Source organism: Oryx dammah, unplaced genomic scaffold (assembly GCF_014754425.2).
Source record: "Oryx dammah isolate SB20612 unplaced genomic scaffold, SCBI_Odam_1.1 HiC_scaffold_2, whole genome shotgun sequence".
NCBI lineage: Eukaryota > Metazoa > Chordata > Mammalia > Artiodactyla > Bovidae > Oryx > Oryx dammah.
In genome coordinates this window covers 29,542,268-29,686,446 of record NW_024070186.1, presented here as the reverse complement: position 1 = coordinate 29,686,446, position 144,179 = coordinate 29,542,268, and the positions used below count along the sequence as shown (strand labels likewise).

Here is a 144,179-nt window from a genome sequence, read left to right as displayed (position 1 = left end):
TTGGAAGGTGATTGCTTTAACTGGTAAGAAATCATAGTCACTATTTAGGGAACTGGCTGCCAGTCTGGGGTTGTTCCAGGAAATTTCCTCCCAGAGAGTAGCCTCAGGAAGCCAGAAACTACTATCCCAGCCCCTGCTGAGGAGAGGCACTGCAGGCTCTGAGCACAAGTTCTTGGTGGGGGTGGGTAGGGTGAGCTTGTCTTCTGAGAGGCCTTTAGGGACTTTTCACTTTAGGGGTGTTTTCAGTTGCCACCAAGATGGGAGCTTTGAGAGGAAGCTAAACTGTTGGAATGGGTAAAGGAGGGATGGGGAGGGAAAATATTAGACTGGTGAAAAAGTAATTGTGCTTTCGGACCATGAATTTTAAATCATTACAGCTAAGCTCAAACACATCTTTATTAATCAAAACAGGAACCATTACAATCAACACATTTTTGCCAATGAAAAATAATTTTGCTTATTCCTGTAGCATAAAAATCTGTGCTTTGGGATTCGATGAACTCTTGCAAAGTATTTTCTGCCTCCTGCTGGTTGTGGAAGCATTTTCTCTGGAAAAAGTTGTCGAGATGCTTGAAGAGGTGATAGTCAGTTGGTGAGAGGTCAGGGGAATATGGCGGATGAAGCAAAACTTTGTAGCCCAATTCGTTCAACTTTCGAAGTGTTGGTTGTGCAATATTCAGTCAGGCATTGTTGTGGTCCTTTCTGTTGACCAATGCCAGCTGCAGATGTCACAGTTTTTGGTGCATCTCATTGATTTGCTGATCATACTTCTCGGATGTAATGGTTTTGCCAGGATTCAGAAAACTATAGTAGATCATACTGGCAGCACACCACCAGTGACCATAATGGGTTTTTTTTTTGGTGCAAGTTTGGGACTTCCCTGGTGGCTCAGAGGGTAAAGCGCCTATGCAGGAGACCTGGGTTCAACCCCTGGGTCAGGAAGATCCTCTGGAGAAGGAAATGGCAACCCACACCAGGACTCTTGCCTGGAAAATGCCATGGACAGAAGAGCCTGGTAGGCTACAGTCCATGGGGTCACAAAGAGTCCAACACCACTGAGCGACTCCACTCGCTCACTCACTGGCTTTGGGAAGTACTTTGGAGCCTCTTCACAGTCCAACCACTGAACTGGTCACGGCCAGTTGTTGTCTAAAATCCACTTTTCATTGCGTGTCACAATCTGATCAAGAAATGGTTTGTTGTTGTTGCGTAGAATAACAGAAGATGACACTTCAAAAAAGACGATTTTTTTGATTTGTGGTCAGTTCATGAGACACCCACTTTTTCACCTTTCCAATTTGCTTCACAAATGCCAAATGACTGTAGAATGGTCCATGTTGAGTTCTTGAGCAACTTCTCATGTAGTTGTAAGATCAGCTTCAATGATGGCTCTCAACTGTCATCGTCAACTTCTGATAGCTCCCTTATTCAGCTTCTTTCTTTTGCAGAAGTTCTCAGAACATGTCCAGGGAAGGGTTGCAGATATACAGTAAAGTCTATATCCTTGATGACAAGCAGTGTCCATATCAGGCCTGGCTACCTTCTCAGGAAGATAGAAAGTTACTTTTATTTCTTCCTAAGACTGGGGCTTCCCAGGTGGTGCTAGCAATAAGAACCCACCTGCTAATGCAGGAGACGTAAGGAACTCAGATTCAATCCCTGGGTAGGGAAGATCCCTTGGAGGAGGGCATGGCAACCCACTCCAGTATTATTGCCTGGAGAATCCCATGGACAGAGGAGCCTGGCAGGCTAGAGCCCATAGCGTTGCAAACAGTTGGACATGACTGAAGCAACTTGGCACAGGATTAATAGAGGGCTTCTTGTCATACCAACTGTAGTGGGCAGAATAATGACCCCCAAAAGATGTCCACATCATACTCCCTAGAAGCTATGGACATGTTACTTCACATGGCAAAGGGGGTTTTGCAGAATCGTTCAAGGTCATGAACCTTGAGGCAGGAAGATTATGCTGGATTATCTGGGTGAGCACATTATAAGGATTTCACAGGAGTCCTTAGCCTTCCCAGCTGACGTCAGTAAGGCAGGCGTGACTATGGAAGAAGGGCTCCGGGGATACAACGTCACTGACTTTGAAGACAGAGGACGAGAGCCACGAGCCAAGGAAGATGGCCAGCTTCTAGAGTTGGGGAGGATGGGGAAAGTGGTTCTCCCCAGGAGCCCCCAGAAGCAAACACAGCCCTGCTGACACCTTGACTTTGGTCCAGTGGGACCCTTGTCAATCCTCTCACCCAGAGAACTGTCAGATATGTATGTATTTTAAGCCACCAAGTATTGGGTTGGCCAAAAAGTTCCTTTGGTTTTTAAATAAAAATAAAAGACACATTGTTGGTTTTCACCGACAACTCTATGGAACAATGTATTCACTGTTTTGTTCCACTATCTTCTGCCACTTTTCAGACAACTTCATAATTCCATCTTCCCAAAACTTTTTGTCTTTTTGAGCAAAGAATGGTTCCATGTGCCTTTTATAGTTTTCCAGGGAATTTAATTTTTTTCCATTAAGAGAATTTTGTAAAGACTGAAATAAATGGCAATCCGGAGGTGCAATGTCTGGTGATTACGGTGGATGAATCAGAATTTCCCAGCCAAGCTGTAACAGTTCTTGTTTGGTCATCAGAGAAACATGTGGTCTTACGTTATCCTGGTGGAAGATTTTGCATTTTCTGCTGACTAATTCCAGACGCTTTTCCTCCAGTGCTGCTTTTAGTTGGTTTAAGTGGGAAGAGTACCTGCTGGAACTAATCATTTGGTTTTCTGAGAAGGAGTTCATACCCTTCCAATCCCACCATATACACAACATCACCTTCCTTGGATGAAGCCCAGCCTTATGTTTGGTTGGTGTGGTTCATTTCACTTGCCCTATGATCACTTCTGTCCCACATTATTATACACTGTCCACTTTTCATCACCCATCACAACTTGTTTTTAAAAAGGAACATTTTCATTACATTTAAGTAGAGAATCACATGTGGAAATATGGTCAAGAAGGGTTTTTTTTTTTTTTTTCCTTAATGTATGTGGAACCCAAACATCAAAGTGATTGATGAAACCAAGCTGGTGCAAATGATTTTCAAGGCTTGATTTGGATATTTTGAGTATGTTGGCTGTCTCCTTCAAGGCCTAATGATGGTTGTTCTTAATTAATGTCTCAATTTGATCATTATCAGCTTCAACTGGTTTACCAAACCATGAGCATCACCCAGTGAGAAATCTCCAGCACAAAACTTCACAACCCACTTTTGACATGTTTGATCAGTCATAGCAACTTCTCCATACATTGTGCAGATCTTTTTTGCATTTCAGCTATGTTTTTAGCTTTCTTGAAATAATAAAGCATAATATGCCAGAAAAGTTGCTTTTTTCCTTCCAACTTCAATATTAAAATGACTACACAAAATTGACCAATTTTGATATGTTTTAAAAAAATGCACATTGATATGACAGCTGTCACAATACAATCTAACAAAATTGTTTTGAATGAAGTTAAAGGCAACTAAGTGCTCCTAGAGCCATCTTACAGAAAACACCAAATGTCTTTTACTGCTAACCCAATATATGGTGATTTTTACAGCAACAATGGAACACTACTACAGAGCTGACTAAGAGGCAACCAAAGTTGACCAGAGTTTAAGGTCTCTTGTCCTGCTATTATTAGAATACAAAGGACACCTGGGTTCTTAAGGCAAATGGGACATGAGAAGCAAATTTTGTACTTTGGACTTACTATTAGAGCCACAACCCCCGTAGTTCCCAGGATCCAAGTTTTCTCTTCTCTACTGTTAGAGATTCTTGGATGGAAAAGTTTGAGAATCACTGACAAGAGAATCCATTGGCCTCATTCATAATTCGCACAATGGAGTGTATCACTGTGGCATGCAGACAGGGGAGAAAACTGACATGAATCTGAGCCGTGTAACCTTCTCAAGGATACACTGTGTTTGAGGCAGAGCTTTTATGGTTATTCTTTACCCAGAAGGAGGATCATACTTTGGTATCTGGTTGATCTTGGCTTTACTGTGGTCACTCAAAATGTCAGTCCATTTCTTTCTCTTCAATGGCTCCAGAATTTTTCACTTGGTCTGCCTTGAAATCTTCAACCAACAGGGAGCCAAGGATACCACCCTCTGCTCTATGGACCAGAAGACCATGTGTGGACAGGAAGTCTAAGCAGGCTGTGGTCTTAGGCACCATCTTCCAGCATCTGTGACCACCAAGGGCGAGGCAACCCACCTGCTCAGCCCACTTTGCTCAGAGTCCCTTCCCACCGCCATCTTCCCTCCTCCACTCCTGGGAGCTGTCCAGCCTGCAGTTTGGAGGGCTCATATTTTGGCCTCATGCCACATCTGTCTCTAAAGGCTGCATGTCTGCTCCCAGACTCTCCAGTCACACTGACTTTATGACTTAACACCAGAGCTCCCAGGGGTGCTGCTGTCCTGTTCCTCAGATGGAGCCTCCTGGAATCCTGAGGAAGGTCCAAAGTTTCCACTGGACTCTGTCCCCACTACTGGGGTCTTGGATACTCTGAACTGGCCATTTTTTCCCTTTGCCAGTTTTTTAATTGGGCTATTCATCTTTTCATTATTGAGTTGTAAAAGTAATTACACATTCTAGATACAAGTCCCTTATCAGAAATACAATTTACGGGACTTCCCTGGCCATCCAGTGGTTAAGACTTTGCCTTCCAATGGAGCGGGTGAGGGTTCAGTCGCTGGTCGGAGAGTTAAGATCCCAGATGCCTCTTGGCCAAAAAAACAAAACATAAAACAGAAGCCCGCATTGTAACAAGTTCAATAAAGACTTTTAAAAAATGACCCACATCAAAAAATTCTTAAAAGAGAAATACAATTTGTAAATATTATATTTTCTCCTATTCTGTGGGCTGTCTTCTCTAGCACAGTAGGTATTCAATAGATCCTTACTGAATTCAATTGAATTCCTCTTAGGTCTAAGGCAAAGCCTTTACCTTCCACTAAACTTCAAATTTATTTCTTAGAGTTAAGAAAATACAAGTAAAAATAAACAATATGAGTAATGTGGACTGGACATATGCATTTTTGAAAAAATCTAAAATGTGTGTTTTTTCTTTTTTGGCCACATGGCTTATGAGATCTTAGTTCCCTGACCAGGGGTTGAACCCATGGCCTGTGCAGTGGAAACATGGAATCTTAGCCACTGGACTTCCAGGGAAATCCCATAAAATATAAGTGGTTTCTAAACAACAGATTTTAACAAAGCGCTTAATCTTTCCAGGCCTCAATTTCCTCTGCTATAAACTGGAGAGCAGTTTGGGAGCTTGAACTTGATTATCTCTTAAGTTTGCTTCTACTCTAACATTTAACAAATTTAATAATAACAGAGGTTGAGATCATTCCTCATGGCATGCTCGGTTTAGAACAAACCTCTTCAGAGTAACGACCATGTCTGTCTTGCTTGTTCTTGTATTCCAAGTACAAAGTGCTGTGAGCTACACATAGTAGGTAATCAGCTAGATGAATGGAGAAGGAAATGGCAACCCACTCCAGTGTTCTTGCCTAGAGGATCCCATGGACAGAGGAGCCTGGGGCGCTGCTGTCCATAGCGTCGCCCAGAGTCAGACACGACTGAAGCAACTTAGAACGCATGCATGCATTGGAGAAGGCAGTGGCAACCCACTCCAGTGTTCTTGCCTGGAGAATCCCAGGGACGAAGGAGCCTGGTGGGCTGCCGTCTATGGGGTCGCAGGGAGTTGGACACGACTGAAGTGACTTAGCAGCAGCAGCTGGATGAATAGTTCTACTCATCCAGTAGTAAACCCATTGAGTGCCACGCTTGTAAATGCATCAGTGTTTCCCAAATGAATCTCTAGTGTGGATTCAGTTCTGATGGATCCATTGGCTGATTCAGCACTTCCATCTGCAGTCTAACACTCATCACAATGGCAATGTGTCAAAAACAGAACTCTTGATCCTCCTCACCTCCTCAAATTTACTCCCTACTCCCATATCAGATTTTCTCACTTCAGTAATGGTACCATCTCCAATGAGATGCTCAGGCAAAAACCTAGGAGTCATTCTTAACTGCTCTTCTTCCTCCTTAGTGAGTGAGTGAAGTCACTTAGTCGTGTCCGACTCTTTACGACCCCATGGACTGTAGCCTACCAGGCTCCTCCGTCCATGGGATTCTCTAGGGAAGAATACTGGAGCAGGTTGCTATTTCCTTCTCCAGGAGATCTTCCCAGCCCAGGGATCGAACCCAGGTCTCTCGCATTGCAGGCAGACGCTCTACCATCTGAGCCACCAGGGAAATCATCCAATTCACCAAAAAGCCTTATCAGTTCTACCTCCAAAACATACTAATCCAGCCACTCTTAGCTACCCAGCTTATGACTCTGGCTCACACCACTATCTTCTCTTCCTGGGATTCCTCCTGGGCCTTCTAACTGAGGTTCTTGAATCTACACTACCCTACCTACAATATTTCTTCTTATGGGAGCTGGATGATTCTAAAAACTTAATCCATACCATACCACTCCCCTGTTCAAAACTCTCCAATGACTTCCTATCACAGCAGGAATCCATCTGAAGTCTTAACCATGACCTAGAAAGTTCAAGGGATCAGGACCTGGCTTCTCTCTGGCCTGACCTCCACATCTCCCTGCCTTGCATATTCTGGACTCCTGGACTCCAGTCTGGACTTGCTGACCTCTTCAGCTCTTTAGAAATGCCCTGCCCAGCATCTTCCACCACAGGGCCTGTGAACCTTCTGATCTCTGCCTGGTTCACCTGAGTTTTCAGCATGGCTTGCTCAGGTCTCTGCTTAAATGCTACCATCTCAGAGAGGCCTTATTCAAGACCCTTTCTAAAGAAGCCCTCTCTGGGACTTCCCTGGTGGTCCAGTGGCTGACATCATCTTCCAGGGTGTGAGTTCGATCCCTGGCTGGGGAGCTGAGATCCCACATGCCTCTCAGCCAAAAATCCAAAATACAAAACAGAAGCAATATTGTAACAGATTCAATACAGACTTTAAAAATAATAAAACTAAAACATAAGGAAGCCCCTTCTGCACCTCTCTGTCCCTTTATTCTGCTTTCTATTCATTCACAGTACTTAGCATCCCCTAAGTTACAGTGTGTATATGTCTGTTTACTTAATCATTTCCCTGACTAGAAAGTAAGCTCTATGAAGGTAAAGATCTCCTTTTTGTTTATTCAGTGCCATATTCCTGGCACTGGGTACCATTTCCAGCACATTATAGACATTCAATAAATATTGTTGACTAAATAAATAAATCTATGGTATCACAGTTTATCATCTGAAAGTAAGCCCTGGGTTTGTGCCCTGTCTGCTCAATAACTGAACAGCTTGGTCAAATCATTCCAACTCTCTAGGTCTCAGTTTCCTTATTTAAAAAAATTAACTGGTAATACCTATCATGAAGGATGTTGTGGGGCTTAGAGATAAAGGATGAAAATGCCTGATACTAGGTACTAACTTCATAGACCTACAGTGACTCATAAAAGTAAACATCTTTCTCTGTGCATTACTTGGTTCAGGGGCAAAGGCAGCCATCAAAACTGCTCTCTTAGAACCAGGACTTGTTGATGGAATACGGCACACTGGAGGCTGAGGAAGGAAAGGAATCCATTTTGGTGCAGGAGACTCAGAGAGCTGGGCTCATATGCCAGTCAGAGTAGCCAGCCTTAGAGATACTACTTCTGGATTCAAGTCAAGGCACTGCTTTGTTCTGTGGACAGCAGCAGGGTTGGAGGCAATGATTCAAAATGACCTCAGCTTTTGTCTAATCTGGTCCTGTGACCAGACCACAGGCGATACCTTGTCAGTAATTTCCTTTGCTGCTCTCTGCCAAGAGGCCCATCATCACGGTAAAATACTGTGAGCTGCTACCAAGGAGGAGGCAACTCTATGAGTTCTGTTTTTTCTTAAAGGATGTCTTTTGTTTGTTTATAATTTTATTTATTTACCTACTTATTTGACTGCACCAGGTCTTAGCTGAGGCATGTGGGCTCTTTAGCTGTGGCATGTGGGATCTAGTTCCCTGATCAGGGATTGAACCCGGGACCCTTGCCTTGGGACTGTAGAGTCTTAGCCCACTAGACCACCAGGAAAGTCCTGCTGTATGTGTTTTGACATGCAAAGATCTTCAACACATATCGCCAAGTGAAAATCTCAAATGCAGATGAGATGCGTGTGTACAAACACACACTAATGACACTCTACTGGACTTCTATACAGGTTTCTATAAACGTATGGAAGCACATAGAAAGGGACAGAAATCATGTCAATTACCCTCATTTTCACAGAGAAGTGGACAGGTGATAAAACTGCAAGTAGGTGTCAAAGGAGATTTCAGCTTTATTCAAAATCCATTTATACAAAAAGATGATTACTTCTGTAATTAAAAATTATTTTTTAAAACCTCCCAAGCAAGCTGATGCTAAAATACCATGTTTAAGGTCAAATGAAGTAATTTACTTTCCCCTTAACTAGCATTTCTCACATGGATCAGTCTCACCCCCAAGGGGTGTTTGGAAATGCCTGGTGGCATTTTGTTGACATCCAGGGTATTGGCATTTAGTTCCTCAAAGAGAGGGATGTTAGGTATCCAGTGTGCTAGAAAGTCCCACACCACAAAATAGGACCTCTGCCCAAATGCCAACAGTGGTCTTTGTGAGAGACACTATAGAGGTTTGGGTGGGTTGTACTTATAAATTCATCTGTAACTCCGAATTAGAAACTTTCTGTCTTTGATCTGAACTACCCAGATGCCTGGGCCATGTTCCATCTGGATATATGAAACAGTAAATATTATACCTGATGGTCTTGAGAAGGAAGTTGAAAAGCATGCTAGTTGCTCTGGCTGGGAAGGCCAAGTGGCTTGGGTTTTATGTCTCTGTGTAAAGTATGCAAATATTTCTGATAAGGGTTGTCCAAGGCACCAGCCAGTGCCCCTGTACCTAGCTGAGACCTGAAGACAAATGTCCCACCAGCCAGCAGTTGGGGCAGGGCTGACAGCCTTCCAGGGAAAGTTGGGAGGAGTCCTTTTCCAGCGGTTAGCGATTTCCACACCAGACTGGCTGCCCTCAGACACCTACAGCCCTTGGGAAGCAGCTCCCAGCTCATAGCAACGAGAGCTTGAAAGAGGACAATCAGCAAAACAGAATGAACCTGTTATATTTTCTCCTTCAGTTCTCTACTCTCTGACACTGTTGTGGTACACGCATTCACAAATATGAATCGGGCATCTCCTCTGTGTCAAAGATATAGCAGAGAATGAGACAGACATGCTTCCATTCTAGCAAGGAAGAAACCATAACAAAGCAGATCATTTTAAACAGTGATGACTTTCTAACACCGCACACAAAGATAAACTCAAAATGGATTAAAGATCTAAATGTAAGACCAGAAACTATAAAACTCCTAGAGGAGAACATACCCAAAACACTCTCCGACATAAACCACAGCAGGATCCTCTATGATCCACTTCCCAGAATTCTGGATATAAAAGCAAAAATAAACAAATGGGACCTAATTAAAATTAAAAGCTTCTGCACAACAAAGGAAAATATAAGCAAAGTGAAAAGACAGCCTTCCGAATGGGAGAAAATAATAGCAAATGAAGCAACTGACAAACAGCTAATCTCAAAAATATACAAGCAACTCCTGCAGCTCAATTCCAGAAAAATAAACGACCCAATCAAAAAATGGGCCAAAGAACTAAATAGACATTTCTCCAAAGAAGACATACGGATGGCTAACAAACACATGAAAAGATGCTCAACATCACTCATTATTAGAGAAATGCAAATCAAAACCACAATGAGGTACCACTTCACACCAGTCAGAATGTCTGCGATCCAAAAATCTGCAAGCAATAAATGCTGGAGAGGGTGTGGAGAGAAGGGAACCCTCCTACACTGTTGGTGGGAATGCAAACTAGTACAGCCACTATGGAGAACAGTGTGGAGATTCCTTAAAAAATTGCAAATAGAACTGCCTTATGACCCAGCAATCCCACTGCTGGGCATACACACGGAGGAAACCAGAATTGAAAGAGACACATGTACCCCCAATGTTCATCGCAGCACTGTTTATAATAGCCAGGACATGGAAACAACCTAGATGTCCATCAGCAGATGAATGGATGAGAAAGCTGTGGTACATATACACAATGGAGTATTACTCAGCCATTAAAAAGAATACATTTGAATCAGTTCTGATGAGATGGATGAAACTGGAGCCGATTATACAGAGTGAAGTAAGCCAGAAAGAAAAACACCAATACAGTATACTAACACATATATATGGAATTTAGAAAGATGGCAATGATGACCCTGTATGCAGGACAGCAAAAAAGACACAGATGTGTATAGCGGACTTTTGGACTCAGTGGGAGAGGGAGAGGGTGAGGTGATTTGGGAGAATGGCATTGAAACATGTATAATATTATGTAAGAATCGAATTGCCAGTCTATGTCCGATGCAGGATATGGCACGCTTGGGGCTGGTACGCGGGGATGACCCAGAGAGATGTTGTGGGGAGGGGGGTGGGAGGGGGGTTCATGTTTAGGTACGCATGTACACCCGTGGTGGATTCATGTCAATGTATGGCAAAACCAATACAGAATTGTAAAGTAAAATAAAAAATAAATTAAAAAATAAAACATATCCTTCCCACTGCTAAAAAAAATAAATAAATAAACAGTGATGACCATTAGGATGAAACAACATGGGGTAATGTGATTGACCGAGACTAGGGGTGGGGTCGACGTATGACAGACTCCAGCAGAGACCTCTGTAGGGAGGTGGTCTGAGGAAGTGAGCTTAACTCTGGGGAGAATAACCGTGCTGGCTCTGGGAACTGGGGTGGCAGCTGTGGATGCCCTGTGCCTTTTGGGGCTGTTCTCTCAGCTCAGCCGCCTAGGACAGTGGATGTGGGTTAGATCTTTACCTGCTCCAAGGCAGGTAAAATTATGATGAATGACATTCACACTTCTTATTTTGTCTACCAGCTTTCTCCACCCAGGATTTCACCTGCACCTAAGAAGTTGATTTCATTCATTTTGGAGGTGTAGGGGTCAGACAACTAGCGTGGGATTTTACAAATTATTGTTAATTAAAAACACCTCTATGGCACTTGCTTTGTGTCAGGCACTGCTCTGAATGCTTGACAAACGTTAAGCCATTTCGTCTTCACAACAAATCTACACACCAGGTCCTAGGGAGGAGTATAATCCTCAGTTCATATGTGGGACTCTGGGGCTGTTTCTCCCATCATGGCCCCTTCCTTGATGGTGTGGTCCTGCATTAGCACTGGGTTGGGACACAGCAGCACTGGTATCTGATTCAAGCTATCGAATCAGAATTTGTTCTCTCCAGTGATCCTTATGGATGGCAAAGCTGAAGGCCATGGATCTAGCCCCTCTGTTCATTTTTAGAGAAAGACCTCAAGGATGAGTCTTCCATCATTAGCTAATTGTTCAAAATTAGCTAATTTATCATATGTCCATAGCTAGCTAATTGTTCAAAATTCAGAAAGTGTTTTGTTTTAGCGTAACTTTCCCCTTCCTTAAAGTTCACGTCTCAGGTAGGGGAACCAAGCACAGACGGGCAGAATCAACCAGGTAGCCAAGGCACATCTAAGCAGGACATTGTACCTGCAGAGGGCTGGTGTTGGTGGTGAGAAGGAGAAGGTACGGAAGAGATGCTTCAAACTACAAGACGTTGTTCCTGCCTCAGAGAGCACCTTGTCCCCACGAGGACAGAGGACACCTAAGTGCCAAATGGGGTAGAGACAGAGCTCCTTCATTTTCCCAGCAAAATCCCATCCCATCCCAGGAACAACTAACTGAAGTCAATGTAACAATTACATATCCTTGATGGAAATAAAGAAAGGGACAGAGGAAGAAAGAAAGAGGGGGTTGGCAGTAAGGGAGAAAAAGAGAGAAAGAAAGAAATGATTGATAATGCTTGATAGAAAGAAGGAGTGAGGGAGGGAAAGAGAGAAGGAAGGAAGGAGGGAGGAGGAGGGAGGAGGAGGCAGGGGGAGGGGAAGGGCAGGGAGAGGAGGTGGGGGAAGAGAAGGGCAGATCAGGGAGAAGATCTTAGGTTGTGGGGTATCCTCCCCACAGCCCTACAAGGAGCTGCCTCAGAGGGAATATGGATTTCCCCGTGCAGCTCTGTAGCTGAGACTGGATCTAACATTTAAAGGCTTTTTTTCCCAACACATGGCCTCTGAAAGCACAATAATCACATTGCCTGGTTTTCAGCCAAAAAACACAGTCTGCTCTGGTGCTAAAGGAAAAACCAACTGTGTTGGGCTTGCTGGGAGACATATGTGTCCCATACCTTCTGGGTGATTTGAAGGATTTTCCAGAGACATTTTGATTACATGTAGTTTCATTTTGGGCTTCCCTGGTGTCTCAGTCGGTAAAGAATCCGCCTGCAATGCAGGAGACTGGGGTTTGATCCCTGGGTTGGGAAGATGCCCTGGAGGAGGGCATGGCAACCCACTCCAGTGTTCTTGCCTGGAGAATCCCATGGACATCGGAGCCTGGTGGGCTATAGTCCATGGCGTCGCAAAGAGTCAGACACAACTGAGCGACTAATCAGCAGCAGCAACAGCAGTTTCACTGTACGTGGCTGGTTTCAGTCACTGCTCTGTACGGAAGGTACCGCACTGTGTGTGAAGGTCTCATGTGTTCTGACTTCCTCTGTCACCAGAGCTGAGAAGCCGCTGACCGGGTCTGGTCTTATGCTGCAGAGTCCATGCTGGCAACAAGGCTGCAGCCTCGGGAGGAAGCAAGAGCCTCACAGTTAGTGACTGATTCTGACAACGCAAATCCCCCGCTTCAACATCCCTTTGTTCACACAATGGACTTGTGGGCTCAGAATCCCTGCAGCGCAGGGTCTGTCAGCCGGCTTGCCCTGTCAGGTCCCACACCAGGCCTCCTACAGTCAGCCTGACCCCCTGGTGACCCCTCCTCTCCACTCAGCAGGGGCTGGACCCAGGCTCTCCCTCTTACCATGTGAGGGGCAGCCAGACAGCTGTGGGCTCTGGTGCAGGGAAGACGCATAGACTCGGGGCTGGTGGCCACTTTGAGTACAGGAAGGGGAGCAACAGGCAGAGGGTGGCAGAGAGAAGTGGGGTGAGGAAGTGTGGGGTGAGCCACTAAGGCAGTTGGCAGCTGCCCCTGCCTTCCTTGCCTGTGCCTTGCACCGCCCAGCCCCTCTTACTGAGCTGGTCCTCTCCATCCTATCTCCTGCATCCAAACAAGGCTTTAGTGGCCCTGGCTTCACACTGACCCCTGGGGGGCTCCAAGGCCTGCAGAGAAGAGACAGTCTAACTGTTAAATGATTCACTTCAGAGTTTTCATCATTTGTGACCTCTGGTCACCCAAAATGCAAACTTCTAAGCATTTAGATGGTCTCAGCAAGTTTATGTGTCCCTTTCGTACAGGTCAGCTCTTTTTACTGGGTTCTGTGTAAAGTGCCCACTCTGAGCCAAACCCTTCCTTTTCTGATGGTTTCTTAGTGTTACAGGCACCACTTTTCAGCAGTGGGCACAAGTTTTTTCCTACAATTTATCACTTGAGCCATGAAAATAATCACAACGGTTTTCAAATTTTCAGCACATACTTTTTTTTTTTTAATGTGACTTGAGCCATGCAGAAGAGGTGTAAGCCTAGTTAGCTCTGGGCTTCTTCTTTCTGTGCCCCTCCCCCGACTCTCGGCCACAGGCGCTCCTAAAACCCGAGGGCCCTGGGAACAAACATTGGGTGCACGGTTCAGGGCGGCAGCTTATTTCATCCTTATCTCAGGCAAACATCAAGGAGCACCTGTTAATATTACAGATGTACTCTAGCCTGCCCTGAGCTCTGGGAATGCTCTGGAAACATAGCAAAGTGAGAGATGTGTCCCTGACACAAAGGAAAGGCAGGAAGATAAGATGCCAGAAGCCATCAACCCTGCCCAGTCCAAGGGGGTCACAAGTACACTTAATGCTAGGGGCTCAGAGATGGGTGGAGAGGCCAGGTGAGACTTGGGCAGGGTTTCTGTAGATTTACATAAGAAGAGACAGTAAAACCTGAAAGGTGAGTGTGGTGGGTACAGCCTAACGGGAGAAGCATGGGCAAGGTTGGAAAAGTCTGTGCGGCGTCCAGGGGAGAGTTAGCTGATGAATTTGTTTGGAGAACAGGGCGTTCGGAATGGGAAAATGGGAAGGAGCCAGAATTCGAATGGAAGGCTAGGAAAATTCAACTCATTTCAGAGGCCATGAAAAGACTTGAATGATTCAACTTAGGGGAAAAAAAAATAGGACAAAGAAAAACAAGATAAGAACAAGAGTCAGACACTGCACGCTGCTGAGATGCTGCTGTCTGACCCCGGCTGCAGGAAAAGAGAGGGGTGAGCAAAGGGAAGACGTTGATGACACATTTCCCCACTGCTGACCCTACCCCTAAAGGGTCACGTGCCCTGAGACCAGAGAAGGCAAAATGCACTATCACCACTTATTCATCAGACATTGATCGGCGTGGTGACTCATGCCAAGTCACCCAGCTAAGGACTCCGGGGGTCCTGACTCACAGGCCTTCCCAGAAGAAGCCGCTCCATCAGGAACACGTGAGCTCCAAACACTTGTGCAGCTGCCAGAGAGTACAATCTCCCCGCTAGCTCTGTGCTTCTCAGATCTTTCCCTTTCCACCCAAATCCAGGAATGGGGAACACCCAACGTTTCTTCCAGCCCAGGCTCAGCTTGCTACGCACAGCCAAAGGAATTCAGAGAACGGCCTTCTGTTGAAACCCCTCCGAGATCAACACAGTGAAACACCCACACGCGACATGCACACACAGGCATTCTGGGAGCAGACGTGAGCAACCGTGACGAATGGGTCCTGGAAAGGTGAGAGCTGCACTCCGCCTGCCCTGAGGGAAGGACCTCAATGCGACAAAATTCTCTGGGGGTGATGGTTTAAGATGCTCCCTCATTGGACACGGTTTGATGGTAACACGTGTGGGCTGGCTGGCTCTCTCTGCCTTTGTGTCCCCTACATGGTGCTGTGGATAGAAGTCCGTCTGCCAATGCAGGGGACACAGGATCGATCCCTGGTCTGGGAAGATTCCACATGCTGCAGAGAAGCTGAGCCACAGCTACTGAAGCCTGCGCCCTCTAGAGGCAGCGTGCTGCAACTACTGAAGCGTACGTACCCAGGGCCCCCGCTCTGCAACCAGAGAGCCACCGCAATGAGCAGCCGGCTCACCACAGCCGGAGAGTAGCCCCTACTCTCCTCAACTAGAGGAAAACCTGCTTGCAGCAAGGTAGACCCAGCGCAGCAAAATAACAAAGAAAGATTGCATAAAAATAAAAAAAAAAAAAAGAATCCAGAGAGGTGGGAAGTGAGGCATAGAGTCTGAGTACCCTACACAAGATTCCCCAACAAGGCAGTGGGTGGCCCCCTCTCACCCCGGCCTTGCAGGTGCAGAGGCTGTGCTTTGTCCAACAGCTCCACAGGATGGACAAGAAATGACTTCATCAGAAAGGGGGACAAAGAGGAAGAGGAAGGTGCCGCACATCCCCTCATCAAGGGAGGAGAGGAAGGCCTTCCGGGAGGGAGGTTGTGCAGGTCTCCCCAGCACCTCTGCTGAATTTCCAGGAGAATTCTCTGTTCCAGAGACCCAGGGGAGGGCACAGTGGTGGCCTTACAGTCAGGAGAGCACGTCAGCTAGTGACTCAGCGCTGATGGGAAGGCCAGACCTCCCTGAGGTCACTGACTGCAGTCAACACTGGGCTCTTTCACCTCCCACCTCCTGTCCCCACAGGTGAGGAGGGAACACAGACAGCTTCCTGATGACAATGACCCCCCCCCCCTCCCGCAATACGCATGCCATCTCCTCTTCACTGGTTTGCTAATCCAGCTAGTTTTCTAAATTTATGAATACAATAGTGTGCGTCTGATTTAACAGAAATCTCAAACAGGACTAAAGGCTGTCCAATAAAAAGGAGCAACGGAGATGTGGGATAATTTTCTAGTTCTTGACACACTGGTGCAAGGCAAGCTTTGGGGCACTTCCACCTTTGTCCTGGAGGAACTTGCCCTGCATTGCACGTCCATCCACTCCCACTCTCCTCCACCCCATCCCTAAGCTCTGGCCCCTGGACTATCAGGGTTCCGCGGCAACAAAGTTTATAATATCCTTGCTCTGTTCTAGAAATAGAATTGTTTGTGCTTCATCTGGAGCTTGATTCTTAAAAACAACCAACATTTACGATATTCCGGTTGTGCAAGAACTGTCCTCCCCAGAGGCAAGAGGACACCCTCGGAGAAGAACATGCAGATGTGCCCCTAAACTGCTGCTGCTCAGTGGGAAGGAAATTAACCAAATTGGGAGGATTCGGGAGGGTATGGAGTGAGGCCTTCCGGTGGTTTTTGCTCGGCATGTTGAAGGCATTTTCTCTAACTCCTATCCTTGAGCTGGCGTGAAGGATGGGCAAAACAGCGGTCTTCATTTGTGGACTATTCATCTGTATTTTTTGCACACCAATTATGTCCTGTGTACTGTGTTAAGTATTTAAGATGGATAGAAGAACAGTTCTCACCTCCAAAATCTCCCCAGGGAGAAGGAAAATCGAAGGCAGTGTGCCAAGAAAAATCGAAGGCAGGATGCTCCAAGAAGATAGGGTTTTCTGTTTTATTCATTGCTGTATTTTTTAGTTTTTAGACTAGCCAATGACTGCATTCATGACTGAGCACAATGGCTGAGTTATGCACAGTGGTGGTGGGGGGAAGGGGAAAGGGGGCGCCTATCAGAACACTAAGGAGGAGCCCTGAGGGGCTCGAAGCCCAAGGAGGAGGAGGACATGGGAGGAAGTCGAACAAGGGGATTTCCAGTTGTATGGTAGAAGCAGAAGGTGAAGCTGGGAACGTGGCGGGAGATGAGGGGACAATGACAAGAGGAGGCAAATCATGAAGGGACTTGTGTGCTGGGCTGATAAGCCTGGCCTTTATTCCAGGGGTGAGGGAGTACCCTGGAGGGCTGTCCCAGGGGAGTGGTGTGGTCAGGTCTGTGCATTAGAGACATCCCTGCATGGGCAGCTGGTGGGTGGATGAGCTGGAGGTGGGAATTCAGCTAGGGGACTGAGGCTGTCTCTGGGATGAGATGTGTTAAGAAGCTGAACTGAAGCTTCTTAACTCAGGCTACTTTCTGAGAGCTGAGCTTTTGGACAGAAGGCTCAACTCTTGGAAACATTCAGAAGGTGGCACGATTCTATAGCTCAGGGGCTTTGTGGAACAGCTCAGCACAGGGTGAGCTCCTGATCTGGGTTGCTGAGCAGTGGGTGGTGGCATCATCCACCAAGAGAGAGACTGAAAGAGCAGTGGCCTCAGCAAGTTTTGAGGAGCTCTGAGTACCACTGTGTATTGTGCATGTAAGGAAGTCTTTAGACAGGTGGATCTATTTACTGATGAGAGGATTATGGCAAGTAAGTTGTAGATGAAGCCAAGGACGGAACAATCTAGGCTAGCAGGCACACGAAAATGCATGATAAACACCACCTGTAAAGATGGATAGACACAGAGAAGTCCATGGAGCCTGGGAGAGCTGTTTTGAAAAGAGAGTATCACTGTTTCATTGGATTGGTGTGTGTGAATGAATGAATGAATAAGTATGTATATTAAATGATTTATCCCTGCCATTCCTCCTGGCTCCTCCCTCTTGAAGTAACTTCAGGCACTAGACCAGAGGACCAGAATCTGTCCCCAGTTATCTTGGGGTAACAGCCACCAGAGACAGCACCTAGTTCTTGATGTGACTACAAAGTCTGTCTTGGATTTTCAGGAAATATTGAAAGTCAGAAAGACTCTCATCTGGCCATACTTTGTTCAGATTTCCTTAGTTTGGAGGTGATATACTGTTTTTGTTCTAGGAAAGCATTCATGGTACCATATTACATTTAGTTGTCAAGCTTCCTTAGGCTGCTTTAGGCTGTGATGATTTCTTACACTTTCCTTGATTTTTGTTTGCTTGTTTTATTTTGGTTTGGATTTGGCCATAACACACGGCATGCAGGATCCGAGTTCCCTGACCAGAAATCAAACCTCTGGGCTGTAGTGGAAGCATGGAGTCTCAACCATTGGACCTCCAGGAGCTAACTTTCCTTGGTTTTGATGACTCTGTTTTGAGGGGGCTTCCCTGGTGGCTCAGTTGGTAAAGAACCCACCCGCCAGTGCAAGAGACACAAGAGACGCGGCTTCCATCCCTGGGCCGGGAAGATCCCCTGAAGAAGGAAATGGTAAGTCAGGTATTTACAGAATTCCCTGCAATGTGGGTTTGTCTCATTATTGGCGTTACAGAAACTGGAGAGGAAGAGCATAGAGGGAAAGTGCCATGCTCATGGTCAAGGTGCACACACTGTTGACTGAAGTTATCACTGCTGATGTTGACCCTGGTCACCTGGCTGAGTCCACCTCTGCCAGGTTTCTCCACTGTAAAGTCACTCCCTGCCCCCTTCCAGACTGCGCCCTTCAGAAGGAAGTCACACTTAAGTGCAGAGTTATGTTCCCCCCTCCTTGAGGGAGGAGCCAGTTAGCTCAAATCTCTGCCTTTTCATCTGAAGAAAAATCTCTTCAGCCCTCCTTTCCTCCTTTCAGACAGTCTTTTAGGAATACACAGACCTGTCAGCTATGGAGCTCAACTGATACTGTGCAGGGCCCTGGGGGGCTCCTGGGCACAGAGACTTTCTGTGCCCCCATTTCTTTGATTATAGGGAACAGCCTTCATTCAGCTTGCAGGACCTTTCCTGGGTTCCAATGGGCAGATTCAAGCAGTTGTGAATTAGAGACTGGAGGCGATGTGAGACCAAGGAGAAACAGTCAAGAGCAGCCTTGGGGCAAGGTCCTGTTTCCCCATTATTGGAAACACACAAGAGTTATCTTTGAACTATTTTGTGGATACTGAAACTGCTTCCCTGCCCCCCCCCAGCCCCCCACTGCCCCAAGGTGAGAGAAGTTAACAACGATTAACTGGTAGGCTGCCCATAAGCATGCAGATCCCAAACCAGATGAAAAGAGAAGGTTGATGATGCTTACTCCTACTTACCTTACCTCCAGCTCATCAGAAGAATGTCCATGAGCTGATCATGCCTTCTTTGGACAATGGCTATAAAACTTCTCACTATCTTCCCCAAGTGGGGACACACAGTTTTGAGGGCATTAGCCCACTGTAGCCCCCTTCACCTGATGAAGTAATAAAGTTATCCTTTTCTACTTCACCCAAAACTCCGTCTCCAAAATTCGATTCAGCACCAGCGTACAGAGAAACTGAGCTTTCAGCATTATGACTTTAAAGGGACCTTTTCTAGGACTTAACATTTCTAAATGTTATCTGTGTGCACCTCAAAATACTATATACCATGTTTAAAATACAAGTAGTGACTTTCCTCCAGGCAGGCACTGGTTTACTGCTGGGCCTCCAGGCCTGGAGTGTCCCTTTGAAGCAAGCCTGGAAGATGTCTTGTCCAGGGCCCCATCTGGCAACCTTGTCTACCCTGCTGATGTCATGTATGATGCTGGCCTAACTTAAAAGTCAGGAAGAAGTGAAAATTCCCCACAAGAGGCAGAGTCAGAAAGGAAGTGCTTGGAAAGAAGAATGCTGTTTCATTGTATTATGTAATGTCCCACTTTGTTATAATAACTGCACTCACTTCTATAAACCAAGAGTATCACAGTAAAGACATACAACGTGGTCAGAGACGGCATCATACAGAGGAGGTAAGGTGAAGAATTTTCCACCAAGACTGTAGAAAGAATTATTTACTTGGTGAAACTCCAACGAGAGTAAAAGCCATGTGAGTCAGGAAACATAGTGCTTGTATATATCAATGATTTAATAAAGAATTACTGTGCTCTGGTAAGATAGGACCCTCCCCCGCCCCCACCCCCCCCCCCACCCCCCCGCTGCCACTTGGGTTCCCTCCAGTGTCTGTGCGCTGCTGACCCCTGTGGCCTCCCCACAGGGTAAGGAGAAGTGACAAGCCAATTGTTTTTCTCTCTCACTCTATTTTCCTCCTTAGTGCCTGGACTTTGAAGTTCACTGTCATGTAAACATTAACTGGCTTCTTAAATAAAGCCACAGAAGGCAAACTGTAATCTGAGCATATGATTTATCCAAACTCTTTCCCATGAGCCCTAAGGACTCTAATTTTTTCTCTACCAAGATGTCTCTGTCTCATAGAATTAGTTTTGAAATAGGCTTAAATTATCATCAACATCATCATCATCATTATTATTTTGTTATTGAAGTGCTTTCCAAAGAATACCCATCAGAGATGATGTTAGGTGGTAATATCCATCATTTCTTTTTAAAATATATTTAAGTTAAAAAAAGAAGTTTGACACTGTAAAGCAATTATCCTCCAACAACAAATAAGAAAAAATAAAAAAAATTTTTGATTTAAAGGAAAAAAACATGTTAAATGGAGGTACAAGTGGCAAAACACAGGACAAAAATCATCCCTGGTTGAAGTTTGGGGCCCAGTGAACTCTTGCAGTAATCAGTTTCACATGTGAAATTTATTGTACACAAAAAGCCTGAATCATAACTTTGGGAACACCCCATAGCAACTAAGAAAGTACAGTTTTATTTTTTTGCGGTAGCCAGTCATCATCTACCTATGTTACCAACAGTTTTCTTTTATAACATAGTTGTGCTGATCACGAGAGTCTAAATCATGCTGGCAAATCCTTCCAAACAAATTACATGCCTCATTAATACAATCTTTGCAAGACTGGTGTTAAAACAGAGGTGTCTTGGAATTTTGCTTTGGAAATGTTTTTAGATTTTTCTAAAACATTATATTTTTTATTTTTTCATTATATTTATTTTTATTATATATCTAAAAGTTATATTTTATTCTCCCCAAATTAAAATGATATAAAATTATAGTGAGCTTTTCTAACACCAAGAACCTTAATATATGTCACTATCTGAATTGCTGAAGAAACAACACCTTAGTTTTGAGATCTTGACTTTATAAAAATGATATGTCTTAATTATTTCCCTTCTACATCCATCACGGTGGTGTGTTCTTTTGCCACATATGTGTCATATAGAATTATTTTGCTGGACTTGAACTGTGTAGCTTGTATGGTGTCAAATAAATAAAAGATCGATACTTTAAAAATGTTAATTTCCTTAATCTTTTTCTGTCCTGAGATGTTTTTCATTGACATGTAATAAAATATTTTTGAGTTGTTAATCCCTCTCCACAGTAGGAAGTCTACATATTTGAAAATTTATTTAATCCACAATTTCAGATTAGTTGGCCTTTTCTAAATACCACACCGGCCAGCTGCAGTCAATTTGATCACTTCCATGATCATCTTGCATTTATCCATAACTAAAGTAGTTGGTGGGAGAAGGCAATGGCACCCCACTCCAGTACTCTTGCCTGGAAAATCCCATGGACAGAGGAGCCTGGTAGACTGCAGTTCGCAGGGTCGCTAAGAGTCGGACACGACTGAGCGACTTCACTTTCACTTTTCACTTTCATGTATTGGAGAAGGAAATGGCAACCCACTCCAGTGTTCTTGCCTGGAGAATCCCAGGGACAGCGGAGCCTGGTGGGCTGCCGTCTATGGGGTCACACAGAGTCGGACACGACTAACGTGACTTAGCAGCAGCAGCAGCAAAGTAGTTGGTTGTTTAAATTTGCTTTGGAGAATTGAGCATAGATAGAACAAATGGCAATTACATTACAGAGTTTTGAATTTCTCTTAAAATATGAGCACTGCTGTTTATCTTTATGCTTAAGTTCCAAGAAACACTTTTTGATTATTCTTGTTATTCTGGTTGTCTACTATTATTTTATCTTTATAAATACATCTTTAATTTGCAAAGTGACTTAATTTGTTTTATTGATTCTAGATGTCAGTGATAATGCCACTAATTAGCTTTGAAAACATAACTATGATATCATTGTACTATTTTTGAGCAATAAATGAGCATTCTTTCCATCCATGGCAATATCCAATCCTTTCCTTCCCGCCCCCACCCTTTCCTTCTATCTTTCTCTCCTTCCTTCATCAAATATTTATTAGGCATTTGCCTGTCCAGCACATACCAGATGTGGAGAATCAATGATGGATAAAACTCTCAGTCCACCAAGAAGCTTATTCTATTGATTTAAAATTTTTTCTTCCTGTTTATTCCAAAGGTCATTTGGACAAAACACACTAAAGAAATTCATGGGAAATAAAGCAAATATGGACAACTTTCACTGAGTTGGAGAAAAAGTATATCACCAACCTTTAGCAGCTGCAGTGAAATCTTTCTTCTCTGGGGGCTTGGCCTATATCAACAATTCTTCTTTTCCCCAAGAGCTGGCTCTGGGGCAGTCATTCTTCCTCCTCTAGCATGAATAACCTTGGCTGGGAATGTTTGGTTGGACACCAGTTAGATGAGACCCAGAGCAGCCGGAGAGCCCTCCTGGAAACCCTAGGTGCCCACACTTGTTTGGTGTGGCCGCATGAGGCCTCTGGTACAGAGCTCCTGTAGAAAACCACAAATGCACAGGAAATTGGGGAAAATCAGATAAAGGCAAACCATTAAATGACACATGAACAGAAAGGAAACAGTTAAGAATTAACCCAAACTAATTTAAGGCTATAAGAATGAGTGGTGCAACGGTTTAGTTAATAAGTAGCTGGTCTCCAAAACTAGGACACTGGAGCCAAATGACTAAGGGCTTTTAGAGCCATCAAGGGTCAGGTGGAAGGAGAAATGGGCTCACCACAGAGAGAATCACAAATGGCCGTGGGTGGTAGGAGAAGACAACGCATCCTGGACTCATACAGATTTGTACATGCACTCATCTACCTCTACATAAATCTATTGATCCATTCAGCAGATACTTGTAGAGTACCACTGTTCTGGATGATGCTGCTGAGGACACGCAGTGAGCACAACTCTGACGATCAGGAGCCTGCTGGAGGCACCACGAGCAACTGGCTGGGATGTAGGTAGGGATTATACAAAGAAAAAGGCAATGTTGAAACTCGAGAATAGGGAGAAAATACTTGCAAACGATGTGACTGACAAAGGCTTAATTTCCAAAATACACAAACAGCTCATATAACTCAACAATAACAACAACAAAAACCCAAACAACAACAACAAAAAAAAACCCAAACAACCCAATCAAAAAAGTGAGCAGAAGACCTAAAGACTTTTGTCCAAAGGAGAGATACAGATGGCCAATAGGCACAGGAAAAGATGCTCAACATCACTAATTATTAGAGAAATGCAAATCAAAACTATAATGAGGTACCATCTCATGACGGTCAGAATGGCCATCATTAAAAAGCCTACAAATAATAAATGCTGGAGAGGGTGTGGAGAAAAGGGAACCCTCTTGCACTGTTGGTGGGAATGTAAGTTGATACAGCCACTGTGGAAACAGTATGGAGGTTCCTCAGAAAATTAAAAATAGAATTACCAGATGGTCCAGTAATCCCTCTCTTGGGCATATATCCAGAGAAAAACATGGTTCAAAAAGATACATGCGCCCCTATGTTTATAGCAGTGCTGTTTACACTAGCCAAAACATGGAAACCATCTAAATATCCATTGACAGATGAGAGGATAAAGAAGATGAGGTACATATATACAGTGGAATACTACTCAGCCATAAAAAGAGCAAAATAATGCCATTTGCTGCAACATGGATGCAACGAGAGATTATCATACTAAGTGAAGTAAGTCAGAAGGAGAAAGATAAATACTTATACATATGATATCACTTACATGTGGAATCTAAAATAAGACAAATGAACCTATCTATGAAACAGGGAAAAAAAATAGGGACAGAGAGAATAGATTGATTGTTGCCAAAGAGGAGGGGAATGGGAGACGGCAGGAAAGTCTGGGATTAGCAGATGCAAACTGGCATATATAGAGTGGATAAACAACAAGGTCCTACTGTATAGCAGAGGGAACTATACTCAATATCCTGTGATAAACCATAATGGAAAAGAAAATGAAAAAGAATGTATAGGTTTGTATAACTGAGTCACTTTGCTGGTACAGCAGTAATTAAAACAACACTGTAATTCAACTTTACTTCAATAAAAAATAAATAAACAAGAACCTGAAATCTGCTGAGTGTGGCTAGTTTTTGCAGAATACCAAGGCCCCTCGAACCTTCCAGTGGAACAAGCTGTCACTGACTCCCTCATCCTTTCCCTAGTCTGAGGTCATCTCCTCCTTCTCTCATTCACTCAGCCTAGTGAGGCCATGTTCACATCCACACCTTAAGGCTCAAGACTCTCTACTCAGGCCTCCAGATGGCCCCCTTCTTGCTGTGTCCTTTTCTCTGTGTGTGCACAATCCTGGTGTGTCTTGTGTCCCCAGATTTACTCTTCTTATAAAACCAGTCAGATTGGATTAGGACCCACTCTAATGGCCTCATTTAACTTAATAACCTTTTTAAAGGTCCCATTTCCAATATACAGTCACATTATGAAGCAACAGATGTTAGGGCTTTAACATATGAAATCAGGGGTTTATGATTCAGCCCATAATACCACCACTCCACTGCTAGAAGATTTTTGCTTTCTGGTTGCCCTGCGATTCACTGTGTGGAAAATGGCATGAACCACAGAGAAAGCCAGTGACCACAGGGCCTTCTACTTCCTAAAACCGTGCCTGCCTCAAACCAAGAGAGAAGAGAAAGAGTCTTAAGGTCTGCACGCCCTTTTGCTTACCTACACCTTGTTGCAGAGAGACATGGTTCATGCCTTCCTAGGATCTGAAGCAGCTTCCCAAATTCTAAGAAACAGAAGAAGTTCCTACTAAAGGCAGCTGTACCCTATTTTTTACCTTAGGATCACATGGGAAAGAGTCAAACCTTTGACCATCAGACAAAGGAGTCTTCAAAGATCTCAGTTGCTTTAGAGGCAAATTACAATGTAATAATAGAGCCAAGACAAGAGGAAGTGCCTCTGCAAGGCACAGTTAGTAGCATTCTGAAAATTAGTGTTTCCTGTTTGCTTCAGACCTTCTTCTTCTGCAGGGACATGCTTAGTGTTAACAGGTCCTGCTAGCCAGTGGCTCTAGATCAGCTTACTGAAAGCCAGTTGTTGCCATTTTACCTTCCTAGCTGCTGACAGGTCCACCCCCTTCCCCTCCCTCTTATCAAGTTTCTTCAGTTGTTTCTAATCGGCCTCGGTTCTTCCACTGCCGTTTGTTCTCACTTCCCTCAGTCCTTTCAAGTACCTTTTGGTTTCTCCAAACCCTCTGCCCTTTCCCCGTCACTCATCAATCCCAGTCTGGCCAAAGCACCCTCGGTCCCACAGATCCTTCCCCTTACACTCCAGTCCTTGATCCGTTCCCACCGCATCATCCCCTAGCCCCGCCCACTCTGTCCTAGCTCCCTCTACTACCCCAAAGGAATACAGACTCCCCCCACACCCAAACTTTAAACTTTTTATTTTGTATTGGGGTATAGCCAGTTAACAATGTTGTCATAGTTTCAGGTGAACAGCAAAGGGACCTAGTCATACACATACATATATCTCTTCTCCCCTGGACTCCCACTCTCAAAAAGGCTGGCACATAACATTGAGTAGAGTTCCATGCGCTCTACAATAGGTTATCCATTTTGACTAAAGCAGTGTGTACATGACCTTCCCAAACTCCCTGACTATCCCTTCCTCTTGGCAATCATAAGATTGTTTTCTGAGTCAACATAGACTTTTTAATGGTGATTTTTTTTTTGGCTGCACTGGGTCTTTGTTGCTGCACAAGGGCTTTGTCTAGTTGCGGCACACAGGCTTCTTATTGCTGTGACTTCTCTTGTTGCAGAGCACAGGCTCTAGGATGTGTGGGCTCAGTAGCTGTGGTTCCCAAGATCTGGACCACAAACTCAGTAGTTGTGGCACATGTGCTTAGTTGCTCCAAAGCATGTGGGATCTTTCCCGGACCAGGGATTGAACCTGTCTCTTGAACTGGCAGGCAGATTCTTTACCACTGAGCCACCAGGGAAGCCCCCAACTGTATTTCTGAATCTGTGAATTGTCTGTTCATATTCTTTGTCCATTTTTCAATTTGGTGGCCTTTTTCTTATAGAGTTATATATTTGTGTTCTTTTATCTTTTATATATTCTCATGAATATTTTCTTGTAGATGTTCCTTCTCTTCTAACTAACTGGGTTGCAATAGACTGAATAGCCCTTAAAATGCTGTCATGCAGTTATAATGGAATTCTGAATAACTAAGATTTTGCAGAAATGTTCAAAGATTGTTTTAAAAATTCCATCTAGTAAGAATTGTTGTAAACTTTATAAACAGCAAAAGCTGCAAGCAAATACGGTGCATGGATCAGTAAATTGGGTTTCAGCAAATGGGTCTGCTTCTTCTACCAACACATGTCTCAATACCTCAAAATGTGACTGCGTTTATTTGTTTTTGTATGTCTATTTCCCCTTCATATTAATTGCCTTTACTCATTTCTTTTTTAGTTACACGGCAATACATTTTATTGTGGAAAGATTTAAAATACACATATATGTGTGTAGAACTGTAGCAAACATTCTTGTGCTTGCCAACAGGCATTCCCCACTCACCCATGATAGCCAAGCCCAAATTTTGTTCAGGTATCCCCTCAAATCTGTCAATTGGATTATATAATTCTTTAATTTTCTACTTGGTTTATGAATTTCTGAGAAACATTAAGAAGAGGGGTAGGAGAAACCCAGAAACCATGATTTCATAGCCCCAGGTCCTCAGTGTGACGTGGGAGCAGGTCCACTCACTCAGTGACAGTGTAGTGAGCCTGCCTTTGTACCTGTTGTGGGTTCCATTTAGAAGGTGCTCATACAAGTTCTAAAAGGGGTCTGAAGCGGATTCAGTGTGTGGCAGTTTACAGAACTGGTGAGCTGGCAAACCTAGTTGATATCTAGTCTTGTATGGGTTTTAGGTGAGGGAACTTAGCAAAGATGTGATGCATGACAGACACTGGTATCCTGCTTGACCTTAGGGGAGAAGGGACTAACCCAGAAAAGGGAAGGTCTTTTCATGAGGGACTTTGTAACTTGAACTGACAGCCTTGTGAATGGAGAGACTGCATATGTGGCAAGAGATCGGGGGATTCTCAGGTTACAAGTCAAATATCACAAATACGTTGTTAACACAGACTCAGAGAGCCATGAGCACAATATTCTTTAGAGTCCAACAGTGCACACTTGGGTCCAATATGCCAGATGAATATGCTGCAAAACAGAAAAAAAAACTGCCTACATAGAGGAAGAGGAATCTTCTCCTCCATGTGTTCAATTTTTGTAATAACATATTCCACATACAAAAAATTTAATATGTAAGAGATAAAGGTGAATAAACACCGCATATCAATCAGCTAGAATAAGAAACAACATTACCAATCCCTTTGAAGACCATATGCACATTTCTGTTTAATACTCTGAACTGAAAACTGAACGCGATGCCTACACCTCACTTCATATGTCACTGGCCAGAACTGCACTGCAAGCCCATACTTCAACACGTCATTTCAAGGGTGACTGGATGTTTATGATTGCTTAGACAGTAGTTTTCAAACTTTTTGGTCTCAGAACCCTTTTCCATTCTTAAAAATTATTGAGGATGCCAAAGAGCTTTTGTTAATGTGGATTATATCTATCCATCAGGACCATATTAGAAATTGAAACAGAAACTTTTTAAATATTTCATTTAAAATTACAATAATAAATCCAATACTTGTTAATGAATGCACATACACTTTTTAAGAAAAATATACTTTCCAAAACAAAAAGTAATTAGTACTTTACTAGTAATCAGTGGAGAAGGCAATGACAACCCACTCCAGTACTCGTGCCTGGAAAATTCCATGGACAGAGGAGCCTGGTAGGCTGCAGTCCATGGGGTCGCTAGGAGTCGGACAGGACTGAGTGACTTCACTTTCACTTTTCACTTTCATGCATTGGAGAAAGAAATGGCAACCCACTCCAGTATTCTCTCCTGGAGTATCCCAGGGACGGGGGAAACTGGTGGGCTGCCGTCTTTGGGGTCGCACAGAGTCAGACACAACTGAAGTGACTTAGCAGCAGCAACAGTAATCAGTACTTTACATTTTTGCAAATCTGTCTGGCTTAATAGAAGACAGCTGAATTCTCATACTTGCTTCTGCATTCCAGGTGGTTCTAATATTATTTTGGGTGAAGTATATGAAGAAAATTTGACCTCACAGAGATAAGTAGTTGGAAATGAAGGGAGTATTTTAATAGTCTTTTCAGATAATTTTGAATATTCTTATTTGCATGCTAAGTCACTTCAGTCGTGTCCAACTCTTTGTAACCCTATGGACTGTAGCCCACCAGGCTCCACTATCCATGGGATTTGCCAGCCAAGAATACTGGAGTGGATTGCCATGCCCTCCTGCAAGGGATCTTCCTGATCCAGGGATCAAAAACGTCACTAAGTCTCCTGGATTGCAGGTGGGTTCTTTACCACTAGTGCCACCTGGGAAGCCCCATTTTATCTGATATCATGCCAAAACCTAACAAATGATAGCTTCTTAAAGGTTAGTAGCAATGTGGAATCTAAAACTGCATCAGTGAACTCTTCGTATTCTGTGTCATTAAAAATCCATTGGGCTATCTTGCAATTGGAAGTTTTTTTTTTTTTTTTTAACCCATGCATTGTAGTTTTGTGACATCACACATTGGGTATTCAGAAAATATTGGGTCACTAAACGTAGTGCTATTAAAATATGTCCATGTATTAGGTCCTCCACCCTTTAGGAAGTAGAACTTATTTTCCCCTTCTTAAGAATGGACTGTACACATGACTCACTTCTAAAGAATAGAATGTGGTAGAAATTACAGAATGTGACTTATGAGGATAGATCATAAAAGACATTAATGCTTTTATCTTGCTCCCTTGATCTTGGGTCACTTGCTCTGGGGGAAGCTAGTTGCCATGTTGTGGGGATACTCAAAGTCCTATGGAAACGTACATGGGGTGAAATACCCACTCTCCTGCCAACAGCCATGGGAGCGTACCATCCTGGAAGCAGATACTGTAGCTCCAGTCAGGCTTTCAGAGGACTGCAGCCTCAAGAGACAGACATCTTGACGGCAACTGTAGGTGAGTGAAACCCAACCCTACAAAAGTTACTCCCAAATTTTTGACCCACAGAAATCAAAAGATAATAAATTTTCTTGTTTTAAATCACTGTGTTTTGGAGTAATCTGCTATTCAACAACAGATATATTGAGTTTTGCAGATCTTCCAAATGTTGACACACGTTTCATTATTTGACATATTTTTGAAATTACATCCACTAACATCATCACCAAGCTCATCAGAAGAATCTTTTAAGCATGCAAAGCTGTCAAGATATTTACATGGTAGTATGGGTTTCCCTAGGCTTCCCCGGTAGCTCAGCTGGTAAAGAATTCCCCTGTAATGCAGAAGACCGTGGTTCAATTCCTGGATCAGGAAATTCCCCTGCAGAAGGGATAGGCTATCCACTCCAGTATTCTTGGGCTTCCCTGGTGGCTCAGATGGTAAAGAACCTGCCTGCAATGCGGGAGACCTGGGTTGGGAAGATCCCCTAGAGGAGGGCATGGCAACCCACTCCAATATTCTTTCCTGGAGAATCCCATGGACAGAGGAGCTTGGGGGACTACAGTCCATGGGGTCACAAAGAGTCGGACACAACTGAGCGATTAAGCACAGCACAGCATGGGTTTCTCTGGTGGCTTAGATGGTAAAGAATCCACTTATAATGCAGGAGACTTGAGTTCGATCCTTGGGTGAGGAAGATCCCCTGGACAAGGGAATGGCTACCCACTTCAGTATACATGGCTAGAGCATTCCACGGCCGGAGGAAAGCCTGGAGAGGCTACAGTCCATGGGGTCACAGAGTCAGACATGAGTGACTAAGCATGTGCGTGCACACATACACACACACCCGCACGGCAGATATGTTTTTCAAATTCTAATTTTTGCTTGAAAGGCCACATTTTATCGTTGTCAACAATAATCTCAGTTGCTTCTCTTGAAGTGACAAGCTGACTTATTTTCTAGAAAATTTCTACTAAATACCCAAGTCCAAAAAAATCGCTGTTGTCCAGTCATTCAAGTATAAGAGATGCTTTTTAAAAGAGAAATCTAGTGCAGCTAGCAAATCAAACAAGCACAGAATCGCTTTTTGTTGAGCAAGTGACATTTATTACCACCTCCAGGGGAGGAGTCCCACTGCATGGAGACTAGTAGTTGGTATAACAACATCTTCCACCAGAGTTTCAGCCCCAGGGTGTCAACCTGCTCCATGGTTGCAGGTATTGGTGTTGGTGAAAAGACACAATTCGCAGGGACAATGCATGAACAATGCTTTCCTCTTTACCAGTGAAGAGAAAGAGCAAGATCAGCTTCACTGATGACAGTCCCCATGGCCAGCAGCCCTGTATGCACTCTTCTTGTGCTACAAGCAAAGGGCCCAATTCTCTCTCTCCTGCAAACAGATACAGCAGTAGGGTTGGCTGGGTGTCACATGATGCACACGGTTAAGCAGAACAAAGCAGCACACATCCAGTCCAGAGCAGGAAAAGATATTCCCAACCAAAGGGATAGGCCCAGCGCAGACTAGGGGAGTTCTCTATATCTTTGTAAGGAAAGGTTCTGGGCCCACAGCACATTCTTATACAACAGTACAGGGGTTGAGACTGAGCACGTAACTACCCTTCCCAACACGTTTTTCAAGATGAACAGAGTTATCTTGAGATGCTGCAGACTTGCTTTATTATAGTTCCCATTCTGTCACACAGAATAACAAAAGGACCCGTACTCCAGGTTCAGAATTGAGTAAAAGGAACACTTTTGTACAACTTCATTAAGGACATTCTGGTAATAGAAGAAACAGGCCCCAAATGGAGTCACTTGTGCTAAGCCCCAAGTCAACAAACCAAGACTTAATACCTAACCTAACTGCAGTTTCAGCCTCTCCCTGGAATGTGACCTTTAGCCAGTCAGTGTAAAATTTCATGAGCAGCAATGATGAGGTAATCCTGATAAACTCCTGTATTTCACCAAAGGAAGATGATCTTGTTTGAAACTCTGAAAAATGTGTTCCTCTGCCTGTTTAGGCATACATATAGTTCTGTCTTTTGAGACCTCTCACCCCCTTTCACCTATACCCTAACCCTCCCACTTTGCTTCAGTAGCTGTCAGTCACTTAAATGTCCTACAGTTCCCTCTTAGTTCACTCCTTTCCTTCAGTTTTCTTCTTTTCCTCCAAATGGTCCAGACAGTATTTCTCATTCCAATCCTACCAATTGTTCCCATTTCTAGCCAGGATGCTCTAAGTAGCTTCCAATGAGCAAGATGAAAATAGGCAGCAGGGCCCAGATAAGGTGTTGCTGGGATCTGAGGGGTCTTCCCCAGCTGGGAAAGCTGGGACTGGAGGGTCTGAGGAAGGGGGCTGACTTTGTACAGAATCCAAGCATTTAAGGATATGTGCTGGGCCAGTCCTATATATCCACAGGGCTGGGGCCACTGGAAACATCTTGGGAACTGCAACAGCAGGTCAGGATCCACAAATTTCTCCCCTCCACGCCACTGTCCACACCTGTCCCCACAGTCCACAGCTTCGATTCCTGCAGCTACTGCTAGAAGAAGCAAAGTTGTGAGACCAACATGGGGAGCCCTGTGGGTTATGCCCTTTATGGCCAGGTCTTAACTTGTCCCAGTGCAAGACAGGCAATGCAGCATTGGGAATAAGCTTTACCCAAAACCAAGACCACTGGAAGGACTGGTGCTGAAGCTGAAGCTGAAACTCCAATACTTTAGCCACCTGATGCGAAGAACTGACTCCTTGGAAAAGACCCTGATGCTGGGAAAGACTGAAGGCAGGAGAAGGGGGAGACGGGATGGCATCACCGACTCGATGGACATGAGTTTGAGTAAGCTCCGGGAGTTAGTAGACGGGGAAGCCTGGCATGCTGCAGTCCACGGGGTCGCAAAGAGTCGGACACGACTGAGCGACAGAACTGAACTGAACTGAAGACCATCGAGCCATCGGCCTCTATTCCCAGGGACATCCAGAGGTGGGGACAGAGAACGCAGCGGTGGGAGTGCACGGCGGCTTTGGGTCTGGTCTTGAGCGCCAGAGGGAAAGCGGAATAATACACTGAAAGGCTGTTGCCAGGTCCTTTCTCTCTGACGTCCCGGTTTCTGACTCACTGACGACCCCTGGAGGTAGACAATCCGTAAAACCTCTTCCACCCTCTGAAGTACCGACTCCACCGCCAGGCTCACCCTAACTTCCGCTTTCAGGCAGAGAGCGCAGTTCCGGGGTGGGTCCCCGCGAGGCCTTGTGGGAAATGGAGTCTTGTCAGGAGGATTCTGGGAGTCGTAGTTCCTACTGGTCCTTATGCGCACGCGCATTTTCGTCTTCGCCTCCCTGAGCTTCAGATGCTCCACCCGGCGGGAAAGAGACACGTGAGCTTGTGTGTGGCTGGCCTGTAACTTGCGCTGGCTCAGGCTTTGTCCTCTGGGGAGTCCCCTGGGGCGGGGTCACCAAGTGGAACGTGACGGACGAACTTGGATCTTCTGTCAATTACAACTGCCAGTTGTAATCTGGCAATTACAGCGGCAAGTGATAATCGCCGAGACGCAGGGTGTAGGAGCAGTGTGTAAAGGCTGAGAGGAGGAGGCATCGGAGCCAAAGCTTGGGCGTGTGGAATAGAACCAGGCCCAGGGGCGACGCATTTCAGGAACGGGGCCTCGAGAGCGCAGAGTGCCCAGCGAGCAGGGCCGCGGTCTTGAAAGGACCCCGAGGCCCACGGAGGAGATGGGCGTTATCCCCTGACAGTATGAATCTGTTGTGGGTTTCGGCGAGGCGCGCTACTTAGGCATCCTAACTTCAGAAAAATAAGGGCACTGTGGCTGCTGTCCGGAGGAGTCTCGAGGGGAGGGCACTGTCCAGGGGGAGGCGATGGGATCGGATGGTGGCAGTGGGCTGAGGGGAGGAGGGGGATGGGGGTTCAAGGAGAGAGAGGAGTTGAGGACTCCCGCACTTCTCGTGTGGGCCTCCGGCCCGTCTGTAGATTATCTCACTTAGTGAAATTCTTACCCAGAATCTGTTTCAAAACCCCACCCACCCTCGCCAAAGACTTGAGGGGTCCAGGAGTGAGCACACAAGTGCAAATGCATTCACAAAACTATTCAGATGTACACTGATACAAAGAACATCCATGCACATAACCACAGGCTGTGTTATACTCACCTCTGTGAGCACACGGGTGTGTAAACAAACACATAGCTGCTCATAACCACATGCTCCCAATACTCCCTACCCCAGACAAAGACCCTAGTAAATGTATCCTTCCTCTCAGCTCAAAGAGCCCTCTGCCCAGAGCTGAGGATGCCCTGCATGTTGGGCTCCATGCAGCCTGCAAACCGAAAGGACACACGTTGATATCCTTGGGCTTCTCTCTGGAAACTTCATACACAGCATTTATCCTTCCACCCTACCACACCTATGCCCACTGTGACTCTCTAACCCTTCCTACCTTAATCTTCCTGCCACCCTGGACTGATGTGAGAGAGAAATGGTGCTTGAATTTAGCTAAGGGTTTTTCCTGTGTTTGCTGAGGATCTTCCCAGAGAAATAGTCCTGAAGATATTTGTGTGTGCTAGATTCGTTGGAGATTCCAATGAAAGCTGTGACCCTTCTTCCAAGATAACACACCTCTTTGTATCCACACTATCTGGAAAACAAAATTTAACCCCACCGTGGAGCCCTGGTTAAGAACCCTGGTTAGAGGTAGATAAGAAGGTCAGTTTCCTGGTTGTCCCCTCTGGAGTCTTCAGGTGGCTCTAGAAGGGAGAAGAGTAGGCCCCTGAGTTCAAAGAGGAATCAGAGTATGAGGAAGGAGCAGTCTCTCCTCCCACCCAGCTGTTACGTCTAGTGATGGAGTCCTGCCCTCCGTCTTGCCAGACCTCGGCTGGGCAGAGTCAGTCATAAACACTAAATGGTTAGTGGGAGAGTCAGCCAGGCAGGTAGTCCAAGCTTTGTTGTTGTTGTTTAGTTGCTAAGTCATGTCCGACTCTTTGTGACCCCATGGACTAGCATGCCAGGCCTCCCTCTCCCTTGCTATCTCCCGAAGTTTGCCCAAGTTCACTTCCATTGACTCAGTGATGCTATCCAATCATCTCATCCTCTGTTGCCCCCTTCTCCTTTGGCCTTCAATCTTTCCCAGCATCACAATCTTTTCCAGTAAGTTGGCTGTTTGCATCAAGTGGCCAAAGTATGAAGCTGAAGCTCCAATACTTTGGCCACTTGATGCGAACAGTTTAAGCTTTCAGGTGTTTAATTATTTAGGCTTAGTAGTTCAGTTAGAAAGACAGTAGGTTGGGACTTCCCTGGTGGTCCAGAGGTTAAGAATCCGCCTGCCAATGCAAGGAACTGGAACTCAATCCCTGGTCCAGGGAGATCCCACATGCTCTAGAGCAACTAAGCCCGTGTGCCTAGAGCCTTTGCTCTACAACTAGAGAAGCCACCACGATGAGAAGCCCACTCAGAGTAAAGAGTAGCCTCTAGAGAAAGCCTGTGCACAGCAACAAAGACCCAGAGCAGTAAAAAAAAAAAAAAAAAAAAAAAAAAAAAAAAAAAGACAGTAGGTCAATCAAATGATTTGTGACTTAGAAACTTAATCAGCCAACGAGCCAGTACTCAGGATTAATTTTTCAGATGGACAGTAGTCCATCAGGATCCATCATTTAGAAGGTCAATTTAATGGTCTGTCCATCAGGGATCCAGTTATGAGCCTGCCAAACAACTGGTTCATCAGTTAGATAAAAGGGCATTTGGGGTGAGACTATATGGAGACAGAATGTCTCTTCTTGTTACATCTTGAAGACTGTGTAGGTAGGTGGAGAGAAGAGTTGACTCCTAGGCCACAAGAGGGAGCTTCAGCTTGCTGGAAAAGAGGCCTCATCTGTGCATGCATACGTGCTAACTGGCTTCTCTGTTGACTATTTGCAGGGAAAAGAGGAAAAACTGCTGAACAAGGGGCAGGCTGAGTTGCCACTAGAGGGCAGTGTGGCATCCCGTCACTGGCACAAGCAGCCTTGCATTTGTGGGAGCCCCAGTCTCTGACCAGCTTCTGAAGGGTCCTGAAAGGATTTATCATTTGGGGAGTGCCTAACTAAGACACACTTGGCTCCATGCTGGAATAAAGCAGCTAGCTGCCCACCAGAAGGACTTGCCTTTCCTGGGCCCTGGGGAGGAGGGAGGTTGGAGGATGCCTCACTGGTGGGCCCCAGGAACAGGGAGGGGTGCAGCTCCCTAAAGTAGAGGCACGGAGGGCAAGAAGTGCTCTGTTGGGATGCACATCACTTCCTGGGCTGCTTTGCCTTCAGTGCCTCTTGGGGCCACAGAGGGGCCAGACCCATAGTCTCAGCCTCCAGACTCCATTCCTTTGCTGAACTTTGGTCAGCTGCTGCTTCTGCAGTGGACAGCAACTCTTAACTCAAGCAGGAAGCTGGGGGATTAGACAGAGATGATGAAGGAAATGAGGAAAGGATGAGCAATGAGCTTTATCTCCCTTGGGAAATCATTGAGATGTTTATAATAAGGTGTCACTTTGTGCTTTTTATCAAAGTACACATGCAGGACTCAGAAGAATTATTTTTTCCCCCAAAGGTAAGTGCATGAGCCTGGGGAACTGTACCTTCCAGTTATGCCTAGAGTATAATGCTGTGCCTCCAGGTGGCTTCCTGGCCTAAAAAAAAGGGCAGGGACATATTCTAGTTCTGGCTGGTTTTGGTAACTCAGCACAGTTAAAAGAAAGAGTAAGTGGGGGGCAGTAGTGGAGGCTTCATTGTGGGGATGACCCACACTGCCCAGGGCTTTACCTGTACTCTCGTGGGAGGTGTCATCCTGGTTTACAGATGAGGAACTCGATGCCTGAGGCCTTATACCTGGGAAGTGATACAGAACTGCTCTTGAACTCTATGTGGCTCAATGGTAAAGAATCTATCTGCCAACGCAGGAGACGTAGGTTCATTCCCTGGGTCAAGAAGATCCCCTGGAGGAGGAAATGGCAACCCACTTCAGTATTCTTGCCTGGGAAATCCCATGGACAGAGGAGTCTGATGGAGTCACAAAGAATCAGACACGACTGAGCAACTGAGCATGCATGTACAGGTAAGGGGACACAGGCAGGAAAGGGAGGCTGAAGGGCTGGAGGTTGCTAGGTCCTGAGGAAGTTTCTATCGGGGCTCTGGACATGTTTTTAATTTCATTCAGTTTTAATGAAAAAATTGAAATATGTCTCACCAATTGTCTTATGCCAGTTCAGAAGAACCGCATCTCGTTTCTGGTAGCTTTCCATGGCCAGTGTCCACTATATGAACACACAGCTCTAAATATCACCATTTGAAGATCAGTGTGGTTATCTTTGATTAAAACGTTTACTTTAGGGTTTCCCTGGTGGCTCAGTGGTAAAGAATTCGCCTGCCAATGCAGGAGACATGAGTTTGATCCCTGATCTGAGACGATTCCACATGCCATGGGCAACCAAGCCCGTGTGCTACAACTGTTGAGCCTGTGCTGTAGAGCCTGGGAAGTGCAACTACTGAGTCCATGTGCCCCAGCTACTGAAGCTCAAGTGCCCTGGAGCCCGTGCTCTGCAAACAGAGAGGCCACTGCAGTGAGGAGCCTGCACACCGCAATGAGGGAGGAGCCCACGCAGCAACAGAGACCTAGCACAGCCAGAAATACATAATACAATGATCTTTTAAAATGTTTACCTTGGACAGTCAGGAAAAGCTGGATATGCATCCTGAATCAACACAATGATACAATTGCTATTCAATCCTGCCAGCTACTTTCAAAGCTGCTCATTTTGTTGTGGAAAGATTAAATTGATAAACTCAGTCAGTTGACTGATGATTTTATAAAGCTACCTGGCTGTCAAAATGCTAAAATGTTTGTACCAGGAATACTATATAAATATTCTTTTAGTAAAATCTCGAAAAGAAAAAAGGGAATCACTTTAAAAATATTAAAAAGTATGTCTCATCTATATCATGAAATCATGAAATATTATTCTATGGCTATAAAAGAGCTGTCTTTCCTTCTTTCTCTTTCTTCCTCCCCCCGCCCCCCCCTATCGTGGAAATCTCTAAGACATTCTGTTAAGGGAAACAAGTTAATGAGAAATGTGTCTAAGACATGCTGTTAAAGGAAACAAAATATATTTTGAAGGAAAGAAGTCACATGACAATGTAAGTTGAATAATCTTATTTCTATTTAAAAATTATACATATATTTGTATCTGCAAGTTAGATTTCTGGAAGAATATTTTTCAAGCAGCTCATCGTGTTCTCTCTGGAGGTAGGATTAGAGAACTTCACCTTTGAAGTTGTTTTCAGTATTGTTTGACTGTTTCCCAATGTGCCTGTATTAATTTTAATCATGAAAACAACAAAGCTGATTATGCAGTGTGCACACCCACACTTGCCATAATCTAAGTCATTGAGACCATTGCTCTGAAACCAAGGACAAACTCCAGCACGCTCAGCTGGGTGCTCAGTGTTTGTTTATAAAAATGAACTGTGTCAGAACTAGATACTGAGGAGGATAGTTTAATGCCATGCATACCCAATGTCTCAGAGAAGGCGATGGCATCCCACTCCAGTACTCTTGCCTGGAAAATCCTATGGATGGAGGAGCCTGGAAGGCTGCAGTCCATGGGGTTGCTGAGGGTCGGACACAACTGAGCGACTTCACTTTCACTTTTCACTTTCATGCATTGGAGAAGGAAATGGCAACCCACTCCAGTGTTCTTGCCTGGAGAATCCCAGGGACGGGGGAACCTGGTGGGCTGCTGTCTATGGGGTCGCATAGAGTTGGACACGACTGAAGCGACTTAGCAGCAGCAGCAGCAACATACCCAATGTCTTAGGAGGCAAAACCTCTGCACTTTTAATATTGGCACTTATGCAAAATATCCACCTTTACCAAAACAGATGTTGCAAAATTGATTTTTAAAATATCTTCTGATTCACCTTTACTTTAAAATCTTCACGCTGTGTTTAGCAGTTCTGATTCAGATAGATTGTGAGTGGGAGAAAAAAAAAAAAAACTTGCATAGGCTTTAAATATTCAAAAGACAACACATAGCAAGGAGATCAAACCAGTCAATCCGAAAGGAAATCAACCCTGAGTATTTATTGAAGGATTGATCCTGAAGCTGAAGCTCCAATACTTTGGCTACCTGATAAGAGCCAACTTATTGGAAAAGACCCTGATGCTGAGAAAGATTGAGGGGAGGAGGAGGAGACGACAGAGAATGAGATGGTTGGATGGCATCACCAACTCCAGGGACATAAGGTTGAGCAAACTCTGGGAGATACTGAAGGACAGGGAAGCCTGGCATGCTGCAGTCCAGGGGGTCACAAAGAGTTGAACACGACTTACTGACTGAATAACAACACACGATTTTCAGCAATAAAAGAAGACTTGGAGATAAACTGTCACCCAGTCCAAGGCCACCAGCTGTGACACACCATTGACCACCAAGTCCTGCTGCTGCTGTCAGAGAAGGAAGCTGTAGCCCCCTCTGTGGCCCAGGGCAGGACTCTGTCCCTTCCAGTCACCCTAGCAGGCCTGGCTTGGCCCATTGCTAGTCACACTGGGCCTCTCTTCCCCATGTGCACTGTAGAGTTTTCTAATTTAAAATGCTTTTATTAATTAAAAGATAAAACAGTTAAAACTCACTTGAAAAGAAACAGTGACTTATAGGTACAAACCATGAGTTACATGTATGAGTATTCTTCAAAAATTTATTAATAGAAACAGGTGTATTTAAATGAAACACTGGACAAAAACAGACAAAAAAGGCTGGAATGGCAACAACATTGGAGAATCTCACTTTACATTTCTTTGCACAGAACTAGCACCATTTTAGGCAGAAATCACAGATTTAATTATAATTGCTTCTAATATATAAAATACCTTATAAATATTATTTAACGATCTAGTAACAAAGTTCTTCCAAAAACTTATTTAAAAATCAATTTGAATTTACCATTTGAAACTGACGAAAATGGTTTAAAAATCGATCCAATTCTACTGCTTGTCAAAGGGAATGAGCCATCATTAGTTTTATTGGGAGAAAGTGCCTGAATTCAGCTTCTAGTTCCCTTCTAACCACCAAGCAGATACAGTAAATTGAATATTTCATAGGAATAAGAGCACATCTAAAACTGGTCTTAGAAAATATTTTCCTAGACTATAAAAATACTAAATGGAATACAAAAATTTCAGCATGTACAGCAAATAGACTACAGCAGACAAATATTGAAGACATACTCGAAACTATCTTATACCACAATCATCGTGAACATCAAGTATTATTCTAATAATTTTTTTATGATTCATTCTGGTTCAATGTTTGTTTCCCCTCAAGTTTTGTTATAATGTCAGATACAGACCAGATTCTGTGTTTCTAGCAGAAGTTACTGGAGGCACCACTGAATAATTCTGGGTATTCAACTGGTTCTCTCAAAAAGTGCTGAAAGTGCAATTGTAGTACAGCCTGGTTCTTAGAATGGGGGTCAGCAAACTACAGCCCTCAGGCCACAGCTGGCCCACTGCCTCTTTTGTGTGGCCTTTGACAGCTTAACTCATCCAGGGGTCATCTGTGGTTGCCTTCATGTTACAAGAGCAGCGTCGAGCAGCTGTGACAGGTGCTATAGGTGGCCTTTTGGTCCAGAGTCTATAATATTTACTATCTGGCCATTTATGGAAAAAGGTTGCCCACCCCTGTTTTAAATGAATCACTTCAGGAAACCATTCACTGAACAAGGACAAGGTGAGGTTGTCCCAGATGAAGAGGAGGTTTGGCTGAGATTTGCTGATTCCATCACACAGTACCAAGGAGATCAAAAGAATACACATTTGAATTGGCAACTTTGGGCACTGAAATATTATTCTGGCATCCAAGTAAAGTCTAGCTGGAATAAAGTACCTTCCTTTCTCTGTGAACTGACCACTATGTCTCAAGTTACTCACGTACCCAAATACAGTAATATACTCCCCGTTCAACCCCAAATCCACATGGGTCCCAAGCATGATTTCTGGCCTTTACAAACCACCTTGTAGCTTTAGCAGCCGACAGAACGAGAAGTGGACCTTCCTCATCCTTTTGAATTGGCATAGATTCTCAGCGCTGCATCGTGCACCTTTTAGAATCCTTCCCTGTGACATGCTTCATAATAATTGGTACTACCACCACCCAGGGCCACAAACATGTCCTTTTTGATGAAGCGGACTAAATTTTCGAGGGGACACATGGGCTTGGGAGACCGCCTGTGGTGGTCCTGGCAGAATGAAGTGTAGAACGTGATGTCAACACCATCATAGAGGATCCGGACGGAGTGCTCACGGGGTTTCTCTCTGTCCTGCCAGAGCTCAAAGACCAACCTGGCCGCAAACCGTGGGAATCTGGCTCCTGTAAGGCCCAAGGCACTGAGAATCGGGGCCAGAGTAACGTCATGAGCAGAGTACAGAGTGAAGAGTCCTTCCTTCTTGCCCTCTGCTGTCTGCTGCATGCGGCTGACAGTTTGGTTCAGGATGGGGTGGGCACCCAGGAGCGCGTACCCCAGGTACAGCTTCTTCTCCTGCCTCTCTCTCTCATCCTCTATCTGATGCGTCTTGATCACCTTGAAGTGGTCCATGGTGATACAGCCGTTCTTGGTGCAGGGGAAGCTGACATTGTGGCAGAAGAGGCAGAGCAGGGAGTCTATAGGGTTGGCAGCCCGGAGCTGCTTGGTGGGGATATCCACGATCCGGGCCATCTCCTCATAGGTCCTTTCCAGCTGCCTGTTATTCAAACGTAATAGGTACTGCCGACGCTGCTCCTTCTCCAGGTACTGGTTCCTCAGTGGGCAATAGCAGTTCCCAGAGCAGAACAGAGCACTGGGCTGGTGCCTGAAATAAACCTTCTTCCAGTCAAAATCTGGCAGAAAGCCATAGAGCAGAGCCAGCCCACTCTGCAGCGTCCGGCTCTTGCCGGTGGTCTCTAAGTGAAGCTGCTCTGCAGCCCAGTCACTCGGCAGGAGCTTGTGTTTCTTCAGGTAGATGTCCCTCAGCAGCTGGCCGTTCTGCAGGTGCTGCACGACCCCTGAAACACAAGAGCGCCACACGCTTGCCTCACTACCAGCTCAGTGAAAGGGACAGCCTGGGGAGCTGAGGCTCGCCCAATGCTGGAAGGCTTCAGACACTGTATGGTTACATCCTCGAGCCTGGCCCCCACTGCAAGGGACCCTCCAGAAGGGGCTCCCACCAGCATGTGAAGGGATTACACACAAAGGGATGAGCAGAGTGGGGCCCTGTCCTCTGGACCCACGCCTTTCCAGGGAGTACAGGGACCATCTGTCTGCCTCGATCCCTCCTCTGGAAGAGGGTTGTGACTGGTGGGGCTCAGAGGTAAGACCAGCCTGCTGGTGGAGGAGCAGGAGGTAACGGAGCCTAAGGAGAGCTTTCTCCCTCCTGACCAGGGACACATCGTTCCGCAGAGTGCCTGGGAGCTCACAGAAATCAGTCAGGCAAGGAGAACAAGTCAAATCCTGGCTGCCCAGTTCCCTTCTTCATGCCATATTCCCTATTCTCCCAGCCCAAGGCTCTCTGCTCACCTTCTGGGTCCATTCTGCCCAGTCCTGCCATTTACCTGCCCATGAGCAAGGATACTCTCCCTGCACAGATAATGGAATGATCTCCCAGGTACCTAGATGGAATATTTGTGGGAAAAAAAGAGAGCAAACTGCAGAATGGCATGTTTACTATGCTCCTTTTAAATTAAAATGAGGGGAAAAATAAGAACGTTATGTAGCTGCCTGTGTTTTGTATAAAGAAACTGGAAAGGCACATGATGGTTATCTGGGGGTGACGGGCACAGAGATGGGGGACGGTGATAGAACATGGGTAGCAGCATAAATTTTAAGTTTCCCTTTAGTAGTTCCTGGAGAAGGAAATGGCACCCCACTCCAGTATTCTTGCCTGGAGAATCCCATGGATGGAGGAGCTTGGTGGGCTAGAGTCCACGGGTTGCAAAGAGTCGGACACAACTGAGTGACTTCACTTTCACTTTAGTAGTTACAGTTTTGAAATACACACAGGAACTATGCCACAGTACAATTAAAAAAAAAAAAACACTGAAGAAAACTTATCTTTAAGTAGGAGAAGGCAATCCAAGATAAGAGCAAGCTCACTCTCCAGCCAACAGGATGCTGGGATGGCCTTTCAGTGTGAGATCTGAGTTCCCTGAGAGTGTAAACCACAGGCCCTGTGACCAGTGATGCCACTTATTCAGATGCCCGACTGGTCTGAAAAGCCCAACCACAAAGACAAGACAACTTCAGGCTGAAATGTGTGGGACAGAGGGAACAGTGTTGGCCTAGGAAGGGGAACAGCTCGGGGGGGGAGAAAACCATGAAGGCTATCTAGATCCTACTCTGAATGAAGAGTATGGAGAGCAGGGTCTGCTCAGAGATCTGGGTTGAGACAGGTCTTAGCATTTCCAAGTGACTTGCACAGAGGGGCCAACACCCAGAATCTGTGTCTGGCCCCCAGTTCCTTCTGGGCCTACCCTGCATTCTGAGGCCGCCTACGTTTACCACGTACCAGGCCTTTCTCCTTTAATCCTCACAAAAACCCAACAAAGAAAGCAGAAGGAAACTGAGGCCCAAGCCATTCACAGTTAAGATGTGGCCGAGCCAGAACTCCAGCTCCCCTGTGGGCCCAACCTGTGCTCTTAGTCCCGGCTCACATCTCCTCCCTACATGTTCATGCCGAAATATTACCCATTTAAGGTGTCTCCTCTCCAAACACAACTTGCATCTTCACAACCCAGCTCCTGTCCTTCCCTTTCTCTTCCCAGTGAAATCCTCATCCTGACTCCAATACTATAATTCTTTTTCTGTCCTCCTCTTTCTCCCCCAGGTGGAATTAATCATTCCCTCCTGTTCACACAGGCTGCTGGACTTCTGAGGCATTCGCTGCATTTGCTGAGCCTAGCATGTGCTAGAACTGTGCTCAGTGCTTTACACACACTGTCAAATGCAACTCGCCACCAGCTCTGTCGGGAATATGTTACATGCCCCACTTCATAGGTCTGTTTACTCCAAAGCCTGTGTTTATTCTGTAAGAACCTGCAGCTTGCAGCAGCACCCTCAGGGGCTTCCATGTGCTGTACCATCCAGTTGCCCTCCTCCCCTACACACGGCAGCTGCTAAAGCATCTGGGACAGAGTAGACACTAATGGTCAACTGCATCTTACATGGTTCCTGTGAGGTCCCCTAAGTGTGCCACTTATAAATGATTATTCTAACAGTGATGCAAAATTTCAAATAGATAAAAATGACCATTAAAAGAGACCAAGGGAATAGGAGCAAACTACCACAAATAAGATTTCTAGGGCAAGGCTAATTTGAAAAACACTGATGATAATAGGTCAGTTGGAAAGAAAGATGGGAATGAATAAACTACTTGATGCAATTACCCTGACCTCCCAGCCAGTTGATGCACACTGACCCTCAAGGACACCATAAGATTCTCTCAAGAACATGAATGTGTAAGTTCATCTCTATATGTGGCCAGGACTGTCTCCATCGACAGACACACAGCAAAACCATAACAGCAGGGACAGACAGCTTTTTTATTGCTGGGACCAGTCTCTGGAGGCCTAGTCATATTTTTGTTCTTAGAGTCTGTGAGTCATCCTCAGTCTTTATAATAAATGTCCTTTTTTTTTTTTTGGCTTGAGTTGGTTTCTGTTACTCACCACCAGTGGTTCTCAGCAAGCACAGATCTGCCCTCAGGGAGGGTTTGGGTTGACACAGTAACACGGGGAAGAACATTGCTGACCCCTGTGGGTGGGGGCCAAGGGCTGGACAGTCTTCACAAGGAACTGTTCTCTGTTCTGAATAACTTTTGAAAATACAAGACATTCCCATATGTGAAAATCCTTCAAGTTTTAATACTTTAGTCCTTGAAGTTTTAATACTTCAATTTCAAAACTTTTTTTGTGTGTTTCTACAGACATAAAACCATTTTTGCACAACACTAACATCTACTGAATTTTCCAGAAATAAATTAAGGGACATCTGTCTTTTGTTTTGATCACATTTGTCAAATAAATCACGTCCTGATACAGGGGGTATTAGGAGTCATCAGTGCACATCCTTTGATCAGTCTTCATTTGTAGCTGTCACCACACCCATCTACACTTATGTGCAAGCAATTGATTACTTCATTCTCTTTTCTAACCAAGGTGTGCTCAAACATTTATACTGAGATATATACAAATACATAATAATATAATTTCTTTTGCTTCTACTTCATATTACAGGTAGTATACCTGATATAACTGTTTTGTAAAATTATGTATATAGAACGGTTATATTTGAATTTCACTTTGGGATAGTTCAGGGATCACCACAAAATACTTGTTAATAAAAGGGGTCTCTGGTTCTGGTAGGAGGAGGACTCCTCTATTTTTATTTATTTGTTTTTAAAATATTTATTCATTTGGCTGCTCCAGGTCTTAGGTACAGCATACAAGATCTTCAGTTGTGGCATGTGGGATAGAGTTCCCTGTTCAGGGGCTGAACCCAGGCCCCCTGCATTGGGAGCACAGAATCTTAGCCACGGACCACAAGGGAAATCCCAAGACTCCTGTTTTAAACTAATGCAGAGCTTGCACATGTGGAACTAATTAGCAAAACCTTTTGACAAAACTCCTTATTCAAGGCTAGACCTCCACAGCCTTCATCTTGCCCCACTTGGTCACTTACTATCATTCTCCCCAATAATAATTTTCAAAACATGGGGAAACCAGTGGGGTTCGATGGACCTTCTTTCCATCAAAGCTGAGGTCCTAAGATGCTGGTGGATCAAGAAACAGAATATGGCCTCTAGGTCATCCTGATTCCTCCAGAAAGACCAGTGACCACACAAAGGTCCTCTGAGGTCTCAGACTGAAGAAGTAGAAAGCTGGTACCTCTCGGGGGCACCAGTTCTTTCTCGTCCCAACCCACAGTTAACTCACCAACCTATGCTGACAGTGTACTGGCTGCACAGTAGTATGAACAGGGGTGCAGAGGGAGAGATGGCTTTTGTGAAGAACACACTTGCAGGCTCCATGTGTGGTGGGGCTCTACCATATGCATGTCCCTCAGATCTGGGGCACTAAAACCTTTTAGCTGTTTTGTCTTAAGTATCTAAGAACATGGGACTGGTTACATACATCATGGCCTACCCATAGCGGAAGAATATGCAGCTATCAGGAATTATGTTGTTGATGAACACTTATTGGTAGGGAAAGATTGTCACAATATATTATTAAGTGAAAAAGTGGGCTACAAAATAGTGCTCAGGAAGATACAACTTGTGAGAATGAGTGCGTATCTGCATACCCATGACTGCATACAGATATTAACACTAAAGGTTATTAATTTCTTTGGTGAGATTATGAGTGCTTTAGATTCATCTTCCTTTTGCCTAATTGTCATTCCTACTTCCTCTTCCATGAATATATATATGTTTAATAATAAGAGAAAAGGCTATTTTTAATATTTAGAAATCAGACGGGACTTCCCTGGTTGGAGCAATGTATAGGAATCCACCTGCCAAAGCAGGGGACATGGGTTTGATCCTTGTTTGATCCGGGAAGATCCCACATGCCTTAGATCAGCTAAGCCTGTGCTCCACGACTACTGAGCCCACACATGAGAAAAGTCACTGAAATGAGAAACCAGTGCAGTGCACGAAGAGTAGCCCCTACTTGTTGCAACTAGAGAAAGCCTGCACACGGCAATGAAGACCCAGTGCAACCAAAAATAATAAATATATTTTTAAAAAGAAATGTGTAGTGAGATACCTTGGTGGGCTCACAGCTGCTTCAGGTACTAGTGCTGACTCACCCCGCGCCCACAGCGTCTCACCTGAGGCCCCACTGCATGCGTCCACCACACACGGGAGCGGGTGGAAGAAAGTGGAAGAATGGTTGATGTACTTACCTGTCTGCGTGAGCTCTCCCATCTCACACAGCTGGTGACTGGAGTAAAGAGGCAGTGAGTGCAAGGGGCTTTCAAAAGAGGCTCCAGGTCCTTTTGACATGTGATTCACAAAAGCCTCCAGTTTAGAGTGATACGGCTTCCTAAAGAAACAACACAGAAAGTTAGCGGTCAGTGTGCTCTGAAAAAGTCCACAATGATTTCAACTGCAACAAGCAGTATCCCAAGTGAGCCATGCCCTTTCTTACCTGCAATAATAGTACATTCCAATCTCATGATTACTCGCCTGCTGACACCTACATATAAAACCCCCACTCCGTCAGGCTAGCCTGAGCCCCTGCCATCTCCCGGAGTGCCCATCCTTCTCAAGCCCTGTGGGGGTTAGCGCTGACCTCATGCACTCTGTTCCCCAGCCCATACCACTCCTGTCTCCCCCTCCAGGAGGCCACCGACCTTACCAGGCAGCCAAGCCTCGGTTGGCGGTTGTCCTCGATTTCTCCCTCCCCTGCCCTTGCCCATGTGCCCTCCTGGGCTGCTCTGCTCCTCTCTCCTATCCCTGCATCCCTGAATAGGTTTTGGCTCAGGGAGCTTTTGTCTAGATGGCGTGGGCTCCTCCTTGACCTTCCTGCAGCCTAATCTTGCCTTCTTCACAGACAGTGAGGTCAACACAGGAGGCAGCCCTGTCGCCGCTCCCCCACAGCGCCACCTTGCCAAGGAGCCTCGTGTGGCCATTAGCCTACTCTGGCCCTGCCTGACTCAGGCCTGGGGCTCCCCAGTGCTGTTCTCCGGCCACACATAGCATCTGCCTTCTGTACCCCACACTTGTTCTTGCACCCTTCCAAGACTTTCCCCATGCTCCCTCTTCCTCCTAGAAAAGGCAACCTAACTTTCACTGGGGTAACCTTTAATCCTTAACTTATGTGACCTCTGGAAAATCTCTTGTGAATAATTAACTGATCAGGATAACCCATATCTCTACAGCTCACTATGCATTTTGCACATATGGTATCTCACTGCATGTGGGGTGATAATGAGGAGTGGGAAAAAAAACAGGTTACTTATGAGATCTTATGAAGTTTATGATATTATTTATATTTCTGCCATGAAGTCACATGTGGTAAATTAAGATTTATCAGTTGCATCACAAATACACAATTTCCCTGAATAATGAAATGACCTATGAATATATACATACATTTTCTCTGAATAATGAGATGACCTATGAGTATATACACCTTTCCCTTGAATAATGAAATGGCCTTTGACTGTTTATACATTGTCCAGCTGAACAGAGGTGGACAAATAGAGTAGTTCCCAACTAAACTAAAGCAGCATGAAAAGAAGCAAAGATAAATTGTTTAATGGCAGACCCCTGCTGTCTGAAAACCTAATTAACTTTGGCAATGCTTTTACAATGGCTGCCAAAATGGGTTTATTATCTTTCGAAAACATAAAGCTAAAAAAAAAAACCATTACAAAAATATGTTTTAGAGAATGCTAATCCTGACATACAGTATATAGTCTAATAAATCACCCTGTATTGCTACAAGACATTATGGCTTTCCATAAAAACAGAGGATGTTATTTTCCCTGAGGCTGAAACACATATATATTTGCAAACTGGGAAATAAAATGTCCAGACTGATAATGAGGCTGCTGAAATGAATCCACATAAACAAAGGCTATCTATCAACAGGAGTCAAATATTTTGCTCCAGGCCATTATTTCAGGTTGGTGATGTCTGAGGATCCAAGAAAGCTTTGCTACCAATTTTAGAAATGAAATTTTCCCACTGAAAGTGTTTGCTGGGAGGTCCCAAGTTTTCAGGGAATCTGATTGCTTAATGATGCATTAATATCTAAATATTCATGGAAACCTGTTTTTGATATGGAAGAATGATAATTCATGAAAGAAAAACTTCACTTATGGATAATATAACAAAAGACTGAGTCTTTTAATCAGGAAGAGGACCAGGTAACCTGAGTCTTTGGGCCTGTCCTGGATCTGAATGATCAGGTCCTGAGGCAGGAGATATATGGGCCCCAGACTGAGCAGCTGGAATCTGTCTCCTGAGGACAGATATTTCAAGATAAAGATAATGGCAAAAGCAAGAGGAAGTGGAGTCCTGCTTGGATAAAAGATAAAGAGACCACATATTTCTCTTTCTTGAGGTCAGAGACCCCCAAACTATGCATGCAAAGAAAGGATCCTTAGGAGAAGGGGGTGCTAGACCATAATATGTTCTGTCAACTTCCCTGAGACCTGTGCACTGCAATCTATCCTGGCTAAAAGATGGATGTGCACACACGGGAGGGCCTTTAGCCAGACCAATTATGGACTTAAAGCCAGACAAAGCAAGATGACTAGCCAGAGGAAACCCAGAAGAACTGCCTCCAAAAGCACAGGACTCTCTGTCTCTCTCTCTGAGCCAGCCCATGCTTCCTCTGCACATATATTCTCTCTTAATAAACATTTTAGCTGTCTCACTACTTTTCATCTCTTTGCTGAATTCTTTCTTCAAAGCAGACAACAGCAGCAGCCTAGGTTCAAAGCCTGGTAGGGGAACTGAGATTCCTGCTTCAAGCCATCACAGCCGAGGCCACCCCACAGCCTCTCAAGATCAGCTCATATACTGCTCCATCCCTGGAGTGAGACGGTCCCTAGCACACAGTAGATACCTCAAAAACACATGTAAATGAATTCAACTGGGAAGTGCCCCACACTTAAGATACTTCAGGAAAAGTCCAAGCCTTCTATAATCTGTAGCAATGAATATAGAAAGTTCCCATAGTTTATTAAAATATCCAGATTTTGATGGAAATATTAAAAATAAAGGCAGTTGTAAGTGAGCCTTACTTATATGACAGACTCTCTTTGGTCAAATTTTAGTCTCCTCTGAACCCTCTACCCAACCAGGCCTTGATCTTTGGAATTATACCTGTCTCTGCATTGCCCATTTGTAGCAAAAATCCTGCTAAAGCCAGTTTAGCCAGAATCTCACACTTTTTTTTTTTTTTTTTTTCTGCTGTGCTGGATCTTTGTTGCTATGCAGGCTTTTCTCTAGTTACAGCGTGAGGGCTTCTCTTTAAGGTGACTTCTCTTGTTGCAGAGTACAGGCTCCAGCTACACAGGCTCAGTAGTTGTGGTGCATGGGCTTAGTTGCCCCGAGGCATGTGGGATCTTAGTTCCCTGATCAGGGATCAAACCCATGTCTCCTGTATCGGCAGGCGGATTTTTTACCACTGGACCACTAGGGAAGCCCAGAATCTCCCACTCTTGGTATCTGATCACCTGACACCTGATCAAATTCCTCAACCCCAGTGGTATGTGGTCACCCTGCTTGCTTTCATCAGGAATCCTGTGGAGCCAGTTAACTGGAACCCCTCCACCCTGATGTGTCCTCATAGTAACTCTCCCTCCATTGACCCCCACCCTGCTCCTTGGCTAAAAAGCCCCCCTTGTCTATGCTCTATCTGGAACTGAGCTCAGTTCTATCCCTATTGTATTAACTCCTCAATAAGATCTGTTTTTACTGCTTTATCTGTTCTTCAGCTCTGGTTTTTCTTTAACAGTTAAGATACTAAAAACCATTCTCCGCTTCTTGGGAACTTGGTTAGATCCCATTTTTGAGATCCTAGTGGTAAGTAGAGTCACATGACTAAGTATTTGCCAGTGGAATGGAAGGATGTATGCCAATCTGTGTTTAGGCTTTCAGATCACGAGTGTGCCCCCTTCACACTCTCTTCCTTCCCTCTGGCCACGATCCCTAGGGCAGCAATCCAGGTTCAGCCAAGTACACATCCCTAGGGCATGGTGGGAGCAACAACTTGGAAGGAACCTGGGGCCCTGAATGATCGAGTAAAGTAAAATTATACAACCTGGAATACTCATCTCAGACCTTCATGCAAGAGATAAACTTCTGTTATTTAAGGCAAGGCATTCCTGGCTCCCCTTTTTATTTTTTACAATAAGTCCCCTATATATGAATGAGTTCTATTCTGACAGCACATTCACAAGTCCAACAAAGTTAGCCTAAGAAGTCAACTAACACAATCAGCTATATAGTATGTACTTTAATATGTTTATAATACTTTTCACACAAATAATACATAAAAACAAATGCAAAAAAATAGAGACCTTTAATCTTACCATACAATACCTTGAAAAGTGAGCTAAGTATCAGCTACATCACCACTGCTTTTACTCTTGATTCCAGACATCCTGGGCTTGAAATAAAGCTACTGTACTACTGTACTCTATATAGTATTGTAAAGTACACAAAAGCACAACCACTTGTACAGGTTACACATACATGACAATGTGTGGCAGACATGTGAACTAACTTACACGACTGGACGTGTGAACACATGTTCACGTCTTCAAAAATTCGAAACTTAAAGGTTCATATGTAGAGGGCTTCCTGTATTTTTATTTTCTGGCCATGCTACACAGCTTGCAGGGTCTTAGTTATCTGACCAGGGACCGAACCTGGGCCCATGGCAGTGAAAGCACTGAGTCCTAACCGCTGGCCCATTGGAGAATTCTCCTTGGTTCTCTTTATTATAACATCATGCACAGAAATGACTGTATCTGTGATGATGAATTTTTCTTCAGGAAATACCCATGTTATTGTATTTTCATTGGAAATCTACTTTCACACTGAAAACAGAAAGAGCCAGCAGTGCTACCATCTTAAGCCTTCAAACTATTTGCTTCAGAGTTCTTAATTACATTTTATATACATTTTCACACCTATTTATTACACAAAGCTCTAGACAGAAGCCCTGAGGCTAACCCACACATATATAAGAAAATGTATTGTGCTTTAGCCATCATTTGAGCAATTATTGAGTTCTGCACAGACTAGTAAGACAAGCAGAGAGAGGTATAAGACCAGTGACACTGTTATTCAAAAAAGCAATTCAAAAAAGCTTGCATGGCTGGAAACCAGAACAAGTTCATGCCACAGATTTTTACAGTTTATGCCAATTAAAGAATTTATTATTTTATATTATTAATAAGTAAAATGCTAAAAAGATAAACTTAATATACTTTTCTCAGTCTTTAGTTTTCTGGGCCTTTTTGCTCTATTTGATGTGATTACCCTCCCCACTCCCCCTTCCTGAAACTCTCCTTCCTCAGCTCTTAGAACATCACTCTCTTGCCTTCTTCCTGTTTGCAACTCCTCTATCTCCTTCAGGGACCCTTCTTTCTCTCTGTGCTATAATTGGCTGGTGCTCTCAGGGCTCTGGTTTTGGCCTGTTCCTCACCCCACAGCCTCTGTGTGTGATACCATTCAAGCCCACAGCTTCAGCTACCGTCTACATGCTGAACTCTCGAATTGACCTCCACCTCCCTGCAGGACAATGCTCCTGAGCCCCACAAATACTCATGAAGAGGCAGCTTCCACTATAAAGACTCTGAGAGTCACCAGAGGTGTCCTTGTAAAGGGAAACATCGGGGTGTCTGGCCCTTGCTGTTTCAGCTCGGTGCACCCCCACCTGCCAGCCCAGAAGTCTCCTTCACCAGATGGGAGTAATGGGCGCACTTCAGAATGCTCTGCCTCAGGGGAGGCTATAAAATTAATAATTCATGAAGGTGAACTGGCACCTGGGAATGCAGCAGGCCCAGCTGGTGACCCAGATCCACAGTCCCAGGGGACGAAGAGTCCCAGGTGGGTCCCCTTTGCTGGAACACCTCCTCACTCTTACGCTAAATGTGTGTTTATAATGACAAGTCAACATTTATTGTTATAAAAGATGGAATTCATTAAATGCCATTAATTAGTTAAACATGTATATTCTACCCATTTTCTAGAAAATATTGAAAGTAGCTCCTAAAAATACAGAATGTGGACTAAAATAGACCTTCCTTGACGGCTCAGTGGGTAAAGAGCCTGCCTGCAATGTTTGAGACACAAGAGAGAGATGCAGGTTCAATCCCTGGGTCAGGAAGATCCCCTGGAGAAGGAAACGGCAACCCACTCCAGTATTCTTGCCTGGAAAACCCCACGGACAGAGGAGCCTGGTGGGCTACAGTCCATAGGGTCACCCAGAGTCGGACACGACTGAGCGACTAAGCATACACACAGCACACATTCTATCCACTCTCTAGAAAAGACTGAGAGTAGCTCCCAAAAATACAGAATGTGGACTAAAATAGTAGAACTAGGCCAAAAAGTCAAGACCAAAGGAAATGACGCAGAAGTGGCTGGGGCAGCTGGCTCCTGGGAACTGCGCCGCTCAGGTGGCCGCTGCAGAAGTGGCCTCATCACGGGTCCTTCCATCGCCGTGGCAGAACGAGGGGCCCTGGGGCCTGACCTGGCCTTGTGACCACAACCACTCGGAGAGGAGAAAAGGCCAGGCCTGGGATATTCCAGGCTGCTGCAGTGAATGAAGCACCATTGCTCAAACTCTCAGCGGGGACCAGGTTCTGCACTTCTCTGCATCACCACAGTTAGACCTCACCAGGATTTCACAGCTGAGGCTCAAATCTACTGTGATAGACGCATGAGAGGCAATGATGACCTGTGATTCTTACTGAGCTCCTGAATTCATTCTGCAACCAACCCAGTCCAAAAACCAGGCTCGGGCTGGGAACCAGTGATATAGAAACAGTAAGGCCCAATGCCCTGCAGAGCCAGTGGTGTGGGAGGGCAGAAACAAGGATGCTGGAAGGAGAGCCTGCTGGTAGGGAGGAGGCTAGCCTGCTGCCCAGCGGCCCTGCCAAATGGGCTCCTTCCCTGGGAACAGCCAGGTGGTCCCCAGAGCCCTCAGGGTGCCCAGGGGCCTTCCAGTATCAGCTGATTGGCCTGGGGGCAGACCCATTGTCCCACCTGAGATTCTGAAGCCCAGCCAGAGAAAGGCGAGCAGAAGCTAAGAGCTGCCCACTGGAGCAGGGTACCTCCCATAAACCCTGTGAGGCTAATCTGGGTCCAGCCAGCTCAGAGGCCCAGTGGTCCATCTGTCTCTGGGTTGTTCAAAGTCCTGTACAATGACAAGACTGAGTCAGCTGTTAACACACTGAACCTCTGCTGTGCCAAAGGAAAGCCACTTCCCCTAGCCACCCTCCCGTCACCCTGGATGCTCCAGCCCAGTAACTAAAGGGTTAACCCCCAGCACAGCAAGTGGCCTCTATCCCTGCCCTAAACATAAGGCTAGTTAAGGTCTGGTCATTAAATATTTTGTTCTGAGGCCCTTCCTGTACATCCCTCTTTTCAGGTTGAGTGAGACAGTGGTGGTGCCTGATACAAACAGAGAAGCCCTCCTAACGCAGTGGGAGAGGTTTCCTAGAAGGGGTGCCATCTCAGAGGGTCTTGGAGGAGCTAGCTATAGGAGGGGACCAGCAAGCCAAACCACAGGTGCAAAGGCCTGAAGGGTGAAGAGCCAGCAGGCAGTGGTGGGTAGGGGCAGAGAGTCCCAGCAGAAAGGCTGCACAGAGGGCTAGAGATGAGGAAGAAAGCCAATGATTGCACACGGGCTGGGCTCCATCCAGGAGGTTTTCCAGGCTGTGGGACATGAGGACATGCATCCATGCTTGTTGAACACAGAGGAGAAGACACAAATTCCTAGGCTTCGAGCTTTGTGACCTCCAGCAGGAAATGAAAGCCTAGAGTCATGTGGTATTTTTCATGATGTTTTTACATAAAATGGTTCACTTCCTCTTCCCTGTGATATTAGACAATAAGAAGGCTGAGATGCAAAGGGTTAGCCTGGAACCCCTGCGTTCACACTGCAGTCCACTGTGAATGGACAGCCCTGGCTGCTGGGTGGCAAGGGTTCCACCAGGCTGGTACCCACAGCATTCCATCACCATAACATCTTCCCCACGGAGTACTTCCCCGTCTCCTCCCTTCATTCATTAAACTCTGCCTGGGAGATAACGAGCCCCCACCACACCTGCTGAGGCCTGGCCCATCGCTTTACTGCTAACCGTGCCTCTCACTTTAGACCCATGCCATTTCCACAGGCACACTTCTACTCTCTTTTCAAGTATTTTTCATCCTAAAGGCTGTCACCCAAGAGCAGGTTGTCTCTCCTCCTGGGAAGAATGGAAAGCCTGACGTAATGCTTTCCCTGTAAATGACTCTGCAGCTGGTGATATTCAGCCTTCTCATCCCATTACTCCTCACGCCAGCTCTGCATGGTCAGCAGCATCATCCCCATTTCAGAAACAGAAGGCTGAGACCCAGAGAGAGTAAGGGACATACCTGCAGCCCTGAGTGGAACAGCCACACCAGGGTCTGAGGACTCCTGGCCCAGTGCAGGGAGTGTCTCAACTGTTTCTTAAACTAAACAACAGCAGGGAGGGAGACTGTAGATAGCAGACTGGCCAGGGCTCAAATCTCAGTTTATCTGCTGTGTGGCCTCAGACAGGTGTCTTCACCTCTCTGGGCCTCTGTCCTCACCTCTCTGAGCCTCTGTCCTCTCAACCGTGAAATGGGATTAACCTGCAGGATCGTTCTGAAGATCCAAATCCTGGCAAACAGTACTCACTGGATGTGCGCAGGCCACTCCCCATCCTGTCATCCTGTTTTGAATAGTTTTCCAGTCACTCTTTTAATCTGAAAAGAGATTCTTTTCAATGACTTTTAAGAAAAGTGGGATTTACCTGTTAGCCACCAGAGTGCAGTCAATTTCCGGGCGCTTCGTTTTGGGAATGGCGTACAGTGGGTACCTGTCCCCGTGTCGAATGAACACGTGCACAGAGATCAGCTTAAAATGATGTGGAGCATGGCCTGCGTGAGAAAAGCATGTTGCCTGGTTGTCACTCAGGAACAGTCTACCCTTTCAGCTCGCAGAGGCCGGGAGGGGTGGCCATGGTGGAAGGGTGCCTTGCTGGGTTGGAGCGAGGGGGGCCTGCTGACTCCCTCACAAGGAAGGGCAGAGGAACATAAGAGGGCTGCTTATGCCCCCAGAGTCCCAGCACTCACAGGGAGGCTTTGGGGTGTGGCTGGGGGCTGGAGATCAGTGAAGTGGGGGCAAGACTGCTTAGGTAGCCTCACTCACATCCACAGACCAGGGGGAGGACCACGGAAGTACTGGAAACCATGACTTCTGCTTTAACTCTTTCTCTTGTGAAACAAGACTGGGCAGAAAGAGATAAATACTCAACATCTTCTTTGATTTACTTTCAGAAAAGCAGAAGTCAACAGAGAAACCATATTTTCCTACACCTTTAATGCCAGACACCAGCAGGGTATGACGTGGGAGTCCTAAGCCCTAAGAGAGCCCACCTGGGAAAGGGTTGAGCTGAGGGTGACCCCCTAGAACCCTTCAAGGTCACCTTTCTGCTCATTCTCACTGAAAATCAGGATGACGGCAAACAACTGTGGAAGCCTTCTTATGCGCCTCATGCTGCTCAAAGCAGTTACTTACTTGTCCCAGCAGCCCTGTCTGTGAGTAGGGATGGCTTGTTATGCCCATTTTACAGATGAGGAAACTAAGACCTGAACTCATTCAAGGGCACAGCCCAGTGGTGACTGCAGGATTGGAGCCCCGGCTATCTAGCTCCTTAGATGCTGTGTGAAGATGCTACCATGTCGGGCTGCACAGCCGGCCACCTACCTTCCATGCTGCGCTCAGCCACACCTGGAATGTTGCAGTACAAAAGGGCTTCATATACCGGGTCCATCACGGGGGGCTCCGTTGCTGGGTCAGGCATGATTCTCTTTCGATTCTTGCTGGTCACTCCATTCTTGGTTGCCAACACTGGGATCAGGTGGACTGCAGGGAAAGCAAAGTAGGTCAGGAAACATGTGATCATGGAGGGCACATGCCAGCTAGAGGACCCCAGAGGGCAGCTAGATTTTCACCAGAATTCACCTCTCTCTCAGAATTAGGCTGGACTTCAATGCATCAATAGCAAAATGTCAGCTTCCCATTCAAGAACTCTTAAAAAAATTTTTTTTAATTTATTTTTTAATTGAAGGAAAACTGCTTGACAATGTTGTGCCATTTTCTGCCGTACAACAACACAAATCAGGCATAATTATATATGTGTGCTGTGCTCAGTCATTTAGTCATGTCCAAATCTTTGCAACCTAGGGACTGTAGCCCACCAGGCTTCTCTGTCCACGGGATTCTCCAGGCAAGAATACTGGAGGGGGTTGCTGTGCCCTCCTCCAGGGGATCTTCCCGACCTAGGAATTGAACCAATATCTCCAGTGTCTCCTGCACTGCAGGCAGGTTCTTTACCCACTGAGCCACCTGGGAAGCCCCTAATTATATATAAATATCTTTTAAAAATATTTATTTATTTGGCTGTATTGGGGCTTAGTTGTAGCACATGGGCTCTTCATAGGAGTGTGCAGACTCTCTAGTTTTGGCACACGGGCTTAGTTTCTCTGTGGCATATGGGATCTTCGTTCCTGATCAGGGATCGAACCCATGTCTCCTGCACTGGAAGATGGATTCTTAACCACTGGACTACCAGGGAAGCCTTGAGTCCCCTCCAAGCCCTGCCTCTTTCTTAACACCCTCCTCCTCCCCTTGACAGTAATTATCTATGCAACATCAGATGGGCTACCCAGAGAGAGGGGGCCTCACCCACAGTGGTGAAGGAGAACTTACTAACTTCATGCAATCTGATTACTTCATTCTGAACACCCTTTGAATTCTGGTAAATACTAAGGTGGAAAGCCATTATCTACCGAGTGCCTATGAAGTGCTAGACATGTGTCTGTCATATCTCATTTAATACCATCTGCCTTGCACTCTGGGCCCCGCTGAGCCCAAGCATGGGTATCTGCTCATTAATTCTCAAGAGACTATTTTACAGTGAAGAGAGCCACAGACCCAAGGCAAGGCTGAGGCAACTGCCCAAGGTGTATGTGCTGGAGGGAAGACATCTCAATCTCACCCATCTGTCCCCAGCCCAGGTTCTCCTCTACCCCCAGCTGCTGGATGTCATGGATGGACACTGCAGTCTGTTATGCTTGTCCAGACAGCACCCCTCTTTCTGCTGGGGAACCACTCCTTCCCTGCCATGTGGTTCAGCTGAACTGCCAATCACAATGTCAAGTACAATACAGACAAGAGGAGGGGACTCCTTTTCTCCTGGACACTGATATCTAAGAACAGAAACCCAGGGCTGCCCCAGTCATTTGTCCCTCCATGGACAGCCTCTGCCTGAAGTGGCCAGAGCAATAAATGAGGAGAATTATCAGAGAGAAAGAAGAAGGAAGATCTGAGGACATCCATCCTCTGGGCCCTGGGTCCAGATGCGGCTGAAGTGCCCATTCGATGTCCCAGTTCTGTAAGCCGAGAAAGTCTGCTTATTACTTAAGCTAGTCTCACTTGGGCTTCTGTTCCTTTCAACCAAATGAGTCCTGGTTTATACATTTTATCAATTATTTACAAGCAGCTGTAAGTCCACCTCCTAGGTTAGTAGTACGCAATCTTTCAAAGAGTTTCCAAATTGGAACTACCTACAATAATAATCGTTGTATTTTTACCATCACCAACTGAGGGAATATGTGAAAATAGGTGTGCCCATGAATCATTAGAAGAAGATGAAGAGGTAGCAAGAATACACAGAAGAACTGTACAAAAAATGTTCTTAATGACTCAGATAACCACTCTGGCACTCACCTACAGCCAGACATCCTGGAGTGCGAAATCAAATGAGCCTTAGGAACCATTACTACAAACAAAGCTAGTAGAGGTGATGGAATTCCAGTTGAACTATTTCAAATCCTAAAAGATGATGCTGTTAAAGTGCTTGACTCAATATGTCAGCAAATCAGTAGTGGAAAGGTCAGTTTTCATCCCAATCCCAAAGAAAGGCAATGCCCCTAAATGTTTAAATTACCACACAATTGCATGCATTTCACATGCTAGCAAGATTATGCTCAAAATCCTTCAAGCTACGCTTCAAACAGTATGTGAACCGTGAACTTCCAGATGTAAAAGTTGGAATTAGAAAAGTCAGAAGAACCAGAGATCAAATTGCCAACATCCATTGGATCATAGGAAAAGCAAGGGAATTCCAAAAAATCTACTTCTGCTTCACTGACTATGCTAAACCCTTTGACTGTGTATATCACCACAAACTGTGGAAAATTCTTAAAAAGATGAAAATATGTGACAACCTTACCTGCCTCCTGAGAAATGTGTATGCAGGTCAAGAAGCAACAGTTAGTACTGGACATGGAACAACAGACTGGTTCCAAATTGGGAAAGGAGTACATCAAGGCTGCATATTGTCACCCTGCTTATTTAACTTATATGCAGAGTACATCATGCGAAATGCCAGGCTGGATGAATCACAAGCTGGAATCAAGATTGCCAGGAGAAATATCACCAACCTTAGACATGCAAATGATACCACTTTAATGGCAGAAAGTGAACAGGAACTAAAGAACCTCTTGGTGAAGGTGAAAGAGGAGAGTGAAAAAGCTGACTTAAAACTGAACATTCAAAACACTAAGATCATGGCATCTGGTCCCATCACTTCATGGCAAATAGATGGGGAAACAATGGAAACAGTGAGAGACTTTATCTTCTTGGGCTCCAAAATCACTGTGGATGGTGACTGCAGCCATGAAATTAAAAGATGTTTGCTCCTTAGAAGAAAAGCTGACAAACCTAGACAGCGTATTAAAAAGCAGAGACATCACTTTACCAACAAAGGTCTGTATAGTCAAAGCTATGGTTTTTCCAGTAGTCATGTACAGATGTGAGAGTTGGACCATAAAGAATGCTGAGTGCTGAAGAATTGATGTTTTTGAACTGTGGTGTTGGAGAAGACTCTTGAGAGTGCCTTGTACAGCAATGAGATCAAATCAGTCAATCCTAAAGGAAATCAACCCTGAATATTCACTGGAAAGACTGACACTGAAGCTGAAGCCCCAATACTTTGGCTACTTGATGTGAAGAGCCGATACACTGGACGAGATCCTGATGCCGGGTATTGAGGGCAAGAGGAGAAGAGGACGACAGACAATAAGATGGTTGGATGGCCACTGACTCAATGGACATCGCTATTCACTATCATCAATTCGCTATCAGGGAGATAGTGAAGGACAGGGAAGCCTGGCATGCTGCAGTTCATAGCATTGCAGAAAGTTGAACATGACTTGGCAACTGAACAACAATAACAACAATGAATCATTTAACTTCTTATTAATTATCATATAAACGCATCCATTTGAACAATAGCTAAAACAGGGTCAATCACCAGTCTAAACCACCTTAAATTCCCTAACTACCTCTACAATTTTCCTTATAGTTAAAGTTTCCCTTTGGCAAACATGTTATAAACAAAGGTATAAGATAAGCAATCCATCAAGAAGAAAATATTTACAACATATATAACAAACTATTTAATATTCAAAGTGCACAAATCTCCTAAAATTGAAAAATTAAAAAGGATAAACACAATGGTGTGATCACACATCTAGAGCCAGATATCCTGGAATGTGAAGTCAAGTGGGCCTTAGAAAGCATCACTATGAACAAAGCTAGGGGAGGTGATGGAATTCCAGTTGAGCTATTTCGAATCCTGAAAGATGATGCTGTGAAAGTGCTGCAGTCAATATGCCAGCAAATTTGCAAACTCAGCAGTGGCCACAGGACTGGAAAAGGTCAGTTTTCATTCCAATTCCAAAGAAAGGCAATGCCAAAGAATGTTCAAACTACCGCACAATTGCACTCATCTCACACGCTAGCAAAGTAATGCTCAAAATTCTCCAAGCCAGGCTTCAGCAATATGTGAACCGTGAACTTCCTGATGTTCAAGCTGGTTTTAGAAAAGGCAGAGGAACCAGAGATAAAATTGCCAACATCCGCTGGATCATGGAAAAAGCAAGAGAGTTCCAGAAAAACATCTATTTTTGCTTTATTGACTATGCCAAAGCCTTTGACTGTGTGGATCACAATAAACTGTGGAAAATTCTGAAAGAGATGGGAATACCAGACCACCTGACCTGCCTCTTGAGAAATCTGTATGCAGGTCAGGAAGCAACAGTTAGAACTGGATATGGAACAACAGACTGGTTCCAAATAGGAAAAGGAGTACGTCAAGGCTGTATATTGTCACCCTGCTTATTTAACTTATATGCAGAGTACATCATGAGAAACGCTGGGCTGGAAGAAACACAAGCTGGAATCAAGATTGCTGGGAAAAATATCAATCACCTCACATATGCAGATGACACCACCCTTATGGCAGAAAGTGAAGAGGAACTAAAAAGCCTCTTGATGAAAGTAAAAGAGGAGAGCGAAAAAGTTGGCTTAAAGTTCAACATTCAGAAAACGATCATGGCATCTGGTCCCATCACTCCATGGGAAAAAGATGGGGAAACAGTGGAAACAGTGTCAGACTTTATTTTGGGGGGCTCCAAAATCACTGCAGATGGTGATTGCAGCCACAAAATTAAAAGATGCTTACTCCTTGGTAGAAAAGTTATGACCAACCTAGATAGCATATTCAAAAGCAGAGACATTACTTTGCCAACTAAGGTCCGTCTAGTCAAGGTTATGGTTTTTCCAGTAGTCATGTATGGATGTGAGAGTTGGACTGTGAAGAAGGCTGAGCGCCGAAGAATTGATGCTTTTGAACTGTGGTGTTGGAGAAGACTCTTGAGAGTCCCTTGGACTGCAAGGAGATCCAACCAGCCCATTCTGAAGGAGATCAGCCCTGGGATTTCTTTGGAAGGAATGATGCTAAAGCTGAAACTCCAGTACTTTGGCCACCTCATGCGAAGAGTTGACTCACTGGAAAAGACTTTGATGCTGGGAGGGATTGGGGGCAGGAGGAAAAGGGGACGACCGAGGATGAGATAGCTGGATGGCATCACTGACTCGACAGACGCGAGTCTGAGTAAACTCTGGGAGATGGTGATGGACAGGGAGGCCTGGCGTGCTGCGATTCATGGGGTCACAAAGAGTCGGACACGACTGAGCGACCGAACTGAACTGAAAAAGGATATGAGCAGGCTAATTATAGAAAAATAAATCTCAGGGCAATAAACATACAAAAAATGTTCAATATTATACATACTTTAAAAATACATATGAAGTAGTAGGATAGGATTCCCTGTGTCCCATCAGATTAGAAATCCACATTTTAACAATAATATCAGTACTTGCCAGGGTTTGAAACCTATATTTCCCTGTATTTCAGGTGAGAGAGGAAGTTGAAAGGACTTTTAGGAAGGAGTATTTGCCAGTCACCACCAAAATGTTACATGTACTTTATCCATGACCCTATTATTCTATCTCTTGGAATCTATTCAACAAAAATATCAATTCCCATCACCAAGACATATGGCCAAAGAGATTCACTGCAGCACTATATATAATAACACAAAAAAGGGAAATGACCTAAATATCTTTTATCAGCAGAACAGAATGTAACACCCACAGTGGAATATTCTGTCAAGGTTAAAAAGAATGAAAAATAATAAAAGATTCTTTGATTTTTGTGACTAAACCAAGTCACTGGATATTCACATAATCCTTTTTATGGAAAGAAAAAATTAACCATAAGTATATGAATATATAGGCATTTTTATTATGTAAATGAACAGAAAAATGTCTACAAGGACATTCCCCAAAAGTGCCTTTGGGGAATGGGTAGAATGGGGTGTAAAGAAGTATTTTCACTTAAAAATAAATAAATAAATAAATTAAAAAAAAAAAAAAAAAAAAGAACACTTCCTAACACCATACACCAAAATAAACTCAAAATGGAGTTAAGATCTAAATATAACGTCGGACACAATAAAACTGAGGAAAACTTAGGCAGAATGATCTTGGACATAAATCACAGCAAGATCTTTTATGACCCACCTCCTAGAGTAATGAAAATAAAAACAACAACCAAAAAGAGGAGGAGCAAATAAGAAAAGATATCTCCTTGTAATATCTTGACTTTATCTTGGGCTTGGCTTCTACTGTCATTTATCCCTTTTGTGTGTATGGAGTTTGGGCTATAAAAATAGGGTGTGGTTAATTACAAAAGCTTAAATAAATTTCTAGAGATTGATAAAAAAAAAAAAGAAGTATTTTCACTTTTCTGTGACTGTCTACATTGTTTTATAAATCCATACATATATATATGTAGATACTGATATGTATTTACAATAAGCATGTTACATATTATCTACATTCTATATGTATACAAATACATGTATATTACTATCATGTCCAGATATATTGATACTTTTTTTTCTATAAGCATATTTTCATTCATTACTTATGATGAAACAACAACCACAGAGCTAGAGTTGGTCCTTCACCAACTAAAGAAGCCCTTCAGTTTGTCCTAAACCCACTCTCTTCCTAACAGTTAGGAAGGTCTGGAACTGCTAACACACAGCTCAAATATCCAAAGGTAATTTACCATGGTGGGGAGAATTTGTGCCAGAGCAAGAGGACAATAAAAAGTATATGTCATAATTAGCCTCCAATTAAAATAAATAAATAAATTTAAAAATAAAATAAAGAAGGGGTGGGGGGAGTACATGTCCTAAGGCAGCATGTTAATGACCCAGCCCTTCCAGCCACGTGGCACCCCTCAGTCCTTGATTCTGCTCTTTTATTAAGCGGTACCAGGTGCTGGCCCCTTGGCCATGCCTGTGGGCACACTCCCTTTCAATCTGGGCCACTTAGCTGAAGCTAAGGAGACATAATACGAGTGACCCTGGGACAGAGGGGCATGGGTTCCTAAGCATCCCAGAGTCCTCACAGTTTGCTGGTTTATTTGAGAGGCCTGTTGGAACTGCTATAAGCTGAGTGTTTGCTGTGCTGTGCTCAGACGTGCTCAGTCATGTCCAACTCTTTGCGACCCTATGGACTGTAGCCCACCAGGCTTCCCTGCCCATGGCATTTTCCCAGCAAGAATATTGGAGCAGGTTGCCATTACCCACTCCAGGGATCTTCTGGGCCCAGGGACCGACCTGAATCTCCTGGGTCTCCTGTGCTGGCAGGTAGATTCTTTACCATTCATTGCACCATTTGGGAAGCCCAAGCTGAGTGTTCATGCTCCCCCAAATTCACGTTAAAATCCTAACTGCCAATGTGATGGTATTTGGAAGTGGGGCCTTGGGGAGTAATTCAGTCAAGAGGGTGGAGTCCTCATGAATGAGATTTGTGCCATTATAAGAGAGACCCCAGAGAGCTGCCACCCCCATTTCTGTGATGTGAGGTTACAGCAAAAAGGGGGCTAAGGGCAGACTTAGGTGTAAGGGAGCATCCTGGGACTGGAGGATGCCGCTTCTTCTGGCAGGCCTCCCCAGCTCCTCCACTGCCCTGAGGACACGTAGGAACTCTGCTGATCCCACGCAGCTCATATGTCACTGGGCAAGAAAAAGGAACTGTAGGCGCATCAGAAGGAACAGTGGGCAGTCAAACAGATGGAAGAATAACGAGGTGTCATGTAGGTGTAAAAAGCTCTACGAACAGACAAGAGTGCCCTGGGGCCACTGTATCGTTGTGGCAACACAACAACACAATAGGAGACACCTTTTATTAGTAATTAACTCGGTATCAATGGGCACATGTTTTCTTTGTGGTGTGATTTCCCAATAGAAGAATTCATACGCCACCTGGGGATATGAGTCTCTCCCATTTACGTCTGCTGTACCTGTTCATCGCATCTATATTCACTTTCATCCCGTCATCATATCCATAAACCTTCTTGTATAAAAAGATGCCAGTGATGTCTCAAGGTCAAAGAATGGCAGAGAACATGACCTCTAAAGCAGCCCCTTGGGCCCCCTCACACGCAAAAGCAACTAGCAAACTTCTTAGAATGAGAGTAAGACAATCAGATGCTGTTTCATGTAGGCCCCTCCCTTGTCTCACCACCCACCTCATCCCTCAATGCACAGAGGAAGGATCCATGTGCCTCATTACCAAACATCCCTGTAGCTGTGACTAGAATTCAAGCCAAACTGGCTGGTGCTGCCTTTTCCAGCCTTATACCTCACCTCATCCTAGGAAGAGCAACCATCAAGTCAGGCATGAACCTCAGGCAGAGGCAGGTCAAGGGACTTGCCTGGGGTCACTTGCCCTGTAAGCCTGTTGACCTGCCAGGCCTGGTATTTAGGCATCTCCTATCCAGCTATCCAACATTTATTGAGCATCTACTAGGAATTCTTCAGAGAATAAAAGACTCCGGTTGCTGTCCTTCTGCCAGAGCTTACAATACAGTTGAGGAGGGTGGTAAGATATTAAATGAGAACACGGGAGCAGAAAGCATATGGGGAAATGTCCTTCTCAGCCACAGTGCCTCTGCATACCCTGGGGGCTGGTTTGGGGGTATGGGTGTAAGAATAATGCAGAAACAAGCTGGATTTAGAGGAGATACTGGGAAGTCACCACAAGAGTGATTAAGAAGAGGCTCGGAAGAAATACCATCTATCAACAAGTCTCAGCTCAGCAGCCAACTTGGTGAACATGTCTGAAGAGAGATGTTTCATTCAACAATGCACTACTTCTTTTAATTTTTATTTATTCTATTGAAGAGCCCCGTGGGAGAGAGGAAATGAGAGAAAGAACGAGTCCAGAGTCAGGGTCGGATCATGACCCTAGCCCCTAGCCCCGAGCTCCTTCTTGTCTGGCCTTGGTTTCAGGCCCCTTAGTTATCCCACATGCTCAGCGGGCTGTGTGTGTGCAGCCAGTCATCATCTGGGAATCACTGTGACTTCACGAAGACAGGTCAGTGCCTCTCTTCCAGGGCACCAAGCCCCATGCCCACCATCTCCAGCTCCTCACTCCATATGGGGGCTCTGGCCCAGGGCAGGGGACAAGAATTTACCTGCTTCCAGGCCTCTTCCCACCTGCTCTAGCATTCAGAACCTGCTGTATGCTGCCCTTTACAGGAGATTCTGATGGAGGCTCAGAGAACCACCTCTCCTTCCCTCTGTAGGTGGCTCCTCTCCCAGGTCAACCCCATGCTGTGGTGGGGGTGGTCATGACCCTTCTCCAGGACCCTGTCCTTGCCATGCTGGTCCCAGGGATGGGACCTGGCACTAGCCAACTGCATCATAAAGGCCCTTTCCAGGAAAGACAGCTTCCCCACATGGAAGAATCAGGTGACCCCAGAACCCCTGCCTCCTGCCATCCCTGCCCTAGTCATTTAGTTATCCTGCTGCTGTTTAGTTATCACCTCTTCCTCTGATTATACAGACACCCTGGCAGGTTGAAGTCAGGTATCTAGGACCCACAGGTGTCCCAGGGCAGGTGGGCAAGTGTTGGCCGACCCGTCTCCACCACTCTGGGTTCAGCTGCCCCACAGGTCTCACCACTGACTGGACCAGCAAAGAACCTGGTGGGGCCAAGGTATGGCCCCACCACCTGCTTTGCACCTTCCTAGCTCCAGAGTCTGCTTCACCCTTGTTGGGACCTCAGCCCTGAGCTGGTCACCTTCCTAAGCGACTATAGTCACTTCACCCTTGCATCACTCAAGTCTGTCCTGAGTCAGCCCTGCAGCCGTAGTTCCCTTAAACAGTTCAGCTCACCCAACTATTTAACACACCTTCTTATAAGTTAAACACCCCTAGTCCTGTCACCTGATTTCTGCGATTTCTTCCTCCCCAAAGCTCAAAAGGTTCTGGAATTCTCTTTATCTTTGTCTTTAATTTGTGCCAATGTGATTACTATGTGTCTCAATGTGTTCCTCCTTGGGTTTATCATGGCTGGGACACTGTGTGCTTCCTGGACTTGGTTAACTATTTCCTTTCACATTTTAGTTAAGTCTTCAGCTATTAACTCTTTAAATATTTTCTCGGGTCCTTTCTCTCTTTTCCTTCTGGGACCCCTAAAATACAAAGATTGGTGTGTTTTTCTGTTGTCCCAGAGACCGTCTTTGTTTCTTTTCATTATTTTTTCTCTATTTTGTGGCACTGATTTCTACCATTCTGTCTTCCAGAACTTCTGTCTCAGCTCCTCTGCTATTGATTCTTCTAGTGTATTATTCATCTGTTTGTTCTTTAGTTTTTCATTGGTAAACATTTCTTGCATCTTCTCCATTCTTTCTCTGAGATTCTGGATCAACTTCACTATCATTATTCTGAATTCTTTTCTGGAAGACTGCCTATCTCCACTTCATTTAGTTGTTTTTCCGGGGTTTTATCTTGTTCCTTCATCTGGGAGATAACCCTCTGCCTTTTCATTTTGATTAACTTTCCGGATTGTGTGGGTTTTGTCCTGCAGGCTGTGGGACGGTAGTTGTTCTTGCTTATTCTGTCTTCCCTCTGGTGAATGAGGCTGTAAGAGGCTTGTGCAAGCTTCCTGGTGAGAAAGACCGGTGGTGGAAAAAACTGAGTCTTGCTCTGATGGGCAGGACCATGCTCAGTAAAACTTTAATCCAGTTGTCTGCTGATGGGGCGGGGGGGGGGGCGCACTCTCCCTGTTAGTTGTTTGGCCTGAGGCGACCCTGCTGTGGAGTCTATGGGCTCTACGGTAGGGCTAATGGTGAACTCCAAGAGGGCTCGCACCAAGGGGCACCTTCCAGGACGGCTGCTGCCGGTGCCCCTGTCCCCACAGCGAGCCACTGCCAACCCACGCCTCCACAGGAGACCCTCCAACACCAGCAGGCAGGTCTGGTTCAGTCTCCCGTGGGGTCACTGTTCCTTTCCCTTGGGTCCTGGTGTGCACAAGATTTTGTCTGTGCCCCCCAAGAGTGGAATCTGTTTCCCCCAGTCCTGTGGAAATCCTGCAATCAAAGCCCGCTGGCCTTCAAAGTCTGATTCCCTGGGTATTCCCAGTCCCTTTGCCAGACCCCCGGGCTGGGAAGCCTGATGCGGGGGCTCAGAACTTTCACAACAGTGGGAGAACTTCTTTGGTGTTATCATTCTTCAGTTTGTGAGCTGCCAACCCAGTGGGGTTGGGCTTTGATTTTATCATGATTGTGCCCCTCCTTCTGTCTTGCTGAGGCTTCTCCTTTGTCTTTGGATGTGGGGTATCTTTCTTTGGTGGATTCAGCATCCTCCTGTTGTAGGTTATTCAACAACTAGTTGCCCTGAAGTCTCTTTACTGGAGTTGCTCTAACAGACAACTCCCATAATTCCCTTAGGCTTCTTTAATCCACTAACGTGTCTTTAATGTTCTTTCTTTCTCTAGCCTGTACTGAGTTTTAAAATGTGTGTGATTCTCAAATAAAAACTAGAGCCAGACCACCAGAGCCCCACAGTGGGAGTGGGGGTGCTCACAGGGTTGAGGACTCAGCTCCTGCCCAGGCTGTTTGTTCCAAGTTCTTATCTCCTCGCTGCCTGACCCCCTTCTGACATCTGAGACCTAACCCCAAGGGTGGCCAGAGTGCAAGGGGCAGGGGTCCCACTGTGACCTGAGCTCAGGCCCAGCTGCGGCCTCCTGGAGGGGCCAGGAAACATTCCTTGCATTCCTCTGGGGCCACCGCAAACTGGCCGTGACCAAACAGGGTCCCTCGGGTTAGATGCTGCAAGTGCCAAAGACTCTGAATCATGACAGAAGCTAGAAATCAGACAGACATCCAAGACAGATCCCCAAAAAGAACTATGAAAAGAGCCCCAGCCATCCTCAGCCACCTCAGGGCCTGGATCCTCTCTACCTTACCTTTGAGAATCTGGTAAAAGCTATTGATCCTCAGCCCTGAAAAAGGACTGTGTACACTCTTTTAGAGTTGGTTTCTGGGGGTTCATAGCACCTCTGAAACCACGTGAGACAACACAGACGTCCATGGACTCAGGTTAAGAACGCAATGCACCTGGAAACAGGTTTCCAGTTTCAACACCCTCGAGTAGAGATTTTTTCATTTTACAAAATGAAAAAAGATTGTTACAATTCATACAGACATGTGCTCATCCTAAAATAGGCACCAATACTAAGGTATAAAAATAAGTGAGTCATGCATATTCCTACCACCCAGAGAACCCCCAGTGAACGCTGCAGTGTGTGTGGCTGGAAGTCCTGCCGGAGATGACTGGTGCTCTAGTCCCTGCTCCAGTGCGAACGCTGACAGGGTCACTGTGGCTCAAGAACATTGTTGCCCCTTCCCCAGCAGCAAAAAGCTTTTTGTGTCTCAAAGGTCTGTATCCCATTGAGGCCACCAAACCAATAGCCCAGGAAAGTGGGTCAAGGTTGGTCATTCGATTCTACAAAAATAGTCAAAAAAGAAGAGTGGTCAGGTGGATGGGAGAGTCTTGGGAAGGCCACCTGAGTGAGAGACCATGTGCTGCGGGGGCAGGGGGGGGGGCATCGTGCCTGCAGGTATCTGGATACTGTGAAGACTGGTCTCACCCTCTGGTAGATAGCTGGGGCTGGGGAGAGGCAGAGCTGGGTTCCGAGTTCCCCATAAAGCAGACCCCAGGGCAGTGTGGTCCAGCCCCTCAGTTGACACAGGAAAAAGAAGGAAGGAGGCGGGGAGGGCAAGAGATCATGCTGGAGCCAGAACCAGATAAATCAGAGAGGGCCCTGCATTGTGGCCGAGTCCCTGCTTCTCCTATCCTGGGTGGCGGCTCTGCTGGGCCCAGTGAGGCATCCAGTGCTGGGGCCACGCTGGCTGGATGCACAGTGAGATGGCTCCAATGTCTCTGTGGGCATTCCTGACTGCACCTTCTTATTCAGGATGCAGATTCTGTCCCCCTCAAGACCTTGTTTCTGATCAAAAACCTCCCCCCTCCCACCACTTCCCCCAAGGCAGAGTGCTACCAATATCACAGGGCTGTGCATCTGATTACCACTTATCTCACTTCAAGTTGTTTTTTATTTTTATTAATGTCCTCAGCTTAGAGCCCTGTTGCCAAGACAACGAGAAATGAGGCCCGAGCTAATCAGTGCAAACTCCGCCCAGGCAGGCTCCCACTGGGTCCCTGGCTCACCTCTCTTCAGTTGTTCCTTCAGCCTCAACGTCCCGCAGCTTCTCTCCTATTTGTCTCTCTTCGTACAGTCTTGGCAATCGGCACATACTCTGCTGAATTCACTGACTCATTTTACTAACACATTCTAGTTTTACTAACGAGTCCTGATAACTTGCTCTCTTCTAAAATGGGAGATTCATCCTTTCCGTCAGGCGGCAGCCATCAGGGTGAGCCGACATGGGTGCCTACAAGTACATCCAGGAGCTGTGGAGGAAGCAGTCGGACGTGATGCGGCCGTGCTGCTGGCAGGACGCTGCACCGCGCCCCGCGCCCGCGCCCCACCCGGCCCGACAAGGCGCGCAGGCTGGCTTGTGCAAGGCCAAGCAAGGCACCGGATCCGTGTGCGCCGCAGTGGCCGCAAACGCCCAGTTCCTAAGGGTGCCACCTATGGCAAGTCTGTCCACCATGGTGTCAACCAGCTCGTTTGCTTGAAGCCTGCAGTCGGTTGCGGAGGGGCGCGCTGGCCGCCACTGTGGGGCCCTGAGGGTCCTGAATTCCTACTGGGTTGGTGAAGAGTCTACATACAAATTTTTTGAGGTTATCCTCATTGATCCATTCCATAAAGCTATCAGAAGAAACCCTGACACTCAGTGATCACCAAACCAGTCCACAGGCACAGGGAGATGTGGAGGCTGATGTCTGCAGGCAGAAAGAGCCGCGGCCTGGGCAAGTGCCACAAGTTCCACCACACTACTGGTGGCTCTCGCCGTGCAGCTTGGAGAAGGCGCAATACTCTCCAGCTCCACCGCTACCACTAATATAAGTAATGTTGGTAAAGTTCTTACCTAATAAACAATTTAGGACGTTCTTGTCTGCTTAAAAGTGTTTTTTAATTTGTCTGTTAAAACTAGTGCCTACAGATTGCTTCATTGAATGCATTGTCAAATTATGAAAGTTAAAGTGCAATAATGTTTAAACTTATTGAAGTTACTTATACTTACACATATAAGTGTATATGAAATGATGGTATATCTTGTTTTTAATAAGGGAAATGCCTTTGTTTTTGCTTTATTAGGGAGTTGATATGTCTGTGTTTAAAATGCTGTTTGGTACAATAGATGTAAAATTCTGTAAAAGAGGAGTGCAGAAACTTAACCCTGTAGATTTGTTGATGCATGTGGTGAGACCTGCAGCTTTACTGGGGTGATGCAATGCTCTGCAGTTTTATGGGGTTTGGCAGGGACAATGTTTTCAGTTGGATTTTCCTTGGAAATGTGAAGGGTGTCCTGATCCTTTCTCATGATCATATGCAGAAAAATAATGAAGTTTTTGACTAGGGCCCACGTTTAGGCTTAATCTAATACTACATTTGTGTAACTGCTGCTTCTGAAAGGCAAAAAGTAAAGTAATGCCACCATTTTTAAGAGAATTGAATAGACCTGTTGCAAGAGGTTTCTGACAAATGAATCAAATCCTGGTTTACCTAAATTAAATTGCCTTGGCCTCCATGGTACCACTGAAGTTCACATAGAGCTCCTGGTTCAGGCTTTGGGATCTGCAGAATAATGAACTTCATGCAAAATGGTTGTATTTACACTGGTGTCAATAAAAACTGATGGAAATTGAATGTTAGATAAGTGAGTGGGGAGTTATTAGCCCTAGGTTTGTAAGGTAGTGATGTTAGAATTGGGAGCTTGGTGTTCATCAGATCCCTTTCAAGTGTAGGATGATAGGAAAAACTTGGATCCAAAAGTTAAATATTTTATCTGTAGTATTAGTTTGTGACCATCATGAACTCTCTAAGCCACATTAGGGGATGGGGAAATAGGGGTGGTTATATTTAAAAGTATCATTGTTCTCTAGGGTCAAGTCACACCATTCTTAAAAGGCTACTGAGAAAACTCATGCCACTGGTGTCAATGCAAGTTCAGTTAGCCTCCAACTTTGTGTTGTCTACAATTCCCATCCCTCCTCCAACCAGCCTCACTGTTCCAGACTTGATAGGCCACCAGCTGTGATTGCCCTTACCACCTCATTCTGCTTGCTCCATCATGTCTTCCCATAGACTAGGCTTCTGTTTCCCAGGGTGGATTTGAGTGCAGGAAATACAGAAGAGGAATTACCCCAATTCTTGGCTTGCTATCTTCATAAATAGTTTGATTTTGAAATTTAATTGCTGGTTTTCTTGAACCAATTTTCCTTTTTCTTCAAGGGTCTTTAAAAAGGCCCACTTAAATGATTTCCAGAAAGCAGGCTTGCAAAACCTTTTAAAACCCAAATTCCTTCCAACTCAAAAAAATCTTAAACCATATTATTTTGTGTGTAGAGATTGTTCAACTATATAATAACAGAATAAATGTCTATTTAACCAAAAAAAAAAAAGGGGGGAGATTCACCTTCTTAATCAATACTGCTGACTACACACACACACACTCACATAAAGGTACCACATGTCTTTTTAGCAAATATATTATGGACAACCTTTCAAGTCAATACTGACATGTCTATGTAAATATGGTGTAATGGATGCAGGAGTATTCCTGTTGGACATTTTGGCTCTTGACCCCCTTTTCCTACTACAAGCAGGGCTGCAACTAACATCTTTGAGCATATGTCTCTATCCTCCAGTTTATTCTTAGGAGAAACTCTCTAAGATCAGAAACAAAGAAAGAAGGAAGAAAGAGGGAGAGGGAGAGAAACAATGTCTCTACCCTGGAAGAAAACTAGAAATGATCCACAGACATAAATGTGTCCCATTTTTAGTTCATGGAAGGGCCCATCTGGTACATACCTCCTCCAAAATAAGTACGACATGAACTTAAGACACTGATTTGTCTAGCTTAACTTTGTTACTTATCTACAGAACTTTTTTTCTACCCAAAGATATTTAACTCTATGCGGCAGTTACACACAAAACATTCAGAGAAAAACTAAATTGAAAATTCTCAGAAATCAAACAAGCAGCTTCCCTGGTGGCTCAGTGGTAAAGAATCTGCCTGGCAATATAGGAGACACGGGTTTGATCCCTGATCCTGGAAGACCCCACATGCTGTGGAGCAACTAAGCCAGTGTACCACAGCTACTGAGCCTGTGCTCTAGAGCCCAGGAGGTGCAACTACAGAGCCCACGCACCCTAGGGCCTGTGCTCTGCAATGAGAGAAGCCACCTCAATGAGCAGCCCGCACGCTGCAACAAGGAATAGCTCCTACTCGCTACAACTAGAGAAAAGTCCTCACAACAACAAAGACACAACACAGCCAAAAATAAAGATTAAAAAACCAAACAAAATAAATCTCCAAGAAAAGGATCATACACACACCACTTACACACACCCCACAGCACTTATATATACCCCACACATACACACCCTACATATACACACACCCCACACATACACACACCCCACACATACACACACCACACACATACATGCGCCACTTACACACACCACACACATACACACCCCACATCACTTACACATACTTGTGTTCATTTGCTTCTTTCATGGCTGACTCTTTGTGACCCTGTGGACTGTAGCCCGCCAGGCTCCTCTGTCCATGGGATTCTCCAGGCAAGAATACTGGAGTGGGTTGCCATTTTCCTTCTCCAGGGGATCTTCCTGACCCAGGAATTGAACCTGCGTCTCCTGTGTCTCCTGCATCTCCTGCATTGCAGGCAGATTCTTTACCCACTGAGCCACCCCGGAAGCCCACTTATACATACACACACCACACACATCACATACACACACCCCTTGCATGCATATCAAACACACATCACTTACACATTCACAAACAGCATACACATCACCATATACATACCACTGACACACATACTGCTTACACACATCATATAAACACACCACTGACACACACACACCACTTGCACACACATCGCACATGCACAAAAGCTGGCTAGGCTGGGGTTCCTCAGCTGCCCACCTGAGAACCTGGGGCGGGTTGCCTGCCCCTTGGCTTCAGAGCCCCCCTCCCTGCTGCTGCCCTGTCTCCTTCATGGCCTCTCCTCCTCCGTCTGCCCACATTTCACCTTCGCCCCATCCTTTCCCTCTGCAGGAACGTGGAGTACAAACTCCGGAGCTGACAGGGCTCAGCATGGTACTGTCGCCACCCCTACTCAGATTGTCGCCGGCTGCAGCTGAAGTCCCTGCAAAGGACTGTGGGCCACGGCTTGTGGACAGTCTGGTTCTTAAAGGAGGGGCTAGAAGTTTACGACAAATTGCCTAGTTTAAAAACATTGGTAAATAAATTTTCCAAAGTGAAAACATTGCTTGGGCCAAAAAATACAAGCCCACAGGCTGCGGGACTGGAGTAGCCTCCATGGGCTCCAGGGAGATCAGGGAATGCTGGACACAAGGTCTGCAAACAGAGGCTCCGATGGGCTTCCTCTTGGGCTCAGGCCCTGTAATCACCTCCGGTAGGACCTGTACCCACTGTGCCCATTGGTACCCCCAACGGCCTGGATGCACCTCACCAACTCCCCAGCTCTTCCTCTGTTCCCCACCTGCCCGTCCAGCTGCCTGCTTCTCCTTGCTCAGAGCACTGTCCCCCAGTCTCTTCATCCAGACTCAGGGGCCATTGGCCCCACATGGCTGACCTCCCAGACCGTGTTCTGGATACTTTCTTCAGCCTTTGGCACACTCACCCCAGGTGGAGAAAGGACTGTGTTAGTGACAGCGTGGACGCATGAATGGGGGCAGCCTACGAGACCTCCGAGTCACACTCCCCTGTCTCCCCACCCTGGTTGCACTGCACCCCAGATCAGCTCTAAGTCCGCAGCATCATCTGACGCTCTCAGCTCTGTTCCTTCCTTTCGGGCCCGACACCTTCATCAGAGCCATCCACAGCCTTCAACTGGAGCGGGGATGTAGCCCCCGAGTTCTCTGAGCATTACCCTCCCACCAGCCTCTGAATGGGCAGCACCCAACTTCTGTGTACATTAGCATCCCCAGGGGGAACCACAGTTCTGACTCCCTGGGGAGGGGCACAGATCTGCTCTTCTTTGTTTTTGGAACATGCACTTTAACAAACTCCCAGGGCTACTCTAATCAAGGGGCTCAGGAGACCACTCTTTGGCAAACGTTGTACCAGATTGCAGCCTTTCCCAGACACGAATCTGATGGCATGCTGTCCTCCTGCTTCAGGGACTCTAGCATCTTCAAGGTATAACATGGTGATGTAGGTGGCCCTGGCATAGTCCACCTTCACAGCTACACACAGGTGACTACCTGGCCCTGCTGTCTCTTGCTCTGCCTTGGCACACCTGCCTCCATCTGCCAGGAATGCCCTTCCCAGCTTCCTCTTGGACAACTCTAACTCATCCCTCCAGGCTGGAGCTCGGATGTCACCTCCCCTGGGAGGGAGTCTTCCCTGAGCTCCTACATGGGCTGGCTTCTTGTCCTCCATCCTCCCACGTCACTCTGCCATAATTCATCTCAATCATTTTATTTAATAAGCATGCATCTAGTTATCACTATGTGCCAGGAACTATTCTAGATATATTATAAAATATCCTTCACCAACCCGATGAAACAGAAACTCTCATTGTCCCCCTCCCCATTTTACAGATGAGGCATGGAGAAGGTAGCAAACATGCCTGAGCTCACACAGTTGGTAAGTGGCAGGGCAGGGACTCGATCAGGCAGTCTGGCTCCAGAGTCCACGTTGTTTCCCAGCTCCTGGGGGGGCCACCTCTTTCCTGTCTGAGCACGCTGTACCTTGTGTGCCAAGTATCTGCTCAGGGTTCTCCTTCACTAGACAGACAGCTCCTTTGGCCCTTGAGAGATGAAACCCCAAGGGCCCAGCACACAGTGGAATGTTTGCTGAAGGATAGTGCTATCCAACTCAAGGTACTGGGTCAAAAGAAACGAAAAAATTCCCCAAACCTCAGAGTCTGAGAAGGCTTTAAATGGGATCAGGCCCAGCGACCTGCCTACTGTTCTGTTCTTCACAGAGTGATGCTCCAGGGTGGGCATCCTGCCAGTCCACCTCCGCCTGACGTGACAGTCAGGAAGCTTCACCTGCCGCTGAACTGAAATATGTTTCCATGGTCACCAGGCCACACAGAGCTGGGCTGACTCCTCTTACAGATACTGGATAGAGATAAGAGCTCTTCAGATACTGAAGACAACTTCACTTTGGCAGGTTAACCGCCCCCTTCTACCTGGGAAGCTGAGTTTCCAGTCCACTATGGACATTTCCCTTAGAAACCTGCTCTAGTCCACCAGGGCCCTGCCCAGATACCAATGACTAGTGTAGACTGACCCCCTATCATGGCCGATGAACTCTGATTTAAAAGAAAGAAATGCACGATATAGTATTTCAAAGGGGCTTCCCTGGTGGCTCAGATGGTAAAGAATCTGCTGCAATGCAGGAGACCCTGGTTTGATCCCTGGGTTGGGAAGATCCCCTGGAGAAAGGAATGACTACCCACTCCAGTATTCTTGCCTGGAGAATTCCATGGAGAGAGAAGCCTGGCGGGCCATAGTCCATGGGGTCACAAAGAATTGGACACAACTGAGTGACTAACGAACACACACACACACACACACACACACACACACACACACACACACTGCTTCAAAAGCTCTCTCCACAATGGCTGAAGCAGGGTTTGGGATACCAAGAGCCCTGACTTCTGAGGAAGCATCATGACAGGACTCTGTACTGTTTACACTGACTGAGCTTCCTGAGCCAAAGGTTTTCCCACAAAATCTCCCTTCTCACACCAATGTCTCAAAGCAGCAACAATGAACTTCATTTTATGCAATAAGAAACAGAGGCTCCAGGAGGCCACGCCTGCTGAATGCACACCACAGCTAAGTGGCCGAGCAGCATTCAAATCCAAGGCTGTGGTTTCAGGGTCTGGAAGCTGGGCTCCCGCCATGCTGCCATTTTGGGACTGCTTGGAAGGCGGTAAAATGAGCACAAAATGAGCATGAAGGAAAGGGTTGAAGCAGGAAAATGGGCAATTACGAGCAAGCAGAAAAAGCAGCAAAATAAGGAACCATCCACAAGTCTTCACAACCCTTTTCCTGTCACATTGAAGGAGTCCCGCAATCTGAGAAGTTATTTTCCCACTTATACTTATTTTAACTAGAATAACTAATGACATTTATGTCTGACTTGTTCCCTTCTTCGATTATCAGGAATTTCAGAATCACTGTATTTGCAAACTCAAAAACATCAAAGACTTGAAAATACAAAATGAATGATTCTTATTAATGCCTATTAGCATAGAGTGAGTCTTTATTACCATTTAAAATAAACATATTTTGAGAAACTACAAACTGTACTTTAATCTTTTTTGTATCCTCTCCCAACCACCTCCACCCCAATAGTGTAGAAAAATCTCCAGCATACATAAGCACTTAATAAATATATGTTAGTACACTAACACTTATTTAAGCAACCTGATTTTTTCATTGTAACCTGGGTCATAACTTTCTCATATTCAAAGCATCAAAAAAATGAAACTACCAAAGTGTCTAAATAAAATATACAATCATAGAAAACAAAATTATACTATTTACTTAAAACATAAGAAAGCCAAGTTCCATTTGACTGTCTCAAATATATTACCTGAAACAATTATATGTGCTAATCTGATATTCAAAAATTAGTCAAAAGAAATAGAGAAGAAAAAAAGTCCATATATTTTAGGGTAAGAATGAAAATATAAGTGTTACTTAAGCAGACATCTTTGTATTATGATTTAGTCCAGTTTCTTACAGCATAATAATTAGCAACCAGTAAAGTGATTAAATAAATAAAGCAATTTAACTCAATTTTCACCAAAATTGTTAAATTTCAAAGTTACAGTTTACCTAGAAGCAGAAGAGCAGTAAGAAGGTCCATATCTTAATATCTCTCCAAACTCCCAACGCATTGAAGAATAAAGACCTCAGACCCAGGCTGGCCAATTTATCCTGAAAATTTTTCCCTAAAATAAGTACAGCTGAAAATTGCCTTTCCTAAAACAGAAGGTACTTTCAGAGGAGTTATATAAGCAAAACACACAGGCCAATTCAGTGACGTGGAAACCACCTCATGCAAGAGAGACGCAGCAAACACAAGTAACCCACACTCACGTCTCAGAACCTGTCAGTGTCTCAAACTAAGAACCAAGGTTGACTGAAACATCCTACAAGCAAAGGATGGAAAATTTTTAATGAAAAGCCACAAATGACTGATTCCAAACACTCTCTGGAAAAGATTTTTTTTTAAATAGTTCATTAACCATCTAGAGTATCTTTAGACTTCTTATGCCCACCTTCTCTTAGTCTATTTTCCTATTCTGGAAGGATAAAGTGAGCACTTTTACTTCTCTTTACTATTAGAAGTGCCTGCCATATGCACTAGATGTGTGCATAGAATATGTCACAAACCAGAGGTGAGACAGGGAAATTTGCTCAAAGCCTCCTCCCTTCAAACCACTCATTCTGAATGCCAAGTCTTTCCCATGTCCCTCAGCACACTCAGAACATCCCCCGTCTCTGGCCACCTGCCCTTCCTCCCATCATGCAGACTGTGACAGCAATGCCACCTCCTCCCAGAGATATCCTAAGCTGTGACGAGGGCCAAGCACTTGCTTCCCACCCGCCAGGGTGAGGAGGAAAGTGGAGGGCAGGTAGGCAGCAGCAAAAATACAATTACCAGCATTGCATATATATTTTCTTGGCTTACAAGTACACAGCACCAGAAGGATAGAGAAATAGGGTTCACCTGCTTTCCAGAGCAGGTGTAGATTCATTCATTCACTGAAACACTCCTGAGGCACCTCCTATATGGTTGGCAGTGCTGGTTCCTGTGATAAAGAGGGAAGCAGAAATGGGCCCTGTTCTCAAAGAGCAGCCAGTCTTGTAGAAGGAAAAGACACAGAACTGAAAAATTATGATATTGCAAGGCTTCCCTGGTGGCTCAGATGGTAAAGAATCCACGTGCAATGCACGAGACTTGGGTTCGATCCCTGGGTTGGGAAGATTCCCTGGAGAAGGGAATGGCACCCCACTCCAGTGTTCTTACCTGGAGAATCCCATGGACAGAGACTGGCCGGCTACAGGGGGGTCTCAAAGACTCGGACACAACTGAGTGACTTTCACTTCACTTCATGGCTAGTGCAAGGAGTGGGGCAGGTTCAGAGCACCCCAGATGTACAACCAAGAAGCCCATACCCAGGTGGGGAGTGATGGAAGCTTCCTGAAGGAGAAAGGAGTAAATGAACCATGTGGAGGAGAGGATGGGATGGGAGGCAGATAGAAGGGAGGTGAGGAGAACAGTCCAGGTAGACAGACTGGCTCCAGGCACAGAGAGCAGCCTGGATGTGCAGAGAATGCCAAGCCACTCAGCAAGGCTGTGGTGTAGGGTTCAAGGTGAGACAGGGGTCCCAGAAAGGCTAAGGTGCCTCTCAGAGACCCACTGCTGAAGGGTTACAACCAAGGAAGTGCCTGGGTGGATCTGTGTTTGAGGAACATCACCCTTAGGGAGCAGTAGGGGGCATAGATTTGGGGTTCAGCCTGAGCACAGGTCCCCAGGCATGGGCCGAGGGCAGGTGGTGAGGCCTGTGGACTGGCCTCCTCAGCCATGCTGCTGCCTTGCCACTCCAGGCTTCCCAACGCACAGTCCCTGCTGCCCAGTTTGGTACTGGGACCTAACCCCTCCACCCTCTCTGATAATGGGACACTCAGCCCCCAAGCCAAGCACCTCTGCTGTGTGGCCCAGCATGAGGACACAAGCTGACCACTCACTGTCTATACCCTGGGAACCTGAACTAAGGATCCAGGAATAACCAGGCAGTTGAGGAATCCAGCGAAAAGCCAAAAGTATGTCATGAGGCCAAGTGATTGCTCTTGTTCCTCACAAGCAAAGACATACACCCACCCACCTCTAGCACCAACACTAAAAAGACTGAGTTGTTTGAAACTTCACTGTTTATTTAAAGAACACAGGCAATGACCTAGAGCGTGGGATGGGGGTAGGTGGGAGGGAGGCTCAAGAGAGAGGGGATATATGTATACTTATAGCTGATTCATGATGCTGTACAGCAGAAACTAACTGTAAAGCAATTATCCACCAATTAAAAAGTATCCTATGATAAACAATAATGGAAAAGAGTATTTTTTAAAAAATATGTATATACACACACACACACACACACACACATTCTTTTTCTGGAGGCTCAGACAGTAAAGAGTCTGCCTGCAACGCGGGAGACCTGGGTTGGATCTCTGGGTTGGGAAGATCCCCTGGAGAAGGGCATGGCAACCCATTCCAGTATTCTTGCCTGGAGAATCCCCATGGATAGAGGAGCCCAGCAGGCTAGAGTTCATGGGGTTGCAAAGAGCTGGATACAACTGAGCAACTTAGCACAGCGCACACACACATATATATACGTATAACTGAATCACTTTGCTGTATAACAGGAATTAACAGCACTGTAAATCAACTATATTTCAATTTAAAAAAAGGTGAAAGAAAAAAAAGAACAAAGGCTTTGGGACCTATGTGTTTCCTTCCCGTGGGGGCTTCTGCTCCAGAGAGAAGCCCCCTTACCCTCCCAGCACCCATACCCACACTCACAGAACTGCAGGCTGAGGCTCACGAAGGCCAGCAGTGCAGCCAGGGCCAGCAGCAGCACGAAGCGATTGCGGAAAAGCATTATTGTTTATTTTATCTTCTCTTCATGGTTTCACCTCAGATCAGGAACACGTCCTGCAAAGAGAGGAGAGGCAAGAAACATGTTTCTGAGGCAGAAAACCAAGTTTGTCAACTGAAAAGAATCTGATCAGCCCCGTTCTCCAGCAGGGCAGTGTGAATCCCGGTCGGAGAACAATTGAGCGCTGTTGCTGATGTCTTTGCCCCCAAATCAGCCTGGCTGAGAAGGCACCCTTCAAATTAATGAGCGGAAACAGTTCAGGAAGGCTTCGTTTATCTGATCTCAACAGGCAAGGAGATTTTATGGCGTGGCCTTTGCAAAGAAAAACGGGCAGGATGTTTATTGAGCCCTTATAGTATATGCCAGACCCAAGCAGTCTTTACAAGGACCGGGAAATGAAGACCCCATTCTGATCCCCAACTTCTTCAACCATTTCTGATGAACACTTTGCTATGATGACCCTGCGTCTTTGATCTCAGTAATTAACCTGAACATCAATCACTGCCTCATGCTCCACTTTAACACCTTTAGGGATGGCTGGGCTATGTCTAAGATATGTTCCTACATCAAGCAGCCCCATAAGCTAATCAGAGACCTCCCCCGCAACCTGGACCACTGGGCCCATTTCAGCTGCATCCATAGGTCATCTCGCAGCCCCACCCACCATTCTAATTTCCTCTGACCATGTTGCTGCTAAGTGGCTTCAGTTGTGTCCGACTCTGTGTGACCGCATAGACGGCAGCTCACCAGGCTCCCCCGTCCCTGGGATTCTCCAGGCAAGAACACTGGAGTGGGTTGCCATTTCCTTCTCCCTGACCATGTTAGGACTGTGCAAAAGGACTTCACAAAAATGCCAAATGGGGCTCTAAATGTCCATTCTGTGAAAAAAAGGGAATGGTTGCTATGGGTATTTACCCCACCTCTTAGATACCAAATTTATTTTCTGGTTCTTATTGAGGTTTAAAATAGAACTTGAAAAATCACAGCCTCTTCAGAAAAGGTTCTTAACCACAGCAAGATTATAACCATTATTTCAAACTTGATTTTAGCAGCAGAATCTTTTTCTCCTTCAAATACAATGGAAATCAATCAGATAAAAGCTCACCTGCTAATATGGTGAGGGTCACACAACTCCATGAATATATTAAAAGCTACTGACTTACACACTTTGGGTGAGTTGTATGTGAATTATATCTCAATAAGGTTGTATTTTTACAAACCTATGCAGGGAATGAGGCAGAAGCCAGAGCCCTGGGGTCTCTTACTGCCCCCCTCCCCCACCCCGGCGCCACTCACCTTACCACCACACCCAAGGCCCTACAGGGGAGTTTGAGAACCATTCCTTTAAGGGACCTGTCATATCTTCTACCACAGGACAACACCAGCTAAAAGACTGATGAAAATACACTGTACCTCACAAATGAGCCTGTATGTCCAACATCCAGCAACCCTGTTAACAAACAAATCCCAATTTACACCTTCAACTGAGCGCTGCTTCTGTCCCTTTAGTCACCACTCCTTTCCAGGGACCAGTGCTTCATGTCCCAAGATAATCTGTCCTGGGGACACCCACTTCCTTGTCCTGGTAGGGACTCAACAGCCTCAGAAGCTCTCTGACATCTCTGGCTAAAATAACACATTACCCTGGCTGATCCCATCAGGATTTAACATACTTAGGACTCCAAATAAATGTTTGCTCTTTCCAAAACTGAAACTCCCTGTGGCCTCCACCTGGGGGTGTTTGCAAGGACACCCACAGACCCTGAAGACAGCTCACCAGAATCTGCATTTGGTGAGGGGCCCAAGGCCAGGGCTTCTGCACTGAACCCCCGAGGTGGCTGAGGTCACAATGAGACAGGATGTGGGCCCACTGAAGTGCTGAAGCCCTCCTGTAAACAAACCCCATTCCCAGAGGTAAAGCATCAAGCCTGAGTGGCTCCCTGATCCAGGCTGCAGAGTTCCTTGCCTGGGGTGTCTGGGAGGCATCACAGTCCATTCTCTTGTATCCTTGACCTAGAGGGAGACCTTGGCAATACTCATCTGCTGGTTCAACAGTAACTGTTCCCCACTCACCCTGCCACAAAAGAAAACAACTTAAGTCAAATCCAAGTCACAGCCTCTCCCTCACTCGGGACAGGCTCGGCGGCCCGACCAAGCCCCCTAGGGATGAGCGTAGAAGGCACCGCCGTTCAGCTGCAAACACTAGGCAGTATTTCCAAATCATACCTGACCTGGGCGGAATGTCAGCATTCCCTCACAGCAGCCTCCCCGGGGCAGCCTCCAACCTTTGCTCCAGGAACCAGGAGCCTCTACCTGCTCAAAACCATCCATTCGCTTGGGTTTCCCATGACATGCCCTGGGGACAGGCTTGGCGATTTCGAACCAATAGTGGAAAACCTAAACTTAAGGGCATGGGGTTCTTAAGTGGTGATGACAGATATGAAACCAGAGGTGTGCCTCTAAAGCTCTTTCTGCTGCCTTTCAGTGTCACCCCCACACGTCTGCATGCTGACTCTAGCTGCCACCCATGTATGTATACAGAAGAGGTTGGCTCTCGGCATGTGACAGCTTCTTAGCTACCCAAGGACGGCTCACTGCTTCTGGCTCACTAGCCTGTGGATTTCAGAATGTCTCGCTCTCTCAGTTCAGTTCAGTTCAGTTCAGTCGCTCAGTCGTGTCCGACTCTTTGCGACCCCATGAATCGCAGCACGCCAGGCCTCCCTGTCCATCACCATCTCCAGGTGTTCACTCAGACTCACGTCCATCGAGTCGGTGATGCCATCCAGCCATCTCATCCTCGGTCATCCCCTTCTCCTCCTGCCCCTAATCTCTCCCAGCATCAGAGTCTTTTCCAATGAGTCAACTCTTCGTATGAGGTGGCCAAAGTACTGGAGTTTCAGCTTTAGCATCATTCCTTCCAAAGAAATCCCAGGGTTGATCTCCTTCAGAATGGACCGGCTGGATCTCCTTGCAGTCCAAGGCACTCTCAAGAGTCTTCTCCAACACCACAGTTCAAAAGCATCAATTCTTCGGCACTCAGCCTTCTTCACAGTCCAACTCTCACATCCATCTCGCTCTCTCAGTCATTCCCAATTAGATGTGTTTACTTTATAATGATCCTCTTAGAAGGGGATCCTTTTAATTTGGGGAAGGTGAGTAGGTGTGTGCATAGAGATTAGATCACAGAACAAGGAGAAGGTTCAGAGCAAATACCTTCTTTGGGTGGGTGTCCCTGTACCCCCAACAATAAATACGTTAGAGCCCTCCTTCATATCTTCCTCTTCCTTCTATTATGTTATTGCCTTCTTTTGAGCCTAATACCACATTTGGAATGGCTCCTTTTCCTTTACATAAACATCTTCAAGTGTTCCTGCTTGGCAAATGGCCTCCAGGGTCTGTCAGAATTCTGTTAGGAGGGTCCTGCAGCCCTGCTTTTCATGTGGGGACCACCTCTGCAGCACATGCAGATGAAGTCCACAGCACTCTGGAGCTGGACTGACCTGGGTCAGAACCCCAAGCTTGGTGACCATGGGCCAAGTTACTTAACCTCTCTGAGACTCAGTCTCCTCATCTGTAAGTTGGGACTAATTATGTTGTGAGGACTGAATCAAAGGCTAAATAAGTGTGATCTCAGTGTACGGTAGGTATTCAAAAGAAAATGATGCCACTAGCTTTGCTACCTACTCATTTTCTTCTTCGGTTTTAATGTGGCTGCATCAGGTCTTAGTTGTGGCACACGAGATCTTTCGTGCGGTACACAGGCTCTCTGGTAGTGGCATGTGGTCCAAGGGGCACGGGCTTGGTTGCTTCTCGGTATGTGGGAATCTTAGTTCCCCCACCAGGGATTGAACCCACGTCCCCATGTCTCCTGCATTGCAAGGCAGATTCTTAACCACAGGACCAGCAGGGAAGTGCCCCCTACTCATCTCCGTCGGTTCATTCTACTGCTTCCTCCCTTCTCTTGAGAAATAGGATAGTTTCGTAACCAGTTTGTTGGTTCCTCCAGCTACGTGAGTATTGAAATGGTCACATGTTCTTGTCCCCATCCATCGCTCTGTCACTCCAGCTCAAATGCTATCTTCAGCATCTCACTGTGCAATGCAAACCTTGCTGCCTGGGGAGACCACCCACCCCCAATTTCTGAGCCTGATGGTGTCTCTTGCCTCTGCAGCTGGAAGACCAGACTTGCCTCTTGGTTGCTCTGCACTTGGGTGTGTGAGGCGGGAACTTTCTTCTGGTACTAGGCCCGGTCTGGCCCTTCAACCACTTCCTGCCTCCAGCCTCTTGGGAGACTTATCACCCCCTTCACTGGCAGATGAGACTGCTACAGCTGATGAGGAGGCCATCTATGGTTTTCCCGACACTGCCATCACACGAGGACAAATCACAATGTGGTTCAGGGTCATCTTCAGATGGACATCAGGTAGAAACAACTGCTTTTGCTAAGTTAAATCTCAGACTTATAGACAGGTTTGATTTGTTGCAGTGATGGCCCCCAGTTTGTTTTTTCATGCTTTTCTGTATTCATGGCTTTGGGAAATCTCCTCCCAGACTGACTCTAAGCTTGGACAAGGTCTATGCTTTGGCCACAAGCCAAAAGCTCTCTAAGCTTCGCAGACAAGCTGCAAACAGAGACATGAATAGCACTTACGCATTAGGGCTTGTCTTCCCTGGCTGCTTTTAGAACATTGCCCTCCCCGGCTGCTTTTAGAACACCCAGACCATGGTGTGAAGACACCCAGGCGAGCTGCTGGAGGATTAGACCACATGGGGCCAAGGCAAGCACTCCCGGCTAAGGCTCTCTTAAACAACCAGGCTGCCTGCCAGTCACCATACATGTGAGCAAAGCCATCTCAGACCTTTTAGTCCAGCCACACCACCCGTAGATCAAGAGTCAACCCAGACTACAAGAACTGTGTGGCCAACCCCCAGGTCACAGCAAATATGGAGGCTGCTGTTTTCAACCACTAAGTTTCCGAAGCTTGATACATGTAAAGTAAACACTAGCTATTCCCATAGAGAGAAAACTCTTTGGGTCTTTACCAGGAAATTCTAAGTCAGGGTGTAGGTTTCCATATCCTCATCTTTTTGTTGCAGGCCCCACATGTCAAAGCTCCATCTCATACACATTCTTCAATATGCTGAGGGCTTTTTGGGAAAGGGGCTATATTTAGTTCTAGATTGAAAATACTGAGGCTATGCTGGGTTAACCAGATGGCTGGGATCATGTGACTGCCTTACTTCTTTTAGTTCTCCAGCTCCTGACATCTCCACGTACCTGACACGAGCCTCCACGTGGGAACACCAAACATTTCCCCTTGATAGGCTCTGGGTTTCTGTGTCCCTACTTCCTGACTCTGCCTTAGCAGTCTGAATGGCAAATAATGGTCAGAATCTCATTCCTTCTGCTTGTGCTAGACCAGTCTGGTGTGTCCACAGCCCAGGGGCAGGGGGAGGGAGCAGCTCACTGACACTGAGCCCTGAGATAAGCACCTCCATGCTGTTCTCCTGGAACTCATTTTCCTAGAAAACTTGGAGAGGAAAGTCATGCTCTGTTCTTTTCTTTTTAAACAGCTAAATAATAATGACATAATGCAAAATGCACATAGCTTTGAAGTTTGTGTTTGCAGCTGGAGCTAGGGTCCCGATGTGTGTGTAAGCGCTGTGAGTAAGCAGTGTGTGTACACAGGTGTGTGCCCATGTGAGAAGCCTGTGCCTGGCTCCAGTGCGGGCTTCTTCACTTCTCCAGTGGAAAAGACCCAGGGGAGCCCCAACACAGCGGAAAGCAGAGGCTGGCAGAACTCTGTCAGTTCTCCGCTCGACCACTGCCTTCTGTGTGACCTCCTGACAACTGTATTTCGCCAAGTGTCAGGACGCTGATCTTTAAATAAGACTGGGGATAAGAGGATAAATGAGCAGAAGGGCAGTGAGGAGTAAATACCACGATACGCAGAGCGCTTGGCACAAAGCAGGGATGTGCTGTGTCTGGCTCCCCAGCTCTGGAGGAATCATACAGACCCCCCTGCTAGTAATTCAGTCGTCCGACTCTTTGAGACACCATGGACTGTAGCTCGCCAGGCTCCTCTGTCCATGGAATTCTCCAGGCAAGAACACTGGAGCGGGTTGCCATTCCCTTCTCCAGGGGATCTTCCCAATCCAGGGATCAAACCCAGGTCTCTTGCATTGCAGGTGGATTCTTTACCATCTGAGCCACCAGGGAAACTCCACCATCTAAACACAAAGATTTGCCCTTTCCCTGAGCTGCTGCTTCTGCCGCACACTGTGGTTCCCCTTCCAAATCCTGGCCACCGCCACTTCCCTATTCACTGGCCCAGCCCCATCCATCAGTGGGGAGCCACGTTTGCAGCTTGTTCCTGCCCCCGCCTCCACCATGCCAGCCTTCCTCAGGGCTGACTCAGCTGTGGTGTCCTGCCTCGCCACAGGTTTTCCAGTCTGGAACACGTGTCTCGGCTTCTGTCAGAAGACAGGATTACCATCCAATGGACTCTGTCTCTGTGGCTCAAGCTCCAGCCCCATTCTCCAGAGTCTCTTTCTCCTTTCCATCCCTGGCGAGGAAGCTCTCTGGCACTCAAGAAATCAGGCATTCCTTGGGTTCCCTTCTGGCCATAATCCTGCGTATTCACTCCACGGGAGCCTGGAGCACACACACACCTGGGGTCTACTGTGACTCCTCCAGTTACCCCACTGGACTTGTCCACGTCATCACAAGAGATAGCCGGGACTCGGTCCTCAGCAGAGTCTCCACAGTCTGCTCACTCACAGCCCAGAAAGCAAAGTCCACAGGAAGAATCACTGCCACATCAGTAGGGGAAGTAGGACTGCGACCTACTTCAGAATAGCTCCCACATCTTCTAATCCTCAGACATCACTGTCCATGGAAGATGCTCTTGACTCAATACGGCATCATGACCAAATCCAACCCCTATAAATACTTCAGTGGAAACAACTGCTTCATGTTGTGGGCTGAACATCTAACAGTCACCAGTCATCAAATGTCTACTGGGCACAGTTTTAGTCCCCACTGCTAAACCCACAAAGTAAAAAATACCTTAAATCCAGAACTAGAATTATTACTCTGCATCCCTGATGAAGCAGCAAAAAAGAAAACAGATAAACAGAAAACTCAGTCACCTTAATTTAACTTTACAATAGATTTGAAGAGTGAAAGAAAATACTTTAGAATGTAATTTTGAAAAAAAAAAGCACTAGGAAATAGGCAGCTCTCATTACAGTATTATGGTAAATACCATTTCTGAATTAAGAGAAAAAAAGGAATATACTAAAGGCATTTCTACAAGCTACCATTCTACCATCAGAGATTTCCAAAGTCCAAGCCCTGGCCTGACTTTCACCTTGTAAAAGCTGGAAATGCCACGTTTAGTGACTCCAGTCTCAGAGTCCCCTTCAAAGTGTCCAGAATTTAGGGTTTTAAACATGACCAAGACCGTTTGAAAGAAAAATGTGCATTCAATTATCTCATTTATGTAGTTAAAATACCATTACCAGGAATAGAAAGATGGTATTAAAGAAAATGCTTTAGATGTATTCTATACTTTGATTTTTTTTCGGTCCTAATCATTTTGGCCCAAGTAAATATAGCATTATAATTAAGAAAACCCTAAAGTCTATAATTGTGAACTAAATATGAACCAAACAAAGGTAAAAGCTACATCTTCATCGTCCTCCATCTCCAAGGTGACCTCAAAGTGGGGTTTAATTGCAAAATCAAAGATGCCTGGCTAAGAATAAACCAACCTTAAAGTCTGATGAGTGAGAGCCTGATAGATTCCAGAACCTCCTGGAAAGCACCACGGGGACTGTGGGCTCCCAGCTGTCACTCACATTCCAGCTACTCAAGTGACAGCTAATGTGCAGGCTGGGCTCTAAAGGTTGAAACCAATTCATTCATCCCGTCAATCAGTTGATTCAAAACAACGTTTATTTCCCCGAAGCCAATATGTGTCAGGCATCATCCAAAGTGTGCTTCCCTAGTGGCTCAGTGGTGAAGAATCAGCCTGCCGATGCAGGAGACATGGGTTTGATCCCTGAGCCAGGAATAATCTCTGGAGAAGGAAATGGCAACCCACTCCAGTATTCTTGCCTGGGAAATCCCATAGACAGAGGAGCCTGGTGGCTACAGCTGACGGGGTTGCAAACAGTCAGACACAATTTAGCAGCTAAACAATAACAACTTCCAAGGTGCCAAGGATGCAGGATACAGGACACAGTTTCTTCCATTTTGAAGCTCGTATCTGAAATGTACTTAGGGGAGAAAGGATATGAGATCTAGGAATTGCTTTAAAATATTCTGGACGTGGGGGTGGAGTCAGTGGGGAGAGGTCAAAGATGAATTAATGAAATAAGATTTGCAAACTGTGACAACTTCTGAAGCTGGGTGATGAATCTTAGAGGGCACATCATATAATCCTCTGTGCTTCTGTGGATGTTTGACGTTTTAAGCATTAAAAAAAAAAAAAAAAAGGAAGCTCACAGTCTGCTCAGTGGAACAATGAGTAAATGGACCATTAGGCTTGTGATACTAGAACCATCGATGAGAGGCAGAGTTGGGGAGGGAGGGGTTGACCCACCCAGGCCCAGGGAGGGTGGCAGGTTTCTTGTGCAGGAGGCTCTGCCCAGGTTCAGTCTTCAAGAGCAGCCTGGAGCTGAGGCATTTGTAACTGCATTTTAGGAAAATAACTGTATTTTAGGAATGAACCAAAGAAACAACCCTAAATGAGACTGTCCTGACTCGAGGGGAGCAGGAGAAGGGCTTGCATCTTTGTGGGTGAGGAGACCCTGAACAGGGAGGTGGGTTAGCCCGAGCACCACCCCACAGCTTCACGTTGAGTCTGCTCTGCCTGGAGACTGCTGGCTGCCCAGAAACCTCACTGGGGCTGGGTCAGGGAGCCCTGATCTCATCTGGGTCTGCTCCTCCATGTGGCATTTGCCTGTGGTCTGGCAACAACAGGTGGGCGGTTACCCAACAGGTGGGTGGCCGCAAGAGCCTCACTCCCCCAACCTAGGCCAGCCTGCCCACAAAACCAAGGAATCCCACCACTAAGGGGACTATACTGCATACCCACTGGTGCCCCCTCCCTTCCTGGAGTCCCCTCTGAGCACACAGCCACTGACCTCCAGGATGGAGCAAGAGGCAGCGTCTGATGTCAGGAGCCAGGCCACCATGCAGTGTCGGCTTGAGGGACAGGCCTGCTTCATACACTGACCCTCTTTTCCTAGGGCTGGGGTTCTACCTCTTCCCAGCACAGCCTTCTCTGGGAACACAGGACAGGAACAGGCCGAGGTCTCCCTGCCCCTCTCAGCAGGAGCGGCACTTGAAAGGGTGCTTGAGAGCCATGTGATGAGCCCCCATGGAACGTTCTGCACTGTGCCCCACACTGACCCCCAGACGCCTCTCTCACCCGCAATACTCTCCTCCCGAAGAACAGCCTGTGCTGGTGAGGGGTGCTGTAACCCACAGTGTCATGCCCAGATGCGATACAGAGTGGCAACAGCCCCTCCCGGCTATGGGGTCACCATGGAGGGGAGAATCGATGCAGATCACCCCCGACGTTGGCCCTGACTTCTGGGCTCACCATGACCTTGCTATGCCTCACAAATCCCACTGCAGCCCCAGTCCTCCCCACGACATGGAGTTAAGCCTGTGGGCTCTGGAGTCAGACGGCCAGGTCTCCTTTTCTAACCCTGCTTGAGCCACAGCTGCCCCATCGGTGAAATGGAACAACCCGCCTCACAGGGCGTGTAAGGTCTCACAGGGCATGTAAGGGCTCATGGGGTCAATCCACGTAAGGGATGCAGCCCAGTTCCGGGCTCCTAGTAAGCTCCCAGTAAAGGTCAGCAGTGACTTCCCTTATGGCTTTAACACCCACCACCCACGTGCGGCTGCTCAGCCTGCTGCAGCCTTGTCTCTGCACCCACTCCAGAGGCAGAATGCCTGTGCATGGGGGCCATGCCAGAACAAGTCAGTTTGAAGAGGTTTTAAACACTACCTGGTACAAGGCCCCTGTCTGACTGGGAAGACAGGCCAAGGGCAGGTCAGAACTGGCACAAGGCTGCTCAGGGAGCCTGGCCCTCCTGGCTCACACACCTGCTCCACAACCTGAGAGTGGCAGCCAGCCCTCTGCTGCGGTCACGCTCACACGTCTGCCTCTTCACTGTGGCAGAGACTCCTCCAGTGTCTATTCTCACTTTCTTACCAACAGAATCCTCTAGGTTTCAGCTGGACGCATGGCCACCCAGCTAAAGACAGGTACTTCCCAGACTCCCTTGCAACTAGTCATCATCATGTGACCAGGTTCCACCCAATGAATTGTGATTGTAAGTAATCTGTGCAATTCTGGGTAAAAGGAGGCTGCCTACACTGCCCCACTCTGCCCTTCCTTCCTCCCCACCCCACACTCTGAAACACTGGAGTAGTGGTGAGCCAGCTTTCTTGATGCCCATGGAGACAACATCCATGTGAATGACAGAGAAGAACCGTAGATGGCCCTGTGGGATAGTCCACCCAACTCCTTGACCATCTATCAGTTCATACTTTTTGTTGTTTAGTTGCTAAGTCATGTCCAGTTCTTTGCAACCCCATAGGCTGCAGCATGCCTGGCTTCCCCGTCCTTCACTATCTCCTGGAGTTTGCTCAAACTCATGTTTATCGAGCTGGTGATGCCATCCAACTGTCTCATCCTCTGTCACCCTCTTCTCCTGACTTCAATCTTTCCCAGCATCAGGATCTTTTCTAATGAGTCAGCTCTTCACGTCAGGTGGCCAAAGTATTGGAGCTTCAGCTTCAGCATCAGTCCTTCCAATGAATATTCAGGACTGATTTCCTTTAGGATTGACGGGTTTGATTTCCTTGCAGTTCAAGGGACTCTCAGGAGTCTTCTCCAGCACCACAATTCAAATCATCAATTCTTAAGTGCTCAGCCTTTTCTATGGTCCAACTCTCCCATCTGTACATGACTACTGGAAAAATCATAGCTTTGACTATACGGACCTTTGTCAACAAAGTGATGTTTCTGCTTTTTAATACACTGGCTAGCTTTTCTTCCAAGGAGAAAGCATCTTTTAATTTTGTGGCTGTAGTTACCATCCTCAGTGATTTTGGTCCCCAAGAAAATAAAATATGTCACTAAAATGTATCTCACAACCTTTGTAAGTCATTGTCATCTCAATTCTTTTAAAGCAGCCAGAGAAGTACCCTAACTAGAATTCACCATTAGCTCTAAAGAACATTGGTCCTCTCTCTGAGGCCTCCCTCTGAGGGATGTTATGAATAAGCACACACATACTCATGGTGAACTGCATGAGGCTCATCACTGACCAGGCTGAGCATCACTCTTAGATGTGATATAAATGAGACATGGCTGGGGTAACCTTTGTTCTTTTTGAGTTGTACGTTTTGTTTTATCTCAAACTATCCATGTAGCTATCCAGATGGCTTGGCTGCAAGTAACAGAAAACCCTGCTAATACAAAGGTACCCATCAACATTCTCACATAATGATGCACAATGTTAGGAATTGCTGCTCCAGAGTGGCTGAATTCAGCAACTTGAAGGCATCATCAGGAAGCCAGGATCTCTTCATCTCTGGGCTTTCTGCCATCCCCTGTGCTTAGGATGGCTCCCCTCAAGAGTCACAGATGGTGACCACTTTCCAGGCATCACACTTGGCCCTATGCAGAGGCAGAAGGGGACGGTCCCGCACACGTCTACTGGAAGCCAGGAGGCCCTCCCAGAAACTCTCCAGTGGACTTCCCCAAATGTCTAACGGGCAGAACTGTGTCACATGCCCATGCTCCAGACCGACTGCTGGCACCAGGAATGGAGCTCAGAGACTGGGTAAAATCAATCAGGATTCATCTCCTGGCAGGGTGAGACCCACACAGGGAGGGAGACGGTGGAGACCTGAACAGAACTGGAGCTCTGTCAGGGCGGAGGGAGGGAGGGGATGCCTGTACCAACCCACAGCTGGAGAAGATCTGACAACACACACAGTTATTCTAGAAAATTATTCTCAAACCCAGTCATCTGATGACAGCAGCAGCCCTTTTCGGATCTAGCAATCAAAGCACATGCCGTCATAATTATATGTTTAAGGAGCATCAGTGCTGGTTTGCTCGGGTATAACCAGCAAAGCAGCATCCTTCAGCCTACTGACTACAGGCTCTACTAAACAGATCTTTTATTCCATATTCACATGTGCTTAAATATGCAGCATGAATTATTTGTCATTTCTTCCCAAATAGGATTTTGAGGCACATAATCTGCAGAATTAGTATTTTTAAATCCCTGAATGAGTAAAGTGTTTTTTTTTTTTCCCCTGCATTTTCGAGCTACAGGTACCCACCACTTTCCCTTTTGAGATTTTTTCCAGCTCGACAAAGGATAAACTTGTGAGGGCTACTGATCATTTCTCAGAACCAGAACAGACTGAAATAAATAATCCAGCAAGCCAGGATTTTCACTTTTATTTTATCCTCAGTGATTTTTTTTCCCCTGACATTTGAGGAGATGTCTGGGTTCTAGCCAACTTGGCTGCCTTGCTCTTTCTTAAGTTTTAGAGGCATTGCATCTGAAACTGGCATTCTTATTTTAGAATGTCAAGAGCAATGATAAGTACCTCAACACAAAAAGGAGAACACGCAGTTGGCAAGCCTTACTCACCACAAAACCACTTAAAAATATAGCTGATTCCTTTTATTTTGCAAGCAAACTGTGTCAATTAAAAGTTTCTTAAAATGTCAAGGAAAGCACAAAAGGACTGAATAGGCAGGGCTCTAAAACGGGAAATGTAAGTGGTGTACAATTGAAGATTTCAATAATAAAGTAATAATTTTAAAGCCCCCCCCCAAAAAAAAGGTTTACAATGTCCTGAGAATCTCAACTGTGCAAGGTGAATCAAGCATGCCTGAAAGTACAGGCTGCCAAGGTCACTGATGCTTTTTGAACAGCTGTATTTTCTATGTTAACAATACCACAGGGAAATAGAATTTTGCTATGGACAGATCCATGAACAGAGCACTCGTCCACAAGACAGACTGAGGCATTTCTCCCAAGGAGGCCTTATTCAGGCTGGGAGCACACTCACCGAGGGAGCCTTGACAAACCCGTGCTCACCGTTGGCCCACCTCATGACTCAGCTGTGATGGGGCTGGGGCCCCTGGTCCTCACAGTGGGTCACTGTGGGTCACTATCACTGCTAGTGCTGGTGGGCAGGAGCTCTATGCCTCTAAAATACCTTTCAGAAAACGGCTGGGTGGGGAGTAACTGAGCCTGTGTGCCATAACTACTAAGCCCGCACTCCAGGGCCCTCAAGCTGCAACTCCTGAAGCTACCCTCATGCCCTAGAGCCTGTGCTTTGCAACACGAGAGGCCACCGCAATGAGAAGCCCATGCACTACAAGGAAGAGCAGCCCCACTCACCACCACTAGAGAAAGCCCAAGTGCAACAGCAGAGACCCAGCACAGGCACAAAGACAGAAATAAAAAATTTAAAGAAAGAAAGAAAACTGCTGAGTGACTCAGTGAGAGGCTGGCAGCATCAATGTCGATACGGAATTAGCCCTCCTACCGAAGGAGGTGGTCAAATGGGCAATTACCTGCTGGAGGTGCTGTGGAGGGGTGACGGGGATGACTTATAACCGCATCCATATGCTGAGATCCAAAAATTCTCTAATTCAGATGTTCTGAGAAACTCTCAAAACTGGTGTGGTGTTTTTGTCTCCTTTGCATGTATGAAGAGACAGGTAGAGCAAAAACAGAGCTAAGAACATGGACACATAGAATCACAGACATTTATCTTGGAAGGACTCTGAATTGCTATTTAGTTTCAGTTCCCTTCCATCTGGTCCCATCACTTCATGGTAAATAGATGGGGAAACAATGGAAATGGCAAGAGACTTTATTTTGGAGGGCTCCAAAATCACTGCAGATGGTGACTGCAGCCATGAAATTACAAGATGCTTTTTCCTTGGAAGAAAAGCTATGACCAACCTAGAGAGCATATTAAAAAGCAGAGAGATTACTTTACCAACAAAGGTCCATGTAGTAAAAAAATATGGTTTTTCCAGTGGTCATGTATGGATGTGAGAGTTGGACTATAAAGAAAGCTGAGCACCAAAGAACTGATGCTTTTGAGCTGTGGTGTTGGAGAAGATTCTTGAGAGTCCCTTAGACTGTAAGGGACTGATCCAATCAGTCAAACCTAAAGGAAATCAATCATGAATATTCATTGGAAGGACTGATGCTGAAGCTGAAACTCCAATACTTTGGCCACCTGATGCCAAGAACTGACTCACTGGAAAAAACCCTGAAGCTGTGAAAGATTGAAGGTGGGAGGAGAAGGGGGTGACAGAGAATGAGATGGTTGGATGGCAGCACTGACATGAGTTTGAGTAGGCTCTAGGAGTTGGTGATGGACAGGGAAGCCTGGCGTGCTGCAGTCCATGGGGTCACAAAGAGTCAGACGTGACTGAGCAACTGAACTGACTGACCCTTCCAATAAAGTAGGGAACAACACTATAATAAGTTCCATTTAGATTGAATCCTCTTAAAGTTGTAATGAAATACAAGCCTCAAAGTCAATGGTACTCATATATACAATGGTGAAAAGCTAAAAGTTTTTTTCTCTAAGATTAGAAACAAGACAAGAATGCCCACTCTTGCCACTTTTATTCAGTACAGTACTAGAAGTCCTAGCCAGAGCAATTAGGCAAGATAAAGAATTAAAAGGCATTCAAATCAGAATGGAAGAAGTAAAACTCTATCTGCAGATGACATAATATTATATGCAGAAAACCTAAAGATTCCACCAAAAAACTGTTAGAACTAATAAACAATCTCAGTAAAGTCATAGGATACAAAATCAATATACAAAAATCAGTTCCTTTCTACATTAAAAACAAGCTATCAGAAAAAGAAATTAAGAAAACAATCCCATCTACAACTGAATCAAAAAGAATAATACCAGGAATAAATTTAACTAAGGAGGTAAAAGACCTGTACACTGAAAACAATAAGGTATTGATGAAAGAAAGTGAAGACAAAATAAATGGAAATATTCCATGCTCACAGTTTAGAAGAATTAATATTGTTAAAATGTTCATACTACCCAAGGAAATCTACATATTTTATCAAATTTCCAATGTCATTTTTCACAGATTTAGAAAAACAATTAAAATTTGTATGGGACACCAAAGAACACAACTAGCCAAAGCAATCTTGAGAAAGAACAAAGCTAGAGGCATCACGCTTCCTGATTTCAAGCTACATTATAAAACTATAGTAATTAAAACAGTCTACTATTGGCATAAAAACACACACATAGATCAATAGAACAGAATAGAGAACCAGAAATAAACCCACACATATATGGTTAATTGATTTACAACAAAGAAGCAAAGAATAGGGAAAGGATAGCCTCTTCAATAAATGGTACTGGAAAACTGGATAGCCACATGGAAAAGAAGGAAACTGGATCCTTATCTCACACCATACACAAAAACTGACTCAAAATGGATTAAAGATTTGAACATAAGGCCTGTAATTATAAAATTCCTAGAAGAAAACATAGAGGGGTAAGCTCCAAGATCACTTAGCAGTGATTTTTTTTTTTTTTTGATTTGGATACCACAAGCAAAGGCAACAAAAGCAAAAATTAATAAGCGGGAATATATCGAACTCAGAAGCTTCTGCACAGCAAAGGAAATCACCAACAAAATGAAAACGAATGAGACAAAACATCTGCAAACCATATATGAAATAAGGAGTTAATATCCAAGTTATGTATAAAGAACTTACACAACTCAACAGTAAAAAACAAGCAATCTGATTTAAACAGAGAAGAGAAACTGAACAGACATTTTTCCAAAGAAAACATACAAATGGCCAACATGAAAATATGTTCAATATCACTAATCAGGAAAACACAAATCAAAACCACAAGGAGATACCACCTCACACCTATTAGACTAGCTATTTTCAAAAAAGACACAAGATAGGAAGTGTTAGGATATGGAGAAAAAAGAACCCTCGTGTACACTGGTTGGAATGTAACTTGTTGCAGTCCCTAGAGAAAACAGTATAGAGGATCCTTAAAAAAGTGAACATAGAACTATCATATGATCCAGTAATTCCACTTCTGGGTGTATGTCTCAAGGAAACAAAATCACACTCTTGAAGACACATCTGGACCCCACATTCACAGCAGCAGTATTTACAATAACCAAGATATACCTCTGTATCTATCACATCTTTATGCACATTACATTTTCTTTATCCATTCACCTGTTGATGGATACTTAGGTTGTTTATACACACAAATGCATCCACACACACACAAACACACATGCATGCACACACAATGGGATATTATTCAGCCATGAAAAATAAGGAAATCCTACCATTTGTGACAACATGATGGAGACCGAAATCATTATGGTTAGTGAAATAAGTCAAGACAAAATAAGACAAATATCATATGATCTCACTTACATGTGGAATAATCTTAAAAACAAAACTGAACTCACAGAAATAGAGAGCAGATTGGTGGTTGCCAAAGGTAAGGTATGGGCAGTAGGAGAAATGAGTGAAGGCAGTCAAAAGGTACAAACTTCCAACTATAAGATAAATAAATTCTTGGGATGTTATATATAGCATAATGACTCTGGTTAACAATACTCTATCACATATTTGAAAGTTGTTAAGAGAATAGATATTCAAAGTTTTCATTGCAAGAAAAAAATGTTTTGTAACATTGTGAGGTAAATGATATTAACTAGACTTACTGTGGTGATTATTTTGCAATACACACATATACCAAATCCTTATGTTATACACCTTAAGCTAATACAATGTTGTATGTCAGCTGTATCAATCAAACTGAAAGAAAAAGAAGATAGGATATGAATTGGTGTTTTATATGTGAATGTATAGTGTTGAAAAATAATAAAATGACCAAAAGAAAAGAGAGAAAGGCACACTTGAAAGTCACATGCTACAGAAAGAGAGCTTCCACAAGCTTGGCACCCCAAATCTGTGTGGAACACAGGTCCCCCCTCTTTAACACACCCCCATCCTTGATATCATTGTCCTGGAACCAAATCAGACTTTTTGGAAATGAAAAATAATCTATTGTGTTAAGCCACTGAAATTTGGAAGTTTATTTGTTATAGTAGCTTAACACAATTCCTAACAATTACGTGTCCATATACATAGGCTTTGTGTGTGTGTGTGTGTGTGTGTGTCTGTGTGTCTGTGTGTATAAAGGGATGTATGCTTCAGGTGAGGATAGGCAAGACGTATTGGCCCAGGTTGCTCATATATTGCCCACAAGAGCCTCCGCAGGGGCATCATTTGAATATTTGACAGCTGGAAAAAAATTACGTGCTCTAAAATAAGAACACTGCAAAATCGAAATCAATAAATCCTTAATCAAATGTCCAACTGTAACATTATATCAACCTCATTAATTGTTAAATTTAGTATTCATGAAACTTTCATTACATTTGAAGGAATGTGTGGGTTGGGTTTTTCTCATTTTAAAAGAAAATTCCCCAATTGTAATTTATTTATTTTTTTTTTCTGATACTTTTATTTTTATTTATTATTTTTTAAATATAAATTTATTTTAATTGGAGGCTAATTACTTTACAATATTGTATTGGTTTTACAATACATCAACATGAATCTGCCACAGGTGTACACATGTTCCCCATCCTGAACCCCCCTCCCACCTCCGTCCCTGTACCATCCCTCTAGGTCATCCCAGTGCACCAGCCCCAAGCATCCTGTATCCTGCATCGAACCTGGACTGGTGATTCGTTTCATATATGATAGTATACATGTTTCAGTGCCATTCTACCAAATCATCCCACCCTCTCCCTCTACCACAGAGTCCAAAAGACTGTTCTATACATCTGTGTCTCTTTTGCTATCTCTCATACAGGGTTATCATTACCATCTTTCTAAATTCCATATATATGAGTTAGTATACTGTATTGGTGTTTTTCTTTCTGGCTTACTTCACTCTGTATAATAGGCTCCAGTTTCATCCACCTCATTAGAACTGATTCAAATGTATTCTTTTTAATGGCTGAGTAATACTCCATTGTGTATATGTACCACAGCTTTCTTATCCATTTGTCTGCTGATGGACATCTAGGTTGCTTCCATGTCCTGGCTATTATAAAGAGTGCTCCAATGAACATTGGGGTACACGTGTCTCTTTCAATTCTGGTATCCTCAGTGTGTATGCCCAGCAGTGGGATTGCTGGGTTGTATGGCGGTTCTATTTCCAGTTTTTTTAAGGAATCTCCACACTGTTCTCCATAGTGGCTGTATAGTTTGCATTCCCACCAACTGTGTAAGAGGGTTCCCTTTTCTCCACACCCTCTCCAGCATTTATTGCTTGTAGACTTTTGAATCACAGCCATTCTGACTAGTGTGAAATGGTACCTCATTGTGGTTTTGATTTGCACTTCTCTGATAATGAGTGATGTTGAGCATTTTTTCATGTGTTAGCCATCTGTATGTCTTCTTTGGAGAAATGTCTATTTAGTTCTTTGGCCCATTTTTTGATTGGGTCGTTTATTTTTCTGGAATTGAGCTGCAGGAGTTGCTTGTATGTTTTTGAGATTATTTGTTTGTCAGTTGCTTCATTTGCTATTATTTTCTCCCATTCTGAAGGCTGTCTTTTCACCTTGCTTATAGTTTCCTTTGTTGTGCAGAAGCTTTTAATTTTAATTAGGTCCTATTTGTTTATTTTTGCTTTTATTTCCATATTCTGGGAGGTGGGTCATAGAGGATCCTCCTGTGATTTATGTTGGAGAGTGTTTTGCCTATGTTCTCCACTAGGAGTTTTATAGTTTCTGGTCTTACATTTAGATCTTTAATCCATTTTGAGTTTATTTTTGTGTATGGTGTTAGAAAGTGTTCTAGTTTCATTCTTTTACAAGTGGTTGACCAGTTTTCCCAGCACCACTTGTTAAAGAGATTGTCTTTTCTCCATTGTATATTCTTGCTTCCTTTGTCAAAGATAAGGTGTCCATAGGTTCGTGGATTTATCTCTGGACTTTCTATTTTGTTCCATTGATCTATATTTCTGTCTTTGTGCCAGTACCATACTGTTTTGATGACTGTGGCTTTGTAGTACAGCCTGAAGTCAGGCAGGTTGATTCCTCCAGTTCCATTCTTCTTTCTCAAGATTGCTTTGGCTATTCGAGTTTTTTGTATTTCCATACAAACTGTGAAATTAACTGTTCTAGCTCTGTGAAAAATACCGTTGGTAGCTTGATAGGGATTGCACTGAGTCTATAGATTGCTTTGGGTAGTATACTTATTTTCACTATATTAATTCTTCCGATCCATGAACGTGGTATATTTCTCCATCTACTAGTGCCCTCTTTGATTTCTTTCATCAGTGTTTTATAATTTTCTATATATAGGTCTTTGGTTTCTTGAGGTAGATATATTCCTAAGTATTTTATTCTTTTCATTGCAATGGTGAATGGAATTGTTTCCTGAATTTCTCTATTTTCTCATTATTAGTGTATAGGAATGCAAGGGATTTCTGTGTGTTGATTTTATATCCTGCAACTTTACTATATTCATTGATTAGCTCTAGTAATTTTCTGGTGGAGTCTTTAGGGTGTTCTATGCAGAGGATCATGTCATCTGCAAACAGTGAGAGTTTTACTTCTTCTTTTCCAATTTGGATTTCTTTTATTTCTTTTTCTGCTCTGATTGCTGTGGCCAAAACTTCCAAAACTATGTTGAATAGTAGTGGTGAAAGTGGGTACCCTTGTCTTGTTCCTGACTTTAGGGGAAATGCTTTCAATTTTTTCACCATTGAGGATAATGTTTGCTGTGGGTTTGTCATATATAGCTTTTATTATGTTGACGTATGTTCCTTCTATTCCTGCTTTCTGGAGAGTTTTTATCACAAATGGATGTTGAATTTTGTCAAAGGCTTTCTCTGCATCTATTGAGATAATCATATGGCTTTTATTGTTCAATTTGTTAATGTGGTGTATTACATTGATTGATTTGCAGATATTGAAGAATCCTTACATCCCTGGGATAAAGCCCACTTGGTCATGGTGTATGATCTTTTTAATGTGTTGTTGGATTCTGATTGCTAGAATTTTGTTAAGGATTTTTGCATCTATGTTCATCAGTGATATTGGCCTGTAGTTTTCTTTTTTTGTGGCATCTTTTTCAGGTTTTGGTATTAGGGCAGTGGTGGCCTCATAGAATGAGTTTGGAAGTTTATCTTCCTCTGCAATTTTCTGGAAGACTTTGAGTAGGATAGGTGTTAGCTTTTCTCTAAATTTTTGGTAGAATTCAGCTGTGAAGCTGTCTGGACCTGGGCTTTTGTTTGCTGGAAGATTTCTGATTACAGTTTCAATTTCTGTGCTTGTGATGGGTCTGTTAAGATTTTCTATTTCTTCCTGGTTCAGTTTTGGAAAGCTGTACTTTTCTAAGAATTTGTCCATTTCCTCCAAGTTGCCCATTTTATTGGCATGTAATTGCTGATAGTAGTCTTTTATGATCCTTTCTATTTCCGTGTTGTCTGTTGTGATCGCTCCAATTTCATTTCTAATTTTATTGATTTGATTTTTCTCCCTTTGTTTCTTGATGAGTCTGGCTAATGGTTTGTCAATTTTATTTATCCTTTCAAAGAACCAGCTTTTGGCTTTGTTGATTTTTGCTATGGTCTCTTTTCTTTTCCATTTATTTCTGCCCTAATTTTTAAGATTTCTTTCCTTCTACTAACCCTGGGGTTTTCATTTCTTTCTTTTCTAGTTGCTTTAGGTATAGAGTTAGGTTATTTATTTGACTTTTTTCTTGTTTCTTGAGGTATGCCTTTATTGCTATAAACCTTCCCCTTAGCACTGCTTTTACAGTGTCCCACAGGTTTTGGGTTGTGTTTTCATTTTCATTTGTTTCTATGCATATTTTGATTTTTGATTTCTTCTGTGATTTGTTGGTTATTCAGCAGCGTGTTGTTCAGCCTCCATATGTTGGAATTTTTAATAGTTTTTCTCCTGTAATTGAGATCTAATCTTACTGCATTGTGGTCAGAAAAGATGCTTAGAATGATTTCAATTTTTTTTGAATTTACCAAGGCTAGATTTATGGCCCAGGATGTGATCTATCCTGGAGAAGCTTCCGTGTGTGCTTGAGAAAAAAGGTTAAATTCATTGTTTTGGGGTGAAATGTCCTATAGATATCAATTAGGTCTAACTGGTCCATTGTATCATTTAAAGTTTGTGTTTCCTTGTTAATTTTCTGTTCAGTTGATCTATCCATAGGTGTGAGTGGGGTATTAAAGTCTCCCACTATTATTGTGTTATTGTTATTTCCCATTTCATACTTGGTAGCATTTGTCTTATATATTGTGGTGCTCCTATGTTGGGTGCATATATATTTATAATTGTTATATCTTCTTCTTGGATTGATACTTTGATCATTATGTATTGTCCTTCTTTGTCTCTTTTCACTGCCTTTGTTTTAAAGTCTATTTTATCTGATATGAGTATTGCTACTCCTGCTTTCTTTTGGTCTCTATTTGCATGGAATATCTTTTTCCAGCCCCTCACTTTCAGTCTGTTTGTGTCCCCTGTTTTGAAGTGGGTGTCTTGTAGACAACATATATAGGGGTCTTGTTTTTGTATCCATTCAGCCAGTCTTTGTCTTTTGGTTGGGGCATTCAACACATTTACGTTTAAGGTAATTATTGATAAGTAAATGGCAACCCATTCCAGTACTCTTGCCTGGAAAATCCCATGGACGGAGAAGCCTGGTAGGCTGCAGTCCATGGGGTCGCAAAGAGTCAGATACGACTGAGCGACTTCACTTTCACACGTTGGAGAAGGAAATGGCAACCCACTCCAGTGTTCTTCCCTGGAGAATCCCAGGGATGGCAGAGCCTGGTGGGCTGCATCTATGGGGTCTCACAGAGTCGGACACAATTGAAGTGACTTAGCAGCTTAGCATGATCTCATTGCCATTTACTTTATTGTTTTGGGTTCGAGTTTATACACCCTTTTTGTGTTTCCTATCTAGAGAAGATCCTTCAGCATTTGTTGGAGAGCTGGTTTGGTGGTGCTGAATTCTCTCAGCTTTTGCTTGTCTGGAAAGCTTTTGATTTCTCCTTCATATTTGAATGAGATCCTTGCTGGGTACAGTAATCTGGGCTGTAGGTTATTTTCTTTCATCACTTTAAGTATGTCCTGCCATTCCCTCCTGGCTTGAAGAGTTTCTATTGAAAGATCAGCTGTTATCCTTATGGGAATCCCCTTGTGTGTTATTTGTTGTTTTCCCCTTGCTGCTTTTAATACTTGTTCTTTGTGTTTGATCTTTGTTAATTTGATTAATATGTGTCTTGGGGTGTTTTGCCTTGGGTTTATCCTGTTTGGGACTCTCTGGGTTTCTTGGACTTGGGTGATTATTCCCTTCCCCATTTTAGGGAAGTTTTCAACTATTATCTCCTCAAGTATTTTCTCATGGTCTTTCTTTTTGTCTTCTTCTTCTGGGACTCCTATGATTCGAATGTTGGGGCATTTAACATTGTCCTGGAGGTCTCTGAGATTGTCTTCATTTCTTTTAATTCGTTTTTCTTTTTTCCTCTCTGATTCATTTATTTCTACCATTCTATCTTCTACTTCACTAATCCTACCTTCTGCCCCTGTTATTCTACTATTTGTTGCCTCCAGAGTGTTTTTGATCTCATTTATTGCATTATTCATTATATATTGACTCTTTTTTATTTCTTCTAGGTTCTTGTTAAACCTTTCTTGCATCTTCTCAATCCTTGTCTCCAGGCTATTTCTCTGTGATTCCATTTTGTTTTCAAGATTTTGGATCATTTTCACTATCATTATTTGGAATTCTTTATCAGGTATCTCTTCCTCTTTTGTTTGGTTTGGTGGGCATTTATCCTGTTCCTTTACCTGCTGGGTATTCCTCTGTCTCTTCATCTTGTTTACATTGCTGTGTTGGGGTGGCCTTTTTGTATTCTGGCAGTTTGTGGAGTTCTCTTTATTGTGGAGTTTCCTCACTGTGGGTGGGGTTGTACGGGTGGCTTGTCAAGGTTTCCTGGTTAGGGAAGCTTGTGTTGGTGTTCTGGTGGGTGGAGCTGGATTTCTTCTCTCTGGAGTGCAATGAAGTGTCCATTAATGAGTTATGAGATGTCAGTGGGTTTGAAGTGACTTTGGGCAGACTGTATATTGAAGCTCAGGGCTGTGTTCCCATGTTGCCGGAGAATTTGTGTGGTATATCTTGCTCTGGAACTTGTTGGCCCTTGGGTGATGCTTGGTTTCAGTGCAGGTATGGAGGCGTTTGATGAGCCCCTGTCAATTAATGTTCCCTGGAGTCAGGAGTTCTCAGGATTTGGACTTAAGCCTCCTGCTTCTGGTTTTCAGTCATATTTTGACAGTAGCCTCTAGACTTCTCCATCTATACAGCACCATTGATAAAACATCTAGGTTCAAGATGAAAAGTTTCTCCACAGTGAGGGATACCCAGAGAGGTTCACAGAGTTACATGGAGAAGAGAAGAGGGAGGAGGGAGTTAGAGGTGACCCGAACGAGATGAGGTGGAATCAAAAGAGGAGACAGCAAGCTAGCCAGTAATCACTTCCTTATGTGCGCTCCACAGTCTGGACCACTCAGAGATGTTCACGGAGTTACAGAGAAGCGAAGAGGGAGGAAGGAGACAGAGGTGGCCAGGAGGATAAAGGGGGGAATCAAAAGGAGAGAGACAAATCCAGCCAGTAATCAGTTCCCTACGTGTTCTCCACCGTCTGGAACACACAAAGAGATTCGCAGAATTGGGTAGAGAAGAGAAGGGGGAGGGAGGAGATAGAGGCGACCTGGTAAAGAAAAAGGAGAGTCCAAAGCGCGAGAGAGCAGTCAAGCCAGTAATCTTGCTCCCAAGTAAAAATGGGTACTGAAGATTGGGTTCTTAAAGGTACAAAATTGATAACAAATACCAAAAAGCAAAGATTAAAAATCTAGAGTAGAGGTTGGATTTTCAAAAATATAATATTAAAGAAAGGAAAAAAAAAGCAAAGTCACAAAAATTATAAAATATATATATATGAAGTTTGCTTTAAAAAGTAGGGTCTCTTTTTTTTGCAAAGTTATAGTAGGTTATAAAAATGAAAATTAAAGGAGTAATAGAGGACTTAAAAATTTAGTAAAAAGAATGATAGTAAAAATATATCTAGGACTTTCTCTGGTGTTGCTGTGGGCAGTGTGGGGTCAGTTCATTTTCGGATAGTTTCTTGGTCTGGCTTATATTTCTCAAGATCCATAGGCCCCTTCCTATGTAGTCAGTACTAACTACAGGGTTTTAATCTATTGCACCTGTCACTTCCAAGGCGGTTTCCTCTGTTTTAGCGTCTTCTGTTTGCTGGTCTCTTCAGTGTCTGATTTCCGCCCTGACACAAGGGGGCAGTAGTGGACACTTTGTAAGGCTCACTTGTTCAGTCATGCTGTGGGGAGGGAGGGACGCTGCAAACAAATAACACTGGCGGGTGCTCGCAGTGTCTAAGCCACACTGGGCCTGCCCCCGCTCACAGCGCGTGTACCTTCCCTGCCCACACTGTTCAGGCTCTAGGTTGCTCTGCCGGGAACCGTCCCAGGCTGGCCCTGGGCTGCATGCACCTCCCAGGTCTAAGCTACTCAGGTTCAGGCACTCAGGTAGTTCTCAGAGGCGCAGACTCAGTTGGGCCTGTGTTTTGTGCCCTTCCCAGGTCCGAGCAGCTCAGGTGATCAGGTGTTTGGCAAGCGCGGTCGCTGCGACTTATCACCTCCCCTGTCCCTGCTGCTCAGTTTTCTGGGTGTACAACCAGCACACCTTCTCAGGTGGATGTTGACCGTCCAGAATCCCAAGAAGTCTTAGTTAGCAAAGAAGCCTGCTTGCACTTTGGTAGATAATGCCTCTCTGGGGCTGCGATTGCCCCCTTCCGGCTCTGGCTGCCTGTCACAGGGGGCGGGGTTGGGGGGAGGGTGGTGGTGGTAGGGAATGGTCTGCAGCCTGCTAGCTCTGTTCAGTCCTTTGTTCTGTGAGCAGGCCTGGCGGTGTCTTAGGTTAGGGCTTTTCGCGTGGTTGCTCTCCCACAGTCTGGTGTGCTAGCCCAAGTCAGTTCCCTCAGATTGCCCTCGGGGCATTCAGGCCCGGTCCTCACTCTAAGCAATGCAGCCTGCGCCTCCCTGCCCAGCCCCCGCTTGCTAGTGGCGGAAGCAGGCATCTGCACTGCTTCTCCGCTGGGGGAGTTACCGCTGGGCGTGTAATCTGTGGGTTTTAATTATTTATTTACTTTTCCTCCCAGTTATGTTGCCCTCTGTGGTTCCAAGGCTCGCCACAGACTCAGCAGTGAGAGTGTTTCCTGGTGTTTGGAAACTTCTCTCTTTTTAAGACTCCCTTCCTGGGACGGAGCTCCGTCACTACCTCTTTTATCTCTCTTTTTGTCTTTTATATTTTTTCCTACCTCCTTTTGAAGACAATGGGCTGCTTTTCTGGGTGCCTGATGTCCTCTGCCGGCATTCAGAAGTTGTTTTGTGGAATTTACTCAGCATTTAAATGTTCTTTTGATGAATTTGTGGGGGAGAAAGTGGTCTCCCTGTCCTATTCCTCCGCCATCTTAGTCCCCAAGTCTACATAGATTTCTTTTTTAATTTTAATTTTTACTTTATTTTACTTTACAATACTGTATTGGTTTTGCCATACATTGACATGAATCCTCTACGGGTGTTCATGAGTTCCCAATCCTGAACCCCCCTCCCACCAGAGGGAGAGGGTGGGATGATTTGGGAGAATGGCACTGAAACATGTATACTATCATGTAAGAAACGAATCGTCAGTCTAGGTTCAATACAGGATACATAGACTTTTGATAAAGATTAAGCAAAATATCATGAAACATCTGAGTCATAGTAGCTCAGTGATGGTTAGTTCCTTTATATTCATGGGTCTGCCACCTACATGAAAAATACACCAATAAAATCATGCTTTTTTTTTTGCTTTGGAGCAAGCATTTTATAGGAATAGATAAGTATAGATTGGGGCTAACCCCGAAACTTATTATCAGGTGACATTTTCTGGAGAGTTCTATTTACATCTTTAAATTACTCTGTGATCTGGTATATGCTGCTTGCATTGAACGCTAACTTGAAACTGAGAGAAGGTGAGATTTCACTAGATGCCAAGCCCTTTCCAGTTTTCCAGAGTGAGTCATACTTGTACTTTACTAGCAGTTCTTTAAAAAAGGGTGCTTAATGAGAAACATGAAGGAAGAAGCTATTGATGCAAGCACTTTTGAGAATGTCAAACAATAGGATAGCCACAGACTCAATAAGCAAATACTTACTCTGTATTCTCACCTTACAATTGAGTTTCCACGTATGTCTACTAAACAGGGCACAGAGCTATCCTGTATATTTAGAGCTTTCACAGTCATCTTCCAAAGTCTGCTGCATGATTATTAGGCACTACTGTGTGTATTTACAGGACATCACGGCGGTGGAAATGTTTGCTGTGGATCGTGTTCTGTAACACTGCTGTGAACTGTTGGTTATGGAAGACTGGCTTTGCCCACCAACCCAGGAATAACTAAACTGCAGACTGCCGAATCACTAGTCTTGTCATGACTGATCGAATCAGGATGGAGAAATTTCCGCCTCTCGAATTTGGGACATCTCTGGTATCTTCTTTTGTAAGACAAATAAACCATTCTAACAGACTCATTTAAAACTATAATGCAAAATCTTGTCATCCCCAGAAGGAAGGTCTTCTAGCATCTTCCCAGAAGGTGGTCATCTGAACGTTCACCCTTTAGTGGTTTCCCATAATGCTCTTGGGATGATGACCAAACCCTGCCCATGGCCTACAGACCCAGCCTTACCTCGAGTCCATGCATGAGAGCCCCCCAGCCATCCTGGTCATCTCTTAGCTCCACAAAAGAGCTGTGCTCCTTGGGGACTTGAGACTTGTGTCCAAGCCTGTCCTCTGACAACCAATTAGGAGATGGGGCAGCCAAGTAGATGGGGTACCAGTTCACAAGGGGCACAGCCCCTCACAGGAAAGGGCCTGAGGTGGAGAAAACTGTACATTTCTGCAGCTGCTTGGGCAGAGAAGGGAGGTGGGACTGCAAGGGGCCATTAGGTTTATCTTGCCAGGAAGACTCTGGTGAGGGGTGCAGGGCAGGCAGGTAAGTTTGAAGCCAAGGCTGAAATGCTCAGGAGGGCAAAGCATGAAAGCAATGGAAGTTTTAATGCACATCCACAAATTCTCTGTCACATTTCCTACCAGAAGGTGGTCCTAGGTTCTGGGAACAGGCATTGGGACTGCCTTAAGGAGTAGAAAGGCATAGACATGATGCTGTGTGAGCTCCAACACTAGCTCAGAAAGTCTATGCAGATTCCACCTGGCTTGTCTCATTTGCCACGTGCTTCAGAGCCTCCAAGGCCATAACACAGGAGAAAGCCCACGAGAGGCCATCTGGGGATGTGGATGCCCAACAGTAGACCTGTGAGTGAGGGACCCTTTGAACAATTCCAGATCAGCCATCCCCTGAATGATTATGTGAGCGATCTGAGCCAGAAGCATAAGCTGAGTCTGGTCCACCTCCAGACCATGAGGATGAGAGTAAAAGGATGATTGTCTTAAGCACCCAGCTTGAGGATTTGTTTTGCACCAACACTGCATGACACAAAGGCTAGGAACTTGAGTCTTGCTCCCTGATCTTGTATCCCCAGTGGCAGGAACAGTGTCTGGCCCAGAGCAATATTTGTTGGATGAATGAATGAATGAACAAAGGAGAAGCTCACTCTAACCACCAGCAACCCATGCTCAGTACCTTCTTCTAGCCAGCATGCTGCCTTTCTCACCTTGCTGACTCCCAATCAGCCCTTGGATCCCAGCTCCAGGATCACTTTCTCCTTTCTCAGGGTAACTACCCATCTCCTATCTAGATGAGCATCCTGTCTGATACCCCCGAATCACCCTGTGTTTCTCCTTTATGACACTTCCCAGGACTATCATTACATAACCAAGCTGCTGAAATTCCTGGCTGGCCCACTGCCTCCTGTGCTTGACTGTAAGCCACCTGACAGCAGGGATGGGTTCTGTCTGTTCACAATTGTGTCTCCAGCGTTGAACAAAACCTGGCACAGAGTCCGCTGAAAGCACGTCAGGACAGTTCTGGAGACGGACGATATTCAACTTAGCTGTTTTTACTCACAACACTTGTGATACCAAATGTATGGGGCTTTCTCCCACACCCACCAGTTTTCCAGATACCAGCTGGGTGTCCCACAATTCAGTTTGCTTCTGACGCTGACCATCCAGAGTCAGCTTCAGACCCCGTGGGATTAAGGGCTTGGTCCTCAAGACTACTCCCAGATCAGATGCCAGTCACAGGTCTCCGCCCCCAGGCTGCCCACTTCTGCCCTGCTTTGGCTCCAAAGATAGGAGGCTTCCTACAACCCCTCTACTTGGGTTTGATCATTTGTTATGAGAGCTCATGAATCTGGAGGCAGAATAAGTACCATTATTTACTGTAGATTATCATAAAAGATATTCAGGAACAGCCAAATGGAGGAAACACACTGGGCAGGATATGGGGCAAGGGCACACAGCTTACACCATCTCTCTGGGCTCACCACCCTTCCAGCACTTCTCTGTGTCTGTCAACCTGGAACTTCTCTAAACCTAACTGCTGAAAGTTTTCTGTTGAGGTTTTATGTAGGCCACAGTGCTTAAATCAATGGCATTGTTGACTGAGCTCTACCTCCGGCTCTCTTCTCTCCCCTGCTGCTGCTGCTGCTAAGTCGCTTCAGTCTGACTCTGTGCGACCCCACAGACGGCAGCCCACCAGGCTCCCCCGTCCCTGGGATTCTCCAGGCAAGAACACTGGAGTGGGTTGCCGTTTCCTTCTCTCCCCTACTGATCATTAAAACCCCTTAATCCTGCCTTGGTCTTTTGGGCTCAGGCTCCCATCCTAAATCTATCCAGACACTGGCCAGTTATATGTCATCTGGCTCAGATGGTAAAGAATCTGCCTGCAATTCAGGAGACCCGGGTTCAATCCCTGGATCAGGAAGATCCCTGGAGAAGGAAATGGCAACCCACTCCAGTATTCATGCCTGGAGAATTCCATTGGACAGAGGAGCCTGGCGGGCTACATGGGGTCACAAAGAGTCAGACATGACTGAGTGGCTAATACTTTGGAGACTTAGAACTCTGGAGATTCCAGGGGTTTTAAGAGCTGTGTGCCAGAACCTGGGACAAAGACTGAATATTAATTTTTTTATGACACCACAACAGCCAAACTCATTGAACTCATTAGAAGCTTCAAATTCTTAGAATTCTCATTGAGTTAGAACTAGCCTGTTAGCTACTAGCCTATCTTCCACCAGGCCTTCCAAGTCCACTCACACCTTGGTCATCCTCAAACCACACAGACCTTGGGGAACCCAAGAGGTTGAGTGTCTTCTTCAGGTCTACGTAACAGTTGAGGAAAAAGCTGAAACCTGGAGCGAGCTCTCTGCCTTGCCAGTTCAGTGCATTCCCATTACACCACACTGCCTCCTGGATGTTTTCACGGATATTAAATGCTGTGGCGGCATCGTAACCCTCCAACCAAAGAACAACAAACAAATCTGAGTGCTTTTCATAATGGAACATATGAAATGGGTGAAGCTTCTTAACACTTAACACATGGTGTCCAAGACCTATACAGAACAAGAGCTCATGTGACGCTTTAGGCACCTCCCTGCCAAATATCTATGGGGTGAGACCCTAAGCAAACATTTAATTCAGATTTTAATTTGGCCCCTATTTCCTAGACCCAGACCCTGGGTCAATTTTCTGTAGAGGGATTTTTTTCTCTTCCTTGTCATTCCCAGGGTCTTTGGAGATTAGGGACAGAAATAAATTCCAGGTGATCTGCAATAGTTCAGTAAGACACCACCCCTGAACAACTGAGCTTCTGACAATACAATGACTGGGAAAAGAAAATGTGAAAATTTTAATGGGATGTGATGTGAAAAAGAAAAAAACATACGGAATCATGTACTGCATGGCTAAATTTTTTAAAGGTATATATGTATATGCTTAGAAAACTAGGATGGAAAGAAATATAAACTTTAAAAGGACATGGTATTTCTCATCCTTTGGATAGGCAAAAAAATAAAAGACTGTTCATTTCTGGTGCACACTAGTCTCAAAAGGGATGAATTCATTCACACACTGTTAGTGAGAGGGTTAACTGGAATGGAATTTGTAGAGAACCAGTGGTCTTATTAAAACAATAAACACACATACCCTTTGCCCTAAGAATTCATATTCTGGGTATCTAGTTCCCAAGACTGCTCACTCATGTGTACAAAGCAGCAATAAGAATAACTATAAAAATTTGAAAACTGAAATGTTCTCATGTATAGAAATGGCTGGAAACTTACAGTTTGTCCATACAATGAAATATGATTTAGCCTTAAAAGGAAGAGGTGGATTTAGGTGCGGGCATGGACAAACCTCTGGAGACACTGCCCAGTGAAAGACAGACAAGGGTGGTGGCATAGAAGATATAGGAAAATTTCATGTAGGTAAAACGTACACCTGCGTATCTCAATGGACCTATGGAAATTTTACGACAACATGCAAACTTACTGAAAAAGGTCTGGAAGGAGACAGCCCTCTAAATTAACAGGCGTGGACTTTTAACCTCGATTGTAAACTTTTCAATATCTACTCACATATTTGGTGCACTCTTTGCTCATTGTGTTATGTACAGATTTTAAAAGATTTAGTAATGGTAGAAGAAAATGTTAATACTGCTAAATCAAAAAAAAAAAAAAAAAGGCAAGCCCTAATACAGCCCATATAGTGTGAACTCAATTATATAATAGATATGTTACCAAACTGGATTGAGTGGTTTTAAACAGGAGTGGGAGTGGGGCTTTTTATTGTTTACTCTTCATAACTTTGAACCTATTACTATTTTTTTTTTAAATACAAGGAACAATTTTTTTAAAAAACCAGGAAGAGAAAAAATGTCCTTAATGTTACGGGTGCTTACAGCTGGGATTACAGGTAATCTTAATTTTCTTTAAAACAAATCACAAGACAGAAGACTGACAGGAAACTCTTTAAGCAGGTGGTGGCATCTTAGAAGATTTTCTTTCTCATTGGTAATTTTCTGCATTTTCCAAATTTTCTTAAGTAGACATGTCTTACTGTTACAATCAGAAAAAAAAAAAAGAAAGCTGTAAAGTTTATTTATTAACGTGGTTAAGCAAGAAGTCACAAGGTGGGTACAGGATAAATTATAAAGAGATTAGTGGTTTTGAAACAGTACCTCTTTCAAAACTCAATGCAACATGGAACTTGATGTGTAAGAGAGATAAAGGCAGAGTTTGCTAGGAGCGGCTTCATGCACAACTCGGCAGAAGCCCCATCACTGCAGAAATCAGGCTTCTAGGAATGCCATCGCGAAATGCACTGTACAGAATGGGGCTTCAGGGGGTGGGGATGGCGGTGGCTGGGGCGGGGATGGTGGTGGCTTGTGCTGGAATGGTCAGAGAGGGCTTCAGGGACTCAGCAGAATCTGTGTTAAAACTGAAAGGGCAGGAAGGACATCTGTGGGCACGCCTGATGTGAGCAGGCATTTGGAAGTAGATAAGTGATGTGGGTAGTGGTGCAGAAGCGGGGGCACAGCCAAATCCTCTGAACTGTTGACTGCTGGCAGGCTTTACACATTGACTCATCAGTGAACAGGTGGAGGATAATTGGGACCAGACTAGGTTTCTGTGAGAGCAGGGAGCCACAGGAGGTTCCGGAAGGCATGCATGACAGGGTGAAGGCGGTATTAAAGAAACATCACTGTCTACGGATGGATACACCCCTGCATATTCATTCTACCCTTGAGTTGTAGTAAGACGCTGGCAGCAAGAAGACAGACAACCTTCTGGGCCTTGAGTTCACTGTTACTCAACTCAAGCTTTTGTTACAGTTGTGCTGCATTTGGTCAGTGCTATCTCATAAGTAACCCATATTCCAAGGGCAGTGGGGCTGGGAACCCCAAGCCACAGTTCGAGATACCTCCCTGCGATTGAGATCCAGGCTGTGGCACTTCAGGCAAGTTGCTTTACCTCTCTGAGCTGCAGTTTCCTTACCTGTAAATGGTGATTCAAATATTCACTTAACAAATATTTACTGAGCATCTGCTATATGCCAAGTACAGTCATAGAAATGGGATCAGTAGTGACCAAATAAGCCTAAAATTCCTACCCACATGGAGCTTAGATTCCAGTGGAATGTGAAATTACCCATTCCTGGGTTTGTGGAAAGGATTGGATGAGATGTTTCCATGATGCACTTAGGGTAGTAGTGATTCTACACCTAATTCCCATGTGTAGGGGGTTTTCTTCCCACAGCACAAAGCAATTTTCTGTCTGACACCAGCTGGGTGTTCACCCACCCGACAAGGTGCACCCTGAGGAGACTCAGGATGAGAAAGCACAGGATACTGGCTGAGGTGCATATCAAAGGAATGATTTCAATGAGCCCTGGCTTTTACAGATTCCCATACCCAGAAGAGGGTTAAATTCTTTCAATTAAGATACTGGTTTTCTTTAACAGTGATCTTTTGATGTTCCAACTACCTGATCTTTGTAGCAAAAACTCCTATATACCCTGTCCCCTCCCTGACCTCTTGGGAGCAGTCTCTCGCAACTATCTGAGATGCTGGATCCCTGGCTTAAGTCCCCAGTTTTGTCCACCACATAAAACATAATTCTCAACTTTTAAGTTGTGCACTTTCTTCCATTGACAAATTCAACTCTGACACCACCTACCTGGAAACAGCCTCAGCTCTCACAAGTTAAGGGCTTAATCCCACAAGGCTGTCCCTCACTACTTCCGATGCCAACTGCAGATCCAGGCTGTCACCTGTGCTTCTAACTGGCTGTGGACTGAAGTTCCAATGAGCTCCCTCTCTTTGGGTTCAACTGATTTGCAGAGTGGCTCACAGAATTCAGAGAAAACAATTTACTTACTAGACTACCAGTGTATTACAAAGGATATGACTCAGGAACAGCCAGATGGAAGAGATGCGCGTGGCAAGGTATGTGGAAAAGGTCTTGTGGTGTTCAGGGTCTCTCACAGAGTACCACTCTTCCTACATCTCCATGTGTTCACCAACCTGGAAGTTCTACGAACTGCATGCTCTGGGTTTTTACAGAGGCATCACTGAGGCAGGAGATAGATGGGCCCCAGGCTGAGCAGTTGGACCTTGTCTCTTGAGGACAGATACTTCAAGATAAAGAGCAGAGAGGAGCTGAGTCCTGCTTGGGTAAAAGAGATACGGAGGCCACATATTTCTCATTCCTGGGATCAAGGAGACCTCCCAAACTACACGTGCAGAGAAAGGTTCCTTGGGCATCAGAGAAGGGAGAGGGTACCAGTCAATAATATTGTCCTGCCAGCCCCCCAGAAACTCTCACGCTGAAATCCATCTTGGTTAAAAGATGTATGTGCACATCGGGGAGGGTCCTGGGTCACACAGCTATACAGAATGAGCAAGATGATTGGGCAGAGAAAACCTGGAAAAATATCCCTATATTAGCAATGTAAGTCAAAAGTGCAACTACCCCTCTGAGCCTGCCTGTGTGTCCTTTTCACATGACTCTGCTTCTAAGAAACACTTTACCCACTTTACTATCTCCATCTCTTTACTGAATTTTTTTTCAAATTAAGACAAGAACCAAGGGACTTCCCTTGTGGTCCAGTGGCTAAGACCCCATGCTTCAAATGCAGGGGGCTCAGGTTCGATCCTGGTCAGAGAACTAGATCCCACATGCCACAACTAAGAGTTCATGTGCTGTAACTAAAGATCCTGAAAGCCACAACAAAGACTAAAGATGCCAGTGCAGCCAAATAAATAAAATAAAAAAAGAAGACAAAGTTTAAAAAGTTTTAAATAGAGAAAAACTGAGATCATCATTACCTAGGCATAACTGACTAAATCACTGACTAATGGTAACTGAGTCAACCTCCATCCCCCACACTCTTCCCCAGAAATCAGAGGTGGTACTACTGAAAGTTCTAACCCTCTAATCACAAGGTTGGTTCTCCAGACAACCAGCCCCCAACCTTAGATTACCTGGAGGCTTAACTCACCTCGTTCACATAATGAAAGACACCTTTCCAGTCTCCTCTAGGAAATGCCAAGGGTTTGAGAAACTCTGTGTCAGAAACAGTGACAAAGAACAAATAGACATTTCTTATTACAAATCAGAACATCCCAAGTTGTAATGATGCTCCTTCTCTTCATTTTATCATTATGCATGTTCCCTATAGCATTTGGCACCAAAAAGGTACCCCAGAAACACCGCAAGACTGATCTACAGATTGAGAGCCTTCTACCTGGAAACAAAGTGCCCTACATTTAGCTCTGGGCTTAGACTAGCATGGAAGTTCCTCTCTCTGCACCCTGCCCCCCAGCAATGCCAATTCCACCTTAACAAACAGGGCTGGAAAGGGAGAATGAAAGAAAGTACCCTTGGGGCCATTCATCACAGAGAAGGCTCTTCTAAACCCTAGCTCAGCCCTCATTTCCATGAGGAGATGAACAAAACTTTATAGGCTGGTGACAGCTGGTCCGTTCTCAGGTAGGGCTAACCATGGTCCTCACCTAGACATGAACCCTGAATGCACCATCCCATGGAGATGACTCAGCCCCTCCAATCAGGCCAGCCCAGGGCAAGGCCAATCCTCACTTAATGGATTTCAGCATCAAATGTTCATTTCAATGTGCTCACAGGGTGGGGAACAGGCACAACCAGGACATATTTATCCTGAGCCAAGTGGCCAGAAGTTTTGGTATGAGTTGAAAGGAGAAAAAAAAAAAACATGTAAGCAAACTCTAGAACCTTATCTTTGGGGCTCCAAGAATGTGCTCCACCAAAAGCTTAGCTGGCACATATCTTGATACAGAATGACAGTTTCCAGCTTTTCTCACCAACTACATGCTGGTGTTCTGGTGCCAGCCTCTATTTTTATAGCCTGAATAATGCTAGGGTTATTCAGGCAAAGGAGCAGACGAGAGCTGGAGACAGAGGGACAGGGCACAGGAGGTGACGGCAGGAGCATTGGGGCCCCCACCCTACTCAGCCTCCAACAGCAAACCCTGGAGAGTTGAGTCTGGGACAGCAACCGAGGCCGCCCTCCTCTTAGAGCCCAGACCTCGAGCCCCCTTGGGCTGAGACTCCATCTGCCTTGTTCGCTGCTCTAACCCCAGGGCCTGGAGCACAGCAGAGCTTAATGAATGAATGACCACACTGCCCCACCCCAACTTCAGCACACTGGACTCCTTGCTGTTGCCCCAAAACCTAAGTTCCCCTTCTGCCAACTCAGTGTCTGTGCCATTTCACTCTCCTGGCCAGATGCCTTCTTGATCTTGTTTAATTTTCACTCATCCATGGTCTCAACCCCAATCCTACCTCCCCTGGAAGCCTTCCCTAACTCCAAGGCTGGGTGAGGTCCCCCCAACACTGGGCAACCTCAGTCCTCCCACAACACTTCTCAATGTCACAGGCTTGTGTCGGCTTCCTTGTCTACCTCCCCGAAGGCTGGGTAGATGCAAAGCTGAGGAAGCAGCAGGTATTCAACAGGTGTCTGTGGAAGGGAGGGAGGGAAGAAAGACCAAGGATGCTGTGGATGGAGAAGCACCTGTCACTGAAACCTACCACAGACTAAGAACAAAACACCAAAAGCCAGCAGATCAATGAACCATTCACCAACAAGTTTACTGAAAAAAAAAAAAAAACAAATTGCAGGAAGTGGTGGAAAATACTTTTCAGTGGGTTCAAAAGGGAAGCAGAGGCCACTCTGCTGTGGCCTCTCCTCCTCTCTGGAGGTGGGGGCTGGAGGGGAAGAGACATGTTGGGAGACTGGTGAGTGGGGCCGCTTGAAAGGGCACAAGCAGCTCTCATGGGCTCAAAGTTCTTGAAGGTTCCTCTGGTATCAAGGAAGCTGAAGGCCATTCTTTCTGGAGTAACCTCCCACTGCTGAAGGGAACCAACTAGGACTCACTCCCTCAAAGCTGTTAGGAACATGGCCTGAGTCAAGAAAGAGTGATAATGAGGAACTTCCATTATTCTATTGGCCCAGTTCCCAAAGGTAGGAACAGAAGCTGGGATTTAAGACAGATGATCTGGGAAGAAAGACTATTTCTGGCTGGAGCTTTCTTAGCATAGTATTTCTTTCCAAGACAGACACCTCCAGTTGCCCCTCAATATTCATTTATTCCTTACTAACAGAATCCTGATTTGGTGGAGGGTTGTGGGCTTCCCTGGCAGCTCAGTTGGTAAAGAATCCACCTGCAATGCAGGAGACCCCGGTTCGATTCCCAGGTCAGGAAGATCTGCTGGAGAAGGGATAGGCTACTCACTCCAGTATCCTAGGGTTTCCCTTGTGGCTCAGCTGGTAAAGAATCCACCTGCAATGCAGGAGACCGAGGTTTGATCCCTGGGTTGGGAAAATCCCTTGGAGAAGGGAAAGGCTACCCACTCCAGTATTCTGGCCTGGAGAATTCCATGGACTATATACAGTCCATGGGGTCACAAAAAGTCGGACACGACTGAGTGACTTTCACTTTCACTTTGGGAGTGGTGGTGAGGAAGTGTCACAGGCATTGTCAGCTCACCATAAAATCCTTCTCCTCTTTCTCTTAGGCACTAAGCTGGACCACATTTCCCAGCCTCCCTCACGGGAGGTATGGTCATGTGACTGACCCCTGGCCAATGTCAGTGGGAGTAATTCTCTATCAAGTCTGGCCCATTAAAATCTTTCCATCCTCCATCTTTCAGGTTCCTTCCTCTTTCGCTGACTGAGGCAAACGAGCATGACAGCCTTAAGAGCTTGGATCCCTGAATCACCTTTTGGGAAAGAGCCCCTACCTCCCTTATCAGGAACAGCCATTTTGGATTCTATGTGAGCAAACAGCTAATGTCTGTCATATTTGAGTCATTAAATGTACCACAGACCCTTGAACATGGCTCCACTTACAGACAAATCTTTTTCAATAGTAAATACACTACTACACAGTCTGAGGTTGGTTGAACCCACAGATGTGGAACTGCGGATATGGAGGGCCAACTACAGTTACGTGCAGATTTTTTACTTGGGGGTGGGGGAAGGTCAGTGCCCCAAACCTCTGTGTTGCTGAAGGGTCAACTGCATTTGGTTTGTTTGTTTCAGCAGTGAGCCTATCTAACTCCTCTAAGCAGCAGTGTGCCCTACTAAATACTCATATGACCCTTTTAACTGGGAATGGCCATTTGACACAGTTCTGGCCCTGACACATTAGAGGAGGTCTGCTGGATGTTGTGGGGGAAATGTCTGATAAAAGGTATCAAGGTGGCTGGCATTTCCTTCCTGCAGCAGCCATTCTGCCATCATGAAGAAAAGGCCAGGAAAAAGAACGGTATGTCAGTTCAGACAGATATCTGCTGTTGAGACCAAAGCCAGCAACCCCCTACCTTCAAACATCTTGTTACACAAGAAAAGCAAACCATTATTTGTTTAAGCCACGAAGGTAGGTTACTCTGTAGCCAAACACAAGCCTGCTTTACAACCACTCATTCATTCATCCATCCATTTATTCCCCCAACCTTTATTGAGGCCTACTTCATGCCAGTTCTTGAGCTACGGGAAGAAGATACAGAGATGAGCTGGGTGTAGCCCCTGCTCTCCTGAAGCACCCAGTCAAGCTGTGGAGACAGGCCCACGGGCAGACAGTCTGAATGCAGTGGGAAAGGATTCTGTGGTGGCACAAGATGATCTGGGGGGCGTGAGCAATGGTGGTGGGTGAGCACAGAGGCAAGCAGTTCCCAACTCCCTTTCTGGCACTGGACACAGAGCAAACACCCCTCAAGCTAAAAAGCAAACAACAAGAACATGCTGCGCTCGGCGGAGCCAATTGCAATTACTTACAATGGTGTTGAGTCCCTAAACACCATCAATTAATGCAGCTGTTTCAAGATAATCAGCAGTCATTAGAGCAAGATGGTCAAGAGGAGAATATAAAAACTCACACGCCGCTGACTTAGACCTGCTGGAAAGTCTGTGAACTGAGAATGAAACAGGCTGCCTTAGAGCCTTAGAGCCTTAGACCCTTAGACCCTCTTGCCTGCTGACATTAGGATCTCTCTTTCTCAAAGATACAGTCATTTTTCACCTTGAAGACAGAGCCCAGGTCACGTCTATGCCATGACCTTCAACCATTAAGAACTGCAGTGGAGACAAATTGGCAACAAAAATCAACCCCATCTGGGAAATCAAAACCAGAGAAGTCAGAGCAGTCAGGGAACCAACTGGAAAGTAAAGGTTCTCCTCCTTTTAACTCAATGCTGCCTACACACAAATAATTTTTCTTTTTTAGTGAAGGGTATTATTGGCCATTTCTTTACTTTCCAAGTATAGGGAAAGTATTTTAACAAAAAAAAAAAGACAAAGCCTCATTGACCTCAGATTCCAGAAGTTTAAAAATAAATAAACTAGGACTTCCCTGCTGGTACAGTGGATAAGAATCCACCTGCCAGTGCAGGGGACACGAGTTCGATCCCTGGTGTGAGAAGATCCCACATGGCATGGAGCAATTAAGCCCGGGCATCCCAACTACGGAGCCAGGCTGCTGCAGTACTGAAGCCCATGAGCCTAGAGCCTGTGCCTTGCGACAAGTGCAGTCACTACAATGAGAAGCCTGCGCACCGCAATGAAGGGTAGCCCCCCGCTTGTCGCAACTACAGGAAAGCCTGTGTGCTGCAACGAAGACCCAACACAACCAAAAAAAAAATTTTTTTTAAATGAATAAAATAATCAGGTTCCTCATTAAGAGGACTGATTATCCGCTTTCCAGTCTGACTGCCGACTTATGAGTACAAAGAACTCCAGTGGAGACCAGAGGGTATGCTAATCACACAAAGCAGAGAGGCACTCGGGTTCTGAGGCTGCAATCACAGGCTCCTCGAGCCCTTCCCCCAGCGCTGGAGGCCATCGCTAGCGGGGCAGGCTGCCACACTGGAGTTCCTCTGTAGCACACACGGAGCAGCTGAGGGTGAGCTCTGAGGAGGAGGGACCTCCCCTTCCAGGACCAAGTAGTAAACTCAGGCCTGTTAACCCCTTCCCAGAGACTTTCACATCCAGAAGGTTCCAGCTATGGCAGACACAGGACACATGACAATATCAAAAGCACAGGCCCAAAATGGTGTCACTTGTGCTAAAGCCCACGATACCAAACCTAGGGTTAATATTTGACCTAACTGCGATTTCAGCCTCCCCCAGATATGTCATCTTAATGGGCCAGTTTGGAGTTTTCTGGCCAGCACGAGTGAGGTGATCTGTCTCATGGGTCCTCTCTATCACCCAGAGAAAGTAGAGATAAACTACAAGATAGACCTTTGCCCCTCGCCCAGAAGAACGCAACTTGGCCTGAAACAACCCTGGGTTTTCTTTTGTTAATAGCCTCCTTGCCACTCCCTCGTCCTACTTATAAAAACCATCTCTTTGCACAGCCCCTCAGAGCGCCGTTCTGTTTGCTAGATGGGGTGCTGCCCATTCAGGACTCTTGAGTAAAGCCAATTAGATTTTCACATCTACTTGGTTGAATTTTGTTTTTCCCTAGTAGTCTGGCCTTCTGCCTCAGGCTAGTCCCTGACCTGCTCTCAGGAGCAACTGTGCTATTCGTCACTCAGAGAACTGGGTCTCCGGTGGGATCACGGGCTTCCGGGGTGATGGACAGTCAGCCCAGAACAGTGGTGAGGGCATCTGGTGCCATCAACCAGGACCAGGAATATGCTGGCAAACCAGGTGAGTAAACACTGAGTTCACAGTCTCTTATCATGCTTCCCGCTAACAACCTGAGGCCAAGAGTGATAGTTAAAACATGAACAACCAGCATGTGTCAGACATGGACCGGTGTAATGAGTGCCTATGTTTAGCAGCGGGCAAGGCCACGTCACCAGAGTGTACCAGCTGAAGTATACCACTGTGCCCCACCCCTCCTGCCTCGGTCAACCCTTCACAGGTTATACTCTGGCCTCTCGAGGCCATAAAAAGTGGCCTGGAGTCAGGTGAGTGCCCGGGAAATGCCTCTGCTATTATTCCTGTCCTTCACTGTGAACTTGAGTATGATGTCCTCCATTCTATGGGCAGGAGACTATGTGTATCTTATCATCCTATATCCATCATCTCAGTGCAGTCGACTGGTATGAAAAATGTTTTGCAACCCACTCCAATATTCTTGCCTAGGAAATCCCATGGACAGAGGAGCCTGGTGGGCTACAGTCCATGGGGTCACAAAGAATCGGACACGACTAAGTGACTAAACAGCAAGAGCATTAGGAATGAATGTAAAGACCAAAAAGAAACCACAGCTAACATTTACGCATGTACTATGCATTCTAAGTCCTTGTCATGTACTGTCTCATCTCAGCTTCACAGTAATACCATGAAGTGGGTATTATTATCATCACCTTGGTTTTACAAAAGAGAAAACAGAGGCATAGAGGGGTGGGTAACTTGTCCAAGGGTACAAGCCTAATGACAGATTCAGTCCGGCTTCAGGGTCTACACTCTGACCCACTGCACTGTGCTGAGTACACACCCACAGGAATGTTAGTATCAGAAAGTCATCAGAGAACCTCTGACACCCACACGCCCTGAAAAATCCTTCCAGATGGTTTCTGATGATGCTGAGCAAATACTGCTGTTGTTTGACTTACAGAACATTTTAGAGAAAAGTAGTACTTTTACCGCTAAGCAGGAGACCACCTGTAATTTTTACATAACTAAGTAACCACATTGAGTTATCCAGCCACTGTAGCAGGAAGATCTAGGTACATAGTATTTCTCTACTCAAGAGATCTGAATTCTAGGGGAGCCTTTTAAACACCCTGTGGTCCAATGTCCCCATTCCTAAGAAGATCCCAGACCTGCCAGAAGGATTGAACAAGATCATGGACACAGCTCCCTGTTTAAATGGTAAGCTACTACATAAGCAAAACATATGATCATAATGATTAATATATTTCAGTAAAGGGACAGATAAAAATTTCTATATCTATCAATCTATACTTGTCTAAATTCTATGTTGTGTATACTTCTACGGAAGGTCCTATTTATATCTCTTCACATTTCAGTAACAATGTTTAAAGCTTAATTTACTTCTGTAAGCCTGGGTCCTTCCATTATTATTTCTGAGCTTCCAGACATTTCTACTATATCTTTAATAATTTTACCTTAATCTTTCATCTTAGAAGCATAAAAAGTTAATGAGGCAGTAAATATCTTACTCTAACTTCAGATTCTTCTATATTAGCAGCTGACACAATTAGCAAGCAAGAGCTTCATTTTACATTATAATTAAAAAGCTCAAAATGATACTGCTCTGTCTCTGAAGGCCTGGAGTTTGGTGTTGGATCCAAGAATGAGGTAGATCTAGGAAAGTAAGCTGTGGTTTCTGTCAGTTGGAAAGACACATGTCTCCATGTAACTGAGGGGTAGGACAAATAGTATTCAAACTATTTGTAAACTGGGTGTAAATGATGATGCTAACCACAGACAGGAGTGGAAAGGAGAGGAGGGGGAGGAAGAATCAGAACCAGGAGCAATGATTTTCATCTTAATCTGTTCTTTCAAGCTACGGTTTCTATGCTATTGATTGTGGCTCTCTCTGGAAGCTGGTTATACACAGAGGCAGAGAGAGTGGTAAGCAGATGACAAAAGGATGCCTCATAATACAAAAACATGAATGCATAAGTTGGGGGAGTGACTATACAAACAGAATTTTCAAGTTCCTAAGTTGCTACCACTAGATATTTGAGTTGCCCAAGCTCTCCTCCACCCTACTACCAGCACAGAGGTGGCTCAATCAATGTGTGCAGTGCAGGAAGATGGGGCTGGGGGAGGTGGTGGCAGGGGGTGGGGAATAGGGACCAGGGTGCAGGGAGGAGCCCTAGATACTCCTGGTGGAGCACTGCTTGCAGCCAGAAGGCAGCCTAGAGGACATGGGTGACACTGCCTCCTAGCTGCAAGAACTACATCACAAGGCTCCTCCGAGTTCTTTCATCATTAACACCCGCTGTGCTCCTGAGATGGCTCCTTCCTTCATTACTGATAGCCCTGCTTCTTTCCCAGAGCCAGTGGCTTCCCTTACAAAGGCCCAAGAAGATTCAGAGCAGCCTCCTGGCTCTAGAGATGGAGGCTACTAACTATGCTGGAGGCTGCGGCTCAGTGAGGCCACCCTGGCCCTCCTGCCTTTGGCACTCAGACAGCAGCCCTGCAGGATCTCCAGGTTGAGGGGCCTTTGCAGGTCCTATTCCACTTGTGAGGCTGCCCAGGAGGCTCAGGAAGAATCCCAGGGAGGCTGCCACCATCCTACCAGAAGGCAGCTGTTGCCTCTTCTCCAGCTGCTAAGCACAGGTACGTGCGAGTGTGCTCAATTGCTTCAGTCTTGTCTGACTCTTTGAATTCCTGTGGACTGTAGCCCACAAGGCTCCTCTATCAATGGGAGTCTCAAGCTAGAATACTGGAAAGGCTTGCCATTTCCTCCTCCAGGGGATCTTCCCTACCCAGGGATCGAACCCATGTCTCTAGCGCCACCTGCACTGCAGGCAGATTCTTTACTGCTGAGCCACCAGGGAAGCCCCAAGCACAGGTTCAGACTATCCCAGCCGGCTCTCTTTTGGCCACGCCCCTCCGCATCCCAGGTGTGAGCTGGCTCCCCCAGGCTGGACTCCAGAGCAATGTCGCTGTTGCTCAAGCCACCTTTTCCAAAGGGGCACACCCCTCATTCACAGCTTCAGATGGATCCATGCTCTCCCACCTCCCTGGGTCCAGCTCTCACCTGGCTTTCATGGCCTCCTAGGAAGCAGAACGGTGGGCCTGGCACACCTTATTTCAGGTAACTCTAAGGCCATTTTCCCTATCTCAGCGAATTTGCTCCTGATGGTAACTCCTCCCCCAGAATGTGGGCCCACGACACCTTATCCACCAACCAAGAACCTCATTCCGTGGCTGAAGTCTACCCCTGGGAGTTTTCAGAACCTTGGCTATTCTGTCATCCCTTTTCCTACTTCCTCCAGATAGCAAGCTTACTTTCTTCCTCTCTCCCTCCCTCCCCTTCTCTCTCTCACTTACAGACCTCAGGCATTAATTAAGCCTCGTCTAGAAAACAGCTGCAGGAATCCTGGGTATGAGCCAGACCTGGAGGCAGAAACAGTCCGGGTGAGGAAGATAAGCCCACAACAGTTTTGAACCTTCAAGTAGTGCAGGTTCTCGTTTCCAAGTGACATTCCAAATTCCAATCCTTTCCAGATTCCTGAAAAAAGGGGACACAGGCTGCTCCCACCCCTGCTGCCTCTGGCCGTTCTCTCCAGGGCTGGCCTTTGATAGAGGCGGCAGAGCTGGACTTTGATCCACCTGCCAGTGGGTCATAGCCACCTCCCACAGTCAGAAACACCTTCCCCAAACCAGCCTCTCTCTCCTCAACAGATCAGCAAATCAGATGCCAGAAAAGTGTAAGAAGGGGTGTTCTTAGCTCTCCCCGGGGAGATGAAGCTCTCTCCTTCACCTCCACTTGAGTGAAGATGGTGTGATCTGAAGCAGTCAGCAGGACTCCACAAGTGGCTTCCCCTTCATTATGCACAGGGATGAGGGACCCTGAACGGGGCTGCGGCCACAGCTCAAGGCCCTAGAGGTCAAGCTGTGGAGGACTCACCCCTCACCAGGGAGCCTTAGCTCCCCATGGTGGCCATCACCTTCTCACTCCAATCATGGCATGAAGACAACTTCTTTTCTTCCTGGAAACTCTGGAGTCCCCCCTGAGTTAGAGACCCAGTTGTCAAAGTTGGACCCATAAATTATGCTCTCTGCCCTCAATACACACAGAAATTAATGTCTCCACTCAGATATTTCTTTAAAATTTGATAAAGGATAACATTTCGGAAACAGTGAAGCACAATGGAAAAACATGGGTTATGGACTCTGATAGCCTGGATTCAGGAGGGACACCCAGTTATTTACTGAACAAACACTGAGTACCTGCCATTTAGAGAGTGGAAGCCTGGGTGCTGGGGGCTCAACGATGGTTCCACCTTCCTGGGTGGTGGGGTATCTGACATTCAATAACTCATCACACAGCAGCCTGGGGAGGGCTGAGGAAACACCCACAGGAATTTGGGGGCACTCAGAGGGAGCCTACCAGCGCCAGTGTGACCAGGGGCTAATTACTTACTAATTCACTATTCAATGGTGAAAACTACTGAGCTAAATACTCTTCAAACCAATCACTGGAAAGAAGGAGTTGCAGATACCTCGGTTCCACAAATGCTCTGCTGCAAAGGTCCGGTGGCCCACCTAGTCCCTGGTGCCCAAAAGTAGCCTCCCAGGTATCAGTGATGGAGGGCTGTCCAGGAGCTAACCTGTAAAACAGACATGCCGCCTACATATCCTTCCTAAAACAGAGTCGTCCTTTTGTCCTGTCCTACTCTTTTGCGACCCCGTGGATTGTAGCCCGCCAGGCTCCTCTGTCCATGGGATTTCCCAGGCAAGAATACTGGAGTGGGTTGCCATTTCCCTCTCCAGACAGGTATTGAACTCCTGTCTCCTGCATTGGCAGGCGGGTTCTCTACCACTGAGCCACCAGAGAAGCCCTCTCTAAAGTAGGCAATTCATTCAATCCAAAACTTATTTTTATATATATATAATTTATTTTTTTTACTTTACAATTCTGTATTGGTTTTGGCATACATTGACATCCAAAACTTAATGAAAGCCAGGAGAATGGATGGGGTGGGTTCATGCCCTGGTTTTCTGACTGTCGCCCTGCATTTCCACCTCTCTCCAGGAAACTCGAGGTTTTTCAAACCACCTGTTTTTTTAAACCCTCTTCCCAGAGATGTCCGAACAGCGCACCAACACCTCCGAGGAGGAATTGTTGCCGAGCCGGGTCCGCAGTCACCTCACGTTTGTGAGGCTGGCCGAGCACTGCGTGTTCCACACTCGGGTTCATCCGCGGGCCTTCTGCAAATAGCAACAAATGTCCCCAACTTGTGGAGCCTTCTTGAGGCTCCCTTAGTCGCCCACCCCACGCTTCCCCATTCGCACGCGATCTGATCCCACAACTCTCGTGATTTTACTTTTCGAATGCTTACAAAGCACCCTGTCTTCCCACGAAGGCACTAGCCACCCGGGCAGGGATGTCCTCCCCACCCCCCACCGAAACGCCCCGCCGAAGCGGGTAAAATACGGCTCCAACGCCTCCTGCACCGCTAAACCTTCAACCACCCACCCACAGGTAGAGTTCGAAAGACCGCAGCAGCGGCCAAGAACGCGGCCAGCTCGAAGCACATCCAATTTCGCGTGTATGACAAAGCCGGCTGCTTTAAAAGGCTGCGACCTAGACAAGTTCCCGAGCAAGAGCAACTGCGGGGGGTGGAAACCCCGCAGTCCTGATTTGAGCATCCCGGAACGTTCACCCGCGCGCGGAGCTACCCCTCCGCGGGGCCCCGGGACTCCCGGGGGCGCCGCGCGCAGGTAGCGGCCGGAGTAGCCGGCCCCACCGCGGAGGAAGGCCGCCGAGAACTTGCTGCCGTCTGCTTACCTGGCGACCCGCGGGCTCGCAGCGGCCGGGGAAAGGGGATCTTGCAGGGAAGCTCCAGTTCCGGCTGCAATCAGGCGGCAGGAGTGCGGGGGCCGGGCAGGCGCGGGCCGGAGGGGCGGGACCGCGCACCGAGGCAGACGAGGTGCGGAGCTGGAGGTGGAGAAGCGGGAGGCGGCGGGGTTTAAGGGAGGTACCCGCCGGCGGCTGCGGGGCAAGGACTTGGGGAAAGGGCGGCGAGATCCTAGGCCGGGTTAGGGGGCGCTGGGGCTAGGAGAGAGGGCGGCGGATCAGAAGGCGGGGACTGGGATCCGGGCGCGGGAGCTGAGGGGGCGGCTTAGGGAGAAGGAGCGAGTCCGGGGCCGGGGTTTGGGGAAGAGGCGGGGATGGAGGAGGGAGCTTAGTAGCCAGGTTCAGACCGGGTACTCGTAAGCGCGCCCCTGACCTCCCCTGCCCCGCACCCCTCTCCCAACGGAGTCACTGCCCGGTCGTCCCGGCCTTGGCGCGTTCGGAAGACCCCCTTGGTGTCCGAGCCCGAACCCCAGGACACCCGCCCACCTCGAGCCTCAGTGGGAGGCTCCGCTCAGCCTCAAAGGCAACCGCCTCGACCGCGGCCCGCGCCGCGCTCACCGCCCATGGTCCCGGCCGGGCCCGGCTCCGCCGCAGCGCGCCCGGTTCCGCGCTCGCCGCCTGCTCGGCCGGGCGCAGCGGGAGGCGAGGGCGGCGCGCACCGACTTCGGGCAGCGAGACATCTCGCAGCGCCCCCTACTGACCTCGCTGCGCTCGGGGCCCGGCCCGCCCCGCGCTGGGCGCCCTCGAGCTCCGCCCCGGAGGCGGCGTTGCGGTGCGGCCCGGCACGCTAGAAGGGAGCGGTGGAGAGGACACTGACTGGAGGAGGCCAATACAGGCCCCAGGGACGGGACAACCATCGGAGATCTCGGCGGGCGAAAGTCGCGGTCACGGCATGCTGAGTGCGCGGGGACCGCGGCCACCTGAGCGCAGGGCCTCTGCGCGCCTAACTATGCTGGACTCGGGATCAGGAGTGGACGCACGCCTAGGTCGGGTGTGCAGACACGGCCCCGGGCCCGGAGCCCTAGTGTGGGGTGCCCGTGGGCCGTGGGCCTGACCCGGCGCTACCCGGGGTCCGGTGCTGAGCTGGTCGTCCGTTTTGGGGACTCACCGTTACTGGGTGACTGCGGCCTCATAGACCCAAACTGTCACGATTCTGGCCACCTTGCCCTCCCCCCCCACCACCACCCCCGCCCCCAGCATACTCCACGTTCTCTTCCGGCCCCAACCACATCCGGCCCTGTGTGTCAACTCTAGACCTCCAGGCTGTTCCCTCCGGGTGGCTTCTAGGTGCCCTGCGGAGGTCGCCATCCTGGCAGCCTCCATCCCCACCCCTTCTCTGAGCTACCGGGAAGCCGTTGAGCACTTGACTGATTTCTGTAACTCTCTGTTAGACACACTTGAGGCTTGCAGTTGAACTTGATTTGATACTTTATGGGGGCGGGGGGGAGGGGTCATTTCTCTCAAATGTTGGGCTCTAGCTAGTGGGGGATACTACTTGATTTCTCTGCGCAAGATAATCTGACCAACTGTGACTGTCGGAGAGGCCTTTGGTATCAGTTCCAGGACTACAGTGACCCTTACGTACCTTAGAGCAATTGGTCTTGAGCAAATTGGGCTCCTAAGTATATACTGTTGACCTTCTGAGCGTACTTTCTGGAGCCGTTTCTCACATGGCCTCTTCTCTCATTCCTGTACTGGTGGCTCCCAAATCCACACTCAGCACAGAGATGTTACCCACATTTCTACCGACCCCTCTGGCTTTCTGCTCAGAACTTTCCATCTCAGTTCAGCACTCCCAGCACCAAATTCTCTCTCTTTCCAGCTCCCAAGTTTATCTGCTCAATGGTCTCACAATGTTCACAGTCTCCTGCTTTGCCTTCCTCAGCTGAAGGCTCAAGATCCAGGGAGCCTTAGCTTCTAAACCCTGATAACCTGCCTTTCTCTTCCCATTCCTGGGATGCCAGGTTGTGCTCAGCTCCTTCCTGACCCGACCTCTGACACATGAACTGCACCTCCCGGGACAAATTGTTTCACTGTCCCCTTTAGCATCACCCAGATTCTCCCACCTGGCTCTCAGACCACCCTACCCACCCAACACCTCTTCTCCTTTCCTTCATAATCCCACTGGCTATCCTCTCACTAAGTCCAGGCTCTACACCTTCCCTGATGCTGGCTGCCTCTTCCCTGCATTAGCTAGGGCACTTTCTGCTCTAAATCAGGGGTCCCCAAACCTGAGTGGGAGGTGGGCAGCGCAGCAGAAGGTGAGAAGCACTGCAAATGAGCAAAGCTTTCGTCTATTTACCAGCCACTCTGCATTGCTCACCTTACTACCTGAACTCTGCCTCCTGTCAGATCACCTGCAGCATTAGATTCTCATAGGAAAATTATCACAATGTAATAATAATAGAAATAAAGCACACAATAAATGTAATGCACTTTAATCATCCTAACCCTCCCCCCTCCCCACTCTGTAGAAAACTTGTCTTTCACAAAACTGGCCCCTGGTGCCAAAAAAGTTGCTAGGGGGACTTCCCTGGTGGTCCGATGGCTAAAACTCTGACCTCCCAATGCAGTGTTCCCGGGTTTTATTCCCTGGTCAGGAAACTAGATCCCACATGCCACAACCAAAGATTGAGATCCTGGATCCAGCAACTAAGACCTGGAACAGCCAAATAAATTAATTTTTAAAAAGGCTGCTAAGGACCGCTGCTGTAAATGACAGACAACCCAATTTGCACGTAGTTGAACAAGAAGGAATTGATTGACTTACGTAAATTAAAAGCTCAGGGCACATCTGCTTCATGCCTGGATTTAGGTCCAGAAACTAAAGTCTTCAGGGACGCTCTATCTCCCAGCTTTGCTTCCTTCCATGTGAGCTGTACTCTGAGGCTCTCTGCAAGACCCCAGCAGATCCAGGCTCACAACCTCACAGCCACAAGGCCAGCAGAAAACTGCTTCTCCTTGCCCACCATTCCCGCAAGCCTTGGGCCTGACTCTGGTTGGGTCACCTGTCCTCCCTGTCCTCCTAGCCACTGTGACCCCATGGTGGTTCTGTCTCTCCCTGCTACCTGCTCAGCCCCAACAAGTGCCTGCTCCTGCATCCCTTCTCTGTCACAACAGGACTGAAGGGGACCCAGAGGCACCACTGCTAACCATTTCCCCACAAAACACACCTCACTACAGTTCACCTGGCTGCAAGCCTCCTGCGTTGGCCCAGGGCATTTACCAAACAGAAAAGGGTTCCCAACAGGGGCAGAGTTCCAAAAAGGAAGTGGGAAACAAGACCTGCTTACAGCTTCCTGTCTTTTTACCATATCCCCTCCCTAAGTCAAGACGAGGTACAGAGGTGGCCTCAGGCCTCATGTTCTCCCTAGATTCTCCCTCTCGGTCTCTTTCCTCGATTCCCCGATTCTCTGATAGCTCCCACCCCACTTTTTTCTTGGAGGAGGTGTCCTCTACCTCCTCCCTGTGGACTTTGGGTTCTGAGTAGTACCCACCCATCCTGGCCCCTGGCATAGTAACACGCCTTGGCTGGGACTTAAAGGAGGAAGGGGCCACAAGGAGAAAAAAAAATTCCTACTGGGGAAATATATGTGAGGAAGCATCTCAAAACTATTACTGCCATTCAGCCTCTTTCCTCTGTGGTTGGTGAGGAGGAGGTAAGATGTGGCCTGAAGGAGCTGGTGGCCTCTTGGTCAGCAGCTGGGGTGGCTGTGCCAAAACTGACCACCCAGAGGAAAACAGTCGAGAGGTAGCTTCCTGCATTGTCTAAAACCAGGACCTGGATTTTTCAAGTACATGTCCAGTGAATCTCTGCTTTTCCCCCAAGCAAACTAGAATTGGTTTTTCCATAACATGCTACCAAAAGAGTTCTGAGTAGCACAAGCCCACAGCACAGCGCCTGGCACACTGGTCCCTGAAAAGAGTAATCTTTCATCATCATTATTCATGTGATAGGGGCAAGCCATGCCCATCAATGACTGTAAAACAGAGGAGAAAGGAAAAAGCACACGTGGCCTTTTACTCATAACCTTGGTTTCCCTTTCTATTCCCAGACTTTGTCCTTCCCACATACATATTTTGGCCCCCAGGGAAACTCAAAATTCATTGAAAGTTGAACCCTCCCATCTTATAAAAATAGTCCCAGACTCAGCCAAGTCATGAATATTCTGCCAGGCAGTACTTACTGTCATTCTGTGCAAGCAGCCCCCGCCTGGAGCCGCTGGGAGCAGGTGCCCATCTTCAATTCAGTTTCAATCCGTTGAGCATAAAAAAGCTGAGCAAATATTTGTACAACCTCCTTTGTCCTGCTCTGTAAACCTAGAGAAACAGTGGGCTACTGCCCCTAGCCTGAAAGGATTGACTAGGGGGAAAACAAGAAGTCTAGGACAGCGTATGAGGTAACAATGATACCAGGGAGGCCCCTAGGCACCTGGGTGAGGTGGTCGATTGTCATCCGGTTCTAAGTTCCAAAGGTCTGTGCGGTCCACAGCCTGCCTTTTGATAGAATTACACATCCATGCAAATATTTCTTTTGTGCCCACCACAATATCTAGATTACTGATATTATTTTTAAGTTCCGTTTACCATGGGTTTCCCTGATTATAAAAGTATCCACTCATTGTAAAAACTTGGGAAAAGACAAAGTACACACAAAGATGAAAATTTAAATGATCCATAAGTGTATGTCAAATAATACAGTAAACATCCAACCAAGTTTTAAAGTGGGAAGACTAACCCACACATGCTTCCATTCCACCGCTGGCCACCTCGGGGCCTCAGGGAGATAAATATCTTGCAAAAGGTCAAAAGTCATTTCTTAGGTTCTTTCAAACCTCCTGCATTCTCCCTAACACATGTATAATTTTCGAAACTGTCGTCAGGGTCTCCCTGCTTCAGGGTGGTCCGTGCTCCATCATTTATGTATGCGCATGATTCATTGTACTTGATACCAGCTGCAACCTCATCTCCCCACGCCAACAGGCTTATTATACAAGTCCCTGCCCCTCCGAAGAGCAATCAGGGAGGGCAAACTCATTTTACCATCTAGCTGGGTGAAATCTAATTAGAAAGGCAAATCTGGAAGAACAGAACACAAAATAACCACGTTAAATAAAAAATAAGAGATGGCTTAAAAGCTGACCTTGAGCCAAAAAAAAATCACAAAGAACTGAAGTAATTTACTGAATCATAAGTCTAAATATTCATTTTGTCCTCTAAAATCTGAGCCCAACCAAAAGACGTTTCTAGGCAAAAAAGAAACAAATAAGCACTGGATGAACTCACACAAATCTTATTTGGAAATCATAAAAGGACAACAAGGATTTCAGCTATTTTATCTACAACAGTGCCAGGAAGATATGTATTAAAGTTGGATGAATGGATGAATGGACCTGGAGCCCATCCCCCTCGTTTTACAATTAGAATTCAAGCAGAAAGGAGACAGGAGGAGAGTGGAGATCTGGTGGAGCTTTCTGCAATCTTGTGACCCCTTGCAAGAAAAAAATGAGAGATTAGTGCCCATGAGAGATGTGGGGCCCAGCTAACACCCCAGACTTCAGCCAGGACTGAAAATAGAAAAGATGGAAGCTAGGAAATAGCCTTGGAATTCTGCAAGACACCTTTGCCAATGTAGAATTCTACGCTCAGAGAAACGAGGGACAGAAGGGTAATCAATTTGCCCCAAACTAATCACACTAATGGAGAAGGAAATGGCAACCCACTCCAGTGTTCTTGCCTGGAGAATCCCAGGGACAGAGGAGCCTTGTGGGCTGCCGTCTATGGGGTCACACAGAGTCAGACACAACTGAAGCGACTTAGCAACAGCAATCACAGTAATGGAAAAGAATGTACATTCTGCTGTTATTGGGTGGAGTCTCATATAGATGCAAATTAAGTCAATAGTGTTTTTCAACTCTTCCAGATCCTTACTATTTTTTTTCTCCTTTTCTATTATTGAATGAGTGGTTGACATCTACTGTAATTATCATGATTAATTTATTTCTTCTTTTGGACCTATTAATTTTTGCTTCATGTGTTTTTAAGTTTTTATTAGGTACAGAGATGATTGGGATTTTATGTATACTTGATAAATTGCCCCTTTATCTCTTTATCCCTTTTAATATCTTTGATATGAAATCTACTTCATCTGATGTTAACATAGCCACTCCAGTTTTCTTTAGGATAATGTGGTACAATCTTTTCCATCCCTTCTCCTTTAATCTATTTGTCTTATATTTAAAGTGGTTTTTGGTGAGTATTAAAAAGTTGTATGTTGCTTTTTTATTCAACCTGACAATCTCTGCTTTTTATTTGAGGTGTTTCAACTATTTTTATTTAATAAGATTAATAATTTGGTTGGGTTTAATAGTATCATTTTACTATTTTCTATTTGTCCCATTCTACACATTTTTATTTCTTTTTTGTTAATTGAGTATTTTTTATGATTTCTTTTTAACCCCTTTGCTTATTTTTTTATGTCTCTTCTTTTTTTTTTTATTGTCAGTGGTTGTGTTAGGGTTATAGTATACATTTGTTAGCTTATCACAGTCATGCTGTGATATTATTTTACCACTTGATTAATAGTGTAAGAGACGTATTAAACTATACTTTGATTAGCCCCCCTACCCACTGAAATATTGTTTCATACACTTTATGTCTATATTTTAAAAACTCATTTACTTTAAAAACTTTATTTATTTATTTGGCTGTGCTGAGTCTTAGTTTCAGCATGCGGGATCTTTTGATTGTGACATATGAGCTCCTAGTTGCAGCATGTAGGGTCTAGTTCCCTGACCACAGATCAAACCTTGGTCCCCTGGATTAAGAGCACATAGAATCTTAGCCACTGGCCCACCAGAGAAGTCCCTGTATCTACAAATGATAGGATTCCATGATACACTGTTATCACTTTTGCTTTAAACCACCAATTTCTCTTTTAAGGTAATTCTTAAAATAAGAAAGAGTCATTTTATTGTTACACATTTACCATTTCTGGTGCTCTCCATTTCTTTGTGTGGACTCATATTTCCATCTAGTACCATTCTCTTTTGCCTAAAGGATTCTCTTTAACATTTCTTACCCTATATGTCTTGTGGTGATAAACTCTTCCAGCTTTTGTATGTCTGAAAAATATCTTGACTTCACCTTTGTTTCTGAAAGATGTTTTCACTGGGTATAGAATCCTGGGTTGACAGCCTATGTCTTTCTGTCCTTTAAAGTTGTTGCCTCCCTGATTTCTGCCTTCTCAGGTGGCTCAGTGGTAAAGAATCCACCTGCCCATGCAGGAGACACAGGAGACACGGGTTCAACCCTTGGGTTGGAAAGATACACTGGAGGAAGAAATGGCAATGCACTCCAATATTCTTGCCTGGAGAATCCCATGGACAGAGAAGCCTGGTGGGCAATAGTCCATGGAGCTACAAAATAGTCAGACATAACTGAGTGATTGAGCACGCATGCACAACACTGATTTCCATTGTTTCTGACAAGGAATCTGCTGTTATTTTTCTCTTTCATCCTCTTTACATAATGTGTCTTCCCCTCCCCTGCTTGCTTTTATAATTTTCTCTTTTCAATGATTTTAAGTAATTAGATGATGATTTGCTTTGATGTCATTTTCCTGTTGTTTCTTCTGCTTGAGGTTTAATGAGAAACCTGTTGACTTCCGCCTCGAGGGAGGGGGCTCAAAAGAGTCCTTCCACCCAAGAAACTAAAGTACTTAGATCTAGCTGCTCTCTCAATGCCCAGAGCACCCAGTATATTCTCATACATCTTACAGGAGCAAAGAGTGAAATATCCTTCACCCCTCTCTCCTCTGTGCCATTCTCTCTATCCATCACACCCAGCTCCAACACCCTATCCTACTCCCTTGGATCCTCTGTGGGTTACAAAATGGACCAAAGTAGAGAGGTTGAGTTGAGCCATAATCTGGGGTGGGGTTGTAAAGCAGGCCTGGGATAACTGGGGTTCTCCCTGCTGTCTTGGAGAACCAGAGATAGGATGAATCCAAGTCCCTTTGAAAGAATGACAGGCTAGCATAAGGGCAGTGTGAGGAGTGGGTAGAGAATGGAGAGCTTGCAAAAAGCCTCCACTCCCCATTGAATGCCTAGGACGTGCCTGCACTGTGCTGGTGTTACTGGGAAGAATAAAATCTGACTACATATTGGGTATTTTTGCTTGTTTGTTTGTTTTGTTCACTAAAAGAATACTGTCTATATATAATGGGCTTCTCAGGTGGTGCTAGTGGTAAAGAACCTGCCTGCCAATGCAGGAGATTTAAGAAATGTGGGTTCAATCCCTGGATTGGGAAGATCCCCTGGAAGAGAGCATGGCAACCCACTCTAGTATTCTTGCCTGAAAAATCCCATGGGCAGAGGAGCCTGGAAGGCTATAGTCCATGGGGTTGTGAAGAGTTGGACCTGACTTAAGAAACTTAACATGCTATATATAACAGCCTGCTGTGGGGAACTCTGTCCCTCTGCTTGAGGGTTAAACCAAAGTGCCTTTGTTCAGGGAAACACCCTGACCCTGTCCACTTGGGAATGGCTGCAAGAAAAAGGAAATTAACACATCATTGTCCTGAGAATGGCCATTCCAGGAAATATTTGCAAGATTAATTGGCTTTTTACTTTACTCCCTCACCTCTTCCCCATCAGTGCTCTATAAAACTGGCCAGACCCCCAATAAGATAGTTATTTTGAGACACTAGTCTGCCATCTTCTTGGTCTGCTGGCTTTCTGAATAAAGTTGTTATTCCTTATCTTAACACCTTGTCACTCAACTTTTTGGCCTGTCATGTGGCTTCCCTGGTGGCTCAGAGAGTAAAGAATCTGCCTGCAATGCAGGGGACCCATTTCATCCCTGAGTCAGGAAGATCTGCTGGAGAACGGAATGACAACTCACTCCAGTATTCTCGCCTGGAGAATTCCATGGACTGAGGAACCTGGCAGACTATAGTCCATGGGGTTGCAAAGAGTAGGAAGACTGAGTGACTAAAACACACACACGTGGCAAGCAGAGCAGGACTCAGTAACGCTGGGGCCTCAAAAACAGTAGTGAATTGTCACTGCCTGAGCAGCTTCCTACGCCTGTCTGGGGAGACATCTGGCCAAACAAGTAGCAGACAGCAATGTGATCCCTGTGGGTTCAGCAGGAAAAAACTTAATCCTATTTCATGTAAGGGATAAAAGCAATAGCTAGAGAGATTAAGGGAGAAGGCAATGGCAACCGACTCCAGTACTCTTGCCTGGCAAATCCCATGGACAGAGGAGCCTGGTAGGCTGCTGTCCGTGGGGTCACTAAGAGTCAGACACGGCTGAGCGACTTCACTTTCACTTTTCACTTTCATGCATTGGGGAAGGAAATGGCAACCCACTCCAGTGTTCTTGCCTGGAGAATCCCAGGGACGGGGGAGCCTGGTGGGCTGCCGTCTGTGGGGTTGCACAGAGTGGGACACGACTGAAGCGACTTAGCAGCAGCAGCAGCAGAGAGATTAAGTGACATGCTTGGATGACCCAGCAATTTAGTGGTTGAGTTTGTATAAAATCAAGGCCCAGGGAAGGTTTCTGTGAGCCTGTCTCATGCTGTGCATCAGGGCAGCCCTCCCTTCCAGATCAAGATGCCTGCCCCCTTCTTGCAGGGCAGAAGTGTTCAGCATGCACATCATGACATCATGATTCTCCAGCAAGGTCATTTGTGCAGATCCCAAGTGCCTGAGCAGGGTCTGTACCACCCAGAGGTAGACCCCACTCAGTTCTTGCTGCTTCATGTGGTTGTGGCTTATCACTGCAGTGGGCCTGTGAGCTTCTCAGATAGTGATGGCTCTGAATTCCCAAGAGTGCCTTGCACATGCCTGGCAATCAATAAATGTCTGCTGATCAAGTCCCTGTTAATGAATGGCGATGACTTCATCAGTAAATATTGATAGATTTGAGACTCCTGCTCACTTTGGACAAGTTGGAGCTTTTGCCAAAGGAGGCAAAAAAGAATTCCCAATAAGCTGGATGTGTTCCAGTTCCTTACATGGACAAATCTGTAATTGATTCAGGGGAGTATGTATGTCTGTGGGAGGGGGGGATCTCTCTGTTGTCATAGTGACTCTGAAAAAAAAATTTCTTTAACGGCATCCCAGACATGAAGACTCTGAAGTAATGGCCCTTTTAAAATTGAATCATATTAATAAGATCTATCCAACTGAACCATGCTTCTTTCTTTCTTTCTTTTTCATTAGATGCATTATTAACTTGGCTAGCTGCAAGACCTCATAAATGCAAAGTGCCCATTCAAGAAGAACACCACTTCCAGCATGGAATAAATAAGATACAAGTCATTAATTCCAGAGATCCTGGCAGATAAAGAATAAGTTCTGTGAATGGTGGTTTTCAGGTTGTAGGGTTCTTGAGTGTGTGGGGGTCACTTCTCTTGAGTGAATCCTCAAAACTTGGGACAGTCCACACAAGCTAGCAGATGAGGCTAATCACAAAGCATTAGAAGGAAGCTGAGGGGGGAAAAGAAAACAAACATCAACTCAGTTTCACAAAGTTCTATATTGTACAAGAGAGAAATTGCAAAAAGCGTAAATGTTACAGCTCTCCTGCCCAGTACCACCTTTTAGCATTGGATTTAATAATATTTGGTATTTACTAAGCAAGTAATGTGAGAGTTGGATCATAAGGAAGGCTGAGTGCCGAAGAATTGATGCTCTTGAACTGTGATGTTGGAGAAGACTCTTGCGAGTACCTTGGATAGCAAGGAGATCAAATCAGTCAATTCTAAAGGTAATCAGTCATGAATATTCATTGGAAGGACTGATGTTGAAGCTGAAATGCTTCAACAAATGAATAAATGAACAATGAATACTTTGGCCACCTGATGCAAACTGACTCACTGGGAAATATCCTGATGCTGGGGAAGATTGAAGATAGGAGGAGAAGGGGACGACAGAGGATGAGATGGTTGGATAGCATCACCAATTCAATGGACATGAGTTTGAACAAGCTCCAGGAGTTGGTGATGGACAGGGAAGCCTGGTGTGCTGCGGTTCATGGGATTGCGAAGAGTCGGACATGACTGAGTGACTGCACTGAACTGAAGCAAGTAATATGGCAGATAGACTCTAAAATATCCCCTAGTGATCCCCACCTCCTGATATTCACACCCTTGTACGAATAAGGGTATGACCTGTGACCTGCTTCTAGCCAGTAGAAAATGGCAAAGGAGGTGACACTTCCATGATTTTGTTACATAAAACATAACTTCTGTCTTGTTAACTGAAGATTTTGATGAAGCAAGATGCCATGTAATGAACTACACTAGGGAGAGACCCTCTGACAACTGAGGGCACACTTCACTAATAGCCAGAAAGGAAGTGAAGGCCTCATTCCAACAATCCACAAGGAACTGAATCCTACCAACAACATGTGAGCTTGGACATAGCTTCATCTTAAGATGAGACTCCACCCCTGGCCAGCTCCTCGACTGCAGCCTCACGAGAAGTCCTGGAGAGGAAGACTCAGCTAAGCCACACCTGGATTCTTGACCCACACAAACACTGAGATAATAAATGTGTGTTGTTTTAAGCCACTAGCTTTATGATGAGTTGTTGCACAGCAATAGAAAACTATTACAAGCACCTATGCATGGTCTTAGTGCCATGGACACAAGACAGACAGTTTTCTGCCTTCATGGACATTCCTTTCTGGTGGAAGAGACAGAAATAAGAATATTAATAAATTACTGCCATGAAGAGAAAGAAATTAAGGTAAGAGAATAGAGGAGGAGGTGGATGGTATTTTAGATAGGGCTGAAGAGTAAGGTTGTCTGTGAGGATGGAGCTTTGAGCAGAGAATTGAAGAAGTGGGCATATTAGAAGGAGGAGCATTCTAGGCAGGGGGAATCACAAGTCCAGAGGTCCTAGGGTGGGATCAAGTTTGGCAGGTTAGTACAGTTAGTACAGGAAGTATTGTAAGAGCTGAGCTCAGAGAGTTAGTGGGGTCAGATCACAGATGGCCCTGCAAGCTGTGGGGAGGGCTTTTTTACATTGGCCATGTGAGAGGACAGGCCCGAGCCCTTTGAACAGGTGAGGGACATCATCTGATCTGAGAGTAAGAGTCAGTCTGGAAGGATGATCCTCTTCTAATACCCATAACATAAACTGCACAGAAGCTACATAGGGCCTGGAAAGTGACTAAGAGTCTCTCATCGATTTTTCTTCAGGGATTCTCCCAGAAGCCCTGTGGAATAGGTGTGGCAGGTATAGGAATTCTTCCCCAATTGCATCCCTCTAGTTCAAAAGGCTGGTCCATGTGGCTGGACTCCTGAGTCCCCTCTCCACACTCAGGAGCCCCATTAGAATGGAACCAGGAAAAATGGTGTGTCACTCCAGACATGACTTGGGGTCCCTGATCATAATGTCAGAAAGATGTGAATATTTGCATGGGGAATGAAGCAGAAGAAAAACAGTGCTTTTTGTGCACAATAATTTCAGTAAGGCAAGCAGATGGACAAGAATCGTTTTGAAATGTCAGAGAACTAGATTCTGAAAGTATTTCTTGTGAATTAATTATATATTAGGTTATTGCTAATCTAAAATGTTTCAAATGCCATTAAGATGTTGGGTTGTTTTTTTTTTGAGTGGTACTCTATTGTTCTTTTAGAGGCTATATATTAATAAATGTATTAGAAGTTTTTATATCACATTTATTATTAATCCATCAACATTATTTTTTGTAAGGTTTGAGTTCCAAACATGCAATGTTTTTGTTGAGTAAACATAAACCTCAGGTTTGAAAACAAAATCTGTATCATCCCTGAAATTGAACATATTAAGTAAAGGGCCTCTATGTTTTCTTGGTGGGTCCTGCTTTTTTGGACAATGGGAGAGGAGTAAGGCAGGAAACCTCACCATATTCAAAAACAGGTGACCAAATCCTCACCCTGCCCTCCATCTATCCCCTCATCCATTCCTTAATCCACCCAATCCATCCATCCACTCAAACATCCATCCACTTATCCACCCATCCATTCATCTGTTCATCCATCCATCCAACAAGTATTTAAGGAGCACCAAGCAGAGTCAGATGTTGTAATGGAAACATGGAGATTAGGCAGAGAAGGCTTGTGTCTTCACATAGTAAATCTTTGTTCTTCACACAAAGCTGGGTACTTTCCCTCAAGCAGCAAGTCCTCACTGCTCTGGAGCTCTCATTTATACAATCACATATCTCAGCTTTGCAAGGGGATGTCCAAGTAAACTTTGCTCTCAAGTCTTGGGGACCAGAATTCAAGAGATTTCCTCAAATCACTCTGTGAGATGGTTGTAGTCAGAGTGGGCCATCAGAGGTCTCAGAGTGGTCATCAGATCCCAAGTCCTTCTGATGCCTAATTCACAGAGAAGCTCTTCTAGGTACCAATACTAATAACACACAAAGCCTTCTGAGCAAATATTCAAGTGTGTTGAATAATTATGACATGTTGGCAAGACTGATGAGTATGTTCTTATTTTTTAAAAGTGTATGGTTCTTTCTAGGTTCTGTTCCTCTACTGGTTCTGCCCTAAAATTCTGATGTGTTCCCCAAGGTTAACTTCCAACTGTTCCCCTTTATGTACCCCGAGTGATCTCAGCCGCTTCTTTTACCAAATCTGAATCCTGGTCCAACTAAGTTTCCTAAGCCCTTGACTTGTGTGTCTATTTTCCTACTGGACTCCCATGTCCCAAATGGGAAAGAAATTCAGTGTGTCCTAAACCAAGCTCATGGCAAATACAAAATCAAGTCCCCAGACCCTAAGATCTGATGAATGCAATCCACAGGGGATGTCTTGTGGGCATTCCAGAGTAGCACAGAGTAACTATAACTAATTCAGGGAAGGAAGTCAGTCCTGAATATTCATTGGAAGGACTGATGTTGAAGCTGAAACTCCAATACTTTGGCCACCTGCTGCGAAGAGCTGACTCATTTGAAAAGACACTGACTCATTTGAAAAGGCGCTGACTCATTTGAAAAGGCCCTGACTCTTTTGAACAGACCCTGATGCTGGGAAAGATTGAGGGCAGGAGGAGAAGGGGACGACAGAGGATGAGATGCTTGGATGGCATCACCGACTCAATGGATATGGGTTTGGGTGGACTCCGGGAGTTGGTGATGGACAGGGAGGCCTGGCATGCTGCGGTTCATGGGGTCTCAAAGAGTCGGACACGACTGAGTGACTGAACTGAACTGAACCCACCTCAAGAAGCAGCAGCAGAGGGAGACTAAGCGGCAGAGAAAACCAAAGCCTCAGGCAGAAAACTATGCTATTATCCAAGGAAGGGAGACCTGGAGAGAGGGTCCCGGACAGACCTGCCATAGAGAGGAAACTTAGCTATAGGGTAGGAGGTTATTTTAGATTTCTCTGGTTAAGGGCTCATGCTTTCTAAGCAGCTAAGATTAAAATGTTACCTTCTAAGCCCACGGACTCCTTCAGAACCTTCCTGACTCCAGCTCAGAAGCCCACTCTGTGAATATACCCCCTTCCAGGGGAAGGCGGGTACATCAGGCTCCTGTGAGTATGGTTATGTGAGCCAGTGTTGAAAGGCATCATCCTGAGTGGCCCAAGAATCCCAGACCAGCCGGAATCTGGACTCCTCAGGTTCCGGTGGCCCAAGGAGGCATGGTCTGTTTTGTACTGCATTAATGACATTCAGTTGATCCACACTGGTACCAGGTGAGCACAACCACCTTCTTGCTGTGATCTCCGGGACCACTGGTTCTGCCATTTCCCTATTTATTCAATAACACCTGAGTGTTCTTCCGTAGGAGCCACCCTTCCAGCGACTAAGGTTTCCATGCTGTTTAAGTGCAGTTTTGCGCAATTTAAGTATAAATTGAGAATTCCATGGATGGAGAGGCCTGGCGGGCTACAGCCCATGGATGTCACAAAGAGTCAAACACGACTGAGTGACTAACACGTTCACTTTCTTTAATAAACTGATTCAATGTGGAGAGTATTCACTAAAGATAAACACTCCCACGATGCAGAATTCCATTTCTAGGCCTATAATGAAGAGAAATGAATGCATACACCCCACAAAAGAATGTTCATCCTAACCTTTTCCATTATAGCCAAAAACCCAAGTGTCCATCAACAGAACAATGGATAAAACCCTGTGGATATCCATACAATAAAATATTACACAGCAGGAAAGAAGAATAAAGTAGTGATGCATGCAGCAACCCAGATGAGGCTTATGGACATACAATGAATGAAAAGAGACACAAAAGGCTCATACTGTATCCTTCCATCCACAAGAAGTCCAAGAAGAGGCAAAATAACAAGTCATAGAGGTCAGAGTAGAGGTGACCTCCAGATGGGGAATACTAACTGTGAAGGGGTGCAAAGGAACCTTCTGGGAGCTGGACATGTATTGAGTTAGCTAAAAAGTTCATTCAGGGTTTTCAACACCTCCTTTGAGAAAACCCAACAGAACTTTTAGGTCTCAATACTTTGTCATGATCTGGGTGGTGGCTACGTGAATATATTCATATGTAAAAATTTATTGGTTGTACATTGAAAAACAGTGCACTTTTGACAATTTATTTTGTTATACTTTTTCAGGCTTCCCAGGTGACTCAGCTGGTAAAGAACCTGCCTGACAATTCAGAAGACATAGAGAGGTAGGTTTGATCCCTGGGTGGGGAAGATCCCCTGGATTAGGGCATGGCAACCCACTCCAGTATTCTTGCATGGAGAATTCCATGGACAGAGGAGCCTGGTGGCCTATAGTCCATAGGGTTGCAAAGAGTCAGACACAACTGAAGCGACTTAGCACACAGGCACACTTTTTCAATGTTGAAAAAGAAAACAAAAATAGGGAAAAATTAAAACTTCAGTTGGTCTTGAGCAGAGTATTCCTTGAATCCAAGGAGATCAATTGTATTTAATCTCTCACACAGACTCTGATCAAGCTACATTTTTCTTCAGAGGTAGAGAGTAAACATTTGAGGTTTTCTGGACTATACCAGCTCTGTCACAATTATGCACGTCTGCCCTTGTAGCAGGAAAACAGTCACAGACAGTAAGTAAATGAGCAGGTGTGTTTGTGCACCAATAATACTTTACTTAGAGAAACAGGCAGAGCATCACATTTACCTGCAGACCATACTTTTTGACCTCTGATCTAATCTATTGGTGGTGACTTCCCAGGAAAATGGTTGAGACCACTTCAAGGTTCACCAGAGAAGAATGCAATGATCCGTTAGTTATGTCTGTCAAAAGAATGAATATATGTACCTGTACAACTGAATCAGGGCCTTGCCTGGTGGTTCAGATGGTAAAGAATCTGCCTGCAGTGCAGGAGATGTGGGTTCAATCCCTGGGTTGGGAAGATTTCCTGGAGAAGGGCATGGCTACCCACTCCAGTATTCTTGCCTGGAGAATTCCATGGACAGAGGAGCATGGCGGGCTACCCTGTGGGGGTCACAAAGAATCAGACACAACTGAATGACTAACACTTCATAACTGAATCACTTTGCTGTACTCCTGAATCTAACACAACATTGTCAATCAACTATTGTGCTGTGCTAAGTCACATCAGTAGTGTCTGACCCAAAGTGGAACATTAGAATTTCCTGTTCATAAAATTCCCTCAGCCACTTTTGCCAATTAGAGAGCGTCTCCAGGGCGCCATTCTTCTTTGCCCTCTGTTTTTTTTTTTTTTTGGATTTGTTTGTTTTGGCTGCACCGCAGGGCATGCAGGATCTTTAGTTTCCCGACCAGGGATGGAACGTGTGCCCCCTGCATTGGAAGTGCAGGGTCTTAGCCACTGGGCCGCCAGAGAAGTCCCTCCCTTCCCTTCTGCTTTGCTTTTTGTTTACAGCCCAGCAGTGGCAGCACCCCTCCCCACCTCGTTTTCAGAGCAGTGTAACCCTCCCCAGACTCTACACCTACATCCAGTCTTCCTTTTACATCGTGGCCAAAGACCACATATTTCGGCTAAGCAACAGGGCACCTCGTGTGAGTCCCTGCGGTGCCCCAGCCTCTGCCCGGAGGAGGGGGAGAGGAGAAACTCCTCCTGCCTCTGACCCTCTGGGATGAGGGGGAAGTGGTGGTGGTGGGGAAGGAACTACAGCCAGTTTTGATTTTCCTTATTTGTATGATTTTTATTTGTAGTGCGGCATGTGGAATTTTAGTTCCCTGATCAGGGATGGAACCCGCGTCCTCGGCATTGGAAGCGCGGAATCCCAACCACTAGACCGCCACTTGAAGTTCCTGTTCTGATTTTAGAAACCACTCTTTAACCTGGGACACCTGCCTCGCATGCCGCCTCCGCCACGCCCAGCCCCTTCGGCACTCCGTCTCCCTCAATGGAAGAGATGTCTCCTTTTCCTAGACTCAAACCTCCCGAGTCTGCAATTCTCACCTCCTCTGCCTCCTCACTCCTCTACTTTTCTCCTCGTTCTCTGGGTTTCAACTACTATCTCCATTGACTTCTTTGGATCTGGATTTAAAAACTCAATTCTCTTTCAGTCTTTGGGAGAGGGAAAGAAAAAGAAAAACAAACCCAAGCCCTCTTTAAATCTCGTGATCCATTTCCAGCTGTTGCCCTATCTTTCTCCTCTTGTCCTCAGCCAAGATCTGGAAAAGTCATCTCTGTTCATGGTCCGGGCACCAGAGCCCCAGCCTTTCTAGCTGGGCCCCGCCGCGGTCTCCGGTCTTTCGGTTTCACCGAAACCGGCTCGGTTCACACTGCAGGCGACCTCTCTGCAGCGACATCTAGCGGCCACCCTGCAGCCACTCCCCGCTCCGCTGAGTTCCCAGTCGAAAACTCGCCCAGCGCTCCAGATCCGGGTCCTAGGGCTTCATGACTTCACCCCTCCTGCATCTCAGCTCTTCCTGGCCCGCCCCTGAAAGAGTAGTTCTACTGGATTCTCCAGGCATCTTCCCACTCTGGGTACTCTCGATGAGCAACGCTGGTGTCATAACCATCATTTCTGACGCCACGCCTCTCCTTGGAAAGTTCTGGCATCTTGGGGAAGATGATTATAACAGGGACTGCGGGTTGCATTTACTCTCCTCTTTTTACCTAGTAACGGATCACTGATAATTACCGGGATACGTTGTTGTCCACAAAAAAAGATGGTATTTCCCAGCCTCCCCTGTCTGTGGTTGTGGCTCCATGACTTGGTCCAGTTGAGGTGAACTCGTGACGCTGCAGAGCGGGGCTGGGGTGGGGAAGACTTCACTTGGGGTCACCTCCCGTCTATCGTTTCTCCTTCCTCCTTTTCACTGACTGGAGGGAGATGTCATGTTTGACTCCACTGCCAACTCGGATCATGACCTGACTTCAAGGATAGGTTCCGAGTGGTAGATCGCAAAGGATGGTGAAAGGTTGCCAAACCACACAAAAACCCCGGGATTCTTGGCCTCCAGAGGAGAGGAATTCACTCCGGGCCAGAGACGAGGCTTGATTGTTCAGAGCTTTCGTGTAATAAACTTTTATTAAAGTATTAAAGAGATAGAGAAAGCTTCTGACATAGGCATCAGAAGGGGGCAGAAAGAGTACCCCCTTGCTAGTGTTAACCATGGAGTTATATACTCTCTAATTAGTTATTACAGTGAATCAAAAGAATGTCTGGAGGTTATAAAGCCCTCACTAGATCTACTCCCATAATTTATACCTTAAGATAACAGGATTAGCCAGAAGGTTTTTTTCCAGAGACTGTCCTCAAGCAGGATACATTATTGTTATATAATCCTAAGGAATGTAGAGGGACAAAAAAGTTTGTCCTTTCTTCCTCCTGGAGAATTCCAGACTCCTCTCTCCTTGGGGTGCCCTGGACTTCTTATCAACCTGC

The 144,179-nt window shown here is 45.6% G+C and overlaps 2 protein-coding genes and 1 pseudogene across 3 annotated transcripts in view; 1 reads left to right on the top strand and 2 right to left on the bottom strand.

Annotated features, from left to right (window-relative positions):
* The window catches only part of ZBTB38 (zinc finger and BTB domain containing 38), a 138,693-nt gene extending 116,186 nt beyond the window's left edge, over positions 1–22,507 (bottom strand). Inside the window, exon 1 of the mRNA XM_040233911.1 lies at positions 22,319–22,507. The gene's annotated coding sequence lies outside the window, so the exon portion shown is untranslated. The remainder of the gene's footprint in view (positions 1–22,318) is intronic.
* A 16,356-nt stretch (positions 22,508–38,863) lies between these two features.
* Positions 38,864–125,955, bottom strand: PXYLP1 (2-phosphoxylose phosphatase 1). Of its 2 annotated transcripts, XM_040233895.1 has the most exons (7): positions 125,905–125,955; positions 125,278–125,427; positions 79,496–79,627; positions 55,681–55,839; positions 54,725–54,851; positions 46,118–46,257; positions 38,864–41,223 (listed from the first exon to the last, which is right to left on the bottom strand). In XM_040233895.1, the coding sequence occupies exons 3-7, from the start codon at positions 79,572–79,574 to the stop codon at positions 40,286–40,288; spliced, it is 1,443 nt and encodes a 480-aa protein (XP_040089829.1). In that variant the 5' UTR covers positions 79,575–79,627; positions 125,278–125,427; positions 125,905–125,955; the 3' UTR covers positions 38,864–40,285. The 2 variants fall into 2 exon arrangements, with proteins under 2 accessions (XP_040089829.1, XP_040089834.1); XM_040233900.1 differs by lacking the exons at positions 79,496–79,627; positions 125,278–125,427; positions 125,905–125,955 and adding an exon at positions 76,744–76,976.
* Positions 69,110–71,282, top strand: LOC120857991 (annotated as a pseudogene).
* Positions 125,956–144,179: the final 18,224 nt, after the last annotated feature.

Bases quoted from the DNA above. Each gene is read 5' to 3' on its own strand.
- PXYLP1 (XM_040233895.1), bottom strand. From the start codon at position 79,574: ATGCTTTTCCGCAATCGCTTCGTGCTGCTGCTGGCCCTGGCTGCACTG. The intron at 54,852-55,680 runs GTAGGTGGCCGG...TTTCTCACGCAG, and splicing joins GGCTGAGCGCAGCATGGAAG to GCCATGCTCCACATCATTTT. The intron at 41,224-46,117 runs GTAAGTACATCA...CTTGTGTTTCAG, and splicing joins GGGAGAGCTCACGCAGACAG to GGGTCGTGCAGCACCTGCAG.